Source organism: Rhinolophus hipposideros (assembly GCF_964194185.1).
Source record: "Rhinolophus hipposideros genome assembly, chromosome: 12".
NCBI lineage: Eukaryota > Metazoa > Chordata > Mammalia > Chiroptera > Rhinolophidae > Rhinolophus > Rhinolophus hipposideros.
In genome coordinates, this window is record NC_138058.1 from 44,807,917 (window position 1) to 44,929,812 (window position 121,896).

The following is a 121,896-nucleotide window of genomic DNA, read 5'->3' on the forward strand; positions in this document are numbered from 1 at the left end:
CGCCATCGAGTTCAGGCCCTAATTGCTCATCCTCTGTGACCCAGGACAGAGCCAACTTTGTGCCTGGGCCCGGCTTGCCCTTATAGTCCATTCCATTATCAAGGCTCTTTGCTTTATGCCTGCTGACTACTGTGTTGCCTGAATGCCTGGCTTGGTCTGGGAACTGAGCTGCCCTCCCATGCAAGGTCTTTGCAGCTGAGTCCTGTCCCTGGAATACCAGCTGCTGTGGCGGTGAGACTCCTTAAGATGCAGGACTTCCTTCTGCCACCTCTGCTCTCCCAGAGGCTGACCTGCCCTGACCCCGAGGACAGGCCTCGTCCTGTGGCTTGCAGGCTCCCTTGTAGGATGCATCCAGCACAGACAAAGCTTGTCTAGGGACTGGGGTTTAGGTGGAATTTCAGTCCCTATTTGCTTCCTCAGTCAGGTACCTCTGTGCACAATTGCACAGTGCTTCTGAGTAGGTTCCCCTGGGTCCTGAGCCCAGGCATGCTTGTTTGGCTTCATTCTCCCACTGATCCAGCTTCTTTTCTGATGCCCATTCCCTAGCATTTTCTCTTCCTCTTCATCTGATTTAGTCCTGGAGAAACAAGTGATTAATATAATAATTAACATATTGAGATTCTATCTCAGGTGGTACTAAGCATTGCATACATGTTATTATATTTAATTCTTACAACCACCATGCAAGGTGGACCTGCTATTCCCATTTTCCAGATGAGGAAACTGAGGCATAGAGAGATCAAGGAATTTTCCCAAGGCTCATCACTGATGAGTGACAAAACTAGAATTCAAACCTAGATCTGTCTGTTGCCAAAGCTAAAGCTTTTCACCACTCTGTTCTGTCTCCCAAATCAAAGAACACTAGAAAGGAGGCTCAGATAAGCCAATAATTTGTCTAATATCACACAACTCATCAGTGGTAGAGCTTGAATGCGAACCCAGGTAAGTCTTCTGTCACTAAGTCCAAAGCTCCTTCACCTGGTGCCTAGACTCTTGGCTGTCTCTACCACTGCTCTGTTTGCCTCTCAGCTGCTGGCATGATGGCGCACACAGGAGATACTCAGGAAATACTTGCAGACTGAAGGACTTACCTCCTCTGATCTGATATGCCTACGTGGAGTTGTTTTCTTGTAGACTCTCTCCAAATTGCTTTGATATCAGCCCAACTGGCCTTGTCCACAGACAGACTAGATCTTAGCTCAACCCCTTTTTCCCCATACCTGGAGGGCTTGGAATTCCACCCTGGAATGTAATTTTCCTAGGAGGGGGAATAGAAGATTATAATGAATTGGATTTAATGTCCTAACATCTCAGAATAAATGAGATTTTCTGAAAGTTTTCTGATAAGAGGACCTGAGGAGAATGAGAAACTAAAATTCTGATGAAGGTAGGCTGGGAGAGGTCACGGAGCTAACCCTGGCACAAGAGGGTGTGAAGACAAATGTCACTTAAAGTGATTTTCAAGAGATGAGAGCCTCTTGATTCTTCTGCTTCCTTGAACTTTGTATCTCTGGGTTTAACCTTGTCTTTGGGCCCTACACTTCACGGGTCTAGGCCTTTCTTCCCAGTAGGGGAGATTAGCTCACATATCTCTGGAGAGAACCTAGGGATAGGTGGGGCCTTAGGATAGGGCCAGTGGAAATGCCACCTTCATACAGTAATGCTTCACACCTGTCCCCTTTGGGCAACCCTAGGCTTGGGCACAGCCCCTGGGAACAGCTCTGCCAAGTTGCTCAGCTTGTTAGTAGCTCTAATGGACAGTAAACCATGTGTGAGCCTGTAAGAGCTTTGGATCTTCAGCCTGCCTGGTGAAAATAGGTTTCTTAGGGGCTTGTGCCAGACTTAGTTCCTAGCAGCCTGGTTGGGATTAAGGACTTTCTAGAACCTTCACTCAATTCAATTGAAATGAGTAAGGGTTTACTTAGACACTCTGAGTGCCAGCACTGTTTCTGGAGACCAGTGTAGGAGATTTCATCACCCTCCTCCTGTTCTGATCCTTTTTTAATATCCTGATAGCAGCTGAATTTTCTTAAAGCCAGCACTGCATTGTGTTTCAAGGCTTTGGACCAAGACAGACCTGGGTTCAAATCTCCCTGCCACTCACTAATTGCATGACACTTACCATCACTGAGCTCTCTCCATCTGTAAAACATCAACCTCATAAGGCTGTATGTGAGAATTAAATGAGATTGTACATGAGAATGTACATGTACATTGTACATGTCTACGACCCAGAAGGCCATAATCAGTCAATGGTAGCAATCAAACCAATAAGCAATAAAACCATAAAGGCTCCCTGCTTCCCTCAAGGATTTGTTTGCCAGACACTTCCCATAATTCCCTCCCACCCATAGAACAAAGTTCTGCCTTCTTTACCTGGCACTCAAGGCCCCACGTAGGGCCACATTTTTAGGGCTTAATAACCACATGTGGCTTATGGCTGCCATATTGGACAGCATAGAATAGAACATTCCCCTTGCTGCAGAAAGTGTATTGAGCAGTTTTAGGCGAAACTGTAGCTTATTCCCTAACTTGAGCCTTTTTCCTTGGAGCAGGTTTCAATGAGGGTATAGGGTGAGGATGACCAGCATGAGGGTCCTAGAAGGAGGGGAGTGGACGCCACTAGGCCAGGGAAAGAAGTAAACAGAGCTCAGGGAACTGAGGTCAGGCCATAGGGCGCCTGTCAACACCCCTTGCCCCAACACTTTTCATCTTTTTTCCCGTTTTGGCCTTTGTCTTCTAGGGTGCCATTGGAAGGTAAGGAGGTAGGGGCCTTGGACTTTGTGGGCCTCTGTAATTCACTGCGTGTGACTTTTCTCTCACCTGTTTAATTATCCCTACTTCTCCAATTGTTGGGAGGAGTCGACAATGAATACCCTACCCCTGCCTTGGCACATTGGGAAAATTTAACAAATGATTAAAGGGCATGCTCCCGCCCCCCAAAAAAATTGGAGGGAAGATTGACCATGATGTGATCATTTCAGAAGCTGGGCTTCAGTAATATGAGGGCTTATTGTTCTATTCTTTCTCAGTGCGTACTTGAAATTTTTCATAATAAAAACATTTAAAACTAAGAGCGTACTCCCACTAAAAGTTACTGTACTTGGGCAGACCACTTGCCCCCAGACTTCCAAGGAGTGCTTTTTCTGTAACACAAGGTGCACTTGTTTCAATGAGCTGTGAGGGGAGCAGGGAGTGAAGGGAGGGGCAGCAGGTGACTGTTCATCCTAGATGTCTCCATTCTGGTGTCTGTTTATTTTGCAGGGAACCTGAGCCGGCAGCCTCTCAGGTGTCGGTTCTGATTCCCGATGAAAGGATCTGAGGCGTGGGCCCTGGTATCCTGGTGCCCTGGCTTCAGGCCAGGTTTTCCAGTGGCTTCTAGGTCTCAACGTCAGCTGGGCTGGGCTGAGAGCTTCCTTCTCCTGGGTGGGGAGCCATCTAGGTGTCCTGCCCCACTTCTCTACCTGCCCAGCCTGTACCTTCCTTCCATTCTCCCACTGAATTACCCCTGCTCTCACCCTCCTGCAACTTGTAGACACCTCACTTTTCTCATCCCTCATGGCCCCTTAGGTTCTCTAGGTCCTGCTTCTTATTATCTGGGCCATAGGGGGTGCTCTGAGGAACTGGGTAATCTCTGGGGATCACTCCTTTGAGACCCTCTGCTGTGCCCTATTTTGCTCTGATTGTTTCAGGGGCCAGTCTGGTCTCTCTGGCTACAATGCCGGTCCCAGGGGGCTGAGCTCTGTTATCTGTTTATTTCCACAGCACCTACTGTAATGCTGGGTACACACAGAGGAAGAATGAATGAAGGATGAATCTGACAGGTAGTGAGCCCCTCCTTTTATTACCTGCCACCCTCTACCCCCATCAGTTGATCTGAGCCAAGATAAGAAAGTGAGGGATGGTCTTCCACCCTAATTCCACCAGGTGAGAGACTCCAGGCTGGAGTCAGGCACAGTGACACTGTCATTCTGTCTGTCCGTGTTGGGAGAGTGGTGAGAGACTGTGAATGATTTCAGCTTGGGAAGGGCAGTGGGTACTTAGTTTTTTTTGGAGGAATAATGAGAAAGAACTGGAAGAGAAAGAGGAAAGTGGTGGCAGAGTAGAAATAAGAGAAGTGGGGGTGGGGAGGCGCAGGGAAGCGGGTGGGCGAGAGGGAGAAAGGGGGCAGGAAGAGAGAGGAAGAGCTCCTTGCTGTGCAGATCCCCAGCCCTCTGACGTGGCTTGCTGATACCCCCAGCACTAATTGCTTCAATTAATAATACTGCTCTATAAAATTTCAGCAGCTGAGAGCAAGTGCAAGGAAAGATGACATAATGCATTAATAATGCAGGCGGGCGATCGAGTTGGGCTCCTGGGGAGCTCCATTAAGGAGCCGCTGTGCAGTCCTCGCGCCCGCTAACACCTGGGGCTGGGCGGGGAGCGTCCTTGGGCCTCTGCAGACCGCGGGGCTGCGAAGCTGGGGCCCGCAGAGGCGGCGCCAAAGCACCGGAGGCTGGGAACAGTTTGGGGCTCATACTGCGGAAAGCAGTCCTCCCCGATCCTTTGATCTGAACAATTGATGTTTTCTCAATTTTATGTAAGGGCTGTGCAGGGTTTCCAAGTCGCTTCCGTAAATCCCCCCAACTGCCACTTCCCGGACCCCACCCAGACTACCAGCCCCTCCCCCACTTCCAGCAATGGTTGAAGTTCCTGGGACAGCTCTCCCGATGATTTTCTTTTCTTTTCTTTTCTTTTTTTAAAATCTCCGTCCCATTCTTTCTCTTGTTTCTATACCCCTTCTCTTTTTGTCTCTCTGTCTCTGGATTCTTAAGAAAGTGAGTTAATCCTTAAGGAGTTAATCCTCTGAGGACAAAAAACCTGTCATTCAAAACACGTAGAGCTGGTTTCTCTCAAGCCAACATCAGCATCACCCAAACCCTCCCAATGTCCGCAGGGACACACAGTCCGTCCTCCAAACTGTGTCCAGGCCTGAGGCTGAGAGTGAAGCCGGAAACAAAGGAGCCAGCAGCATGCATTCCCCACCCTGAAGCCGTAGGTCACTACGCGGTTTTAAACCCGTGCAAAGCCCGTTCTTTTTTCATTTGCCTGCAGAAAGCACGCAAATGGACCATCCTAAACAAACCTGCTAATTCAAGGCTTCTCATTCTGGGGTCATGTCCTTAGACCCCAGAGCGTTCCACAACCCATGGAAGTTGTATGCAATATGTAATAAAATGTATACACTACTCTGTACATTGGTGATAAGAGCATCCACCGTGTTCTCCAGGTCTCTCGTGGGTCTGTATTGGCCCCAGGACCCTGCAGCACAGCTCCAAGCTCCTTGGGTTGTCAGGTACTTAGAGGGGCCCTTAGATAACCGAGGCACTTGGATGGATGCCTCTTTCCACCTCTGCATCTATGGCCCTAGATTAGTCCCTCTGTTTCTCACCTGGATTTCTGCAAAGTTTCTGTCAAAAAGGGTCAAGGGCTAGAAATAAAGAAGGCAAGAAGAGGCCCAACATTCATCTAAGACTCTAAGTGAGAATGAAAACTCTTGCTTCAAGTCTTGGCATCTGAGCACAGGCTGCTGCCTCTCTATTTCACAGTAAGTAGGACTGAAGTTTGTGTTGGCAACTCAAAGTGTTCTCTAGAACAGCCTTCCTTTCCAACGAAGGAAGGTAGGAGAAAAACACGTGCTGGGCACTTTCTATGTGCGAGGTTCTGTCCCAAACAGTCTGCTGTGATTCTGATCACATTCCAGGGAGGCAGACCCTCCATCGCACTTCACAGAGAAGGAAAATGAGACTCCGAGAGGTTCAGAAACTTGAGTAGCAGAGCCAAGATGTGAGCCTAAACCTTTTTGCTACCAAAGTTCAGCTTTTTCCACTACACAGAAGTGCCTGGGCTTTAATAATAGTTCTTGGAGGGGCATTTTCTGGGTGCAAACCTGGCTAATTCCCACCTCCAAGTTCCCATTTCTCATCGTCTGTTCCCCTACCCTTCTTTAAAGACCTAACTTAAACCCTACTTCTTCTATCAAGACTTTTCTAGACAATGTCAACACAGAATGACCTCTTCATATGGGATGAATGGTGTGAGTAGATGGTAGACAAAGAGGTGGGCTGCAGTGGTCACTTGATTTTTAGCCAACACCTATTTTCCCATTTATTAATGTCTAACAGATCCTGATTTCTATGGTATATTTACTCCTTTTGAACTCTGTGGACAGTGACTCCATCCTAACTCCAGGAGTGGATTGTGGTTGGTCTAAGACAGTCACAGAAAAATCCTACTCCCCACCCCAGTGGTCAGCCTGGTAATGGGCACGTGACCCAGTTCTGGCCAGTGAGATGATGGGAGAAATTGCTGGGAGCTCCTGGGAAGGAAGAAGATAGTCTCCTCTTCTTCAGTAGGATATGTCCATGTTTGGAATTTTGGTGGGCATCCTGCCAGCCAATCTGAGGTGAAGCCCACTCAAGGATGGCAGGGCTGAGGGAAAGGACTTCCTGAGCGACCGTGTCAAACACTCTGAGCCTGCCATTCCTCTGAACCTCTGCTAGGAGAGACAATAAATTCCCTTGCTGTCAATGCCAATTGGAATTGAAGTTTTTGTTACATGATGACAAAAACATCATAGCTGATATACTCTTCCTCCTTTAACACATTATTTGTACTGATTGCCTGACAAGTTTCACATATTGTTTTGTCACTCTGTTGTATTATCGTCTTGCGTTATATTTAACTTTCTGTGTTTCTATCTTGTCTACACCAGCTCTTCCAGCCCACAAAGATGTTTTCTGAATTCTTATAGAGCTTTCAAATAGCAGTCAAATCTCTCATCCATTTAGTCCAGAAATATTATTGAGTCTCTATTATGTACCAGACTCTGCCTATGGGCTGAGCATACAGTAGTGAGCAAGACAGACATGATTTCTACCCCTATGGAGCTTATAGTCTGTTGTGGACTAAATGTTTGTGTTCCCCTAAAATTCATATGTTGAAAGTCTGATCCTCAATGTGATGGTATTAGGAAGTAGGGCCTTTGGTAGGTAATTCGGTCATGAGGTAGAGCCCTCAAGAATAGGATTAGTGCACTTATAAAAAGGACTTCAAAAGGCTTTCCACCATGTAAGGACACAACAAGAAGACAGCCATCCATGAACCAGGAAGCAGGTCCTCATCAGACACGGAATCTGCCAACACCTTGGTCTTAGATTTCCTGGCCTCCATAACTGTGAGAAATAATTGTTACTTAAGCCATCCAATCTATGGTGTTTTTGTTATAGCATCCTGAATGGACTGAGACCCAATCTTAACGAAGAACTCGGATATTAACCAAATAACCTCAGGAATAAGCCTAAAATGATAACTGGAAAAAATATTGAATGGAGGTACCTAGAGCTATGCTATGGTACAGTAGGGGGACCTGCCTGAGTCTGGGGGTAGGGAAGGCAGCTCAAAGAAACTGAGATCTGAAGGATGCATGGGACTAACTGGGTAATAAAAGAATAGGAAAATGCATTCCATGCTGTGAGAACAGTAAGATCTCTTATTTCTTCTCCGTCCTGACTACCACTGCTCTGAGGCAGGCCCCCGTCACTTTTCATGTGGACCATTATTGTTGCTTCCTAACTGGTCTCCCTTTCGTAGCCTTGTTCCTCTCAAGTCCATCCTCCTCCCAGCTATGGCAGTTATCTATTAAAGACCCTTTGGTCATCTCCACCATCAACGAAGACAAGGTTGATTTCCTTAAGAAGGCTCTGCATGATCTAATCTCTATTTGCCTCGCTAACCTCATTTCCCACCTCTCCCTGCTTCTGAGAAGTTCCTACTTGTAATTTTCAATCATAGCAGACCATGCGGTCTTCCTATACCATTCTCTGTGCCTAGAACATCTTCCCGACTTTCCTTTACATGGCTGGCCTGACTCAGCTCAGACATCATATCACTTGGCTGGGGCTCAGTGGCCCTCCTCTATGCTTCCACAGTGCCTTATGCATATCCAGGTTGTCCAGTGACATGTGTTTACCCAACTCAAACAGAGAGTTTCCCGTATAGGGACCAGGTCTCATCTATCTTTATACCTCTTCGAACTTAGCACAATCTGGTATACAGTATGCCTTTAGAAAACATTCGTTCAAGTGTACTTCGGCGCTGATTGTCTTATCACATAATCTAGCACTGATCCTGTATTCCACTTGACCATATTATATTCCACTGATTGTTTCATGTGTGCTAATTTCGACTCCACATCTAGATTCTAAGTTCCTGGAGGTCAGACCATTTTTTTGGCGGTTTTACCATTCTCAACAGTCCTCATAGCACTTAACAGAGCTGGTCCCTAAATAAGCATTCAGTAAGTGCTAAATTAATGAAGGGATGAATGTGTAATTGAATGGATGGAGTTAAATAAATAGTTAAAATTTTCCTTTTACTACTCCAGTTGGCAAATTACAAATGACTCCTTCTCTTGCTTCCAGAATCCTCGAAGGCAGGCCTCAGGAGGAAAGAATTCCTAGATAAGTGAATGTCCATAGAGAATTCCCTGAGCCCCTATCCTCCCAGCAGGGCCCTGATACCTTTATTGCTCAAGTTGGCTTCATTCTCCTGGCTGAAGGCATGGAAGGAGGGGAGATCCTGAGGGTTCATAGGCGCATGTGGCCCTGAGGTTTCCGGACTGAAGCCTCACCACTCCTTCCTTCCCGACTGTACTGATTGGCAGCTACGTAACCCTCATGGATTATGGCCCAAGAGCTCAGGCCCTGCTCTTCTCCCACCATGATGGCTTTCTCTGGCCCAGAAGACCGGATGTGCTCTTGCTAATGGTCTGGAAGTACTCTCACCTGCCTGCTCAGACTCCCAGGAGGTCTTGAGAGAGGCAGAAGTCTGCAGAGATAATGCAGACTGCTTACTCACTCCTGGGGTCTAAGCTCAGGAAACATTGAGCAGGCCTGTGCCTGAGCTAGTCCAGACGACAGCCAGCAAGGTTTGCTGAGGATTCGCTAAGTGGGTTGTTACAGCTTGGACCCCAGGGGCAGGCAGGGAAGAGGAACCGAGGAAGGAAGCATCAAGTCCCCTGTGATGTGTCCCCTTAAAAGTCTACTGGCCAGGCCTATTTGCAGGTGGAAGTGAGGTATTGTCTGCTGCTGGATACGGGACCCAGCTTTGCACCCAGAAATGCCTGTGCTTGGATGTCAGCTGCCTCTGAGTGTGATTCAAGCTGTTCATTACTATCTATGAGCCTTCATAGAAGAGCAGGACCAGCTTTGTAACGCATAGGGCCCAGTGCGAAATTAGACTGTGGGGCACTTTGTTCAAAAGTATTAATTCCAAGGCAGGAGAGGATTAAACTAAACACAGGGTCCATCTAAGCACGAGAGCCTGTGTGACTGCACAGGTTGTCCCCATAGAGCCGGCCCTGCAGAGGGCTTGTTTGAGAGTGGGGTGGGAGTGGGGCTATTGGAGAGTGGGGTGGGAGTGGGGCTAGTTGAGAGTGGGGTGGGAGTGGGGCTATTGGAGAGTGGGGTGGGAGTGGGGCTAGTTGAGAGTGGGGTGGGAGTGGGGCTATAACGAGGAGAATCTGCCTGATCAACTGCTTTCAAGTTAACCACCAACTGTGTGTCTTAAAGTTGGGGACTTATCTCCCTTGGTTCTCCTTCCTGGGACACAGAAGCACTAACCACTGACCTGGGAAAAGTGAGGGGGCAGTTTTTGTCTAGCTGGCCTTGGAACAGAGATGACCTTCCAGTGTGTGGTGTGGACCCAGATGAGGGAGGCTCCAGGATCTGGAGTCGAGGTTGGAGGTCACAAGGCCAAGACGCCTTGAGTGTCTGCTTGTCCCAGTGCCTTTTGGTTTAAGTTAAGGCACCTAGGAGGCCCCCTGTAGGATGAAATTCACCTCAAAACCAAGAAAGAGGTAAGACATTACTCCCTTAGTAAGAGTCTATAGGATTTTGGGCAAATGAGCTTTCGAGGGAGGTAAGTCAGAGCCAATATGAAGTTTTTAAAAACACATGGACAGCAAGGCTTTATTTAATTGGAAAAATATACCCTAACTTAAATAGACTCAATTTTGGAAAAGTGAACATTTTTCCCTAAACAAATCTATTAATTCAATGTCATTCCAATCAAATATCAACAGGATTATCTTTATTTTGGAAAAATGGTATTAAGATTGAATTGGAAAAATAAACATGGGAGGAGACCAGGAAAATTAACAATATTTTTTTTTTTTAAAAGAAGAGGCTAGGACCTTAGTTAGATATTATAGTACATTTTCAAGGGTATATAAAGGCGCCCCTGGGACGTTCTTCAGCTAGAAAGGTCCAGCAGATGCTCTTCTTTGCTTCTTAGTCCTGGCTGCTGCGCCCCTGGGCCAAGGCTGGGAGGTTGTGTTCCCCAGATCCTGGGCCACCTGGGCTGCTCTGCCTGGGTGCTGGTCAGGCCACTCCAAGAGCCAGGGGAGTTGCCTGCTTGTTGCAAAACCCCGCTCCTGCAGATGAGATCCATAAAGAAGTCTGCACCATTTCCTGGTGCCTGACCTTGCCATCACCTCGGAGGCTAGGGGAATCATCAGGCCAAGGAAGGTTTTAGACAGGAAAGCAGGCTGCTGCTCCAGGCTCTCGCAGACATGTTGAACCAGGCTCCTCTCGGATACACTAGGGTGTGGTAGACACACACTGAGCTGTCCAAGACCCCAGCATGGCTTTTCTTCTTTTTCCAGCATTACCTTGGACCCCTTGCTTTGTCTTCTTTGAGTGTCTCCACTAAAATTCGAAGCACTAATTTAAAGGACGGAACAATTAGGGCCTACGTTTGATTTAAAGGAGAGTTGAATTGATTGAAACTGGGTATGATGTTTCTGGGTGTTGGTGGCTTGTCCTCCCTCATCCCTCTCCTCAGAAGCCCTCGTTCCCACAGGTAACTGAGAGTGAGGACTATTCCAGAAAGCAGTGGGGATCCAGACACGTGGAAATTCTTAGTCCCACCGATAGTATTTCTAGTAGCCCTGGGCTGCATTCCCACGGAGGCCACCTGCTTCACTTGCTTCTCTATGAATTTGCTTTAGGGGAAAACAGTTGGAATGAGTGTTTGAAGCAAAATCCCACAGCAGCAGTTTTTCCCCCTTCCAGAACCATTCTTTGTTTTTGCTGAACACTGGACATTCCAAGAAAGCTGCCTTTTGTTTACACTGGGAACAGAGATCAATTTCTAGTCTTCTTTACCTACGTTTGACTCAGGACGAGGGGCCCTTGTCCTGGATGGAGTCATTGCAGGGGTCTGGGAGAAAAAAAGCAAATTTGTTCATGGTATCAGCCCTTCCCCCAGCAGGAGCTCCAGTGGGGTCTGGCGTGTTGACACTTGCTGGCTGAGTCTTAGATCTGACTTCACTGCAGACAGAGCTGCTTCTTATTTTGATACTGCAGTATGAACTGAGAGGCTGCCAGTGCAGGATCCAGCAGGGGCTGGAGCTCAGGGCCCATCTGGGTTTTAATAGGTCCTTAGAATAGGCCTGCAGAGTGGGCTTCCCGGGAGCCAAAAGGGCTGGGGGCCTCTGGCCCAGCACTGCACCCCACCCCCACCCCATCTGCTGCGTTGCACCACTGATTCAGTAAAGACATCATCCTCACCCCCTTCCCAGAGCTGCTCGCTGCTCTGCTCTGACAATTGGACTGTGCTGCAGAGATGTGCTCATCCCCACAGACATATGGCTTTTTAAAGTGATAAATTGCATTAGCAAATTTCTTATTAACTCTGCTGCCAGGGGGGAGCTCCTGCCATGTTAGCTTGCTGAGGCGAATGCATGACTTCCTGGCCGTTAATTACCACGCCAAGGGCTAAAGGGACTCTGAAGCTGGTGGGTGGATATGTGGACGCCCTGTTCTCTCTTCCCTGTCCCGTGGGAGGTCAGGGAAAGCTGGGGCTTGGTGTTGAGCTGTCTTAGATCAGACTCTGCAGCGGGCTCCGTGCTTTGGGCTCCTGATCCCGCTGGGGAGGGCACAGGATGCCCAGATACTATCTGGGTTGGTTGGGGTTCAGTTATGGCTCAGGTCTCCAGGATTGGGCAGCTTGGAATCTGCACAGCATCTCTCTGGGAGCTGCATGTTTAAGGCAGAGCCTGGACTGTGTCCCAGAAAGGTGGTCTAGCCTCTCCTTGGAGGTGCAAGGCCGCTGGTCCTCGTCATTCCTGCTCCTCTCACTCTAGACAGCTGAAGAGTCTCCTCTCCAAAGGTGAAATTGTGTTTCCTTCTCAGATCTTGTCTTGGTGACTCTCCAAGGAACTGCACTTTCAGGATGTTCAATCCTGATTTCCATGGGCTCCGGATTCCTTTTCCAGAAGGAATGGCATAAAACGGAAACTTATCAGGGAGCAAAAATGAGAGGAGGAACATTTCAATTTCTTGTTTTACCTCTTGTCCCAAACTAGTAACCATTTGGAGGGTCTCTGACTCTTTTAGAATCAGACAGAACAAGTAGATCCACATCCCTCAGGAAAAGCACACATTCTCACACTTGTGCATTTAGTTTTAGGCCCTTCCCAGATCCTCCGCAACCCGTTTACAAATCCATGTTTTTATAAGTGCCGTTCCCAAGGCCCTGAGAGCAGCTGATGCCTGAGAAGGGACCAAGCTGAAGTGAGTTAGCTTTCTCCTCGGACAACAGCAGAGCCAGCTCCCCGGGGCAACCTGGGGCATTGCTTGGGTAAAGACAACTATGAGCAACTACATCGTTTCTTACATTGCATTAGACTTGGTGAGACTGAGAAATGGGCTCAGGGAAACAGTGAGTTTGTGGCTCCGCCTGCTTGAACAGCTCCGTCTGAGAAAGCAGCTCCTGTGGCTGGGAGGCTCCCACAGTCACATTTTCTTGTCCTGGTGTGCTCCTGCTGAGAAGGGTGGTGGGGTAGGAGGAGGAAGAGGCAGAGACTGTGGCAGAAAAGAGAAGATTCTGAAATGAGTGTGGGGGAGGGTGTGTCTGCGTGTGGAGAGAGAAAGAGTGAGGGAGAGGCAGAAAGACAGGCAGAGAGAAGGACACAGGGTAGAGGGCTGAATTCCTCATTATTCAGCCCAAGATGGAATCTCAAAAGAAATTGTGAGGAAGTGTTTGCACTCTTTCACACACATGACCTCAAATTCTGTGGTATCTTGAGCTTCAGCTAGGGATACTGCTCTGCTCTGTGAAATCAAAAACTATCCTTTCTTGTCACCTCTCAGAAGGCTGGGCTTTAGGAAATGCCCAAAGGGGGCTGGAAAGGTGCAAAGAAGTCCTGTACATGAGTGAGGTGGCCACCACCTATTCTCCAGAACCCCTGGTTGTTTCCATGACTCCCTGAGGGAAGCAAGAGGGCAAAACTGCTGTAATAAGACCAGACCCAGCCAGGGTTTTACTTGAGGGATGGACAGCAATGATAACCGGTCCAGCATGGCTTGTCTCCTTCTTGGAACTTGGGAGCATGTCTTGACTTTAATCTAGATCCCAATGTAGCTTCTGGACTGCAGCTGGCCGAGCGCCCATCTTCATCCACCTCCCTCCCTTCTCCCTCGCCCCTTCTGCTCCGTGCAGTTATGAGCCAGGCTCTTGCTCCAATCCTAGCCAAGCATGTGTCCTGTTTCCCCAGTCTCCTTCCAGGATAGCCCGGCTTAGGATCTTGCCCTACCAGTCTCACCTGCTTGCCATTGCTCAGCAGGTCACCTCATTTCTAAGGAGGACATTCCTTGGGTTTTCCAGGTCCACATCAAAGCCCTTTTTGGCTTCTCCAGCAACACGGTCCAAAAACTGGAGCATGACAAACCACCCTACCAGCATTGCTGTCACTCTCAGGACAAACACCAAGAGGAGAAAACAGAGACATTGAAAAGGCTCGAATTCTGTGAGCTGGGGAAGACACGTCTCGGGCTGACTCGGTTTCTCTGAGGACCATTGGGCCTGGGTTTAAGTATGTCTCCTTCCTGCACATGGAGGAATGGCCAAGATTGGATGGACCCTTGAGCAGAGGGGCAAGAGACCCTGCTGGCTGCCAAGAGGACGAAATTCTGCAATGACTCATGGAGGAAAGGAAAGAAACCCTCCCCTGAAAATGTTCTCCAAACATCCACCTCAGCATTTTCTCCTTTTCAGTTCTGGATTCAGGGACCATTCCCTCTGGCTTCCCTACCCATGCCTCTGGCTGCCTTAGTCTCCCCCGGAATCAGGTTAGGCTATGGATAAAGTTAGGAGCCCTTTCCCTGGATCTTGGAGAAGAATGGCATCAGTGGCCCAGGAATGGCAGAAGCATGGAACATACTTCTCTGGGAATTTAACTTATTTTCAGGAAAGGATTTGAAATGGGAGAAATTAAATACCCCCTGCCCCCAACTCCCTGAGACCACTGTACCCAATCACAAGCATAGCTCCATGGAGAGGAGAGGAAGCAATGAACTAAAGCAGTCTCTTTTCTCCTTCCTGTCTCTCTCTGTTCCATCGATATGTTTTATTTTTGTCACAGCACCTATCTCAATCTTTTATTTATTTGTCTCTTGTTTGCTAGGTACTGTCTGTCTCCCTCTACCGCCCTCCTTCTCCTATTCCATGGGCATGGCCACACCCCCAGCACCCAGCACACTGCCTGGCTCACAGTAAAAGTATACAGCCAACACTTGTTGATAGGATGGGGAATGCTTTGGATTTGGCAAGGAGACCAGGACAAGAGAGGCCAATGGGTTAGAAGGAAGAAAGAGGACATTTGGCACCCCCCTTTTCAATACCCTTCAGAGGTTTTCCATGGCCAAGTGGATAAAAGTCTAAATTTGTTATCCTGACAGGCAAAGCCCCAATCTGCCTCCTAGGCTCATTTCTTGACAGTTCCCCTTTGTACCTACAGTAGTTCAGTCTCTCTAAATTGCTAAATGTCCCCACATTCCCAAGTTCTTTCACATGTATGCTTTTGCATACGTTCCCACCTGGATTCCTTTTGTCTATGCAGTTAGGCATTATAATATTTACTTTTTACAGTGTTGGTGAGGATGAGAGGTTGGAGTATAGAATAAACTCCTAGCACGGTGCCTTTACAAAACCGAAGTCCTCACGAAATGTTACTGAGACTCCCTCCCCTTCCTCTCTGTCTGAGAAATGCATCAGCACAGGGGGCCCTCTTCTGTGAAACCTGAGGCCCAGGTATTTTATCATCCCCTAGGACCTCACAGCGCTTTGTTCTTCCCCCAGTTAGATACCTATTAGGGGGTGTGTGTCTCCAAGCTATCTCCTAGGGCAGAGGCAGCTGTGTCTGCTTTGTGCTTAACATGATGCTTGGCACACAGTAGGTGCTAAATGTATGTCTGCTGAGTAACTGGGACCAAGGAGGGTCTGGGACCTGTATGGCAATGGGTTTGTTCGTCTTCCCAGAGCCAAAGCATGCACACCCACCAACATCACTGGGAAACCAGGGCTGGGAAACCTGGCGGGAGGTGGGGTTGGGAAGTGCCTCCCTCCTGCAGCCTAGTCAGTCATCTGGATACACCCAGCCATGAAATCAGAATCCACATCCCAAGCACCACGGCCACGTCCAATTTTCCGTCAATGAAATATTCAGCTGCTCCACAGTCACGGTCTGTCTGCTCTGTCTCTGGAAGGGAGAGTTCTCTGCCTCCTCAGTGCCTGTCTCCCAACCCTCCCCTGCACACGTTATCCCTCAATCCCCAGACCAGGCCTTTTGCTATCCTTTCTTGGTGACTTTAGTAATGCTCTGTGCCTCATCCCCTCCCCCCCTTCCCAAATCAGGACTGCCCTTCCTCCTCCCCCTTGACTATTCAACTCCAGCCCACCCTTCCCCAAGGCCCACCACTTCTGTACAATCTTCATCAGAAGTGATCTTTTTCTCCCCTGGATCACAGACACGCATCTGAATAGGAAACCCATACTTCACAATCCCAGCCAGGCAGGATTGATTCTTAACTGGACCTATCTAGTTCATATGGGATAAAGACCTTTGACTCAAAATGATGATTTGCTGCTGCTGCTGCTGCTGTAAATTTCTCTTCTGTAGATTGGGGTTGGGGTTGGGGTGCTTAGTAGAAAGTAGGAATGGGAATTTCCAATGGAAACCCATGGAGGGCTTTCAAGGACTTCTGCCTGGCCAGGACCCCTAAAGCCTCTCCTCTTCAACCAAAGCCCATTCTCCAGTCTTGTCCCCACTCCAGACCAGTCACTCTGCAGGGGCAGGGCAGGGGAACATTTGGGGTCAAACACACACTGCTGTCCAGCCCAAGGAGCAGCCTCTGGGCACATGGTAACTGCTGTTCGATGTGCTAAGTTTGGGGATGTTGTGAGATTGCCAAGTGACAGAACATTGAGCTGAAGGCAGTCACTGGCAGAGTTCTGCGAAGAAAGGGCATGAGTGTGGGGCCTCTTGGCCAACCCTATAGAATCAGAACAGTAGGGCCTTGCTTTATGCACCTTGAAATTATGTATGAATAAGACGTTTGAAATCAAGTCTAATTTCATACACCGTTCAAATGATTTTGATCAAATGGTTCTCACAAGGCAACACTGGCTGGCCTTGGAAGCAGGATGGTGTGTGGAGAATGGGCTTAGGATTTGGATTTGCAGTCAGGCAGATGGGGCTTAAATGCAGATTCTGCTCTTTGTTCAGCTGCGTGACCACAGGCCAGACCCTTACCTTCCCGAGCATCAGTATATACGTGCGTGTGGAGTGTGCGCGTGTATAATGTGTTTAGCTCTACACACCCAGCACTTTCATTCTTTTGAGCCTTCTTTGTGTACTAAGCACTATGTCATGCATTTTATTTTCAGTACCTTCGGTTAGTCCTCACAATAACTGAGAGGAAGGTATTATCCACAGTTTACAAAGATTTGTTTTGCAACGAGGTTTAACAGAGAGGTTAAGTAACTTGCCCTAAAACACATTTATTAAAGGGAAGATCTGGGGTTCAATGTCAGGGTTCCTAAGCATTGTAAGATTTTGCATCCCTGGAAAATGGGAATAAAAATGGTTCCCTCAGCAGTGTCTGAGGAGTACATGAGATCATCTAGACGAAAGTCTTTTACACTGTAAAGCATTACTGTCAGAAGGAGAAAATTCAGTTTTCACCCTCAAGCACTTTATAATCTGAATTGATCCGGAAGATCTGCACAGTGCTTGCTTAAATGAAACCAAGCATCACAATGTGCAGTGCACACGTTACTAAGTGATCTAACTTAATTAGCATCATCAGGAATGGGACAGACATGGTGTGACTCCTGACACAATGGCATGCCACGGGAAGGCCACAGTATCACCTTCGTGGTATAGTCTTGCCCCAAAATACCTAGCCTGAATCAAATCAAACAAATCCAGACTGTCGGACATTTTATAAGATAACTCACGTGGACTCTTCAAAAATGCCAATGTCATTAAAAAAAAAAAAAAAAGGAAGGCAGGGATACTGTTCTAGATTAAAGGACACAAAAGAGACATGACAAGGAAATACATTGTGTGAGTTTTCGCTGTCTCCTGGATTTTTTTTTTTAATCATAAAGGATATTTTGGGAGAATTGGGAAAATTTAAATATTTTCAATAAGTGAGCTAATATGATTGTATCAATGTTAAATTTCATAGGTCTGATAATGCTCTGTGATCATAGGAGGAATTATAGGAAGAATGTCCTGGTTCTTAAATATTTGGGGTGAAATGTAATGATATCTGTGACTTTCTCTGTCTGAGGAATGTATCGGCACAGGAGGCTTTTGCAAAAAGAAAATATATATGTGTATATATAATATAATATATAAATATACATGTGTGTATATAAAGAGCGAAAAGAAAGCAAATGGCAAAACGTCAACACTTGGTAAATCTAGATGAAATATTTACAGGCACACCTCATTTTATTGCGCTTCGTTTTATTGCACTTCATTGGTGTTGGCATTTTTACAAATTAAAGGCAAGACCATCCACCAGCAAAAAGAAGGTGATTCGTTCACTGCAATACTTGCTTATTGCAGTGGTCTGGAACCAAACCCACGATATCTCCAAGGTATGTCTGTATAGGTTTCAACTTCTCTCTAGGTTTGAAAATTTCACAGTGAAAATTGAGAAGTTAAGCAGAGGTTTAATAAAGAGGGCAAATAACTTGTCATAAAACACATTTATTAAAGGGGGGGTCTGGATTCACTGTATGTTACACTGCTAAGGGGAGATTGCTATTTAAAGAATCTAGAGCTGAAGGCTTTTATCATATAAAAATATCTCTATTAAACATGTATCTTTGTTGGCTACCCCTCTGATCAATGGAGGGTAACTCAAGAAGGGGCCCCACATAGTCCCAGGTCTGAGGCAGCTTCACTCTTCTATAGGAATGAATTTAGTAGTTAGTGATTCATCCAGGCTGCTTTCCCTTTCGCTACAGTGTAGTCAAAACAATCCCCTGCTCAGGCCTCCAAGTTCCTAGGAGACAAGGCTCAACCTCTTTGCAGAAGCTGGGAGCCCTCTGTGGCCCCGTGGTTTCCATGGTGCAAACAAAACCCAGCTTTACTCACAGGAAGAACAAAGATGGTGATAAGGTACATTTAGCACATGCCCCTGCGGGCCACCATCAGAGTCACCGTGGTGCTTGTTTACATGCCCCATACCTACTGAGGCTGGGGCCTGGGACCCTTCATTTTAACCAGCATCCAGGAAACACTGTAATACACCAACACTTGAGCACCAACAGTCTAGACTAAAATCCAAACCTCTAAAGCTAGCATACGAGGCCTTACGAAGTTAGGTTTCCCTTCCTCCCCAGCAAGTACCTTCTCCTCCAGCCAGGCTGCAGGTTCCCTAAGCTGCCCTGCAGCCTGGGCCTTTGCTCAGTCCCACCTTTCCCTGGAATCTTTCCTCGCTGTCCTCAATTCACAGGATATCATCTCAGCATCAAGACCCAATTCAAGTCCCACCTGCTTCCTGGAGTCTTCTTGCTTACTCCAGCCCAGGTCCGGAGTGGCTCCTTTTCTCTGATTTTATTCAGTGTTAAATTGGAAGCACCTGATTCAATACTTTATGATAAAACCATCTGTTATGATTTTTCACTTCGTTGGTTGGGTCAGTGTCATCCTCCTGCCAACCTGTGAAACTCTCGAGGGCAGGGAACACATCTTTTTTTCTTGCATTGTCCTCAGTATCAAGGATGAAATTCAAGTTCCAGGTAGGTCCTCAGAACCAGGTTACTAATAACCAAATTGAGGGAGAGCGTAGAGAATAGAGTACAAGAGGGTGGAGGGGAGACAGAAGAGGAAGAGGACTGGCTATGGCCGTGGTAGCTTTAGTTCAGGGCATATGACGTTTCCCCTGGCATCCCAGGCCCTGTGGATGGGCATTGTTACGGTGGCCATCCCTCCCTCCCATAACTATTTGCATTGGGGGCTGGGCTGCTTTGAGGTCCCTGCCCCCTCATGACAATTTGCACCCACACATTTACATAGAGGTAAAGGCGTTTCCTGAGAGAAGAGACAGGGAGCTGCAATCTCATCATATCCCTCCTTTGCCATTCAAAGTCACATTTGGAGAACCTGGGGCTGGAGGTGAGGACATGGACTCAGCCTATAGGATAGTATGGCTGGGCCCCTGAGAGAGCTCAGCTTACGGGGAGGGAAAAAGTGTCTGGACTTCTCCCGAAGGCTATCAGCAATGGTAGTCCTTGGCGGCTGAATTCCTCCACCGGACATCTGCCCAGCTCTGCTTGAAGCAGTTGAGATCAGCAAGTAGGGCTGTGTGGGGAGGGGAATACCATGGATATTTGGTTATAAATATAAATGGGACCTCCCTTGTAGGCCCAGGAAGGTGAAGCCTGCCACATGTAAGCTGTTCCCAGGTCCCCTTCTGCTGTTCCCTCTGCCTGGAATGCTGCCCCACCCCCCATGTGGCAAACTGCTTGGGGAGCCTGGCTAGACTCCCCAAGGTGAAGGGAAACTCTGCTAGAAGGCCTCTGTGATCAGCTCTGTCTCCTGAGTCAAATGGGAACATAACTACCTCCCAGGGTGGTGAAAAAAAAAAAAAAAAACAAGACCAGATTCAAGCAAACAAATGGCTTGAAAGTACTTCTGACCTGTCTCCCCACATTTCACTGATAAGGTGGGCAACCCCAACCACTCCCACCTCAGAGCACCTTGACTTGAGTGGGCCCCCTAGATGGGTTGGATAGGGAGCATAGTAAGCAGACGGACAGCTCAGAGCCCTCTGGGGTGCTTCTCAGCCACGAGGTGCCTGTCCCAACCCAGACAAGGACTGTACTCCACCATAATGGCCATGGGATAAAAAACCAAGGTGGCAGATGGAAGAAGACCTGCAAAGACAGCAGTCATTGGAGGAGGAAGGCAAGGTCAGTGACCCTGTGAAACATAAGCACAGTTTGGATGGGGACAGCCAGGAAACACAGAGCGGGTTCCTAATGGATGAAAAGTGAAAAGAGAAAAATCAATGATATGGGTAGCTTCTCCTCACAGCCTTCAAATGGCTACAGGGAGAAGAGGCGGAGGATGAGCTGGAGCTGGGAATATATTAGCTGCCTGATCGTTACCAAGGGAGTTGTGGTGTCCCAGGCATGGCCGGAGGCCTCTCAAGAGATGGTAGATAATTACGGATGGGTCTCAGGGCAAAGGATGGAATACATAACCCCTTCAAGGTCCCCTTATCTGTACCAGAGCAGGTTAAGGCAAGACAAAGAGAATTCAAGACAAAGAGAATTCAGGAGGCTGTCACATAATTATTTGTGTTGCAGGCTTCCTTTAGCTTTTGAGAAATCTCATAACAAAAATCCTAAGTGCTTAAGGCCAGAATGAATTTGGGGATTTCACTAGCCCCCCAGCCCACCCTGTGCTTTTATTTAAAATAATAATAAAAACTCCAACCTCCTGAAATCCTCAAGACAGAAGCTTTATAGTCAACAAGAATAGGATTTAGCTTTCATTAGCAATGTCTGCATTTCTCTTTGGTTAAGGGAGGGTGGGGTATGTTGGAATATTAATGTGGAGCATTTAGATGGGGCTCTTAATTTGAAAAGAATGTGAGAATTAATGCTTGAGTTTAATTGGAGCCTGAATCATCATAGATAGATTTTTACCCTCTTCTCCTTAATCAATTTCACCCTAATTAATTCTTCTGTGGCTAAGTCTTGTTACATTAGATAGTCTGCTGATTATTTCCACAATCAAGAGACTGTATATTCATGCATTTTTAATAAGGAACGACTGCATCCTTTTTCATAAGTGATCCTGCTGGTTGGCAGTTGCAGCCGCTAAAATAATTATAGAGCAGATTACTTACTTTTACAGCATTGTTTGCTGTCATATTCATCCTAGGTGACAATTTGGAAGAGCTCTGGAGGCTGCTGTAATAGGCAGAGGAGCTGGGTATTTAATGTGGCAATTTTCAATGTCAAGTGCTGTTTATTCATAGGTCAATGCCTTTTTTTTTTTTTTTTTATAAACACAGAGGTAATTTGGTTCTGCTGGCTGATGAAGCCATGCGCTAAGACTCGAAGGCCATTCTAATTCTATGCTTACTTTAAAACCTCGACTTGTAAAACTACCTAATTCTGAAGACTGCACGGTCCCTGCTGCCTTCAATTGTGACTGGTCCAAATATGGTTCTTCATGTCTGATTTTTACTTATGTGACAAGGTGCTCTCATACCAGACCCTGATGCTCCTACAATCTAGAAATCTTGAAGCAAGGGACACAGTAATTCTGAAGTCTCAGCTGTTTTCTGTTGAGCAAGAGGCAGAGGGAAAATTCACCTAAGGGAAAGGACTGACTTTTGTTTTGGGAGAAATACTGGGCTCTTTGGTTGTATAGAGGACAGCTCTGAGGTGATTCTGGAATGGACAGGTTGAGACAAGAGGAAATAAGTGGCTGTGTATACTGATATAGAAGGCTGACTTCCCGGTGGGCTACTGCTCCCAACAAAAGTCCTTTCCATGTTCGAATATGAGCAGAAATCGTGTCCATTGTCCAAACAGGGGCCAAGATGGATTCTCTACACCACTGAGCTCAGCATCGACGACGTGCAAAACGCTAGACTGCATTACTAGAGGTGGCGTGTGTAAATGTTCAGGAAAAGAATCCAAGGTCACTGGGCCCCAGCTTGTGGTCACTTAGTACAAATTATGTCCATTTTGCTTTAATTCCTTCTTTGAGAGAGCTCTAGACCAGCAAGTCAAAGAACTGGGTTACAAGCAGAGAAGAAATCACAAACTATGCCCCACAGGCCAAATCTAGCTGGCTGAGTTTGTTTGTTTGTTTTTTTAAAATTGGAATTAAAAAATGAAAAAATACAAGTCCTTCCCATGTTCACATGGTGGAGGAGAGGCTTTCCTCTTCTCTTTTGGGGAAAACAGCTGGGGCCTGGACTCCAGGTAGGGGAGTCTGGCCCAGGACCCTCCTGTCCGTGGGAGTTAAGTTAGCTCTGTAGTCACGTGGGGGGAGAAGGCAAGCAGGCCTTGAGTCAGTGGACCCTAAGAGTCTGTAGATACCTTCCAACTTATTTTTCTTCTGTAATTATAACTCTCTTTTTCCAACCCAGGCCTTTGGTAGTTTTTGTTAACCTCACAGCCTTCAGAAAATAAGAGAAGAGCCTGTATTCATGTTTGGAACAGAAGGGGGCAAAAGAATGTGATCTTCCTTTAGAACCCCACTTCTCAAATCTGTTCAAGGAGTCATGTGGTCCTGGAGCCCATATGAGGGACCTCAGACTGATCTTGGGGAAGGAAGAGGCCCATAGGCTCCAGGTGAAGATAGAGGTTCAGGCTGAGGCCTTGCTCAGGTGGGTACACGCAGAAGTGGAATGAGATAAACCTCCTTCCCCATACATTAGAGAGAGACCTTCAAAAGGAGAAACTACAGCTTTCCAATTACACCGGCACGGGTTGTTGGCTAGCAGCCATCTGGGTTGCCCTTAATATATACTGCAGTTGGGCAGAGTCTCAGAGGTTGTCCTGCCCTCCTGTTCTCCACACCAGCTGTTCGGGGAAAGAGCCAAACTGTAGCAGGCTCCAGCTCATTTCCCAGGAACACCACCGCCAGCTGCACCGCAGAGCGCTTAGCTAGGGATGTCATTGAAGCTCAGGTCATCACTCCCACCCCTGCTGCAGATGAGGAAAAGGAACAAGGAAGCAGAATTGGTATTTTAACAAAATCCCCAGATGTTTTCTATGCATGTTAATTTTTGAAAGGTACTACTGTAGTCCATCCTCGGATTTTACCGTGTTTCCCCGAAAATAAGACCTAGCTGGACAATCAGCTCAAATGCATCTTTTGGAACAAAAATGAATATAAGACCCGGTCTTATTTTACTATAATATAAGATCGGGTCTTATGTAATGTGATATGATATGATATGATACGATATGATATAATACCAGGTCTTCTATTCATTTTTGCTCCAAAAGACGCTTTAGAGCTGATTGTCCGGCTAGGCTTTATTTTCAGGGAAACATGGTATTAGTCTATCCCTAAAAGACAACCCACTCTCAGCCTGTTGACCATGTCAAGTTTTGGAGCCTGATGAGGGATAGCCCAGACTTTGAAAATATGTCAAGGTAAGTTATGGCCTTGGGAACCCTCTTGGGAACCAGCTGGCCTCTTCGCTTGGCACCACTCTCTCTCTCCTGCTACACATGTTCTATCTAACATTAGCAGATTGTATTTTCTATGAGTGTTGGGGGGTTTTCAAAACTGAGACCCTCTTTCGACTATTTTGTTTTCTACAAAGGAGTGTATAGTCATATCCAGCTTTGCCAGTCCTGTGTCAAAGAGTATTTAATGTGCTGCCCCCGAGGGACTGCTGGCCATTGGCCCTGTTCTGTGGGCTGTTCGCATACAATTCACTCAGTGCCAGTCACTTAGCGGTTTCCAGCGCCTACCGTTTTCCTCCAGCAGCCTCCGGACACTGCAGAGATTTGGGCTGTGCTGTAAGAGTTGATCGGGACCTGGACTTTGTGTTATTGTATCACCCGCCCCTCCCAGAATTAGGGGTCAAGTTATTACATGTTAATCTCCCAGAGACACTTGCTCTCTTTGGAGCTGGAAAAAAAGTGGCTAGATGGAATGATATGGGGGTAGTGGTAACATTCTTAGTAATGGCTAAGTTCTTACTGTGTGCCAGGCCCCATGCTGAGACATTACATATGTCATCTCATTTAATTGTCACAAAAACTCTATAAGACAGGCTTATTCTTACTATTATCCCCATCTTACAGGTGACCAAACTCTGTCACAGAAAAGGTAAGTACGTTCGCTAAGGTCAGACAGCAAGGCAATGGCACAGCCAGGATTCCAACTCAGGATTCCATGCCATGCTTTTCACCGCCACACCGTATTCCTCCCTTTCCCTGCCCCTGGCAAAAAATTATTTCTCTCCTCAAAATTTTGCAGAGTACAAAAAATGGCCTTTAGTACCTGTGATTCAGGCTGCCTGAAGCCTCTTTCCTCCCCCAGAGGAAAGCTGCAGCATCCAGGCAAAGGTGCCCCAGCTTCACCTTCCATTCAAGGAGACCTGGTAGGTTCCCAAATAGTCATTTACATGATTTATTGCCTCAGAAACAGTGGTCTGCAAGGACGCTGAAGGCACATGTTGATTAAAAGTTCTTGTATTTTCAGGTCTGGATTTACCTTTCCTGGCTGCAAGTATGTACTTCCTTATTTCGGGCAGGCTGACCTTTGTCAGGGAGTGGCTGATGTGCTGGGTGGCAGAATGCCCCTCCTGTCTTTCAAGGCTTGCTTGATAAGGAGCCAGAGGGACATTCTTCTTCTCTCCTTCAGTCTGAGTGAGCAGGGTTTCTCTAAGGGCAACAAAGGCTCAGGGAGGCAGGAGAAGGGACTAGGAGACCTACAAAATCACCATCCTGAGGGCCTTTGGCTGGAGCGTCACCTGGGATAACAGCAATGGCTAACCATGTGCATTAACCTCTTCCAGTATCCCAACCTACAGATGAGAAAGTGGAGCTCAGAGATTGATGCCCTGGGCCATTACACAGCTAACAAGTGCCTCTATCCGGTGGGATCTGGTGGGGAGTAGGATCCACTGAGCATGATTCAAACAAAGAGATTTCACATAGAGAGGTGGGGGCAGGGTTAGGGGATAAACCAGAGCTGGTGAGGCGCCAGAGGTGGAGTAACAGCAGGAAGCTCTGACTACCCTCAGGCCTGAAGGATCAAGGAGTGGAAGCTGTGAGGCTAGAGACTGATGAGAACTGGACCATGGTGTGGACCCAGAGTCACAGAGGGACACAGTCACTGTCCAGAGCAGGCTCCACAACAAGGGGGGCACAGGAAAGAAATTCTTGACCTCTCTTTTCTCCTAGTCTCCCATTCCTCCCATGACTCCCATTGGCTAAGCCTTACATCCTGAACCCAGGTTATACCGTCTACAGAGGTCACTCACCTGGGCACAGAGCAGGACAGAGGAGGAGGGGCGGGGGCAAATGGGCGTAACCCGTGTAGCAGTGGAGCTGGATTTTGAGCCAGGAGCTCTTAAGAGCTTTTGTCCTTTGCTGTGATTCCTTCAAGCTGAGATGTCTTTCCACCATGCAGCATCGCTGACTCTGCATCAAGCCCTCTTGGAGACGGAGGCACTGCCCTGTGTATTCATTTGAACGATCCTTTCCCCACTTCTTTCCTCCTCACTGCTCCTGTAGGAACCTCTCCCAGAGAATGAAATTGTTTGGATCCAGGCTTCCGGACAGCTAGGTCGCACAACAGCCCTGATGGCTGACTCCACATTTTTGGTTTTGGTTTTTTTGCTTCAGATTTGTGCTTACTTGGCTTGGCAATGGATTTTGGAGCAGCCATCTCCCCTCTCCAGCCTCCAACCCCACCCGTTCAGTATTTCCACCCAAGCCTTGCGTTTCTCTCTGCAGATTTTGCTGCCCTTCGCATGAGTAGTCAGTCCCCCGTGGCATTACTGCTGCCCTGCAGCTGTTCTTCTGGGTGGGGACTGAGTGAGTGCTGATTGCCCAGACCAGGGAAAAGCTCAGGCAGTGCTGATGCTGTCCGGCGGGCCCCAGATCTAGTGTGAGCTGAGATTAAGCCATGAGGGGAGGCTGAGCGGAAAGCACTGGAAGGACGAAAGGTGGTCCCTCTGATATGGCAGGAAAACCAATTTAGAGTGCGAGGGGCAGAGAAGAGTTTATCTTCTAGTGTGTTTAAGGCGGCATCCACAAGGTGTTGGCTAGAAACTCAGAAACTTTTGGAAAGGTTCCCAAGGTGGTCTGTCAAACTGTGTCTTTATTTTCCACCCACATACTTTTATCCAGGGGCATCCACCTGCCTCTCTGCCCTGCAGCTTCTAGACTGGCTAAACCTGGGGCATGGGCTCAGGCTGGCAGAAGTTTGCTGCAGAAACACCATTCCTTGCGGTGGTGGGACGTCTTGGTATCTCAGTCAGTCTTGAATTCTTGATTTCTCACCTACTCCCTTTCATCCACCCACCTGGATGCTGATGTCCGTCGCAATGCCTTGCATTTCAGTCGCCAGCTTTACAAACGATGATGATCATGAGAGCCAACATTTCTTATTCTTTAGCTACCCTTTCAAGTACTTTACAAATTCCAGATGATTTTATCTTCACAATACAATTATTATCCCCATATCACAGGTTAAGAAAGCAAGGCTTAGAGAGATCACATGATTTGGCCAAAGTCACACAGCTAGTGAGTCATACATAGAGCTTGAATCCCAAGGGAAGCTTCCACAGCCCACATTCTAGCTGTGCCCTTGTATTGTCTATTGATGACAGGGGGTGGGTTTTTCCTTTTTTCTTCTGCTTTTTTTTTTAAAGGGTTTTATTAAATTATAATTGACGTACAATTAACTGCACATATTTAAGAATAGAATTTGATGAGTTCTGACATATATATACAGCCATAAAGTATTGCTACAATCAAGATGCTGAATATGTCTGTCACTCTCCAGAGCTTCCTAGCGCCCCTTGTAATCCAACCCTCATTCCCCCCACTCCCACCCTGTTCCTAGGCAACCAATTATCTGCTTTCTGTCACTGTAGAGTAATTTGCACTTTCTAGAATTTTATACATGGAAACAGATAGCATGTATTCTTTTTTTGTCTGATTTCTCTCAGCATAATTATTTTGAGATTCATCATGTTGTTGCATATCTCAATAGTTCATTCTTTTGTTGTTGCGTAGTATTACATGGTACCTGAATACTAAATTTGATTACCCATTCACCTCTTGATGGACATTTGAATTGTTTCCAGTTTTTGGCTATTACATATAAAAGTATTATGAACATTCAAGTACAAGTCTTTTTGTGGACATATGCTTTCATTTCCCTAGGACAAACACCTAGGTGTGAAACAGCTAAATCACATAGGAGGTGTATGTTTAATATTATGAGAAATGGCCAAACTATTGTCCAAAGTGGTTTTGCCATTTTACATCCCTACCAGCAGTATCTGAAGAGTCCTCATTGCTCCACTTCTTTGCAACATTTGGAATAGTTAGTGTTTTAATTTTAGCCATTTTAGTAGATTATATAATAGTTTTTCATTGTGGTTTTAATATGCATTTCCCTACTGACTAATTATTTTAGGTATCTTTTCATGCGCTTATTATCCATCTATCTATCTTATTGGGTGAAATATCTAATAAAATTTTTTGCCCATTTAAAAAAATTGGGTGTCTTGTCTTATTATTATTGAGTTGTAAGTGTTCTTTATTTGTTCTAGAACATGTCCTTGGCCAGATAAGTTTTTGCAATTTTTCATATGTTTCACCTTTTCATTTTTATAACAATGTCTTTTGAAGTACAAAATATTTAAATTTTGAATTTTCCTTTATAGTTCATTTTTTCCCCTTGCAATTGCCCAGAGAGAAGTTATTCTCTTTTATTATTATTAGTTTTAAATTTTTATTATTGTGGTGAAATAAAGCACATAACATAAAAGTCACCATTATAACTATTTTTAAGTGTACAGTTCAGCATTAAATATGTTCACACTGTTATAGTTTGTACTTTTTGAATCCTTTTAAAGAATTTTTGGCAAACCCAAGGTCACTAAGATTTTCTCCTAGATTTTCTCTTAAAGGTTTATAGTTTTAGCCCTTACAAATCAAATTCAATTTAAATTTTGTGGATGAAATAGTCAAGGTTCATTTTTGCATGTGGTTAAGAACTTGTTCCTGCACCAGTTGTTGAAAAATTATCCCTTTCCCATTGAGTTGCATTGACACTTTTGTCAAAAGTCAATTGATTGTTTTTTGACTATTTTCTATTTGGCTTTCAACTGTAGCTCTTGACAGATTGCCCTCTAATTTTCACATACCATCTTCCTGGATCCCCCGTGGTCACTCTGCCCTGTTTTGGCTCCTGATCTTGCCTCTTCACTAGTTAATAGATTTCTAGGGCCTATTTTTCAGATCTAACCTAATCCCTTGCCTATCCCCTAATCTGCATTCAGCCTTGCACCAGCCTTCCTTGTCAGGGCTTGTTGCCAGCACCGGAGACCTGCTGCTGCCCACAGTCCTGATACGGGTGGAGTCCTGGAGAGCAAGAGCTGCAGATGGGTGCTGCTCAGGGCCCAGGGAGCTCTAGCACAAGAGGCTTTCCCAGCCAGTTACATGGGAGAGCAGAGATCCAGCCCTCATAGCAATGATACGGCTACCAGACCTTCTCAGGACCTCGCGTGTCATTGGTAGCAGTCCGGTTGTGAACCCCAGTTAGATCAGAAATGAGATGTGGCAGAAAAAATATTGATGGATAAAACTGAATGAGGCAAATGTAGAAGATTGCAGACCAGTGTTATTCTCCCACAAGGAAGGAAAACCTTGTTAAGCAGACCTATTCTGTTAAGCAGGACAATACCGTGGGGTCCATGTATCCTTATATGATTTAGAGGTGGAAGGACCTCAGTGGGTGATCTCTGCCTAATCAGCCATCATGTCTGATTGAAAAAACCTGGGAGAAGCCTTGGACTGACTACCCTACATTGTTTAAACTTCTTTACCCATCTGGAAGACTGGGTGAGTGGCTCCAGTGTGTGGGGGAGACATCACTCTGTAGCCATCAGGGTGGATGCAGGAAATGTTCTCTGCAGGGACTGTGCAGGTTGCCTCCCAGACTGCTTTCTGTGAGAGCCTCTGCAGGAGGGGAGTATCGTTTGGAAGGGTTTTATTTTGAATTCAGCTAAAAGAAGGTACTGCACAGAACATCCAAATCCAAGGAGAGGCATTATCATGTAGCAAAAACATTTTCCATGAGGATAAGGAATCCCTGCGGTCAGCACATGTTCAGGGCAGCACTTGAGAGAGGCCATATCCTAGCACAGATATCCCTTCCTCCATTCCAAAGAGGCTAGAAGGGCAGCCACCATGAATGAGCATGTTGTCTTGCACTGGGCTCTGAGTTGTTCTTCCAGCCACTGGCCACACTTAGGCTTTTGCCTTTGTGAACCAACCGCTATAGTCTGTGAGGTGGTTGGACACGGGGACAGTTTTGTTTTAGTGTTGTTCTACCTGGTTCATTCAGGGATGACCGTTAATACCAAGTTCTAACAAAAGTCCCCCCCACCCCTGGGAGGAAATCACACATCCATTTTCCTGGAAATGCACACAACCTGCTTCTCCTGTGGGCTGTGTCAAATGGACAGAGAATTCCTGGAGGTGACGACTGGGGAAATATAAGGAAGGAAGGAGGCATGGATTAGCATCAGCATATACACGTTAGACACTTGGCCATGGGTCTTGTGCTAGAAGGAAGCAAACCAAGGCTCATCTCTTTCTCAGGCCTACTTGGAAACAGAAATAAATCAAAGAGGAACTTGGTTTATGCTGGAACTTGAGTCTGGTATTTTAGGACTTTAGGGACTTTCTTGTCTTCTCAAGCTGTCACTTCCCCAACATAAGGTGCTGTGAGTACCAGGTGGGAGAAATAACCTCCACTATTCTGGGCGGTGATGAGGGTAAGAAAACTGATAGAAAAGTTTTTCATGGTAAAGTCTTATTAAAAATGAAGCATTTAAGGACCTTCTTCCCCATGTGCCCAAGTTTTTGGCCAGCCTCGCTGGTAGGCAGATTAAGCTGAGACTCTTGTAATTTGAAATCCAAATGGTGTTATGGGATGAGCACCTCCTGGAGTCGGATCTATCTGGATTTAAATCTTAGCCCCGCCTCTACCATCTGAGTGAGTTTGGGAAGTCACTTACCTTTGTTTCTTCATCTATCAAAGAGAGTAATACCCATCTACATTGGGTTGTTATGAGGATCATTATTTTTCCAAATAACAGCTACTTTTAATCAATTATTTACTAAGTGCTGGGCACTGAGCTAAACACTATACATGTACTAAATCATTTAATCTGAAGTCATTATTTAAAAGGTACAATTTTTGCAAAGTGCCTGGTAGGGTGTAAAGTACACAGTAGATGCTTAGAAAACAGTAGTTGTTGCTATTGTATCCGTTCAGAGACACAAGGAAGGGCCTTGCTCCTCATGCTTCTCTCCTCCCCAGACTGCTGACACCTAAACAGAAATGTGGCTGAAAACTTAATCATCTCTGGAAAAGAGGAAACACTGGCATTGAAATTAATCCCAAAGTTTAAGTGACTGATAACAGAACCCTTCCTAGGAGTAGATTTTGATAGTGGAAGGATGTAAAGAAGTATGAAGGAGAAAGAAGTGGGTAAATAAAATAAACACTGAAAATAACTTTCCTGGCTCTGCCTAAACACCCACCTGCAATAGAGTTAGAAATTTTCAAAGTGAGTTTTCATGGGTCAATAGGGGACTTGCTGTACTTTTGTTTTTTAAGTCTGGTTGAGTGGGATGAAAGGGGACATCATAGAGAGACCAGGAGAATTCTGTTTCAGCAGCATTGAATTTTGAGGAGCACCTGGGAGGTGGGAGACGGAAATCTTTGTGTCTAGAGGAAACTCTGCAGGGGCTGCTAGGGCAATGAACAAAACTTATCTCAGAGAGATCTCTGGCCATTTCAGTCTGGACTCAATATCCTTCCACCTTGGGGGACTCCAGGGTAGGGAAACCTGAGACTGGCAGAATTATCTAGTAGTAGAGACCTGAAGACCTTCCAATGGGTTTGCAGCTGGGGCAGGCTGTCGCTCAGGTGCTTGCTACAGGCCCCAAAGGCTGAGCTTCTTATAAAAATATCCTAGTTGTCTGTTTTCATAACTATAATGTGCTTCCTCCAGGAAGCAAACATCTTTGAGGGCAATTATAAAAAGCTTATAGAATTCTGCAGTGCAAGTATTGAAGCAAAGCGAAATACTTCCGAGAAAGCGTTCTGGGGAATTTATGTAATGCATCTCCAAAGGTCTCTTCTATGAAACCAAACCAAACCAAAACCTGCTTTCATAAAAACCCACTTACACAAAATTACAAATGGGGATTTTTTTTCTGGAAGAATATGCAAAGGAAAAGGAAAAGCCTTAGAACTGGGTTTTGAATGAATGAGTCCGGGATCTTAGTACCAGGAGCTATCCTTCAGGGAAGCCCCCATTCCGGAAACAAATAGCTCCTGCAGTCTTGACTCAGGATTTAAATTTTAGTGAGAGCGCAACAAGCAGGACAACCTTGGGCCACATGGTCCCTATTGCACGGAGCCACCCAGATGGATGTGGCAAGAGGAGGGATGATGTTACCTCGCCAGAGTCAAATTGGGTGCTGAGATCAAAGAAAGATGGGAAAATGGGTATTCAACAGAGAAAAACCACAGATCCTTTCACTTGATTCCAGCATAGAGCACATTAGGTGAAATAAGTGGAGGCTTGGGTTTTGACTGACCAGGAAATGGGTAGGGAAGGAAATCAGCTGGCTCCCTCTGAGTTGTGTTGAGAAAAGAGTGTACTGGGCTGGGCTGGGCTCTGCCGCTCACTAGCTGTGCTACTTCAGGCTGATGATTCACCTCTCTGTTCACGTGAACCAGAGCAAAGGCTGCAAACTGTCTTTACCAAAGACCAGTTTGATGATGTCTCCCACTCCCTCTTCCTTCAAAACACCCACATGAATTCATGGCCTCATCATGTGGAAATGTATAATATGCCTTGGGCGTCTTAAAATTTTGAGACCAGCTGAGGAGGGGGACTATGAACATGGTGTCAAAGAGGCGCTTGCCTCAGGGAGTGAGGCAGGCAAGGTGTGATGAGGAGCATAAATTACAGGGCACCACACAGAGTGCGGCAGCATTTCATAGGCAGGATTAAGAGCTTCATACTTCCTTCTACCAATTACTCTCTGCCTTTATTTAGACCCAAGAAACTGTGTCCTCTGAAAGGTCTGATCCACCCAGTGTTTTCAGGCTCCAAGATACCATTCGCCACATTGTCACCTTGAATTCCCCACTGGGGGTGCCGTGCAGGCTGTAAATGTTAACGCAGCAAATTGCACTGGATTTCTCCCCAATCCACACTGAGCACTTGGTTCTCTGAGCACCCCCACCTCCCCAGCACTTATGCCCACTTACATTTCATACCATCCTATTTAGCACTTGATTACATATTGCTTTGAATTGTTCTCCAGCCCACTCTGATAAGAGCCTCCCACCTCCCAGCCCGCCCACTTCTATGCTGGTTTTTCAACCTCCTCAAAACCTACATGCAGTCTCTTTCCCTTGCCATTTTCTGTCATTGCATCAACCCCCACCCCCCTTCTTCATTTCCTTCCCTGTTCGGCCTAAGCTTCACGGGCCATCTCACCACCCTCCTTTGCCTAAACCCTCCTTCCTGGGCTGTTCCTGTCTGGCCGCACCACCGGCCTGATCAGGCTGGCTCTGCCTTCTCTCTGACTTTTGGGCTCCCGGGGTCCTGAGCTCTGCTGGAGAAAATCACAGCCCACGCAGATTGGCGCTACTACACAGTCATCATCTGCAGGCTCAGCAGGCTGCTGAGCAGCTTGGAAACCCTTGTTATCGTCCCTATCAGCTCACTCACCCTTTCCCCCATAGTGGCTCTTCTAAGCATTTCCCTCCCCTTGAGCTTTGCTGAGAAAACAGATGCCATCAGGTAGGAATTTCGCATTCAGAGGTACCCACTCCTCTGCCCCATCAAGAGAATGATCTTCCTCTCCTTCATCATCCTTGCCTCACCGCAGCGCGAGAAGCTGTGGGACCTCCTTACTTGGCCAAAGGGAACTCCTCCTGAGCGCTCTGCAGCCTCGGCACCTCCTGGGCTTCCTCAGTTCTCTCCACTCCCTTCCATCTCTCTCTACCTCATCTGAGCACACAGACATGTTCCCTCTTCACCATGCTGAGATTCTTCTTCCTAGCCAAACTGCACGATAAAGTATGCTCGGTGAGACCATAGCCCGCCATGACCGTAAAAGTGACTAAAGGCCAGGAGTGCCCCTCTCATTATCAAGTACATGGTCACTTTCAGCTCATCTTACTTAATCCTGCTGAAGCCCTGACACTGTCTACCCCTCTTCTCTTCTTGCTTCTCTCTCTTCTCTCGATTGTCACCTCGATGTTAATACACTCTTCTCCTGCCTCCTCCACCACCTCCATTCCGATCTTGTTAGTCTCTGCTACTCCCCCGGCACTTTCCTGCTGAAGATCCTTCAGACACTGGCCGGGGCCATAGGCGTGAAATTCAAGTTCCTTTGGAGAGCAGACAAGGGCCTGCTTCCTCTCCCTTCCCCTATCACATGTTTTATCTCTTCATCCACTGGCCATATTCTCCGTCATCTTTGTGCCTTTGTATTTCTTTCCTTTTTCCTTTTCTCTGCCTGTTTTCCCTCCCTGATGTTTCAAGAAAACTCCTATACATCTTTTAGGATCAGCTCAGGTGTTGCCTCATCCCTTTCAGTCTTTCATGATCATGCCTCATCTAAATTCCCAAAACACCAGGAGCATGTCTTATTCTTAGCACCTATCAGGTTATATTGAAATTATGTGTCTGCTTCACTAATCTCTCAGCCCCTTGAGACTGGGGACGGGCCTCTTAGCCCCCAAATGCGGGGTGCCTGGCATAGCTTGGCACATAATAAATGCTCAATTCATTCTTGTTTGAGAAATGAGTGAATGATAATGTATTAGTCATTATTCCCAACTAGGCTATGTATTAGTCATTATTCCCAACTAGGCTACAGGGTAGTTGATGTAATCAGTCTTCTCAGAGCATTTTTATGTAGTAGATATATAGTTTACTGTGGTAAAACACATATAACAAAAAATTTTTAAGTGTGTAACTCAGTGACATTTAATGCCTTCACAATGTTGTGCAGCCATCACCACTTTCTAGTTCCCAAATATTTTTATCAGCTCAAAAGGAGACCCTTCACCCATAAAGAGTCATTCTTTGTTCTCATGTCATCCTTGCTCCTGGTAACCACTAATCTATCTTCTAAGGATTTGCCTATTCTGGACATTCCATGTAAGTGGATTGTTGTCTTTTATGTCTGGCTTCTTTCTCATGTTTTCAAGGTTCATTCATGTCAAAACATGCATCGGCACTTCATTCTTTTGTGTGACTAAATAATATTCCATTTTATGGCTATACCACTTTTCGTTGATCCATTCATCGATTGATGGACATTAGGACATCCATCTTTTGTGTGTGTGTGTGTTTTGTTTCCACCTTTTGGCTATGGTGAATAGTGCAGCTATGAGGATTTATGTGCAAGTTTTTGTTTGAACACCTGTTTTTAATTCTTTTGGGTATATATCCAGCAGTAGAATTGTTGGATCATATGTAATTCTATGTTTAATTCATTGAGGAACCACCAAATTGTTTTCCATAGCAACTGCACCATTTTACATTTATATTTATATTACCATTTACATTACATGAGGATTCAAATTTGTTCGCATTTTTGACATTTGTTATTTTCCTTTTTTTTTTTTTTTTTTTTAGTATAGCCATCCTGGTGGGTGTGAGTAGCAGATATATTTTGAGGTATATGCTCAGCTTAAATGATTCTTATCTATAAATTCCTTATTGCCATTTTTAGAGGGTGGCTTTCCACAGCTACTTATGCTTAATGGGACCCTAAACCCTGGTCATAGGTCAGGGATGGATTCCTGAGCCAATTTGGGTCAAAAGAGTTCCTTCCATGGGAATCTGTTTGAAAGAGAGGGATGAGGGAAGAGAGACTTGGTTCATAGGGCTGGGATGTGAACTGGGGAGCTATGGATGTCTATCTTTGATCCCTCATGTCGACAGAGCAGCAAAGGGAACTCCCAGAAGAAAAGATAGGCATAAATACTCTGAGAGAAACAGAAATGACAGTTGGAGAAAGCACATTTTATCCTTTGAGTTTCAGACAGTCTGCAAGTTCCCCCTTCTAGTCTTTCCTTAAGCCTCAAGGTATTCTTGCCCTTAGGGCCTATAAGTCACCTTTCCATCCTATTGTGGTTAAGCCACCTCCAGTGACTTTCTATTTGTTGCAGGCAGTAGAATCCAGGGCAACAACTTTTTGGCACTCTCACAATCTACTTGACCGAAGAGGGGCCCTCAAACTGCAGGCCAAAGTGAAATATCTGTAAGGCTACTTCCATTTTTTTGGTCCTAAAAATTATTTTTTGTGACCTCAATGACCTGCCCACCAACCCAATGTAAATTTGGAGGCAAATCCTGTGTGTCAACATCATCTAATATTCATGAGGCGTCCTCAAAGGAATGGTGTCCAGCACTTTACTACCACCTTGATGTGTCTTTTAGCATCTGTTCTAGATTCCCCCCCCCCCCCAATAGCAGGACTCTTTTGTTCAGCGATCCAAGTGTTATGTTTTCTTGTTTTAGTTATCACTGTAACTACTCTTACAGAGCTTTTCAAGGGCAGAAAGGCAACATGGTGTGGAGGAGAGGACATTCAAGTAGGAGTTGAAGAACCAAATTCTAGCCTATTCCTGCCACAAGCTTTGCTTTGTAATGCTGAGTAAATCATGAGACTCTCTTGATCTGTTTTCCCATCTGTAGAAGTGGGAGAGAAAAATAATACTTTCTCTGCCTACTTCACAGATATGCAAGCTAAAATTAGGTCATGGATGTGAACATTTTATGAGGCAAAAATACATAAATTGCTGTATCCATAATGTAAAGAACTCCTTTGATTTCTATCCCACATCCAGACACCAAGTTCAAGGTCCTCAATAATTACTTGAATTTAACTCTAGTTGCTTATTTTCTTTTTTCTTTCATGTGGCTCTCTCTTCATTTATTTCTCTTGAACACTGATAAAAACAGTTTTTAAAATTACAAATAAAGGAAACAGGAGACATGCATCCTGTTCTGTTTTAAGGCAAGCTAATTTCATACCATTTCTTAATGATCGTATTTATTTTCCTTTAATCTGACATGGTTCCATCAGGCATCTTGTCCATTATACAGTCCTTCCCAACCTTGTCTGCACCTCAAAATCAATGAATTTCAAAAACGACTAATGTCTGTGTCCCACCTTAGAGCTTGTGATGCAGTTGGTCTGTGGTGTAGCCTGGGGCTTTGAAAGTCTTAAAAGATACTTAAATAATTCAAACGTGTAGCCAAGTTTGGGAACCCCTGCCTTTAGGGTTTTTCTTCTTTTTTGAAAAATCCAGTTCTACTCATCTTGGGGTTAATTCCCAGCTGGGCTCTCACCTTAAATATTTCCCTTACAAATTGCTGTAGGAAACAACAGAAAAACCCTAAATCCTTCTCTTCTTCCTACTGTGATTGCCTTTGTTTCAGCAGGTTAATTGAAACCTTCTCTTCTTCCTACTGTGATTGCCTTTGTTTCAGCAGGTTAATTGAAACCTCTTCTGATAAGTGCAGTAAAGCCATTAATGGAGGCTTCACTTATGTGCATGTACATTTCCTGTTCTATTGTGTCTTCCTCCCAATAATTTAGTTATGATTTACATGGTACTTTTTTTCCCCCTCCCAATTCAAATGGCCTCTTGGTATACCTGAGTGGCTGGCTGGTCTCTCTACCTTCTATCTTCACTTCCTGGGAGGACAAAATTTCCCTCTCTCTACTATGTCATCTCCGGATCATTTCAGATCTGGCCAGCCAGCTCGGTGAGCTTGTTCCAAGAGTTGCTTGGGCCATACCTCACGCTGAAATGTTTCATAGTTTGGAGCCAGACTTCGTAAAGCGTCTGCAGTTCTGTGTTTATCCCTTCCTGCCTGACTGGGGACCAGAATGAACCTACTGTTGATTCTGTAATATAAGGACTCTCTATTAGGGACCCTCTGAGAGTTACAGCTGACACCACATTGGCTTTGGCCTGCCGCTAGGGCAGATTCAAACCTGAACACAAATCCCTTTGGGCCTTTTAGTCCACCTCCTGACTCAAAGGAGTATATAAGCTTTATCTCAACATGGATCTGAATTCTAAAATAAAAACTAGGACTGCTGTCTCACCAGGGCCTCATCCCCACTCAGGGTGAGTCACTGTCTTTCATCTGCTTTGGCCCTCTGGGTTTATAACACCATCTGATTTCCAAGGGGTGGGGAGGACAGAATAGATGCTTTCAGTTAAACAAGCATTACTGAGTCCTGGGCTGGTTTAGGGTCACATGGTGCCACAACCTGTGACAGTCCCCATTCTCTCTCTTCTTGTTGTTCACCACCTCTCCAACTGGCTACCCAAGGGGAGAGTTCAGACTCATCCACGTCGTCAACAAAGGGCCAAAAATCATGTTTTCTCTCTCTAAGTTTAAGAACTTCTTAATTCTTTTAATTGTTTAAATTCTTTATTCTCTGTCTCTCTGAAAAAATCAATTTTTACGTTAAAACATAATTGGAAGTATTTCAAAGAAATTTACCATTACGTTCAATGATTGAAACATATGGCATCTTCCCCACTTTACCTTGCTTCAGGAACTCAAGAGAAGTCCAGAAAGGAGTGTGATGCCTGAGGCCACACTTGCTTCGCTGGATTAGGCCAAACAAGAGTTACATCACTTATGTATTATTAATACAGTATCACTATTAATCATAACTGAATCTATTGAGCATTTACCATGTGCCAGATACTATGCTAAGCCCTTTTCATAATTTATTTCAATTACTCCTTGTCTTGTACTATAAAGTAGGTATTATTTATTATCTCCATTTTATATATGAAGACATAGAAACTTAGGGAACTTAAAGCTTACACAACTAGAAAATGGTGGGATTAGAACTCAGACCTATTGTGACCACTGCAGAATCCATGCTCCTAATCTCCAGTCTTCTGAGATGATCTCCTTTTATGGGAATGTCCCTAAAACCCAGTAACACAGCTTTCTCTGATTTTAAAAACTAAGGCCTATATGACTGTTAGGGTTGTAAACATGAGGGATCAATAGTTTAACGCACATAATAGTCACTTGAAAAATAATTATTGATGGTTTCATTGACAAACATCATTTTGTTCACTCACATTCTAGATAGAACTCTGTATGTTAGGAGATGATGGAAGGGGATCCAGTTCAGCTTCCTGCAAGGTTTGTGCAGGTGGCCTCTTCAGCCACACCCATACCTGTCATTGTTCATTTCAAGTATACCCTAAAAGGCTTCTTTATTTCACAGACCTAATATGAAAGCGATGGAGCTGGCTGACAAGGCTGAGGAGTGCTGAGGCTTTTGCAGGGAAAGACAGCAATTTTACAAAATGGATCCTGTGGTTTAGAAAGAAATCAGCTCAACTTATGATCCGAGCTCATTTGTTCTGCTCTATTTAAAAAAAGAAAAGAAAAAGAAAGAAGAGAAAAAAAATTGTTCTAATCACAAACAAACCAATTTCCTTAGGCCTTGAGAATTACAGTATATCTATGAAGCCTTCAAGTCTCTGAGATACCTAGATTTTTAGAGCCAAAAGTGACCTTTAAAGATAGCTTTTTTTAATCTGTCCTAAATTTCACAGAAAGGAAACTGAGGCCCTGAGAGAATTTGGGGCCACACAACCAGTTAGTGGAAGCTGATCCCCAGTTTTCCTGCCATCTCTCTCTCACTCCTTTTCATTTTTTGCCTTTTGAATGACAGGATATTCATAGGCCACTAGGAGAAAAAACAAAAAAAGCCAAAATAATTTCTGCTTCTTCAAGAAAGGTCAGTGGGAGCTCCAAAACTTCTAGAAAGAGGAGAGTCAAATTCTTTAATCTAATTTCATGAATAGCCTTGATCTTATTAGCTGAGGGACTGAATAAGGAGGCAGAGGCCCTACAAAGCAAATTTATTACTGCTTTCCATGAAAGCAGAGGGAACATGAATATTGTCTTAATGGGGATTTGGGCCTGTAATTTAATTCTTTGTCTCAGCTTAGAGAAACAACCTACAGACAAAAGGTCAGTGGGTCCTAATAGTGATCTGAGCTACTGAGGAAAGGGGTCACCTGCTATTTCTCCATGAACCAGGAGGATTTGAAACCTAGAAAAGAAGAAATCCATTGGACTTTCATTGGCCTGGAAAGTGTGTTAAAAAGTGGACTCTCATTGGCCTGGAAAGTGTTGCTTCCCTATACCAGTGAAACAGTCAATAAGATTTTCTTAGAGAGAAAATCTCCAGCAAAGATATGGCCAGTGATACTAATATTAGTTCTCAGGGGATAAATGGAGAAAAGGAAGGAAGTCTGGGCTATATCAATTCAATAAGCATTTATTGAATGCTAACTATGTAGTAGACACCAAGAGATAAATAAAACCTCCTCTGTTACTGGAAATGCTTGCAAGTAAAGTAGGAATTAGCAACTACAGAGGTGCTTGCTCCCAGGATTCAGACACCGACATGCAAAACCGTCCAGCAACCCAGCAGCTCATTTCCATTCTGAGACTCTTGTTCTGTTACAATTATTGGGCAGCACAGCTCAGTTCTGGGGACTACAAAACTCCCTAACTAATTAGTCGCTCACAAATATTAACCTAGCAGCTAGGTGCTGGGTGAGGCACACTCCCAGCCCAAGTCTGAGGGTGCTTGAAAAAAGAAAGAGAAATTCAGAGTCAACTGAAGCCCCCAGTTCCTTTCCCCAAATGTTGTCAGTGCAAATGGGCAGCAGTTCCTGCCCCAGCCCAGCTGAGAAATTCAGTTCTTGAAGAATACCTCACTCTACCAAGACTTCAGTTGTTGAGAAAAGGGACTGTTTGCTTGTGTTAAAAACAAAACAAAACAACAAACAAACAAATAGCATTATCCATCATGGGATCTGATTCAGCCAGTTGGATCAATCAACTTTTAAAAAATCTTTTTAGGATAAATATTCAGTTACAGTCATGAATTAAAGATGTGAGAGAGAGAAAAATAGTACACAGCTTATAGTGGTTTAAAACCAAGTTTGATGCTGCATTACTCTTCTTGAGGCCTAATAGGACCTGAGTAAAATTTGTTATGTTGTAACCATTTTTGTTCTGATAAACATTTTGTGAAAGGTAAGAGAGGGAATGGGGAGGCAGGTCACTGCTAAATCAAAATTTCTTTTTAATTAAAAACCAACAGACAATAGTTTAGTGGTTACCAGAAGGTAAGGGGTGAGAGGGGAGGGAGATGAGGGTAAGGGGGATCAAATATATGGTGATGGAAGGAGAACTGACTCTGGGTGGTGAACACGCAATGGGATTTATAGATGATGTAATACAGAATTGTACACCTGAAATCTGTGTAAACTTTAACTAAAAAAAAAAAAAGGAAAAGAAAAGAAATTTCGAGCAAAGCTATGTATCTGATTGCTAACTATTTTTTAAAAAGTGCCTGCCTGGCCAATTTTTCTCATCCCCCTACAGCTATATTTCTGTCATGAATCCTGTATACATGTAAAACAGTAGATGAGGTGGTATCCTCTTCATTTAGCATTAGGATAAATCTATGAATCCCTAAGTTAATTATCCATTGTTCCCCTGTAGTTTCACAGAGGAGTTATGCCAAAGATTTCAGGAAATACTAGGGCTGGCTTTATGGTTGCATGCCCAGTGTGGGTTACACAGGGCCTCACACTCAGGAGGGCCTCATGCTTGGGGTTAATGCTTAGCATTCTCCACCTTAAAATTGTTAGTAATTTTATCTTTGATTTTGTGTTCCGTAGATGAAGTCTAATGGTACAATAGAGCATGTGCCCAGGGGCTTGAAGGCTTGACTCTCCTGTAATCCTGTCTTCCTGCCTCTCCAGGATGGATCCTTGACTGTCTGTTCCCTGTGCATTAGAGTCCTGGGCCTTACCTGGCTCCCCTGCCACCCTCCAAGTGGGGTAGCAACCAAATTGCATCTTTGGGAGTAGGCCTGAGTGCCACTGTTGCTCTCTGTTCCCGGCAAAGGTGTGGGGAGGGTTGGTGTTGAGTGTCCTCTCATGGCATCTCATGGTAGGGCAAGGTGGCAGCGACCTCTGCCCTGATTGGTGGTGCCACCGTGCATTGGGCTATCCATGCAGACACAGTCTCTGATCTAGGTACTGAGTGGAGCTGGCATAGACGCTGCAATCTCTTGGGGAGGTATCCATTGACCGTGGGTTGGGGCAGTGGCCTATTGGGAGGGGGCGATTGACTTCCTCTCTCCAAGCCAGGGCCCTATATTTTCACTTTGCAATGGAGCCTGCTGGGAAGTGGGTGATGTCAAAGACCACGGGGGTGGGGAGAAGCCTACTTCTAAATGAACACAGGTTTTAGATGGCATTGAGCTTGTTACAGAACCTGTTGGTAAATACACTAAAAGAAGAAAAAAAATAAGTTCTTTCTCTTAAGGGACTTATTATCTAGTTGGAAATAGGTGAAATTGACATAGATAAAATAAAAAGAAGCTTTCATAAAGGAGGTAGAATTGGAGAAGAGTCCTCAAAGTAGGATTTAGATATGGAGGGGAGGGAAGAAGATACCTGGTGCCAGGTTCCAAAACGTAGGGTGGCCAATGTGACCTCACACATATGCTGACTTGATGATTGTGGTATATTTTCTGTTCAAGGCCCCTCACTGATAGCATTCCAGGGAAGAACTCTCCTGGTAAGAGGGGAAATTTTGGGAACGGGCATGGTTAATGTGGACCACTGAGTAGAGAGGCCAGTAGAATAGAGGGTGTGGGGCTAAGGTGGGAGATTGGCTGCATGGAACTGAATCTCAGAAAGCAAAGAGGAGAAAGCGGGTTGAGGGCCTCCCAGCCATGTACACTGAGGTACATAGAGCAGGCTGCTACTATTTAACACAGCAGATCACTCAAAGTTCTGCCTAGACCAGCAAAGGAAAAACAAAGGGAACTCACCTTGTGCTTAAGCAAACGAAGGAGTGAAGTCAAATTTCACAGTGAGCTCAATGATGAGGGGAAAGCAAATATTCTCTGGTGAAGGTTGACTTAATTAGCCATTTTAATAATTCATGAGTCTTCAAAATGTTTGCCAGAAGATTCAGAGCTCAGATTCTGCTTCTGGTGTTTAGTTCTGGGTTTTCTCCATCACAAATTGTGCTGCCTCATGGAGCAATGGCAGGAGTGAACCCCAAGAATGTGAGGTCTGGTTTGGCCAGACTGTGCACAGTTATTAACCCTTTGGGGCTTATAACCTCTTTGGGAATCTTATGAAAGTTCTGGACCCTTGCCCTAGGAAAATATATGCATATACAAATTCAGGGCTTTACAGATTCCCTGAGGTCTACTCTTGAGCTCCAGCTTAAGAATTCCTGATTTACAATGACCTCTTAAGAACTCTAACATTCTTTTTTAACTTTCCCACCAGCCAGACAGTCAATATGTCACCTGAAAATGTTGTGACTCTTTTGGGTTTGCAGGCAAGCAGCCTCATGTGGATGTTTGCAAAATGCAATGTTTGTTCATTAGGCTGAAGCAATGCTAATGCAGAAAAGAGGACTGAATGAATCCAAAGCCATGAGTCAGCTCCCTCCCCACCACCTGCTTGCCAGGCAGCCTGCTGAAGCTGAGAGAGAGTGAGCTCTGGAGTCAGACAGCCTGGGGCCTTCAAATCCCAGCCCAGACACTTTCTGGTTGTAACTTGAAGGAGAGACTTAACTTCTCACAGCCTCAGTTTCCTTGTTTGTAAAATGGCGCTAATAAAATTTACCCTATTCACTCATGTTCTGAGGATGAACTAAACCAGCCTCTATAAATCATCATGCATAGTGCCTGGGCCACAGAAGTGCTCAGAAAGAGAGTTCATTTTCTGATCTCATCCACAGGGAGGAATTTAGGGTCACCATCTTGATTTAATGCTAGGGGAGGGGACAGACTTACAAGTGGCTGGGAACCCTGTACTCCTGCATATGCTGTGCCTCTCCCAACCCCTCACCCCCAATAATGAGTTCCCTAAGGCAATGTGGGCTGAGTTCAGCTCATGAGGCTGGAGAGGGAATAGCAGCCTTGGTCTGGAGCAGCTCCCTGTCTTTTTCTCCCCTCTGCTGCTCAGAAGTGTGGAGGCTGCAGGAAACGATGGGGGAGATACTGGGCTTTTTTTGGCTGCAGGCCTGAGTGCAGCAGAGGAGGAGGAGAGAGAGAGGAAAAAAAAAAAGGGGGAGAGAGAAACCGGCTTCCCCTTCATTTCTGAGCAGGTAGCCTGCGTGTCATTCAGGAGCCCACAGTAAAGCTGGGGCTGGTCCTGGGGGACAGACTACAGAGCAGAGCAAGATGCCACTTCTGCTCTCAAGGACCTTGCAACTTTGACAAGCCTCAGGAAGGAGAATGACAAAGGGCTGCACTGCTGGATGCAGAACATCCTGTCCGACGCGGAGTCCGGGAAGGGAGGGGATGGCGGGGACAGGATGGTGGAAAGTACATGTATGCAGTGCCAGGCACTTGACATGCAATCTCGCAGTCACACTCTATAACCAGTCTGCAGAGACGCTGTTATCTTTTACTGTATGAGGAGGAAACCGAAGCTCAGAGCATTAGTGACTCACTCAGGGCAACAGCTGCGAAGTGGTACCATAGCGTTCAAACCTGGTCTTCCTGCCTCTGAAATCCTTTCCCCCCATTTCCCGTCCAGGCTGGCAAGGTGAAACGGAGACCTCCACAGCTCTGACTCTGAAGCCTGTGGAGCACTACCCAGCTGCCTACCACGCTATGCACACACTCCCAGCTTGGTGAATATTTGCCCCATACTTGAGAAGGATGTAAAATGCTCCTTTCTCAGTTTTCTGCAGCTCTGGGCAGTTCACATGCTCTGTTTACCTTTCCTCCCACATCCCCCCCCCCCCCCCCCCCCCCCCGTTCAGGACTCATCAGCCCTCCCTTCCCTTCGCTAAACACGAAGGCAGGAAGGCAGAAAGGCAGAGTGGAATGAGGGAAGTGTGAGGATTATAGAGTATAGAGCCCCTCTCAGACCTGCCCTGTGCAGTCCTAGGTGTCCTTTCAAATAGCAACCTTGGTCAGAAAATCCTAGTTCAGAAAAATCACCTCACAGCCTTTAATAAAGGCCAACTTAGGAGAAATAAATGTGTTGAGGCCTTCGCGGTCCCAGCCCAGAGAAGGACAGCATGTGTTTGAGCTGTGATAAAGGAAGGCATTTTGGAATTTTCTGGGGAAAGCCGGCATTCCAGGGACTGACAGAGGATGGGTGAGACATTGGTCTACAGCAGGCAGCAGCAGGGGAGCTTCAGCTCAGCTTGGGCCTCTGCCCAGGAGGAACCCTGTCATCCCAGGGAACTTTCTGAGCAGTCTCCTGACCTGATTTGTGGCTGGTGATGTGAACTCATTATCCAAAGCTAGGTGCCGAGCAGAGAGCAAAATGGGACCACCTCTCCATTCATTTCCAGCCTTGATTCAATGATGTTGATGCACTGTGATTTTTAAATGGAAAAGGCTTTGTCATCATGAATTTTCAATACAATTCTAGCACAGCTCTTTATTTCCTAAGGCCCTAGGGATCCTTTTTAATATGTTGGGTATGACATATTCCCCAGGGTCAGTTTTTTATTTCATTGCCATTCAGAGCACATGGCAAGAATTTACATCTAAATAATAGATATCTGAATGGTAAAAGCCTATATCATTACTTACACTTAGTAAAGTCCCTTTGGATAGTAAGAACCAGCATGCTATTAATTTTTTTTTGCTGTCTCTTGACAATATGAATTGGTTTTGTGTAAGAACCAGGATTGAATTTAGGAAATTGGTAAAATAAATTTGACTTCAGTGGGTTTGAATGATTACAATATAATAAATATATAAAGGCTGGGAAGGAAATTTATCATTGCTTTCAGTTTTATTTATTTGATACTCCTTCATCGTTGGTATAAACAGGCTATATTAAAGATTATGAATTCATTCTCCAAATGAGCTGTAAATGGCTTTCTATAGAGAGATTATTTACTTGATTTGTTGTTTTCCTTAATAAAATATGTTTTTGCCCAGTGGGGTTATATATTAATATTAGATTATTCTGTGAAGCTTGGCATCTATGATATGCAACGTTTGATTTGTTCTCTGATCTATTTGTGTTCACTATCTCTAATAAACACTGAGATGGAATGCATAACCTCTTAAGACCTGCACTTCAAAGAATCATAAAAGAATGTCTGTCTATGTGGCAGTTTATCATTTGAATGATAATTCTGGTTTCCTTTAAAAATGTTAAAGTGTCTGTTCTTCAAAATAGACAGCAGTGAAAGGCATGAGAGATGCTGTGGGTCACTGATGGAGAATCATAGTTGACCTTAGCTTTGGTCGCATGATAACAGACTCTCTGGGTATTAGATCATTGCACACTGCCCTCAAAGTCAGTGGGAATTTTTGCATTGGCAATTTAGAAAACTACATGTAGCAGATCCTTGTAGAGAGGGGCAGCCTGTCAGCAGAGCTGGAGCCTCTGGAAAATGGCCCTCCAGAAGCCTGCCATATTGTAAAAACCTGTTCAATTTCAATCCTTTTACAAAAGGACTGTAACTTTCACAGTCCAATGCCTACTGGAATAATGCATTGCACAAATGAAAACACTGAAAAGGGAATTAATGTCTGTGTGAAGTATCTCAGAATGTTGAGACTAAGGAGGACCTTGGGGGGAAGCATTCATTTTCATTTAATATATTTTAATATATTAAAGCTATTATCTATAGAGCTAGAAAAGCTAATTGTCTAAAGAGAGAATATTCTACATCTCCCCAGGAACCTCCCTTTGTTGTTGTTTTACTACATCATGAAACTTCAGATTGAAAGATACAAAGTTCTGGTGGAGAGGAAGTCATTACCCAAGGTCAGTTTTGGAAGAAAGAATTCCACTATTAATGACAGTAGTATGTTCAGTCCAAAATTCAACAACTTTAAAATAGTCTCTAATGAAGAGACTTGGATTTCTCAGACCAAACTAAACTGGGCTACAAACCAAACTAATTTTACATTTATTGTCTTGAAGATTTTAAGTTGACTCAATGATTCTGAAGTTTAGCAAAGAAATACAAATAAACTATTGATGCAAAAATGTGTAGCAACCTCAAGAGTGAGTCCGTCTAGATGAGTGCAATGAAAGCAACTTAAATTTCCATCCTAAGGGAGCCTGCCCCTTGATGTAGAGGATGGTGAGAAGTCTGGAGGACTGCCTGGTCTACTAAATATTCACTTCAAACCCCAAACTTCCTCTCCTCTTCTTAAACTCCCTAAAATACTCATGGTGTCATTTTCCACTTCAGATTGGAAGATAATTCTTTTCCCCAAAAGGCTTCAGATAATCCTAAAGTCTAGCCTCTTCTTATACACACCCCAATGCAGCTTTACCTCTGTTTGCTCTGAGTGTTCTGGTGGTCTACCTTGTCTTTATATACCTTCCAGGTGTCCATCTTTGCATCTAGTATACAGTAGGCACTCAACTTTTCTTGTTGCTGATAGTTTAACACAATTTCAATGGGATCTGCAAATTCAATATGAACTTTACGACTTTAGTGTGACTCTCAGCAGTAAACCTGCTGTCTTAACCCCAACCTCTATTTTCTGTCTGATGAGAGCTTATTTCTATTATCTCTCTGGAGCCTATTGTATTCTAGGCATCGTGGATTGAAAACCTGCCTTCAGAAAGTTTTTAGTCTATTGATACAGAAAAGAACTATCGGTACTTAGAATTCCTGTATCATGTTGCCTTGAATTATCTTCTAGTTGCTTCATGTTTATAGATTTTGCGTCTCCAGTTAGAACAGGGACTTGCATGTCTTTTTATTTTGCCTGGTGCCTAGAGCAGTGCTGGGCCCGCGTAGGCACTTAGTAAGCACCTGGAAAATGAATGGATGAGGACTGAATATTGTATTAACAGACATGAAAGCCCTGAGAGTAGATTTGGAAGTCAGGAAGACATGAGTTAGAAATCTAATTCTGAGTCCTACTCGCTGTGTGACTGGGCAACTTTAAGTTTCAGCTTTTCCATCTGTATCCTTGGATGGTTGTAGAACTGGCTCTATAAGTTTGCTATAAGGATTAAATATGATACTAAATGTAAAATGCTTTACATAGAACCTAGAATATAGTGTTTGAAAAATGTTAGCTCCTATTATTATAATCAGATGTGATAAACACACACACGCAGAGGTGAGAAAGTGAGAAATGGGGTTACTGGAGTTGCTATGGCTGGGTTAGAAGGTTAGCTGAATTTTAAAGTGAGTGGAGATGGGAGTTAGCCGTGTGTAATTTAGAAGGGACTAGATTGGGACTCAGAGAATCTAGGTTCTAGACCTGGCTCTAGACACAGGACCTTGGGCAAACCATCTAATCTTTAGGGCCTTAATTTTCTCATTTAGAAGGTTACGTCAAATTACTTCTGAAATCTCTTTCTACTCAATCTATAATTTAAGAAAAAGGATTCCTAGGATGTCTCTCTCCTTTTTTCCGTACCCTTTACTAAAAGGGACCTTAAAAATCCAGAGATGATGTGACTAATTTGCAACCTGAGGTCCAGAGAAGCCATGAAACCTACCCCAACATCAAAGACTTGTTGGTGGTGAGTTGGATACAAATCCCTACCTCTGAGTTCCTTTGTAGTGATGGGTCCTCTATATGATGTCAAATGAGTCAGAGACAGAGGAGGGCGTAGCCCAGGAGGCACTTGCTAGGGAGGGGAAGTGTGATGCAGGGCCCGCTGGGCAATAACGCCACTCACCACAGAAGGACACAGCTTGAAGGAGGCGTTTGGTGCATAACTAAGAGTTTTAATATGATCAAGATAATTAGGAATCACTGGTACATAAAATTATTCCAGTTTTATTTATTACTAAAATAATAATAAATACAGAAAGAATATATTCAAATACATAAACTTAAACATGAACACCGGAAAATTAACATAGGAATTTCCTATACAAATAGTCAAAATGATAGTCTTATGGATTCATATGAATATTGCAATGGTCTTTGGGGACCTAGGGCAGTAGCCACCTTCCTTTTTCTCTCCTGACTTTGGGAACACCCTATCCCAAGCATTGAACTCTGAGATTAAAGCAAAGCTCCTACCTCCCCCAGTCCTGTCTTCAAGGAAGCAAGCAGATGTGAAGATGAGAGCAGGCGCTTGGGGAGATATGGCCTCTCTGCCAAGGGCAGTTACAGCTGCACCCTGCCGGTTGAGGGTTTGTGCTTTTCTCTTGTCCAGGCGCTGCTTGTCTAAGCCTTTCACCTGCAACTTCCAGTTTGCCAGTTTGACTCAGTGCTCACTTTTTACACCCACAGATCTGACACCTTGGGAAAGGACTGAAGGAGACGCTAAGACTTACATAGAGATAGCACAAAGCATTGAGCACTGAGAACAAAGGTCCAGGATAAAGGCTACATTGAGAAGAAAAACTTCTGAGGACCAAGAGAAAGCCATTGAAGTGTTTATGGATAGGCTGAGTACAAGAAATACAGAATGATGACTTTTTCTAAGTATGGAATGTAAAACAAAAAAGGGTGAATTTTATTAAAAAAATTTTTTTCTCATAGCAGAATTTTTTTTTTTAATGTGGCAGAAGACATGTTTACTTATAGAAAAGGGTGAATTTTAAATCTCTGAGGATCCTTGAATAAAATGGCTGATTCCAGTTCCACGCAGAGAAAGTACAAGGTGAGCCTGGAACATTTTGTGCCAGAAAGCAAAACACTACTCAAAAACTGAGGGACATCTGTCAAAAGGACATAGGAGTTGATCTGAACATTGCATACTGGTCAAATTTGGAACAACTTAAGCACCGAAAACCAAAATAAATGTAACTGATTATAATACACTGAATTTTAAAAAAAAAAACACCCACCAGTTAAAAGGAATGTTCAGAACAGGATAGAATGGGAGAAGAAAGTACTTCTTTACGAAAAGAATGCCAGCTAATGAATATAGAAGGGATCATAGAATTAGAAAAACCACCATTTTGTAACCCACGATGTAATTATATTATTAGATAAGGATTATTAATGGATGATAAAACCACTAGGCTAAGAGTTTTTGGGAAACAGGATATTCACATGGTGGCAGAGCAGTGTCCCACAGATTACTTATTAAAAGTGGAAAATGTACCCTTAGAGTGGTGAGGTCTGGTAGATGCCATCTTAATTAAATGATCAAATTACCGTCACTAAGAATGAAACGATGGCTATTATGTGCCCTTGAGTTGATGTTGTGTGAACTACACAATATTACCTGTGACGTGTCTTTGTCCAAAGTCTTCAGCCCAAGTCTTGTCAAGGCTTTAAGACCTAAATTCTGGTTTTTGGAAACACAGGGGATAGAGAAAAAAGTTAAATGACACTGTGAAGAAATAATCAGACAAATCTGGAGTGTGGACATTGTAAAAGAAAACTGTCCTGGATTCTTTAAAATATCAACATCATGAACAAACAAAGGTGGGAAAACTGATCTAAAGAATTAAAAGTCTAAAGAGACAAGCTTGCAAAATACAACCTTTGTCAGATTCTAGTTAGAAAAAAATAAAACAGCTATAAAAAACATTTTGGGGACAATTAGGGACAATTAAGTATAGATTGAATCTAAGAAAACATTAAGGAATTTTTAAAAGTGTGATAACAGTGTTGTGGCTTGTAGGAGGATATCTCTATTCTTGGGATAATTACGCTGAAATTTAGGGCTGAAGTATGATGTCTGCAACTTTCTTTCAAATGGTTCATCCAAACAAATTGCATGTCTGTGTGTGTGATGAGAGAGAGAGAAAGAGAAAACAAATGTGGCAAATGTTAACCATTGTTGAATCTAGGCGGACAGTATATGAATGGTTTATTGCACTATTTTTTCAACTTCTTTGTACGTTATAAATTTTTAAAAATAAATTGAGAACTAAATTTCTGAGGAAGTATATGGGAATTAAAAAAAGAAGCTTACATCTGGAAAAACAGAAACCCTTTCATTCCTAATCAATCCTGTTATTGTAATAGGAGCACATATATGTGTCTCTCAGCCCCCACAGGAATGGTGGGGGCTGTGACTTATTTCACTTTGGACCCAGTGAAAGCGAGAATGTGGCAGTCAGATAAAGATGTTTTCCCTAAGTGACTCCCATTTTCTCGTGCAGAGGGGAAACTGAATTTAGTTGAGAACATTTTAAAGTCTGTTTTCAAAGCACACAATGATTTATTCCAAGTTCCACAAGCAGAACCTAGAAACATTGGCTAAATAGTTAGATGGGGAATGGAAAACAGCGAGAAGGGAAGAGAGGATCTCCAATAATGCCAACTTCCCAGTCCTGAGAATGGGAATCCTAATTTTTACCTGTTAAACCAGCCAAAGGTTAATAAAACATCAAGCTAGTGTGAAGAAAATGAAGTGAAAATGTGAGTTTCCATTGCAGAGAATTCACACTTCCATGTAGGGACCCCACCCCGACTGCCAACACAATACCAACCGCAACATCAATCACCTCTTTTCTGTGAAACCATTCAGAGTTGAAAGCACAATTATTTTAGCTTAATTATGTGGTGCTCGATTGCTTTAATTCCTAATTTCATCAAGCTAATGTAGTCTGAACCATAAATTCTCTAAATAAGATGAGAAAAAATACTTTAAAAATTATATAAACGATTATTGTACAATGATAACCAAAAGTACTCAAGAAAGATGAAAATTATATTTGATTACATATTTTGCATTTTCAAATTGATTTAAACAATAATTTACAGAAGGAGATCAGAATTATCCTGTTGGCTACTCCCACTGATAAAAAAAGATTTCAATATTTATAAGACAACTGATGCTTTGTAAATCTTATGAGTGTTTATTAAAAGCAACATGAAAAAGGCATGTACAAAACAATAATTATCTCTGTCCATTCATCCACCTATTCATTCAACAACATTTACTGAACATCAACTGTGTCCCAGTACCATGTAAGGTTAGGTGAGGGTATAAAGTCCTTGAAGGAACTCAGCCTAGTTGGGGCGACCACTTGTAAGAAAATACTACCATAAAATGTTGCAAGGGTATTTTGAGAGTGATTATTTCTTTTTCGGCCAAGGAGAGAGGGCTGGTGGGATTAGGAAGACATATTAGGGGATATGATGCTTGGGCCAAGTATGAGCGATGAGCAGCAGGCAGTGGGAAAAGGAGGAAGGATGTTCCAGGCGGAGGGAGCAGCTGGAGTAAAGACACAGAAGTGGGAAACTTGGCAGTGCATCCTACTTCCTAGATATCTACAAGTAGTTCAGCCTGCCTTGGGTGCAGGGTAGAGGGAGGCACTTCCAATGCAACCAGAATAGAGGAGAGCAGGTCTGGGTGAAAGTATGATGGGTTCAGTTTTGGATGTGTTGTTTCAGGGCCTGAGGACCTCTGGGAACAGATGCTAGTAGACATTTTCAGGACTATAAGAGAGGACCCAGCCCTAGCCTCACGTTAAAGGGCCTTGCTCTGGCTCTTCTCCCTCTACACAGGCCCAAGGGGACCTCCCTACCCAGATCCCACACTCCCTCCTATTCAAGACTACTTTAGGTCTCCGGGATCACAGAATTCCTTGCTCAGCTAGCACCAAGCTTGCTTCCAGGGCCTATGGAGACTTCGTCCTCGGGACTACTCTCCAGAGAGCAGACTGTATCTCTAGGGTACACATCCCTAGATACAGGCCTTTAGGCATAGTTGATGAGCAGCTATTTGTGGGGCTGTTGATGAAGCTAGGTTATGAGGACGAGTGTCCACACATGTGAATGCGAGGCCCCTTGAGTGTGGATGGAGCTGGGGATGAGAGGAGAAACGGGTGGGCTGTGAGTGAGAGGAAAGCTTCCTTATACTTCTGTGCTCTGGTGTGGAAATCCAAGGTTCTGAAATTGACCGTGACCTTCCAGGTTGTTATGAAACTGTGTCAAGGTAGGAGACTAGAACGTATTTTATGTTTGTTAGCTAGATTTATAACTTTAACACATTTAATATATGCTATGTAAGCCTCTACTTGTACTCTTGACTGAACACACAAATGTTAGGGGTTGGCCTAAGCTGCTGAAAACACTGACCAGGAGTTTAGGAGACTATACATTTGGCCATCCATATTTGGAGGTCATTAGCACAGAGCCAATGCTGTGGGAGTGGGGAAAGTTCCCAGGGCAGGTGATGAAAGTCACAACCTGGAGGCACATCATTTTTAAAGCAACAGGCGAAGGAGCTGGTCAAGGAGCCTACAAAGAAATTGCCAGAGAGGTAGGAGAAGTACTAGCAGAGGGGCGTTTCAGAAACCAAATGAGAAGAGTGTTTCAAGAGGAATGGAATGGTCAACAACATGGACCATGTATGTCAAGTGATGAGCATAGCGCCTGGCCCATGGTAAGCACCCAATCACAGTGGCTGTGAATGTGATGATGATACTGATGATGGCGGTGGTACTGACATCTTTGTTCCTCTATGCTTCTTTCTACCTCAAACACCTTCCCTCTTTCTCCACCTCTACTCACATTCTGTGGATCATGTTCTCTAGGACCTCTTCCTCTTGCCTGTTAGGTTGTCCTATAGATTCCTATGGTCCCTGCGCTCATTCTTATAATATCACATTTATAGCACTTAATAGGTTACTGCTATTTATTGAATGAATGGTCACTGTTTCTAGGGTGACCACCACCTTGGTTTACCTGCTACTGACTGGTTTTAGCAGTGAAAGTCCTGTATTCCAGGAAACCCCCTCAGTCCTAGGGAAATCTAGATGGTTGGTCACCCTAAATTGACATCTCAATTTTTTTTGAATGAACAAATGAATGAATGGCAGAATGTCAGTTCTTTCTCTATATGCTTTACTCCTCATCAAACTGAAGATGCTGTGGGCAAGACTTTCTCATGGCCTGGTTGAATTCCTGTTCCAGCTCTGTGTTGCTCCATAATCCTGGAAGAAGATAGCTTCATTTTCTCAACCAGGGCTCCTTATCCAAACCACAGAACAAGATAATGCTTTGAGCACTATTTTCTCAATTCTCTCAAGGTTGGCACATAACAAGTACCATTCTAGATGCATACTATCAATGCCTTAGGGCATTTAGGGCTTAATTCTTTCACAGGTTGAGAATCACACAGCCCCTGCAATCAAGAATGCCACTGTGATTGTCCTCTGCTCTAGGTCCATTAGCACAACTCGCTGGAGGAGAAAAGCTATGGGAAGGAAGTGTCAAAGAATGGGGCTTGTGTTATCTCTGTTCTGCAAATTGAGGAACTGAGGCTTGGAAGGAAGTAAGTGCATTCTTATTTTCCCAAGATGGACAAAGGTAGAAAGCTGTAAGATCTTAATGGTTAGGAAGGGAAAATAGAAAGACAACCAACCACCTCCTAGGCTTTGATGTGGTGGTATTCCAACTTTGCTTCTCAGCTGGCAATTGCCAAAGTCAGGCTGCACAGTATGTCATCTTGTGGAAGACAAATGCTCTATAAATAAATTGACTTGGAACTATCTCAAACACACACAAACCACATTGGCTTTAAATGTAACTCGACATTTTTTCTCATTTTCTTTCTCTTCTTGAAGAGGTCAGCAAGGAAGGTTCTGCAACAAAGGCTTTACTGAAATTTAACCCAAGAAACCAGGAAGAACTTATTTGTATTCTCTTTAACAGACATATTTCATTGCCAAATATTTGTTTCAAAGCTCATTGATTCAATCATTGAGTATGTACCTGTATATTAAGCTCGTGACCCTTACGTTACGTACCAATCCTTTTAAAATTCATTTTCTAGTAGAGGTGATTATTCATTTTGTCATTCCATTTCCCATTATTAAAAATTTCATATGTAAAAATCACTGCCTACTGATGGGGTAATGTGTAAAGAGGCAATATTTTTAGTGACTAAACTGGAAAAAAAGATTGTTGATGGCTCTTCCATCTGAGGAGGAATCAGAGACAAATTTCTGAGGAATACCTTGGAAAAACTTGGGAGCTATCAAAATGCAGAGTATGGAATGGTGGTAGCCTTGGGGCTCTGTTTTCAGCTTAGATTCTGAAGCAGAGGTAACTACTTTTAAATAACATTCTCAAAGGTATTTCATTTGTAGGATAAAGTTAATTAACCTTTTCCCCTTTCCCCCATGGCATCATTACATCACCACATTAACAAGGACAATAGAAGCTCAGGGTCCTGAGTTTTCATTGAACAGTCATTCATCTGAAAGGAAGGACACAGAGTTGCCAATACTAATTTAAAAAGCACATACTTTATGTCTGATTTGCATGACTGAGAGAAAGAGGCTCCATCTCTGGCCTAGTAAAGGAAATACTTTTGAAGGCAACAGAAAAGGAATAACTTGGCTAAAAAGGTTAAATTCCACTGCAACTTCAAAGTGGGTGCAGATCCCCACTAGAAAAAGTCTTGGTCTTGCTGGGCAGGAAGATGTTCTTGAGGGAAACTTCTCAGAAGGAAAGATTTCACCTTGGTTTGCTGAAAATGCTGTTCACTAGGTTTCAAGGGTCCACATGTCCATGCTTTTTACTAGGAAATTCTAAGGCCTTGACGTGGCCTATGAATGATTCTTTCTGGACCGTGGTCCTACCAACAACCATCTTGAGGAACTGCAGTTTGAGCATTAAACCCTAGTTCCTTTCTAGATACCTAACCACTGGCAGCTCCTCCCTTAAGCCATGCAATTGCATACCTCTGGGCCTTTGCTCTGTTTTTACTTTCATCTAGAATTTGCTTCCTTCCCTCTTCCTCCCTGCTTTTTTATTTTTCCTAGCCTATATTATGTTAGACTCAATTTAGGAGTCATCTTCTTTAAGAAGTCTTTTCAGAACCTCTGGTGAGCTAAGGTCCTCTCCTCTGTGCCTTGTAAGCCCCGTGTATGGTAACAATTACATTATATTCAAATGGAGTTCACACAGTAGGTGTTCATTATCTGCTTGTAAAATGTTCCGGGTTATGCACACCCTTGATTATTTTGGGTGGGACCAAGGCACTAAGTAAAAAAAAATTGTGGGTGATAACATACACATAAAATTTACCATCTTAATGATTCTTAACTATATAGTTTAGTGGTATTAAATACTTTCATAATGTTGTGTACCCATCACTACCATCCATCCTGTAACTCTTTTCATCTTGTAGAACTGAACCTCTATTCCCATTAAACAATAACTCCCCATTCTCCTTCACCCCCAGCCCCTGGCAACTCTATGAGTTTCACTATTTTAAGTAGCTCATGTAAATGGAATTATACAGTATTTGTTCCTTTTGTGACTGGCTTATTTGATGCAGCATAGTGTCCATGTTGTAGTATATTATAAAATTTCCTTCATTTTAACCATGTAACCGTCTTTTCCCTATCCATTTATCCATTGATGGAAATTTGGGTTGCTTCCACATTTTAGCTATTGTGAATAATGCTGCTTTGAATACGGACATAGCAATATCTCTAACATTCTGCTTTTGGTTCTTTTGGGTATATACCTATAAGTGGAGTTGCTGGTCATATAATGCTGTTTTCGGTTTTTAAGGGAAATACCATACTGTTTTCCACAGTGGCTGAACCTTTTACACTCCCACCCACAGTGCACAAGGTTTCTAATTCCAAGGAGCCAATTTTTATGTGGTTTTAAAAATTTCCATTTAAATCTGAGATGAGAGCTTTAGAAAGGTCAAATTCATTATGGGGGGGAAGGTATATTACAGTGACCGCTTGTTTGGTGCTTACCCTGTGCCTATTCCTTCAACATTTTACATTAACTCTAATCTTTATATCATTCTGATTCTTACAGTAACCTTTTGAGATAGGTATTACCACCTCCATTTCAAATGTGGCTAAAGATTCAATGATTCATCCAAGGTCGTACATCTAAGAAAGTGGCCCAACCAAGGCACACCCAGGTATGACTCCAACCCAGAACTCTATTATTCTACGATATCAAGGGGGCTATTGGAGGGACTAATCCCACAGAATCTGTGGGTTTTGAATGACTTTTTATTCCTGGTAAATGACCGCTGGCAAGGAAAGCAAAGGGGAAGTATGTTATGAATGGAAGACCTTTTCAAATTCGTCTGTCAGCTGAGCAGCTGCATTTGTCCTTACCCAGATTTTCACATTTTCATGGGTTTTGTGAAGAAGTGAAATAGAAAAATGTGTGGCCTCCAAGAGGCCGCAATACGAGGCTGAGAAGCTGGGCGTGGGGTGCGTGGGGTACGGGTTTCTTGTGGTCTTTCACTCCATCCTTCATTGGCTTAAGGTGTTTTCGTCTCCCCCTACAAAAGGGGCGGGAAACTGTATGTGCGAGTGTGGCGGGGAAGCATGGGTGGAGGAAGAGTCTCCAGCCAAGCGCAAGACAAGCCACTCTGCCGCCTGGCGCAGTTGCCAGGACACCGCGGCCAAAGCACCAACGGCAGAAGCCGCACCGCGTCCCGGCGGCGGCGGCGGCCGCTGCGAGCCCAAGTGACGCATTGCAGGTACGAACCAGCCAATAAGAGGCCTGCTCAACGACGGTCAGCACACGTCGCTACGACGTGCTCCTCCGCGCCGCAAAGTAGAGCCCCACAGGCGCGACTCCACCGGCCTTTTTAACGGCTCGCTGGGGAGTGAAACCCACTTACGCCATCCATTCTCCCACTGCCCTGTATCTCTTGCATCGTCGACCAAATAACTGTGGATAAAGGGGTCTCGAGAAGAGTTTGAGGGAAGGGGGCTGGCCGGGACTCGTTTGCGATGTTCCGTTATTCGGCATGCGGCGGATGGATCTAGCGGAGGGAGGTGTTTATGAGGCGCTGGGGGCGGAGGGGGAGAATTAGTCCGAGTGGAGCGAGCGAGCCGAGTGGTTGTGTGGTCACGTCCCGGAGACCGGTAGCGCTTGCAGCATGGTGAGTTCTCGCTAAGCTGCCGGCGCTGGGCCTTTGGGGCAAAGAGGCTGAAGCTAATTGACTAAAGAAGGGGAACTCACCTCCCTTAAACCTTGCAGGAGTGGCCTTCGCCTGAGGGATGGCGCGAAAGGGGCTGGGGGCGTCCGCGGCGGTTGTGTCGCAGGTGTTCCCCCACCCCCATTCTCTGCAGGATGGTGTCCCTTAGGATACTGGGGACCGGGCGCCCTGCCCCCGAGGCCGTAGGCTCCCCAGGGGCTTGGCTGGACGAGGATGAAGCCGGGGTGGGGGAGCAGCCCGGCACATGGGGGAGGCGAAAGCGTGGAAGGGCGCGCGGCGGGGGGAGCCGTGGCGCCCAAGCGTTGGGTCGGGCATCTCTCAAGGTCTGCGCGGGGGCCGGATTCGAAATCCCAACGGACGGACGGCTGGGGGGGGGCGCCAGGAAGCGTCTTTGTCCGCCTGCGGCCGGCCTGCGCGGGGGGGGGCGGGAGGGAGCGCGCGCGGCCCGGGAAGAGCCGGCGCCGCCGTTAGCCGGCAGCTCCCGCGGGCCGGGGGGGCGGGGGGGCCGGGGGGCGAGCGGACGGGCGCGGCGCGCGGTGTGGGCAGAGCCCGCGCGGCGCGGGGAGCGGCCGGGGGCGGGGCGGCGGCGCTGGAGCCGGAGCCGGAGCCGCCGCCCGCTCGGCTCGCGCCCCAGCTGCTGCGCTGGCACCTGCAGGGCTGCGGAGGTCCCGGCGGCCGCGGGGCGGGCCGGGCGGGAGCGCGTGGGGGAGGGGGCCCCGGGGGTGAGGAGGGAGCTCGCGGAGCGCCCGTCTGGCGCCTTCTGGGTGCTGGGCCTTCCGCACCACCCGGGCTGGACGTCAAAAAAAAAATTTTTTTTTTTTCTTAAATGAGTTTGTACCTGAAGTCCGGCGCGTCCCCTCGGCCCGCCTCTCGTTAGAGAAAGCCATGGGCTCCGCTGAGGGGTCTGAAAGGCCTTTCCTGCCTGCCCACCACCTGCGGGAGGCAGGCTCCGCAGCGACTGGCGTTGTGCCGCGAAAGCCGCTCTAAGCTCCCGTAGCAAGTTGAGGGATGCCTTTGCAAGGGGCCGGCGGACGCGCCCTGGTCTGAGTGCTCACCTGCACGCCTCGCGTCGGGCCGCCGCGCCGCGGTGCCCACGCGCCCGTCCGCTGGGAAGTGACCCGTGTTTCCCACACCAACTGCCAGGCCGTCTTCAAGTGGAGTGCCGTTCTTTTGTGCAGTCAGGGTTGTCAACGCCGCAGTGATAGAAGAGGCTTTTGCGGGGCAGGGAATAAAAACATTTTCCTGTCACTTGAGACCGGAACTCCTGTTCATTCCTGGAAAAAAAAAAATCTAAGGAAGGCGGTCATTTGCAGGAGTTATTTTGTGGTTCCTGTTGCCAAGTGTTTACGACAATGGGTGTGTCCAGGAGGCAAGGTGACATCTTAAGCAGCAGTTGGAAATCCTCGCCAACTGAAACTTGCAGCCTGTACGGGTGTGGAAAGCGGAGTTCACCCTGGTTAAAAGTGGTGTTCGCGGAAGTTGGATGCACGCGTGCCATCTTGATAAATTATTTTATTCTGAATTTGAATATGTTCGAATTTCCTCACAGATGAAGCTACATTATAGGCGGGTAATTTTACGTTCTAAACTGTGAAGGAAAATTTCAAAGATTCTTAAATGAAGGGTAAGGGTTTTTTTCCTGTATCTGTTGTAATTGAATCAAGAACGCGAATTAGGTTTTCTTGGTGCTGCTTGGAGTTTTGTATCTGCTTTCGCGGGTCTTTGCCAGGGATAGGCTTTTGTAGTTATTTGCATCATTGACGCTTTGGGATTTTTCGGTTTGTTAAATTGACAGTCATCGTTAGTTTGGAAGTTGTCTTCATGTGACTTCATAATTATAAGACTTGGAAATTGAAAATTAGAACTCTCAAGTTAAAGAATAAAAAGTTTATATGAAATAGAATACACGTAGCTCACATAGCTCTTGCGTTTACATGTAGTCAATACATGCTCATTAAAAGGGGATTGCTTTAAGAAAAGGCTGCGTAATTAAATAGAAAATGTGAACATTTTGTAGCTTGAGTAATGTTACCTCAAACTGCGAAATCTGTTAGACTGAGGACATTCACTATGGATCTATTAAAATACAGAAAGTTCTAGACTCAGCTGGAACGATCAAATTAAACCTTTTGGTCAAGGTCCTAATTTTTATGAAGTAGTTTCTTATAGTGGTTTTTCTTTTGGTCCAAGATGTTATGTATAGTAAATGCTGTTCTATCAGAATTAAAATACATATATTTTAACTTCACTGAAATAGAGACTGCTTTTGATACAGGTAAAACAAATACCTTGATTTCTGAAATTGTAGAAAAATTTACTTATGAAGCCTTTGTATGGACGTAGCACTTGGAAGAATCCGGAAGGAGTGAAGGATAGAAGTTTGTGTTTCATTTCAAGCCTATGGATTCTTACATTTATTAAGATCAAAGTTTTGGATTATTTGTATACCACCTTTTCACTAGATGAATTCCAGGAGTATCCATACCTACTTTTGAATGCCATTTAGGAAATGTTTAATATAGGTACATAAATGCATTCACTTCAGGTCACACATAGCCTAGATTAGTGTTTCTCAATGTTTACAAATCACCTGTAGTTTTCCAAAATGCAGATTCTAGTTCAGTAGGTCTGGGGTGGAACCTGAAAGTATACTAATGCCTGGAAGCTTTCGAGCAGTAGGAAGAATTATATCAATCGTAGAAATAAAAGAAGTAAGGAACGAGTCATCTTTGCAGTGAATTATCCTTCACTTTACTAAAATAAACATGTTAATGAGCTTGAGTTTTCCTAAAGGTATAATTCTTCTAGGTTTTTGTTTTTTTTTATTTTATTTTATTGGGGAACAGTGTTTCTCCAGGTCAGCTCCAAGTCGTCATTCAACCTAGTGGAGGGCGCAGCTCACTGGCTCTTGTGGGAATTGAACCGGCAACCCTGTTCTGAGCTCGCACTCTAACCTAACTCGCTAATTGAGCCATCCGACCCCCCCCTCCCCGCTAGTTCTTCTAAGTAGTAAGAAAATAGCATTCACCATAGACAAGTAAGAACCAAATTTCTTTGGTGTCGTTGGAAAAGGCTTAGAAATTAAGAGTTCTAGGGAGTCTTGTGGTCCTGTTTTTAGTAGGCTTTAATCTGAATGTTGCTGGTAAAGTTTATTTTAAAACCTTGAACTCTGGATTAGTAAGTACAAAAATCTTAAGTTTCTTGAAACATCCCAAGCAAAATCATGGAGCGCTTGTGTGAGTAACTTAGTCTCTTGTGTGCTTAGTTTCTTCTTTGAAGTTCATTTGTGATCTTTTCTGAGACAGCATTTGCCTTGAGGTAGGGAGCTGGACAAGATGGTGTGGGGTCATTAAAATTAAACTTTCCAAGCAAAATTGAAAAGTTTCTGTTTTATAGTTAACACCCTTATTTCTCAGCTTTCATAAAAATGAGCTTTCCGGAGATCTTCCCCAACACTACCATGTTGTTGAGAACAAACGCAGTCGCCTTTTCTGCACATAGCCATCAAACCTTCAGCTTTCACGCATGCTGCAGTGCTTTGTACACAGTTAGTTGAACGTTTTTAGTTTTAAATTGATTTTACCTTTCACATCTTTCCCTGGGCTGCACCTGGTGGTTTTACTTTGTGGAAATACATTTTGTCAGCTTAAAGTTAACATAGAACATGATGGCTCTGTTGTAAAAGGCTTGATAATGCCATGCATGTTTATCTCCTGTGTAGAAGTTGAACTAGTTAGGTTGATATTTTTAAGATTCTTTGGTTAGTGTATTGTATAAAATAATTACCAATGAACTCTTTGGGCTAGCCCTTTCCATAGCTTCACATTTGCTCTGCACAGTAACCCTGTATGGTAGATATGAATACTGTGTTACAGATAAAGTCCACTGTGAGAGGTGGAGTTATGTGACCAAGGTCACACAGCTGTTTAATTGCAGAGCTGGGATACTAGTGTGGTTATGACTCAAAAACACCATGCTTTTTCCTTCACCATGCCACCATGATACCCTTTTTCAGAAATGATAGAAGTCCTTCAAAATGGAATCAGGCTAGAAGTAAACCACCATAGCCTCTAACAAAGTAAACATCAACTCTGGATTTTTAAAATTTTATTCCTAGGGAAAGCAATCTATGATTTTATACCAAATCAGAGATAATTATTCTATAAACTTGTGCATTTTAACTTAATTATTGGCACTTCAGTTTTAAGTTACCAGGCTTTTGGCTTTTTTTCCTTTTTTAAATAGAAACGAGTTTGCATTGAGGTCAAATCAAAATTGTTGAGCAGAGAAAGAAGCTTTCTTGGTTTCTCAAATTGTCTCGTGCTGTCCCCTGTGGAAAATATGATGCTATTCTACATTAAGGTGTTACCCTTTCCAGGAGTATGTTCATTTAAAAAGAACAAAACCAGGCAGTGTTTCTTCTTTTCATACCAAAAAATGAATGGATTAATCATAGTATGTTTGACTTCGTGTAGGCAGGAATATTAGATAGAAGGCTATTTTGTCAGTGCCTCCCAGAACCACATACGTAAGTAGCTGCTTTATGGGTATGTATACTAATAAGCAGTGAAATGTCCAAAAATGAAGGTCACATGAAGAACAAGGAGCTTTCTGCAAATATCTATACATTATGGCGCTCTGAATTTCAAACTTACAGGAATTAGTGTTGTTTAATCGTGACTCTACTAGTTAACTTAATTTTGTGCTCTCCACTGCTTGAAATTGCAGCTGAGCCTTTTTCCCCATTTGTAAGATAGGCGATAATAATACTATTGTAGTGTTACTATGAAGACTGAATAAGAACAACATATACTTATAATGGGTTTTAGACATCACAAACCTTAGGCTCACTTTGGGATTTCAAAAGTCAAGAGAAAATGGGTGACTGGACTTAATACTAACGTGTTTCCCCGAAAATAAGACCTAGCCGGACAGTCAGTTGTAATGTGTCTTTTGGAGCAAAAATTAATGTAAAGCGTGGTCTTATATGATTGTCCGGCTAGGTCTTATTTTTGGGGAACATGGTATCTGGTAAATAAGATAGTTCAAATGTTCATAATTCTGCATTCTCTGCAGTTGCCTGGCAGGTAAGGAGGAGTAAAAACTGATAGCTTTCACGTTACCCAAACCATGATATCTTGAATTTTAATCTTTTTAATAGACACGAATTTTGCTTAGTAATATGAGGGGGTTGGAAAATCACTTTCATGTCCAAATGATGTGTTTAATCATTTACAGGGGCAATTTTGAATATAGTCCGTCCCTTGGACATTATTTTTGGTTCAGTGGAGTTTTCTGGTAATTTTATCTACCAAGGGAGGGGGGTAAGCTTAAGGTTTAGGTATGCTAACTTTGAAAAAGGAACTAGATTCTGTCCTTATTTTAGAATAATTCCAATTAAACTTTTCAGTATGCCAGATTTGCCTTTTTTAAATAGTGTAAAATTTAGACTTTCAAACGTATTTTGAACTATCTTCATATCTTAAACTTGGGATCAAGATAGCTTGCTTCGAAGATAAACCAGATGTGTGCATTTTCTACCCATCTGTGTGCTTGTTGCTGATAACTAAGGAATGTTGAATTAAGTGAAGTTTATGGTACCTGCTGAACCTTGAAAGTTTTAAAACTTGTTTCTGTAACTGCTAATCTGCATCCTTTCAAGTACTTACCTATCTCTGATCTCTTTGTAGGCTGACCAACTGACTGAAGAGCAGATTGCAGGTAAGAAATTCTTTGCCTGATTGTGCCCATTGGATTTTATTATAAATTGAATAGCCAACCTCAAAATAAGATACTTGCATGAAAGAATTGACTTTGATCTATGTAGTAGATGATAACAAACGGGTGTAATGTAATACAGTAATTGAACCTGCTTTGGCAAGTGAGAGGGTAAACTTGTCTTTCACATCTTCTGAAAGATGTGTGGAACTAACTGTAATTAAAGACCTATGTTTTTAGACTGTGTGGATATACTTTGGAGCCTGGTGGTGGTCTTTGTTTTGTTTTTGTTGAAGATTATCTTACTCTAAAACACGAATTCGGGGCAGTTTTTTAACACTGCAACTCCAAACAAATCAGTCTCCACAAAGAGGGTCAAGTAGTAACTAATAGTTAACTTCAAATGTGGAATCAGAAAATAAACGTTGGATTTACCCCAGTTTAAAGTTAGCCAATATTTTAACCTTAGAATTGCATATATAGTCAGGGAATAACCATTTCTCACAGTGAAAAACCGAGGTCCAAAAATTAGCATTCTGTTTGACAGATGGTAGTAATTTTGTCTTACAAAGCAGTGACAGCTATTGAAATGAGCTTAAATCTTGTTTCCTTTGGTTTTGCTATGGAAATGTTAAATTGTTACATAAAACCTGATGTCATGTTGTCTTTATGCCATACCATTAAACATTAGTACTTTGGATTTTATTCTATACTTTTGAGATGGCTGGTTAACATCATAATGTTGGGGAAACTTGTTCAAGGTTTTTTTTTTTTAATGCAATATTGAAATGGCTTTCAAACTCTATTACTTTCATTAGAGGCTTTTGTTAACCACAAGCATCAAGCACTTTTAACTGCCAGAATTTTGTTAGGCAAGGAGTTTGAAGTATTCAAAAACACTATAGCAATTTCTTTTAATGCTAGAGAAAACTGAGAAGCCTGGTTGGAACTCAGTTATATTGCCCATTTAAAGTAAGCCCCTCCACACACCTCATAAACACAAATTTGGAGGAGCAGAAATCATTAGTCTCAAATGTTCATCATAAATATTATTTGATAGGACTGTATAAGGTAAAAAGCTGTTAGCATTAAAGGACCAAATTTGAGCAGGTTTTATTTTTACAACTTACTGTGTGAATTTGGCTTAAAGCTGAGATTTGCTTTCTGTGTTTGGTAAATTGCTATATTGAGTGTGTTAAAAGTAATCAAGCAGAACTTGGGAAATAATTTCTTTGTTCATTTGTACGATTTTAAATGTATCAATGAAATGTAAATTATTCTAAAATAGTTTTTATATAATGTCTTCAGGAACTGACTTGGGCTATCTAATATTTCCAGTCTTAAACTCTTACATTCTCTAATACATCTGGCCTTCCTCTCTGCCTTTCATTTCTTGGTATTCTCTCTCAGGTAATTGTGCCTACTATACACAGCATAGAATGTTTACTTCATAAGGTAGAGTATTACTCAAGGTGCCTGTCACAGAGTTGATGCTCCTTATTGCCTTCCCAAAATACGCACAATTCTTTAGAAAATAGTTTGTGAACTACAAGAGAATCAATGATTTATACAGCATTTTTATAAAGAATAGTTGTAGTTCATTGAAACACTCACTGTCTTTAAGATAAATTCTGTCATTTAATTGACTTCCATCATACAATTAAATTTCCAATAGGAGTGGGGAAAAATATATTCTAGTTTCTCTCCCTACCCTGCCCTTTCCTAGGCTTTTTAAAAAAGTTATTACTTGGACCCCAGGCTTTAGTGAACCCTTAGGTTAGAGAAACCAAAGCTTTTATGCTACTAAAATAAAAACCCTGTGAGATCAGGGACCTTTTTGTTACTTCTTGTGTTCCCAGTGCCTACCACGTAATAAGGACTGAATAAATACTTCTTAAATGAATAAGTTTCATTTTCAAAAATGTGTGACAAAAAAATGTTCTGGAACACTACCTACACAATCCCGAGAATTATTCTGCCTCCCAAAGTCCCTTCCTAAATTTGGTATGTTTCAATGTCCACCTTTGAGGTAAAGGCAGATTTTTTTCTTTATCTGGTGGGTGAATTGTAATCACTGGTGACCAGTAACATCTCAGAGTCTAAGACCTACTTGTTCTTAAGAAGCTTCATACATGTAATGCAACATTGAATATACTAAGGTGCTTTTAAAGCTATTTTTTTCCCCTACAGTAATTATTACTACTTCAGATTTATGTAGAAATTCTAACAGCAAATAACTTGGTCTAGGAAAAAGCATGCTTGATGTTTAGAATTGTTTACATTACGTCATCTTAAAGAGCAATCCAGAGCAGTCTGGTGTGACATCACTAACAATTTTGTTTGACTCTGCCATGATGTTATTTGTTGTTGTCTGACATTTAGAGGCAATAGAAAAAACAAACATACAAGAATTTTTCTTTTTTAAAGAAACTTGAGCCTAAAAAAACTTCATTAAACTTTCAAGGTCCAGTGTAGGGATAAAACTTACTTGATTAAAAAAAACCCACTAACCTTACTGAGTTTATAGCAGCAGTTTCATAGTGCCCACAAAGGTCTCATACATGACCTTCAAGGGATTATTAAGTTCAGTTTTCTAAATACCTAGAAGTTGATAAACAGACATTTGATTTTTCTTTTGTTGTAATTGTTTTTATGACAACCAATTTAATAAAATTATAAATTTATGTAATAAATAGAAAGGGTCTTGGGATTGCTAATGAACAAATAAAACTTAACTTAGGCATAACTAGAATTTTGGGATTTTGGGAGGTCCTATCGATTATGTTGAAGATAGCTGTTTTGTGACATTCAGGACCTGTTTTCTTATTGCGTATTTAGGTTTTTGACTCTTGGATTTTGTATTTCAAGTCTTTCCTGGAAATTACTGTTTTAGGATGACATGTTTCTATAAATGAAGATTATACTAATTCTGAAGTACAGGTGGTACGCAGTAAATGCAGGCGAGTTTAAATTGTACTTTTGAGTTTATTCTCATTTCAAGGAATTTTTACAGGTATTTCTAGCTCTTAAGTGGAAAAATACAGAGAAATCTGAAATAAAACTTGACCTTCAAAATATTTTCATTTGTTCCTTCTTTGTATATATAAATTGTAGTTACAACATACAGTTTTATTTTCTGCTTTTCATTTATTCTAGCAAACATTTTAAGAGTTACTAGATTTTAAAACTTGCTGAAACTTAGAACACACACATATCAGTTGACACTGTATCTTTCATCATTTGGCTTTAAGTCAAATCATATAGTAAAATGATTATACCGCATTGGGAATTTTGCACACAATGGTGGTGTTAAATGATACAATGCCTGTAGCTAAGGATTACAGCAGAGAATGTAATGTAAACAAATACAAATCTCAAGGGCTTTAATTTTCTTGTATCCTATTAGTAGTGATAGATGCTATGTATTCAAACCCTAATAGTTTGTATATTTCTAGACATTTCTATATCCTGTAAAAAAAAAAAACACCCTAAGATATAAATGTCTTCATCAAATTTTGTCATTGGGTTGATCTAGGTTAGTACTGCATACATACTATTTTCATAAAATCAATGAGTAATTTGGTACTGAGCTTCTGGTATCAAGTCAGTTCCTCTGAAAACATTTAAACGAAATGGAACTATTATTAATGAATGCGGCAAACTGCAACTAGTCAGTAATATCTAAAGCTAAGCAATTCAAAGATTTTAAACAGAAGAAAGTTAACATGGTGATCCAAGAAGGTAAATAGAACCCAAGTATTTGTGGGGGTAATTGTAAATAACCCAGTTAGGAGGGTGTTGTAATTGTCCAGGCAAAAATGATGGGGCCATGAACCCAATTATTGATTATAGAGATGGGAAAAGAATCAGGCAGTATTTAAATAGCAGAGTTCAGCAGGATTGGACAGACTTCAGGGGGCAAGAGTTAAGTGAGTTTTGCTTGTCTCCCTAGGGTAGCTGGGGAGTATAGAATTCGTTTTCATAAGTCTTCCTTGAGGTCAGCCAGGGGAAATGTCCTGTAGGAAGTTAGAAATAAGGGTGTTATTGAGACGAGTATACCAAAGATAGGAAGTCTTCATTATAAGTGGACATAGACGAAATGGCCAAGGAAAGAAGAAAGGGTAAGAGAGTTGGTTACGTCTTTTTGTAAGAGACAAGTAGGAGCAAAAGCATTTGGCGTTGTGAGGTATGACAGTAAATTAAAGTACTGTTGTGGAAGCCAAAAGAAGTTTGAGGGGGTTTTTAGTGTTGTCTTGGATACTGCAGGAAAATTAGATCATATTTTTCTAAACATTTATTAAGTACTTGTCAGACGTAGTTCTAAGCGCTTTACTTGTAGTTAAATTCTTAAAATTGGGAAGTAGATAGTTATTCTCGTAACAAAAAATGAGGAAGCTGAGGTAGAAAAAAGGTTTAATAATAATTTGCCCAGGTTACATAGCTGGGATAAGTAAGTAGCAGAGCTGGGATTTTTAACACAGGCAGTCCTGTTCCAAGGTCTGATTTTCGTTTCTATTCTGTGTGACCTTGCATACTGAAACATACTTGCTGGATTGGGTACCTAAGTCATTGGTGAACCTATGCGTTTTCAGCTGATGCGTTGGAGCTGGAAGCAATTTTAACAGTTGATTGATAGAGAAGAAATGGATATGACTAATCGTGCCTTCCAGAATTTGGGGGGAGATACATTTATATGACCTTGCACTACCAAATTTAATCTCTGCTTTAGTTTCTCTGTACAATAAATGGTACAGCCAGGTGTTGTGGATCACCACTCCAACAGCGTTCCGTGTAATCTGGTGATGAAATAAAAGCCACATAATTTCATAAGATCTTAGGCAATAGTATATTTTACTCTTGCAAGTTTGGGATTTTCTTACCTAAAGAAAGGTCTAAATTATGTTTGTTCTCAATAGTACAGCTAAAAATGGTCATTCATACCTTGATCATCCCATTGCTAACATCATTATAGATTATTTGGTGATAGTCTCCCCTGTCTTCCAGAAAAGAAAACTAGCCTATAGCATATTGTTTGAAGTTTAAAGTTTCTTTTGGTTTTAATTTAGTGAGTGATGAGACAGACTTAATTTTTAACAAGGACTTATATTTGTACTCTAACCATAGCACAAATAGTATAGTTGCTCTATAGAAATGTTTTTGGTTACCAGTGGTCTTATTTTTGTAAGTGAAGGTTAGATCTGTAATTTTGAATTGTGTTCCACAGAGCAGCTTTAACAGAAAACAGAGAACCAGTCATTTGGGGCTTGGATTCTTTTTCTCTTTAAACCCAGAATAGTTTGATTTTTCATCTGGTCTAGATACTTGAATTCCCTGTAAGATTTAGGTGAAAAAACTCCCTGGTAGATCAATATGAGCATATGCTGGTATGATTAGCTAAAGATGTTTGAAATATCACAAGGTTCTCCCACCTAATCCTTCAGGAATCAAAATCTCATTTCAGTTGCTATCTTCATATACATAGGGTGCCAAAAAATGTATACACAAGGGGAAAACTATTAAAATTGTAATACTCAATATATACCAATAACAGATGAATACAAGTCATGTGTATACATTTTTTTGGCACCCCCGGTATATCTTTTAAGAGTTGATTAATACGTTTCATTTAGGAGGTTATTTTTTTTATTGTTAACCTATGCATTTGGATTGTGGTCTCTCAAACAGAATTCAAAGAAGCTTTTTCACTATTTGACAAGGATGGTGATGGAACTATAACAACAAAGGAATTGGGAACTGTAATGAGGTCTCTTGGGCAGAATCCCACAGAAGCAGAGTTACAGGACATGATAAACGAAGTGGATGCTGATGGTAAGTCTTTAATTTGGAGGTTTGAGAAAGGGGAAGTTGAAAAAGTGGCATTTAAATTCTGTTGTGATGTTTCAATTAAACAAACCATTTCAGGTAATGGCACAATTGACTTCCCGGAATTTCTGACAATGATGGCAAGAAAAATGAAAGACACAGACAGTGAAGAAGAAATTAGAGAAGCATTCCGTGTGTTTGATAAGGTAGGTTTTCAAGGACTGAATTTGTTAAGGTTTAATTTGAGGATGAAGATGGATGAAATGAAGATATCAGGACCTCTTATTCTTTGAAGACTTGTTTTTCTGATAACTTATCAACATAATTCATTATTAAGCAAAAGCTTTTTAAGAATTCAGTGCAAGCTCAGATTTCCTAGCAACATGTATTGCATTAATCTTGTGGCAAGGAGATATCACTCGACTTTGGAACTAAGAAATACGGATTTCTAAAGTATATTTTTCTCTCTACTGTGAAATTTAGTAAACTTAATAAGCTTCCATTCCAACTCTAATTTTACACATTTTATTGACTTTTTTCCTAGGATGGTAATGGCTATATTAGTGCAGCAGAGCTTCGCCACGTGATGACAAACCTTGGAGAGAAGTTAACAGATGAAGAGGTTGATGAAATGATCAGGGAAGCAGATATTGATGGTGATGGGCAAGTAAACTATGAAGGTAAGTCAGTCTCTTAGCACCTCATTCTGTGCTCTGACTGTAAGTTCAGAGGTACTTGTTAGGTATCTGACAGGTTAAAATTAGCAAGCCACTCCCAACCCCATGAAGATGCTAAAACTTACTTGTATTTACTGACCTTTTGCTGTGCAGAATGTTGTAAACAGACTAGTTAACATCACTCACCTGATCAGTTTTTAGATCTGTTTACTCTGAGGTCCTAACCCTATACCTAGGACCTGCATTTTTAACAGGATTGCTGGTGGGTGGTTTCATATGCACTAAAGTTTGAAAAGCACTATACTCCAAATTGCTGAAACAATTTTTGTATAACATTTATGGAAAAATTTGAAAAGCTTCAAAATTTTATTTCAAGATCCTTAAAATGAAATTAAGGTGACTTTTCTTCATTGGATTATCTTCGTCTAATTAGCTTTAGTCTGAAGCTTTATGCTTCAAATTCAAAAGTATCATTTGTAATACTAAACTAAGAGCAAGAGTGCTTTTTATTTATAAAAGCTATCTAAAGCATTAATTGGGTTTGTTTATTTAGTGATTTTGGTTTATGAAGTTCCAGCCTTGGCAGTAGACCAGCTTTCCTCTGCTTTATGATCATTTTGAGGAAAAAAGAAGGAATAGCAATTGCTCAGTGATTGAGTAAATGTGATTGGTTTTTGCCAGTCTTTTGCCATTGACTACTTTTTGTGTACTTCTTTTTCAGAGTTTGTACAAATGATGACAGCAAAGTGAAGACGTTGTACAGAATGTGTTAAATTTCTTGTACAAAATTGTTTATTTGCCTTTTCTTTGTTTGTAACTTATCTGTAAAAGGTTTCCCCCTACTGTCAAAAAAAATATGCATGTATAGTAATTAGGACTTCATTCCTCCATGTTTTCTTCCCTTATCTTACTGTCATTGTCCTGAAACCTTATTTTAGAAAATTGATCAAGTAACATGTTGCATGTGGCTTCCTCTGGATATATCTAAGCCCTTCTGCACATCTAAACTTAGATGGAGTTGGTCAAATGAGGGAACATCTGGGTTATGCCTTTTTTTAAGTAGTTTTCTTTAGGAACTGTCAGCATGTTGTTGTTGAAGTGTGGAGTTGTAACTCTGCGTGGACTATGGACAGTCAACAATATGTACTTAAAAGTTGCACTATTGCAAAACGGGTGTATTATCCAGGTACTCGTACACTATTTTTTTGTACTACTGGTCCTGTGCCAGAAACATTTTCTTTTATTGTTACTTGCTTTTTAAACTTTGTTTAGCCACTTAAAATCTGCTTATGGCACAATTTGCCTCAAATCCATTCCAAGTTGTATATTTGTTTTCCAATAAAAAAATTTTACCCAATTTTACCCAACTGTTGCTCTGAATCTGAGTCATTCAATTAACTTGAGGTCGAACAATTTTGAGAATCAAATGTAGAGGCGGTTTGTACTTGGTGTGATTTAGTTAAGTATTTTTTTGACTCGTCAAGATTGTATTTAGTGGGTTGTTTTTACTTTTGTTTTTTTTCTTCAGTTTTTAAATCAAGCTCTGGCCAGTTTTATTAAAGAAAAATTTTGCATGATTTACTGTTCACCAGTCTGTTCTGGCATGCTTCTGATGATACCAGAATCACCTGGATCAGTGATAGCCAGTGTGCATACTCTAGTATTTTCCACACGCTGTGCCCCATTCAATATTATTGCCCCTGTAGTGGTGGACACCAGTCTTGGCCAATATAGCATAGTAATCTATATTTCACATTTCCTGAAGGCTGGGCAGTTGTTGGCAAGGATGACCAGTTTCGCTTTGCCTTGTCTGATCATTTTCAGAGTGTACTTGTAGCCCAACACGTACTTTCCACTTTTTATAACAAGTTGGAGCCTAGAGTTGATCAGCTCCAGCGACTTTTTCATCTTCTTTACGGCCACCATCTTCCTGCCTTAGATGCGGGATGGCCCCCAACCAAGAGCAGCTGCCTGTATTTAGTTTTTAGACTATGACACTTCAGAAAGTTTAAGTGAAAGATTAAGAAACACTGTAAGTGTACCTGTATGGGAACTGGCGTAAGGTAGGTAGGTGTTTGTATTTCGTACCTTTTAAATGTGTTTTTCAACTTTGGCATCTGTCCAAATTGACTTTAGCCATGCAATGATTTTTTAAATGTTCGTATTAAAAACACCACAATCTAAATTAAGGGAGGGAGGGTCAATATGCTTTTACCTCTCTTTCGTAATGTTTTACTCAGTACTTTTAAATTCTTGACTACCACATAGGAAATGAGAATTTACTGTTGTGTCTGCCTATCTGCAATATTTTACCAAAAAGGCATCTTTAGGAATGGATTGGCAGTAACTAAACTTTGTTTTAGTTTTTGCTTGCTTCTAAACCAGTGCTCTCTATAATTTAAGCTAACTCAAAAGGTGGTTTAGGGTTTTCGGGTTTTTTTAAATACTTAATGAGAGATTTCATAGCAAACCATAGCCAAGATTAAAACATTAAATATAATTGTTACCTGAGTATTATAACTATAAGGTTTTTAATTTGCCAGAGGGTAATTCCTTTGGCAGGTTTTTGCCTGTCTTTGACTATTTAAATACCACTGTTCTACCTCATGATGTATTACATTATTACATATTAGGCAGGCAAATCAATTAAATAGGAAGACCTTTATTAGATGTAAGAATTTACTCAAAGGGAAGGGTAAACAAGGTATTTGGTGGGGGAACATTCGTGTGTCTGGGCTTTGGTGTTTTATTGCAATGTTTCAGTTTATTGCCGTGTGTCAGCTTGAAATCAGTGTTATCCAAGCCTCAGTTATCTTACCTGTAAAATGGGTATAATTGATCCAACTGTTTCTAATGTGGCACTTAGCATTTGCAGTAAGTTTTCAGTTGATATTCTGTCCTGTTAAACCACTTATATGACCTTGTAAAATAAGAGAATTGGGCAAAGTTAATCTTGGTGGTTTTCCAGTTCCAACAGTTTGAAGTTTAAATTATTAAGGTGGAAGGGGAAACACGTTTTGGGGGTACTGTTGTGTGTCATGTTAATGGCTGCTTTTACATTCTGGTTAGTCTCAAAAGTCACACAGTAGGCATTGTATTGCTTTACAGGAAATTGAAGTATAAAGCAGTTTTATATAATGTCATTGAGCACATACTGAGCTGGGTTCAAATCTCAGTTGTGCTGCCTACAACATAATCCTCAAACCCAGCACTACAATTTTGAAACCTATCTTTAAATCTTAACCATGTTACCTGTTTTTTATTAGCAGGATCATGGTAACTGATAATTCATTCCTCACTATCTGTAGCATGTTGGCTCTCAGATAATTCTATGACAAAAACCGTCATTGCAGTTCAAAATGCTCCTAGGCTGTAAAGTAATTTTTGTTAAAGATCTGATGCGCTATGCATCAGATCTTTATCTACTTAGTGGTCTTACATTCTCAAAGAGAAATGGCTTCCCTCCTTTTTAAACTGCTGTTGTGATAACCTGAAAAACATTTTGAAACTTAGTGATACTGTAAAAGACGATGTTTTCTTAGGACATTTTGTTTATCCTACATGCTTAATCTGTTTTATTGGTAAAGTCCTTGAAATCATTGACTCATGCTGTTTCTATTTTAGATAGTCAAGCTATTTTCTCATCTAGATGTTCCCTTTTATTTCACACTTTGTATGGGTTTCTGGACTTCTTTGTACCTTTCATCATATTCTTTTAGTCTCTAGGGTCCCAGTCCCTAGTCTGCTGAGCCAGTTTACAGGCTCAGCCAAAATGAGAAAATGAAATGAGGCGCGCGCAGTGGGGTACACTCGATTAATCTTTTACATTTGTGAAACTCTGGTTTTTACTTGCCTCTTGGACTTATAATTTCTGCTTGATTTCAAACCTGGTGCTTGTTTTCTTTTCTTCTGCTTTTTTAAGGCAATCTTAAATGAATGAAGAATCTCAGTATTTTAAGAGAAATTAGATGGACTCCTCAAGTGTCTTGTTGCTGAAAAAGTTGCCTACAGAATCACCTGAGAGCTTGTTACAAATGGAGAATCTTAGACTCTGCCCCAGAGTCTGAATCAGAATTGGTATTTTAACAAAATCCCCAGATGTTTTCCATGCACGTTAATTTTTGAAAAGCACTACAGTAGTCCATCCTCTGATTTTACCATGTTTCCTGGGTCTACTATAAGACCAGGTCTTACATTGATTTTTGCTCCAAAAGACGCATTAGAGCTGATTGTCCAGCTAGGTCTTACTTTCGGGAAAACGGGGTATTTATAGGGAGGGAACTCATCAGTCATTTTTTTTTTTCAACAAATCTATGTTCCAAGGGCTCAGACTTAAGACAAAAACTTGTGTTTTGGATATGTTTAAAATTAGGAATGATTTATCAAAATGAGTTCTCCAATAAAGATAGGCATAGTCCTTTGGGTTAGGAGGGATTAGATCTCCTTAGGAGGGTTTCTCGTAGTTGACCCTTGAGGTTTACCTGGCCATCAAAGAAAGGCTAGCATATGGAGAGACCTTAGAAGTGTGAAGATGGCATGTTTGGGGTTTGCAAGTACAGTTGACCCTTGAACAACATGGATTTAAACTGCATGGGTCCACTTACCATGTGATTTTGTGTTTTTTTTTCCAGTAAGTATATTGTTGGCTCTCCAACCCTGGGTTTCACATCCACAGATGTAGATGGCTGATTGTATGCATTCTAAGCCTTTTGTATAAGGGATTTGAGCATCTGAGGATTTTGGTATCTGTGGGAGGTCCTGGAACCAATCACACCTGGATACCAGGGGACTAATAAAGATTTTGGGGAGTCAAAAGTTATGCATGGATTTTCGACTGCTTGGGGTTCAGCGCCTCTAACCCCAGCGTTGTTCAAGGGTCAACTCGATATGAGAGCATGAGGGTTCTGATGAAGGAAAGGAGAACTACTTGAATTTATAAATTTTGCTTTTGTCCTAAAGGCAGTGATAGTCCATGTTTACTGAACCTTGTGGCAGATAAGGTTCCAAACATTTCACTCAAATTAGTCATAATCCCATGTGGGTAGGTACCAATGATCACCTTTTAGACAAAGAAGGACAATAAATCAGCAAATGCAGCATATGTTGAAATTCTGATAGTTAATGGAAGGAGAGGGAGTCAAGAACAAGGGGGTGGAGTGCTCCATGCAGCAATGACAGATGGAGGACACATTTGTTAGCTGAAAATTCCCATTGGGTTTGGCGCTTGGATCACTAGCCAGTTTAATAAGTACAATTTTAATGGAAAAGTATGTGCACATGTCAGATTAAGATGGGATTTAGGAAAGTATGGGAGGTCAGGAAAGAATTTAGCCCACGTTACTCTTGAGAGTTGGTGAAAGGGAGCAGAAACTTCATGGTTTGGACACGTGTTGGAGTCAGACTTGAATTTGGCTCTCAGTGCTGTGATGCTGTCAACCGCAAAACTGTCCAAGGGAGGTGCTTTCTTCATCCATAAAATGGGATTAATAGCTACTTCACAGGGTTGTGAGGATTAAGTTAGTGTGTGTGTGAAATATCTGGGACACAGCAGGTACTCTATAAAATGGTATTAAGATTGAGAGGAGGGTTGTTTTTAAAGGTGAGAATGTTTTACAGGTCGAGAGGTTGAAAATGAAAGTCTATACGAGGTTGGACAATTAAATTCATGAATTTGTTACAATGATGTTGCTACCCTTTTTTGATATCAGAGGAATTATATGAATTTGTACCAACTGGACAGTTAACAAAGTTTATTATCTGGAAGTGCTGAAAAGGCTGCGTGAAAAAGACAACCGGAATTTTTCGCCAACAGTTCATGGCTCTTGCATCACGACAATGCACCAGCTCACACGGCACTGTCTGAGAGGGAGTTTTTAGCCAGCACACAAATAACTATTGGAAAACCCTCCCTACTACCTGATCTGGCCCCCAATGACTTCTTTCTTTACCCAAAGATAAAGGAAATATAGAAAGGAAGACATGTTGATAACATTCAGGACATCAGGTAATAACGATGACAGGTCTGATGCGGTTCTAGAAAAAGTTACAAAATCACTTTGAAGGGTGGACAAGGCGCTGGCATCGGTGCATAGCTTCCCAAGGGGAGGACTTCGAAGGTGACCACTGATACTCAGCAATGAGGTATGGAGCGCTCTTTCCAGGAGGAGTTCGGGAAGGTAATTATCAGACCTATCCACAGGAAAGGGTGGTCTGGTTTCACAGTGAAGCCGCTGGTTCTAGTGCTCACTCCACTTTTCCAGTCAGGCAAGAGAAGTGTGACACCTACAGAATTTCTAATTGGAGGAGTTCAGAAACAGTCTTAGAAAGGGGGTGCTAAAGCTGATTTTTGCCTTGAAGCTAAATATGCCTACCAAACACACTTGTCCCCTTCCTGGGGAATTAAGGGTGATTGGGGGAAAGGGGTGATGGAGATTATAGTGCACTCAAGCCCTTGCAAACTGCCTTTATACCCCCCTTGGCGCAGATACCTGGGGGCTTCCTAGTGAGTCCATACGTGTGTGACCATCTGAACGATTTTCTCTGCGCGAGACTATGCGCGAGGCTTCAAAGTGTGTGCCCGCCTCCCTTCCCCCACCATTGGAGACACACACTTGGCAGGTCCCCAGCGCGCACTCAGGAGCCAGCGGGCCCAAGACGCCACCTGGCAACCGAACGCCACCTCGGCCTAGGGAGCCAGGTGGCCGCAATGGAGGAGCCGGCAGTCGTCGCCACCACCACAGTAAGGGAAGGCCTGGGCCGTGGCGGTTCGGTGGTCATAGCCTCCGGTACCGCTGCCCTCTCCTGAAGTCCCCAAACTGCCGGTCCTCCGGCTACCCGGCTCCAACGCCCCAAATCCCACCTCTAATCCCTGGTCCTGGCGCCCCTCCCGGTCCCTCTTCCTACCTTTCTGTCCCGGTCCTCACCACCGGTAGTGCTTAATTTTGATCTCACTTCGTTTTATTTCTTCTTTCTTTGCTGTTACTCCCTTATCCTTCCCACTCACCCTTTGTTTTCTGTCGTTTTTCCCCCTACCCGATTGCGCGGGACAACTGCTTTAACAGGGTAATGCGATTTCTTTCATTTTCTTTTCCCCCATCTGTCCAGAGTATGGGTTTTTCCTTCTTTACTCTATCCGACACGTTTTTGCCCGCCTCCTAGTTTAGTAGTTATAAAATATTTTAAACTATCTTTGTTTAGTTTTTAAATTGGGGTGGGGATGTGTAGCCTCTCTTTCCTAAAGTGATTCCCCCCGGAAGTGGATTTGAGTGGTGGATGGGTGGGGTTTAGACCACCCGCGTTAGGCAGAACAAAGCCGCCTCTGCTAATTTACCTGCCTTTAGTTTAGATGTACCATGTTTACATCTACCTTCTTCTCATCTCCTTTTCCCGAGTAGAGGTGGGAGACTGGTCCTTACCTGCCTGACAAAGTTAGATTTCTGTGACTATAAATGTGCAACAGAGAACATTCAATATAATTCTAATAAAGGGAATGTACAGGAAGAAATTCAGACTTAGTGAGTATGAAACAACGTTTTTTAGAGAAATGCACATATTTCATAGCAAGCTACCAGGGGTACTCATAAATAGATATAAGTTGCTAGAGAGGAACAATGAATTACATCAGTTTCACTGATTAGATTGTTTATTGTTTTTAATGCCACTGTTGCTTGAAATAGCCCACATTTCATAACTAATAACAAAAGCATTACAAATGAAAGGAGAAGTCAGTATTTGAATGATTTTTACCTAGTGGGAATAGCTCAAAAGGGAACAACTGGATAACTGTTCTTTTGACAGTGAGGCTGAAACAAATGTGGAATAATAAATGGGTATAGAGTGCTTATTATGGAAGACAAGAGTGTCCTTGGAAACTGAAGAATACCAAAATAATCTGCTTCTTAACCTGGCAGATGAGATGTGAAAATAAAAGTTACCATTTATTACTGAGCACTGGTTGTGGATACAAGTGTTTGTACAAGGCCTTATTCTCATGCCAACCCTGGTATGTCCTTATTTTTATAATCCTAAAAGGAAGCTGAGGCTCAAATGGCGGTAAGTCATTTGCCTGGTGCTCTTAGGTTGTAAGTGGGAAAGCTGGAATTCAAGCTCAAGTCTGTCTGGTTCCTCTATCATTCTGACTCTTCAGTGTCACAGCTAGCTGGACAAGCTGAGAGAACTGGCTGTATCATATTTATATGATACATATTTGATAGTGTATATAAATCTAGGAAATGGCGGTTGTCAACATTTGCCACATTGCCAGGAATTTGTATCCCAATATATCATTAATCTGATGACTACACACTTTAACCTTGAGCTCCCAGCCCAATCACCTGAGCCATAAATCTTTTCAGGGTAAACCATCCAAGCCATTTTTATTCATTAATATTCATAAATACACACAGCAGCTTCATTAGAGATTCCAATTTTCCTCTTCAGTTTGAATGTGGAGTATTAGGAGAGCCTTTTGCACGTACAGGTAGCTGAGATCACCCCTGCACTTCTACCAATATTTACCTGCCAGAAGTAAAAATTAGCTAAGTGGAAGTGGTTATCATGTCCATTTTCTCTCTTCTTTCTTTGTTGAATGTACACAATGTAACAAGAGTGACAAACCTTAAATTACAATCACCAAACAAACCCAAGACAGTTGTCCACTTCCATTGGCATATACAGCACAGAGGACATTGTCTGTGAATTGGGTTGTTATCAAAGGAGGAGGTGGAGTCTCATTTCCTTTACTACTATTTTAAATTTAGATTTTCTAAAGCAACATCTAAAAGCATAATAACTAAAAATAAAATAAAATAAAATAAAATAAAATAAAAGCATGATGTCTACACAGCCCATAGCACTGAAATCTGCCATCTCTCCTGGTTCGTCCTCAGCTGAGGATGAGCTCTTCACCCACTGAAGTGGGCAGAAGGACTGAGCCATAAATCTTAATAACAATCATGATAATACAACTTTGGATTTACACAACTCTTCTTCCCAAGAACACCAAATTTTGTCACCTCTCTCCTTATGACATCTCTGTGAGATGGGGATACTTATTGCCCCATAGGGAATTTAGATATTTTAAAAAATAAAATGGCAATTTAAAGAAATTTTACAGGCAAAATTTATCATTATGTAGCTTTTATTTCAGGCTGAGCAGTGTGGTGCAAGTATTAATTTCTTCAAGTAAATATTTTATAAATAAACTTCCAGGGATCATGTCTCAAATGAATAAGCACATTTTATGTTTGTTAATAGAAAGCAAACCTGAAGACATCATCTTTTGAAAGAGAAGGATGGTGGAGAATAGCATTAACAGTATGTACATTTTCATTCTTTTCTGTTCAAATTATTCTTATATTTTAATCAATCTTACTTTTTAAGTCACTAACATTTAATTGTAAGAAAACACTGGGCCATATTTCATACTTACAATTTTAGTATTAGCATATGAATGAGAAACTAAATTGAATTTAAAAGCAAAAGCCTGGAAAAGTAAAACAACTCTAGGAATCTAGCTGCTTTACAGAGTCCCTAGATAAGGTCAACCTAGTTTACGATCTTGGTGAGATTAATAAACAGAGGAAAAAGCATGTATTCTTTCGAGGTTTCTGGGTTTCAGTTTTTATCGTACTTAGATGGCCTAGAGCAGGGGTGTCCAAACTTTTTTCAACGTTTTTTACCAAGGGCCATATGCGGTAAAATACACAAACAGCCGGGCCGCTCACTCGAGGTGAAGTACGTATTGCCTCACCTGGTTTATTTAAGTAAACTAAATATATTTTTGGAATTTGCTGCGGGCCAATTAACGATGGATTGCGGGCCGCAGTTGGCCCGTGGGCCGCAGTTTGGAGCCCCTGGCCTAGAGCCTATGATAACTTTTGTTAATTAACATGGTCAGCATATGAATTCAAGATGGTAATATATGAAAAGAAAATGACCAGGAGACTCCTCCTCTCAAGAGACATCATTTCTATGCTGCATAAATATTTCCTATCCACACCTTTCCACAAGAGAGGGACCCCAGGGGCCAAAGCCTTCTTGCAATTGAACTCATTTTAAGGTGTAACTGAGTTGAGTGCTCAGTGAAAAGATGGCCACGAAAGCAGCAGTGACTAAACTTAACTGGTCTGGCCATTCAGCCACATTGTGGTTAGGACTTGAAAGTACCAACCTCCTACTGGACTAACCAGATCACACGCGTATGCTCTGCCAGTTCATCCTAAGTTTCAGGTTAGGATCCTGTAGCCACTAAAAAGATGTAGGATAACGTCTATTTAGTCAAGAAGCATCCTGAGTGGTCTCAGTAGAAGCTTGAGATTTATAGTCAAATTGAATCTCAAGTTTAAGTTTCTCGGAAGCTGCTTTCTAAGAAGTTAAAACTTCAACTATGGCCATACCCCATTTGCTGTAATTCAGCAGTTGTTTCAGAAAGGAAATAATCATGATGCCCTTGAAATATTGCTCTGTCCGGAGTGTTTACTGTATTTGATAGAATTTTATGAAACTTTTTAAAACCAAGAGAAATGCTCCTTAGGAGTGACCCTTCCAAGAATGCTGCTTTAGAAGATGTGCGGGGGTTTACACACTGATCTGAAAAATGATGTCAATTTTCTACAGAATACCCCTATTCCTGGCACTTACAACTTGAAAACTTTTCTTGAAGAATCTCGATTAAATCCAGTGAGAGCAACCTACGGTTTTAAAAACGAAGGAAGGAAAAAACCACCTCTCGTGCACCGAAACAATCCAGTTCCAAATGACCTCCCACAGTATACACCTCCTGAGTTGTTGGACTTGTTGAAGAAGCAAATGGCCACTTACTCATTTAAAGACAAACCGCGGCCAGGCCCCAGCACACTGGTTTACAAAGATCAGGTAAAGCTCTACTAGCAGCTTGGTTTTTTTGTGGGAAAGCTACCAAGAACCCTGAGGAAAATATTCTATTTATCTAGAGTACTTAGAGTGTTTCTTCCCCAGGAGAGTAGTTCTTCCCAAGTGTTCTGAATTAGGCAGAACCGATGTTATCCCCATTTTACATGCAAGGAAACTGAGGTGTATAGAGACTTAAGTAGCTTTTCAGGCAGTACATAGCTAATAAGTAGGGGAGGTAGTACTTTTAACTGAGGGCTTCTGAGCTCAAACTCGAGGTTCTTACCAGTCTATCCTGTACGCCTGGCCAAGGATAAGGGGTAGGGTTTGGATGGCTGGAACCTAAGCGCTGTGTCTCAAGGGAGGGGTGGGTGTAGCATGGTCACGGGCCTGTTCAACGGACAGAGCTGTGACTTGGACTTTGTAACTTGGGACTTTGGGTCTTATTATCTCCCATTTATAAAAAAGTTAGGAATAGCATGAATTCTCATAACCTTATCAGAATACCGTTGTGATAACTGGAGAAGAAATACATTGCACCTGGAAGCTGAATTAAATACAAGTGATTGTGGTTATTAGGAGGGACAAGAAATTTTTCCTCAGGACGAGTACGTTGTATCCAATATGTTTTGCAAATTATAGCTTTGTAACGGCAGAATGATAAAAGTTCATTGGGTGAATCTTGTCCTGTCCTCTTCAGTCGATGAATACAAACACTGAGAATTTTAGGGCTTGGTATCCGGTCACCATTCCCCATGAGAAATTGTTCTGGCCACTTCCAGTGCAAAATCATTCTCCCTCAGTCTCTACCGCCATTTACTTCCCTTCTGCTTTATCTCTTCCAGCTTGTAGGGGTTTCTGGGGGGTAGGCCAAGGCCCACTGTTGAAAGGAGAAGACATAGAAGGTTGGTATTAGGCAACATTTAAAGCTTTAAAAGACCAAAAGAATTTGGCTTACCAGAGAGACGGATAAAACCTTCTGAAAACATACTTTCCTGTTTCTTTTCTCTTTCCCCTCTCTCCCCACCTCCCATAAAGAATTGAGCTCCAGAAACTGGAAGAATTAAATGTTGTCCTAATTTTCTGTTTCAAAGGTGTATCACAATATGTCCCTAAGAGGGGAGCTATTCAGATAGAACATTGTTTACTCAAGAATAAAATTCATAATTGTAGTTTTCTAAAAGCAGAACTCAGTAAAATAATTTGAATTCAAGTTATATATAGTATACATTATTGCCATTTATTAAGATAGAACAACATTCTCAAGCTTCATAATCTTCAATAGAATATTCACTTTATACCTTATTAGGGCTGCTTATTATTTGTAAGAAAGATTTTACTATTTTTAATATCATTATTCTAAAGCATGTAACTCTACCGGAGAATTTGTATCAAAGAAACTTATCAGATGTGTGTGTATGTGTATGTATTTGTGTGTGAGTGTGTGTTCATCTATATCGAGCTCTTTACAGAGTGTTTGAGATGGCCCTACAATTTTTATCTATCTATCTATCTATCTATCTATCTATCTATCTATCTATCTATAAAATATTTCTATATATTGCATTGTGTTCACCAGCTACAGTCAGTTCTCCTTTCATCATATATTTACCTTCCAATTTTTACAACAACTTCTTACCAGAGAAATAATGTTTTTACTGTAGAATATATCTACAAAAGTGGGACCATGTCTCTCCGTATATACCGGGGTTGCCAAAAAAATGTATACACAAGACTTGTATTCATCTTTTGTTATCTGTATATATTGAGTATTAACAATTTGAATACAGTTTTTTCCTTTCTTAAAATGTGTATACATTTTTTTGGTACCCTCTGTATAGTTTTGTGACCTGCTTTTCCCCCAATGTCGCAGTCATCCACTAACCCTGGGGTTATCCCCCTTATTTCTGGGTGATTTTAGCTTCCTTCACACCCTGTCACTCTTTCCACTATTCCTGTCATAATTGCAGTACACATGTAGATGATCTTCCAACAATCTTGCTTCTCAGCTTCTTGAACTCTTCTCTGTGTCAGTCTTTCCTTACATTTTTTCAAGACCAATTATTTCAGCCCTCCATGATCTCAACTGCATGCACCCCACTCGGATTACTTCTCATCTTCTGCATCCCAGCTGCAACAATTTTTCTGGTCCCCCCCAATCTCTAATCCATTGATCCTACTACCTTTTCACTGCTTTTCAACTTTGTGATCTTTTTCTGCCTTTCAAGTTTAAATTGCATAGTTAATCATCTGAGTTACTCCCTTCGTATGCCCTCAATTCTCTTGCCACTGATGGCACAGCTTACTTGTTTGACAAAGCCACAACTACTCTCTGGAAACTTCATAACTGGATCCATGTATCTGAATGACTGCTCTCATTTTATATTCCTTACCTCCCTTGCGCACTGAATGGACTTCTCTAGTCTGTTTACTCTCCCACTCTCCTGAGTGGCTGTATCTCACATCACCCCTCTTTCCAAACCCCCGACACCTCTTCCTCAGTCCTCATTCTTGTTTTCTCAGCCTTTTCCCCTGACCTCCTGTTGGAGTGCCCCAGGCCGTCAGACCTCTTTCTCATCTACACTTACTCCCCTGGTGAGCTCATTCAGTCTGAAGTCTTTGAACACCACATATTTGTTTGTAATTTACAAATGTGTATCTCCTGCCCAAACTCCTGCCTTGAATTCCAGACTTGTATACCAACTGCCTTTTTGACTTTTCTCAATCTCGGCACTACTGACACTTTGGACAGGATAATTCTTTGTTGTGGGGGTATGTTCTGTGCTTTGTAGGATGTTTAGCAACATTCCTGGATAATTAGATGCTATTAGCTAATTAGATATACCATTATCAAGCCCCCCTCTCAGTTGTAAGAACCAAAACTGTCTCCAGACATTACCAAATGTCCCCTGGGGGGCAACCCCCACCCCCACCCTCCACTGAGAATCACTGGATTTAAAGCTTTGCGGCAGGATATGTGATCTCTTGAGCGATTGTTTTCAGGTGAGCAGTTTTATTGTGAACTGGCTTCATTCCAGACCTCATCTCTCATGACTCCCTCCCACTCTCTCTTCCTGTCCCACTGGCCTCCTGGGTACTTCATGGATTTGCCACTCCCATTCCCACCTAGGGTATTTGCACAGGATTTTGCCAGTTCATTGATATTTATTAGCTGTGCTTATAGCTGTGATGATATCTCAGAAGACATGTTAATTTGCAATGTGCAAAATAACAACTGAAGGTGTTTTCAACAAGATGGTTTTTCCTTGAGCAAGAAAGTTATCTAATAGAAGCCTTGGGTCCCAGAAGGGGCTGGCAAGAAATACTGTAGGGAACTCAAGACTTAAATGTTGGGATAATGAAGAGCAAAACATAGACAAGATGGGGCAATTCATTGTGCATTTAAATGAGAAAAAGTGGCCCTCCAAGTGGCTCATTTAGCAGATATTTTTGAGGCAGAATTCTCAAAGAGCAAATGCGAGGCAAAGCAGTAATTGTCACATGCAGATATGTCCAGGAAGTGGCAAATGAAAATGGATTTTTGAAAGATGGATACAGAGAACTTATCTCAGGGACTGAGATCCACTTGTAGTTTTTAGTTCATTTGGAGCTGATGAAAGTTGCAAGGTACTGCTGAAATTAAGAACAGTATGATTGGTATCGTTAGGCAGGCTTCTTTCTGACAGAGTCCTATGTTGTCTATTTCTCAGACCATAAAGAAGTCTGAGCAGTGAGACTTTCATATGACACAACAGACGTTACTTCTCAGAGAGAAGTTAATACTTGAAATTTTACCAATACGTAGTACCTAAAAATATTGCACCTGCCAGCTCTTTGGCTACATTCACCTTATGATTATTCTGATAGGGCTTCTACAGCAGTGAAAAATCTATTTCCTTCAGTCTTGCCTATTTATCAATCTTAGTTTTCAAAACGTTGTCATACCAAGAGCCTAATAAGTAGGGTTGGATTTTTTCACTTATTCCTGTTTTCTGATAATGATGATGTTGGTACAATACAATTGAATTAAGTATCCACACTAATGTCATCCTGCCATATTGTATGACTCCAAACTATTGCGAGATCACTGAGTGCCTAATCAACACAGACTGAAACATTAATGAACTAGAATCAGGTATTTTTATGGGCGCACGGCCTAGATTCTCTGAGCTTTACATTACAAATGAAGAACTAAGATGTGTATGTAGGAATCAGGCAAATGTATGTGTATATATAAAATTTCCAAGGACGATGGAGCCATTCAGATAGTTTGGAACAAGTTCAGCAATGTGCAGAGAAACATTCTCTTACATAAGTCAGCTGACTATGCATGACTTTATGGGAAAAGTCAGCCATCTCTCGGTTATATTAAATAGCAAGCAATGGCCAATGCCAAGTAAAGTAGGACAAATACAGAAGCTACAGGAAACCAATATTCCTAATGCTGTCATAAGAGTTTTTCCATGAGTACTTTGTTACAAGAATGTTATGTGGTTGCTGAGTACAGATGAATAAACAATTGCTTTAAGGGCTTTTTTTCTTCTTCTTCACTTTTCAGTTCTTTTTCTTCTTTTCCCCCCTTCTATTTCCTTGATAACCAGTGATGTTGAGCACCTTTTCATGTACCAGAGTGAGGGGGTGGGTGAGTGAGGAGGTGGGTGAGAGAGAGAGAGAGAGAGAGCGAGCTACGGGGCATAAAGCATATATGCACAGATTAATGTAAATAGAAAGCAAATACCTATGTAACCATCATCAAAATCAAGAAACAGAATGTTGTGGCCCCCAAGAAAGGCCCCTGCTTCCACAATAGGATTAAAAAAATATATATATATATATATATATAATTTATATTTACTGTTATCGCTGTATCCACAAAAATCTGCCTCTGCAATCAAAACTGTATATCAACATGTGAAAGATAGCTGCAGGGTGAAATATAATAGATGAACTTCTATGTGGCAGAAAATGCCACATGGATATATGGATGCCTCATTTTCAACAAAGGCAGTATTATATTTTTAAATCTGATTTTAAAATAATGGGGGGTGGAGAGTGATTGTTCACTTTGGGAAGGATTCTTCCGAGGATTTTGTAATATAACTCCTTCCTGCTAGGTCATTCAATACAGGAAGTTCTGGAGGTCTGGTCAGCCTTTTCTGGCTTCTCATTCTGCTTCCTTTTCTCCCTCCTTCCTTTAAATATCCCACTTCTGTGCTTACCACTTTCTGACACTCCTTTACTTTATGTACCTCTGGACTAATATCCATAGACCCTGGGACAATGGAGACACCCACATAATTTGCAACAAGTTCAACAATGGGCAAAGAGACAGTCTCTTCTGCAATGTTTCTCCTTGGAATACCTTCCTTTTCTCTCCTCAAAGAATTCCTGCCTTCCTTAAAACCCCACTCAAATCTCATTGTCTTTACCATCTTTAGATCACCCCGATGGATTTATTTAATAATTTTCCCTCAGCGTTATGGCAATATAATTGACAAATAAAACTATATATTTAAGGTATACAATGTGATGATTTGATATATGTATACATTGTGAAATGATTATCACAATGACATTAATTAACAGATGCATCACTTCATATAGTTATCATTTGAACACACAAGATCTAGTCTTTTAGCAAATTTCAACTATACAATACAGTATTATTAACTATTGTCACCATGCTGTACATTGCATCCCCAGAACTTATTCAATTTATAACTGAAATTTTATACCCTTTGACCAACATCTACCCATTTCCAACCCCCAACCCCCACCCCAGTCCCTTGCAACCCATTCTACTATTTCATGAGTACAAGCTTTTTAGATTCCACATATTAGTGATACAAAACAGTATCTGTCTTTGTCTGTCTGGCTTATGTCACTTAACATAAAGCCCTTCAGGTTCATCCATGTTGTTGCAAATGGCAGGATTTCCTTCATTTTTATGGCTGATTAATAATATATACTTATATTTTTATTCAGAGATATATGTCACATTTTCTTTATCCATTCATCCATCACTGGACACTTAGGTTGTTTCCATGTCTTGGCTATTGTGAATAATGCTGCAATGAACATGGGAGTGCAGGTATCACTTCCAGATACTGATTTTGTTTCCATCAGATACATATCCAGAAGTGGAATTGCTAGATCATACGGTAGTTCTATTTTTAATATTTTGAGGAACCTTCATACTGTTTTCCATAATGGCCATACCATTTTATATTCCCACCAACAGTGCACAGGGTTCCCTTTTCTCCATATCCTCACCAACACTTGTAATCCCTTGTCTTTTTTACAATAGCCATTCTGACAGGTGTGAGGTGATACCGCATTGTGGTTTCGATTTGCATTTCCTCGATAAGCAGTGAGGTTGAGCACCTTTTCATGTACCTGTTGGCCATTTGTATGTCTTCTTTGGAAAAAATGTTATTTTCTATTTAGGTCTTTTGCCCAATTTAATTGGATTATTTGGTTTCTTTTTGCTATTGAGTTCCCATGTGTTTTGGATAGTAACGTCTTAACATGTTGTCAGATACATGGTTTGCAAATATTTTCTCCCATTCCTTAGGTTGCCTTTTCATTTTGTTGATTGTTTCCTTGGCTATGCAGAAGCATTTCAGTTTAATGTTGTCCCACATGATTATTTTTGTTTTTGTTGCCTGTGCTTTTGGTGTCATATCCAAAAAATGATTGCTAAGACCAATATCAAGGAGCTTTTCCTCTCTTGTTTTCTTCTAGGACTTTCATCGTTTCAAATCTTAACATTTAAATATTCAGTCCATTGTGAGTTAATTTTTGTGAGTGGTGCAAGATATGGGTCTAGTTTCATTCTTTTGCATGTGGTTATCCACTTTCCCCAATACCATTTATTGAAGAGACTGTCCTTTCCCCATTGTGTATTCTTATTGTCCTTGTCAAAGATTAGTTGACCATATATGCGTGGGTTTATTTCTGGGCTCTCTATTCTGTTCCGTTGGCCTATGTGTCTGTTTTTATGCTAGTACCATACTGCTTTGATTAGTATAGCTTTGTAATATAATTTGAAATCTGGAAGTGTGATGCCTCTAGTTTTGTTCTTCTTTCTCAAGATTGCTCTGACTTTAGGATCTTTTGTGGTTCCATATCAATTTTAAGGTTTTTTTTCTGCATCGGAAAAGTGCTATTGGAAATTTGATAGGGATTTCATTGAATCTGTAGATAGTTTTGGGTAGTGTAGATATTTTTAAAATATTAATTCTTCTAATCCATGAACTTGGAATATCTTTCCATTTATGTGTGTCCTCTTCAATTTCTTTCTTATAGTTTTCAATGTACAGCTCTTTTACTTTCTTAGTTAAATTTATTCCTAAGTATTTTATTGTTTTTGATATTATTGTAAATGAGATTGTTTTCTTAATTTCTTGTGCAGGTAGTTCATTGTAAATGTATAGAAACTTAACTGATTTTTGTATGTTGTTTTTGTATTATGCAACTTTGCTGATTTATTGATTAGTTCTAATAGTTTTTTGGTGGAATCTTTAGGGTTTTTTTTTTTATATATATAATGTCATGTCATCTGCAAACAGGGATAATTTTACTTCTTCTTTTCCAATTTGGATGCCTTTCTTTTTCTTGCCTAATTACTCTGGCTGTGACTTCCAGTACTATGCTGAATAGGAATGGAGAGAGTGGGTACATTTGTCCTCCTCCTAATCTTAGAGGAAACGTTTTCAGCTTTTCACTGTTGATTATGGGATGTTAGCTGTGGGCCACCCATTTAATCTCTCCCTACCTCTCTAATCTCCAATCTGTCTTTTAGCATTGATTATATTGTTTTATATTAGAATTGTTTATATATTTGCCTTCTTACTCCTGCTGGTCAGGGACCATATCTCTCTTATCATTGTATTCCCCACCATATCTATCATTGTTCTTTATGCACAGAGCTGGCTCACTAAATGATGGTTGAATTGATTTGTTGAATCTAGTACATTTAAAATTTGATCAATTGTACAGCATTTTTCAACACATCATCTCAGGCATCCGGTCATAAAATTCACCATGAAAAGTGAATATCTGTGGAATGTTTTGAAGCTCCACCTTTGAAAGTGTACCTTTTCCACTATTAAAATAGAGAATAGATTATATAATGCATGATCATAAAATAAAGGATTGTGAATGACATAATAAAATGAAATGAATTTAAGACCTGTATTAATTTATTATTTGTGTCCTTGTCCATTATGTATAGTCAGTTAAGCTTACACCTGGGCAATATGATCTGCTGCCTGTACCAGTTCCCAAGTACGCTTCCAGGTAATTATATACTTAATAAGTTCCTTTTAATAATTTTACCCATGTCTTTCTATTTACATACTTAACAACCTATACCAATTGCTTTTAAACCTCATTAATGCCCATCACATTTAAAAATATTTAATGAGAGATAGGGACTAAATTAACAAAAATCCTCCCATAAAAAAATAAACTTAGAAAATTATATCTTTTTTTTTTTTTTTTTAATATAGGAGCTTTGTATTTCGTTCAACAGTACAAAGATTTCCAACTGGCTACTTCACTCCCGTAAGTGTAAGACAATTAACTCATAATGAATTTGATGTTTAAAATATGCAATGATTTGTACTGATATATTGGGATTAACATTTTTCTCATGGTAGTAGATAAGCAATGAATGACTATGTAACTGACTTAAAATACACTTAAAGTATATCTGAAGTTATGCTAGGGATTTCAATGTAAGTTACCCATTTGTGTCAATTTATACACGAAAAGTAAAGGTTCTTTTACTTTCTGTAGGTCTTGACTCATGCCACCCTCTCAATGAGGTCATCCCTAGTCACCTGTTCAGAATTTCCTGTCCCCGACTTCCTTGATTTTTCTCCATAGCACTCATCACTATCTAATACAGTCACTACATTTAAATTTTTGCCTATCCTGGTTTTATCTGTCTCCCCTATTAGAATATAAGCTTCATGAATGTAGGGATTTTGTCTGTTTTTGTCATGTATACCTAGCACTTAGAAACATGGCTGGCATTTAGAATTTGTTAACTAATAAGTAAAATCATCAGAGATATTAAATAGACCATTATATTAACAACAAAAATGAAAAATGCCTCTAGGATCTTTCACAGAAATGTGAAAGTGATTTCCTGTTTCTAAAACTTTCCAAATGCATGTACATGTGTTATGATACAAATGATCTATTTTAGGTAAATGACCAATAGAATGCCAAAAAAATAATTATATAAACATTTAGAAAGAATGAGGAAATATGAAATTATATTGGGTTGGTTTTATGAACTATAGTTATTTATTGGTAACTAGAAACTGAGAGGGGAAAAAAGACATCCAGTGAACACCTGAAAGAGGAATTAAGATAATGAACTGAGCTCAGAAACAGACCTTAGAATATATCAGATTTAAATATTTGATAAAGATGTTATGATAAATCAGTAGGGAAAGCAAGAGATATTTTGTGCTAGACAATTGTTAAATGACTTGGAAAAATTAAGTTGGATTCCTCATACCACATATTAAAATAAATTCCATATAAAGAATTAAATACTTTTGCAACTATAAAACTAGCAGAAAATATATTAGCACATATCTAATAGAATATCTAGGATAAGGCAGATTTTCTGAGATAATAGCAATTTTCTGAGATAATAGCAATAGCAATTGCAAAAGAATGGAAGTATTAGATTTGATTACATTCAAATATTTTGTATATATTAGAAAACTAACTGTAAACAATTTAATAGACAAATACAAATTAGAGTATTTGCAGTTTACACGGCAGATTAAGGGTCAATGGCCTCGTCTAAAATTCTCTTAATCTATAGAAAAAACATCAATAGAAAGTAAAACAGATAAAGGCTACGAATGGACAATTCATAAAACAAGAAATTGAGATAGCCAATGAAGGTGAAAAAGTTTTGATGTGACTAACACTTAAGTGTGAGAAACTAAAAGGCTGATTAAAAACTTTCTGTATGTAGGTGGGGTGGCCTAACTGATGGCCCCCAAAGATGTGTCTATGTCCTAATCCGCAGAGGCTATGACTGTTACCTTACATGGCAGAAACTTTGCAGATGTGATCATGTTAAGGATCTTGAGATGGAGAAATTATCCTAGATTATCCAGTGGGCCCTAAATGCAATCACAAGTGTCCAGAGGGAGTTTGAGAAAGGAGGAGGGGGCCGGCTCAGTCGCTCGGGTGGTTAAAGCTCCATGCTCCTAACTCCGAAGGCTGCCGGTTCGATTCCCACATGGGCCAGTGGGCTCTCAACCACAAGGTTGCCAGTTCGATTCCTCGACTCCCATAAGGGATGGTGGGCTGTGCCCCCTACAACTAGCAACAGCAACTGGACCTGGAGCTGAGCTGCGCCCTCCACAACTAAGACTGAAAGGAGAACAACTTGAAGCTGAAAGGCACCCTCCACAACTGAGATTGAAAGGACAACAACTTGACTTGGAGAAAGGAGGAGAAGTCAATGTGACCAGAGAGGCAGAAATTAGTGGGGTCGCCACAGGCCAAGGAAGGCAGCTGCCACCAGAAGCTGGAAGAAGCAGGGAACAGATTCATCCCTGGAGCCTCCAGAGGGAGCATGGCCCTGCCAACACCTTCATTTTGGCCCAATGACACTGATGTTGGACTTCCGGCCTCCAGAACTGTGAAAGAATAGAATTTTGCTGTTTTAAGCCACCAAATGTATGGTAGTTTGTTATAGCAGCCACAGGAAACTAATACAGGTGGGGTGATTTCCAGGTGGATTTCACAGTAGATGGATGGGATGAGGACCCGGCTTTTCCTTTTTTACAGATAAATGTTTGTATCTGTAGGCCTTCTCTCCTGGACTTGTCAGTTGCTTAAAAATGATTCCTCAGCCTCCTGCCTGGGGTATAAGCCAGTTGCCAGTGTTCTGGGAACTGAGTGGGGGAAGGCACTGGGGGCTCCACCATTTGTAAGGTAGAAGTTCACTTAATTCCTTTCTTTAGTAAAAGCCCCTGACCTCACAGTCTCTGCGGCTCCTGAGTCCAGATCTCTGGTGCTGTCTCCCCAGAAACGAAACCCTCTGTCTCTTACAGGGATGTGGGGTGAGGTGCTACTTAACTTCTAGGGTGAGGTGGAGACATGGGGAAAAGACGTTCAATGAATCCTCCTGCTTTCAGCCCCACCCTCACCCCCATCTCACAGGTTCCTGATACCTAAAACTCCCTGAGCTTTTCTTGGGGTCTGTGGAGAAAATCAGCCTGCTTGTCATTGGCAGGCCCTCCTCAGGCGATTAGCCTTCAGCTTTCTCCCCCTGCCATATCAGGTAACGTCCCTCCAAACTGCTTCACATCTTCCAAAAGCATGTTATCTCTGTTGGCTGTTGACGCTTCTGTTGACTTGTGTGTACAGGTGTGTGTATACAGGTGTGTATGTGCGCAGGGCAGGAGACAGTAGGCCTATTTTATTTGACAAGGGAAGAATGGAGATAAATAAATTGTACAGTTGGCTATAGCAGCAAGCAGTTAAGACTGTGTTTTTCCCCCCCATTGGATGATACTGTATTTCCTTTGAAATACAAGCTTTAAATGAGTGCCATGCATTAACAAGGATTTGTTTATTCTTAGTAAAGAGAGATTCAGTGAAAAATAATTAACTGTTAGTTCATGTCAGGCATCCTGCACGATAGGCAGCCTGGTATGGGAAACAGCACGAGGCAATTGATTCTGACAAATTTTGCCTTTTGTTCTCATTGTTTCTATGGAGAAGATTTTTAGAGATTCTTAGTCCACCATTTTCGCTGATGTCACCTCATCCATTCCATTTTATAAATAAAAGTGATTCACTGATTTGGAACATCCTGTCCTTCAACAAAATGAAAAGAATACTTTCGTGGAAAATGTTCCAAGATGAAGAAATAGCCCAGGGCTGTGATTCATGTTTCTCCTAAACATGCATTCCCAGAGCAGACTCATGGGTTTGCTTTAGATCCACAAATCTGTGACACGCAGAGAGCAAAGTCTTTTGTCCCCAGCAGTGGGAGATGGTGGCACGCAGTGTGAGTCCGGTAAAGAAATGATGCTTGCTAGAACATTATCTCCAACCTTCTTGAGATAAACGCTTTTATTCTTAGGCCGTTATAATATGCCATACAGCCTTTATGTGAAAAACTCATTTGATTGATTTTATCATTCAGTTGAATGGTTCTAGAAATTACCATCACAGTCACAGAACTATGAAGGACTCTTAGAACGGGAAGAAACTTTATAAATCTACAGCTACTACAATTCGGTTGGCTTTGATGATAATGCTGACCGTCTCATTGAGTGCTTTCTGGTACCAGGTACAGTGCTCAGTGACAGACTTACCCAGTTTCATTGAATCCTCACAGCGACTTCATGGGGACGTATTTATTGTCTCTATTTGCTAGGTCGGGAAATGGAAGTTAATTGCCTGAGGTCGCACAGTTATTCAGAGGTAGAGCCAGGACTTTAACCCCATCTGTGGTGACCTCAAAACCTGGGTTTGAAGCTGGGCTGCTTAGTAATCAAGCATGATCAAGTGACTTGCTTAACGTCTTTGTACGTTTCGAGCTGACCTGGGGTCAAATCCAAGTGGCAAACCTTCCGTTGTCTCTGCAGTCACAACTGATGATGGAGGTTGGTTTGTGGGGTAAGACTGGCCCGCATGACCTTTGCAGTAGGATGAGTTTATGAGCAGGAGGCTTCTCTCTCCTGGAAGGCCCACATGCCAGCCTGTCTGTTAGGTTCTGATAATTTCAGATCCTTACAATGGATGCGTGTAGCTGAGGCTCCCGCTGGGAACCTTGTACACCGGCTTTTCTTAACTGGCCATATCTTTTTCCCTGGGATACCTTTTGGGTGGAAGAACTTCCAGTCTTTTCTCAACAAAGCCTCTTTGTAAAAAGTTGGACTCAACTGAGTCTAACTGACTTCAACAGAAGTTCTTTCATCTCTTCTACAAATCTTCTTTGGATGGCTGTGTGTGAGGCCCACAGGTGGGGGTTCTAAGGCAGATGAGACCTTTTATCAATGTTCTCTCTGCCTTCCTGAAGGGCAGGAACACTCTACATTCAATAACCCAACCAACAAGTACACATTCCAGCACACACAAAATTACATAGATTAACCAAGAGTCTAAGATTCACAAAGCGTGTGTCTGACTGATGTGGGACCAAATGGCTTAGCAGGCATAACTTGAAACAGGGCACCCAAAATTAGACTCTGATGACTGAAATTTAATATTAGCTGTTGATAGAAGCACATGTACCTTCTTCCTCCCAACAGCCACCTCCAAACTTTCTGATACACTCACTTGTAAGCTTCCCAGCAAGTGCCGATTCCAGGTGGAGGAAGGTTTTCAGGACAAGAGTGAAGAAAAGGCTTGGATGAGGAAAGGAACACCCATACCTGTCACTTCAGAGCCCATATCCTAAGCAAAAGTCAAAGAAACGAAAGTGCTAGCTGGCCTCTCAGCTTTTGGATCCAAGGGCTTTTCCACAAGGCATTCGTTATTTGAGGGGCCCAGAAGAGAAATTTGTATTTATATTTCCCCTACTCACAGCAGCAAGGTCTGAAACTTCACAGTAGGGATTTTTTTTTTTTTATTAGTGACAGTAGGGATTTTGGTATGAAAGCCTAAGAGCTGAGACATGACACGTGTGTCCATTTTGAAAAATCTTTTTTTGGGGGAACGGAGGGGCAGTTTCTCCTTTTCACATGTCCTCTTTTAAATGCAAATCTCCTAGAAGGAGAAATATATTGATCCAATTTATACTAAGGTATTAGTGACTTAGATTCTTTTCCCTCCCCCACAAAGCTCCCAGGAATATAGATGAGTCAATAAGAATTAGAGTACGTGGGATGAAGGACCTGAGAAGAGGAAGAAATGTGAGGAGGGGTTCCAACTTTTAGACATTTATATTTAAACTGTTCATTCTGTGCACAAAACATGTGTGGTATATTTTTAGACGTGAGCCCTAAGATAATTCCATAAAAGCATCTGCAAAATAAGGAAAGATAAAATTTACAAAGAATTCTTACGCTGGGAATTTTCACAGATGTTTTTCTTGTAAAATGAATAAGTCAGTTGATTCTTATGAGAGGATCCCATTTTGACATAAATGTGAAATAGCATAGTTTCACAGAAAATCTACAAGAATGAATGTTAAATAGATGGAGTTCTTGTTTATGTGGGATAAACTGACATTGTGCAATTTGAATATCCTTGTTTTATGTAATTATGGTCACAATAGTTACTTGAATTTAAAGTTCATATTTTCTATTCTAAAAGTAATACATGATTTTCCTGCTTAACATGGCAAATTCGCCAATCTCCTCTCACTCTCAAATCCCAATAAAATGGTAGTAAAAGGATAAATAAATCCACATGGAAAAAAAGGGAAACATCGGCAAACGAGATTTCAGCAAGTTTTGGATGACAGAGAGTAGAGAAAGCCACAGGCTGAAAAGCAGACAGAGGTGATACAGAAAAGATGGGCGCCTATTTTGTCCCTTAGAACCACAGGGCAGCTCGGGACTCGGAGGGAAGGGAAGGTAAGACTTAGGGCGCAACACCAGAGAATTAACTGAAACTGTACGTACATAGTGATTTGGATCTGTCCCCTTTCCTTCCCTCATGTGGAATGTTGGCCTTTGGATATTTGCCCTGCAGGCAAAAGATTAGTTGAAATTTGCCCTCTGGAAAAACTCAGTGAGCCCAGAGGAAAGTGAACCACATCCTGACATTTAGGGAAACCCAGGAGAAACACGGGCTCATTATTCAGTTGCCTGATCTCTACACATCCCAGCCACATCCCTGAGCTTCTACCAGACAAATGAGAAAAGCCGCTAGCATGAATGAGAGATGGCGATAGACAGACAGGAGGATGGAAATGTGGTTAACAACAGAGTGCAGGGAACACAGGGGGAACTTTTTAAAAAAAATATCCAATTAGTATCCACAGAGAAAGCACAAGGGAAAAATTATTTTCAACTTCGAATTAATTCTATGTTCAAACTGTCCATCAATTGTGGAAACAAAATAAAGACATTTACAAACATGCAAAACTCATAAAAACAATCTCCCAAATGTCCTTTTTAAAGATCCCACTGGTGATAAAATGTAGTAAAACAAAGAAGTAAACCCAGAAAGAGGAAGGCATGGGATCTAGGAGAAAGTGGATCCAATCTAGGACAGTAGTGAACAGGTGTCTCACGTGGAGCACTGGGCAGCAGGCTGAGAGAAACAAATCCACATGAAGAAAGAATTAAAGCACTCCAGGAGGAATGTTTCTAAAGAAAAAGGGACTCAGGGCCGCTGATGTAGTGAGGGGAAAATTAAGAAAATATGTATAGTAAAATGTGCAAGTGAAGAAAAAGGCACTAATTAACTCAAGGTAAAACAAAAGGCTGTGCAAGATAAAAAATTGTGTTATGTAACTTGGTTCTGCAAAGAATAATAGTTATTTAGTAAACATTGGTTAGTGATTTTAAAATGCTGCTTTGATTGGATAAGAAAAGAGGAGAGACATAGAACAAGAGAGACATTTTTTCATTTATTCCAAGAAGCCATCAATAGATAATTTCTAAAATATTAACTAAGAAATAACAATTTGAACATACTGTCTGGTAATAACAAGATAATTGCCAGAAGAGCACCTAAGAGTTACAAACTGTTGTTTAAGGCTTTTTAGAGCCTTCTCAATGACATGTGTGCCTAAGACGTGTAAAAGATGTTTCTAAGAGTACTAGTTGTATAAATGAATCAGTATAGTGTTATTTTAGTGAAACACTATATTCACCGTTCTGTGCTGCATGTTATATGCTCTTAAAAACAAAAACCGAAAAACAATTGTCGTGGGGATAAAACTAGAGAGAGGTGAGACCAAAGACTTCTGTTTTTCATTATAAGGCTTTTGGTTCCAATTGATTTTTAAAACTATGTATCTCTATGAATTTAATAAAATGTCTTAAAATTTAAGTAAACTATATTAAAATGTTACAGTTAGAGTAAAAATAAATGAATAAAATTATAGAAAGATTGGAAAATATTAAAAAATTATATTTTTAAAATTTCTCATCACCCATATACAACCAATAATGTTAATTTTCTTTTTTTTCTCTGTTTTAAAAATATAGTCATGGTCATGGTACACTATAATTTTATATCCTATCTTTTTCACTTAGCATATCATATGTTTCAAATATGTTAGGAATCCTTTCAAACTTCATTTTTAGTGGTTAAAAAAAATCAAGTAATTACATTATAATTTAGTCACCAATGACCCTGTTGATGGTTAATATTGTTTTCAGTTATTCTATATACAGGAATCTTCATTATCCATGTATAACTTGACCCACAAAAAAGACCTATTAAGGTGAACCCACTGTAAACAGGATCAAAATTTCAAAATAGTCTATAAAGTTCAATTTGGACTTTATTTTTAAAAAATAAAAATTATGAAAATATAATTGCAACTATGCCTGAATTGTTAGATTAAGAAAGGAAATTGTGTTGATTTTAGTATTTTTTTTTACAATATTTTGATATTCTAATGAAATCACAGAGGACAAATTTTAGAAAAAATATTTGAAGCTCCATCAGTTTTCCCAAGGGCATCTCCTTTGATATTGTAAATTGTCCTTTACTGAAGTGCCATTAATGTCACAAATCCTTGTCCATCTTCCCTTATTGGTTGTTAATTAATCTAACTGTTGGATTATCATTGATCAATCAAGGACTCTACCCACGATTCGAGCACTTTTCCACCATGTTTATCAACTTCATGAAATCTTGTATTTTTTGGTAAAATTTTCATTTTCACTTTAAAGTGGACCTGCATTTTATTTGCAATGTATTATTGAATATCATTTGAAATGAGGGAGAGAAACTGATTCATAAAGACACTGACCTGTCTCCACTGGTAAATGCCAGTGCTAAGCAGGAAGAGATACTTGAATAGGATCTAATTTTATAAGTGGTCAACTCATTGGAGAATTCTTTTGTTATGACAACTTCTGTTTACATTCACAACTTTGTTATGCAAGGACTCATACTGAATACTCAGATCATAAGGTTAATGCTATGATAAGAAAATGCAGTCTTTTCTAAATTTGGGAATCATTTTTTATGGATTATCACAAATGGGATTTACCAGAGTAGAGATTATATTGCCAAACCTTTTAAAAAAGTATTACATTAATTTATATCTACACTAGCAGTCAAAACAGTGCCCATCTCATGAAATCTGTGTAAATCGTGTATGTTGTTATTTTAAAAACTATTTGTGTATTTCATAGTACTAGAATGGTATCTCATTATTTTAATTTAATGTAAGAGCTGAGGTTACACTTTTTAATTATTTGTTAACCAGTTACTTGTCCTTCCTGCATACTTTCTGGTCAGTCTTTACCCAGTTAGCCATTGGGTAGAGTTTTAACATTCTTTTTTGTTAATTTGGAAAAACTCTTTAGTGAAGCGATAGTAACACTTGTGTTTGCTGAAGTTTTTCAGGAATTTTGTCTTTCACTTTTGTATTTTTATGTATACAGAAGTCTAAACTGTAAAAAGTTTATGTTGTCAAACTAGAGAGTTTGTCATCATCTTCTGGAGTGTAAGTTCCATGAAAGAAGAGACTGTCTTATTCATCACTGCCCAGCACCTAGTACAGTGCTAAGAAAACGTGTTGAATGAAATCCATGTATCTTTTCCTTTTGTATTTATCCCACCACTTAAAAAATTCCCTCCACAGATGTGGTGTTCACTTTAATTTTCTTTCACTTATTTGGCATTTTGATTAAAACAAACAAACAAACAAACGTGTAGCTCTTTAATTCTTCCAAGATGTGTTTTGTGTATAATTGCATGATAAGGTCGCAGTGTCATTTGAGCGCTATTGACTTAGGACAGGTTGTCTCATTGTTGGTATACATGACACCTACAATCACCAGAAATCTGATCTGTGGATCTGCTGCAACATAGTACTACCTATAGACATTCAATCACTTTAAACCCTTTTGAGAGCGAGGCAGGTTATAAAAGATGGATACATACAGGTGCACATCTCTTCCTCCTATCTTTCCATCATCTGTGAAAACTAGCTCATTGAAATGTGTTAATCATTTATTCATAAACTTTCCAGGAGCAGCCTATTAAAAAATGAGTAGATGACCACGTGAAGGCATAGCAGATTACTACATGACTCTTTAGTTGTAAAAAATACATTAAATTTGAATTTGAAAATCCTCTAGGATCTTATGTACCTGAAGGCAACAGAAGCCATCTTCATTTTTTAAAAAACACAGCCTTCTTGTTTGTGTCAGGGATTCAGTTAGTGAATTACATTTTGTCCCCAAAGTGTAGGTGGCTCTCAGGAGAAGCAGTTGATAAGGGATTTGTCTGGTTGCAAAACAGTTTTTAATCTTCAGGTTACCAATGTAAGGTTGTATACTTATTGGCTATTTCAGTTATTGTTGAAATCATGATAATTGATTATGGATCAGCAGAATTATTTTGTCTATAGGAAAGACTGTGAGTAGGAGAGTATTTATGCTAGTATTTTGGGATAGAAGCCAGAAGACATGTTCTAGCATAAGTAAAAAGGGCCTTTTTGTACCCACAGAATAAAACTGTATTGGAAACTTCTACCAGCCACCATTCTGCTTAGCACCTTAATAATAATGACCAAGCCCCACAAATCCCAAAACTCAAAGGTCCAGTTTCCTCAGAGCAGAGAACGGGACCAAATTCTAGTGATTCTTATGCAAGCAAATTGAACAAAGTAAAACTTGTCATTTGTGATTTTTCCTCCCCTTCACTCCTCCCTTTAGTTGATTTAACTGCTTTTATAAATGACCCAAATAAATCTCTTGACCTACCAAAAAAATTGCATGAATTTTGTTCCCTCCAGAATATGTTTCAAAATGCGGGCATTAAGGATATCAGATATTCTGCACAACTTCTTTGAACACATAGGGACCACTGATGACGTTATTTTATACTCCTATTAAGGTAAAGAGGAGTAAGGAATATTTTATGTTTCTAACTTACTTTTTTCTCAATATCTACTTGGCATGGGGATTGTAGAGACTCAGTACTTTCCTTGTCTATTGCTGGTGGGAATATACACTAACACAACCCCTTGAAAAGCAGTTTGGCAGGAAGTATTGAGCTATAGAAACTGTTGATATCTTTTAGCCCACTAATTCCATTTGGAGAAAACCCAGCTAAAGTAATAATCTTATATGCAGAAATATCTATACAAAGATATCATCAAGGGATTCTTTATAGCACGATAGCAACAGTAACAATTTAATATCCAACAAAAAAAGAAAGGATTAAAAAATATATTACATATCTACTCAAAGAATGTTTTACAGCCATGCCATTAAAACAATTGTTCAAATTATAAAATAGTAATAAAAAAGTTTATGATCTAAAATCTAGTGAAAATGCAGGCTACCGATTGATATGTATATTATGATTAAAGTAATGTACAAAAAGTTGAGAATATAAAAAACAGGAAATGTACCAAATGCTTTTAGTGGCTATGCTAATATACTGTGATTAAGGGTGCTTGTTTACTTTCTTTCTCTCATTTCCATTTCTTTTATAATTTTTCAAAATATAATTTTTAAAAGTCAGAAGGTAGATAATGTTTGAAGAAAGAGACATTAAAATGGTCAACATAGAGCCGGCCCAGTGGCTCAGGTGGTTGAAGCGCCGTGCTCTTAATGGGCCAGGGAGCTGTGTCCTACACAACTAGACTGAGAAACAACGGCTTGAACCGGAATGGAGGGGGGGGTGAGGAGGCAGAAGACAGGGGAAAAAAATGATCAACATAAAAATGTTTTGTTACTTAAATAAAAATAGTGCCACTTACTACTGCTTAATTGGGATTCAGTCAGTTATTTGCTTAGCAGATTCTTTATAGTTATTGTATTTCACAGTTGTACACAAAGTGAAAATGAGACATGCACATCTTTCCTGACAGTAGAAATAGAATCTTACAATGTCAAATGAAAGTGGGTTTCTTTTATTTGATGTCAGAAATATTTCAAGATGTTTCTGTATTTCTTAAAACCTGACAAGCCTATAAAGAATGAGGAAAGGATTAAATAAACAGGAAAAAGTCTGCAGATACAGATGAGTGTTATATGATTTGTCTGTTTTACTCACATTTAATAGAAGTTTGAAAAGGGGATAACAGATCTGTGGCATACTCTGCATTAAAACTAGCATTATGAAAGAATGCTGAAGCATTTCAGCTGGTTTTTGTACTTAAGGAATTAGTTTAATTAAAAATTAAGTTGATAAAAGGGAATAAAATAATACATGGGACTTCATCAGACTAAAAAGCTTCTGCACAGGGAAGGAAACCATCAACAAAACAAAGCCTACTACAAGGGGGAATATATTCACATTAAATGATGTATCTAATAAGGGATTGATGTCCAAAATATATAAGGAACTCATACAACTCAATAACAAAAAATAAACAATCTGATCAAAAAAATGGGCAGAGAACATGAAGAGACATTTCTCCAAAGAAGACATACAAATGGACAATAGATTTATAAAAAGATGCTCACTGCTGGGAGAACAGCAGCAGAGAGCTGGTTGGCCTTCTGGGCCTGGTTCATGCCATCTCTGTTGTTAACTATACCAGGATGCCAGCATAGGTGCTTAAAAATAACAAAAATAAATAAATAAATAAATAAATAAATAAATAAATAAATAAATAAATAAATAAAAAGATGCTCAACATCACTAATAATCAGGAAAATGCAAATCAAAACCACAATGAGATATTACCTCATGCCAACTAGAAGAGCTATTGTCTAAAGGTCAACAAAGAACAAGTGTGGGCGAGTACGTGGATAAAAGGGAACCCTTGTGCACTGTTTGTCCCATAGGGACTGAAAATTGATGCAGCCACTATGGAAAAGTATATGGAGATTCCTCAAAAGAATAAAAATGCATCTAACATATGACCCAGGAATTCCACTTCTGACTATCCGAAGAAAAAGAAAACACTAATTTGAAAATATATATGCACCCCGATGTTCATTGCAGCATTATTTACCATAGCCAAGCTATGGAAGCAATCTGGGTGCCCATTGATAGATGACTGGATAAAAATGTGGTACATACGTACAATGGAACATTACACAGCAATACAAAAGAATGAAATCTTGCCATTTGTAACAGCATGGATGGACCTAGAATTAATTACGCTAAGAGAAACAAGTCAGATAAAGACAAATACTGTATGGTTTCACTTATATGTGGAATGTGAAGAAAACAAAAAAAACAAAACCAAATGAACAAACGAGAAAACGCAAACATAGAAACAGAGACCAAAGAGATAGTTACCAGAGTGGAGAGTGTTGGGGGTGGATGAAAAAGGTGGAGGGGAATATAGTCAATAATATTGTGATAAGATTGCTCGGTGACAGATGATTACTAGCATTAGTGGGGTGACCACACCGTAACCTTAGTGATTAAAAACGTCAAATCACTATATTGTTTACCGTAATTAATATAACACTGTATACCAAGTATACTTAAATAAAAATGAACTACAAAAATATCAAAACAAACAAACAAACAAAAAACCCAGGTAAGCTGATAGTTTAAAATTTCATGAGGAGTGGGACGATAATAACATGGACAGATTAAATAAAGCCAAACACAAATTGATTTCTGCTTGAATAGAATCTGAAAGTTAAGATTATTAAAGCAAGTCCCAGTCTCAATCTCCTTAAAGATGACTTCATTTGTAGGTAACATTTTTGGGAAACTACAACCTTTCAAATATAGTCACACATGTACTAGGATTTTTAAGAAAAAGATATCCTGGCAATTTTTCTTTTTTTAAAAATTTGTGCAACTTTCCCAATGTATTAACACTAGCAGAGTCATAGATCATTGCCTGGCTGTGAGGGTGTATACATCTTGATTGGGAACAGGAGAAAGAGAATGTATTAGGATTTTTCAGTTGTGACAGAAACCCATCCTGAATTAGTTTAAGCAAAAAATAAAAACATAAAGGTAGGGTGAAATTTATTGGTGCTCATAGCCTCTGGCACGTTGGTCACTGATTTACCTTTCTCCATCTTTTGGACATGCTCTCTCTATGAGCTGGGCAAGACCCCTTTGCAGCAGCCCCAGATGCACATCTGCCTGCTTAGCACCCACAGTATGCTAAAAAAAAAGGGGGGCAGGCTTTTTAAAAAAACCTTTTTATTTTAACTGTGTTTTTCCAGGACCCATCAGCTCCAAGTCAAGTAGTTGTTTCAATCTACTTGTGGAGGGTGCAGCTCACAGTGGCCCGTGTGGGGATCAGACCGGCAACCTTGTTGTTAAGCGCTCTAACCAACTGAGCTAACTGGCTGCCACAAGGCAGGCTCTTTTGATTGGCCAGGTGATGGTCCTATGCCTGACCCTGGACCAATCGCTGTGACAAGGAGTAGGGGGTTGCCAGCTTCATGGGAAGTTCCTGGGCAGAAGGACTGCCTGAGATTTCTAACGATGGTGGGGCTTCTTCTGCTCCCGGGGTCATGTAGAAAAGGGAGGACGGGCCAGTGAACACCTGCAGCAATTCTGAATTACCTGGGCATCCCATAGCACATGCGTTCCTGTACAAGCTGCACCTTTAGGGTGGGCAGGTTTGTGATCACTCGGTGTTGCTCCACCCACACAACCCCGCTGCCTGGAAAACCTGACTACCACAAATTCTCTTGTGGCATAGAAACAGTATCAAGCTAGATTTCAGAGTTCTGTCAATTTTTAATTTCACAAATGTGAATAACTTTTGGCCCCGGATAGATTTGCTTCTACTCCACTCACCAACATGTATGCCTCCCTTCTTTCACCCCTGAACATGTAGACCAATAGTTACAGAATTCTAGAATTACCTAAGTTAGATACACCTTGCCATCCACCTGCTCCTGAATTCCCAGAGAGGCAGCTCCAGCTTCTCTCTGTGCCCACCTCCACACAAGATTCTACCCTCCTTGCAGGGGCATATGTTTTCTTTTCTGCACAAGGTATACGTCCTCTCACAACCATCCCATCAAATTTTGGGGAGATCATTTTTATCATCCCATGTAGTAATTTCAGTTTATGTGGCATATTACTTAAAACGTTTTACATGTGTATGTGTAGACATTTGGAGCCATAAATTTTATGTCTGACCCTTTCTCTCTTCAAGTATGATTCATTGAATGTTATTTGCGCCTAGGATCAATAAGGACTGTGTGCTCGTCCTAGGTTCCCTTTAGATTTATAGCTAAAAAATAAAATAGCTTAGGGGTGTGATCTCACTTGCCCCCAAAGCCCGCCTTGCCCCAAAGTATCCAATTCTAGAGAAACTTCATCAGTGCCTGAGATTAATGGGCTGAAGAAAATTATGCATCGTTGCAAAGGTCGTCTGCTAAGACACTCCACAGAGAAACTGTCTCTCCTCTTCCTTCCTCCATGGATCTGCTTTTTCAGAACAGCCCTGATTCTTCCACCTATCCAGTGTAAGACCACCCACTTCTGTAGAGAAAAGCACAGGGGAGAAGGAAGAGAAGGTCCAGGTCAAGAAACAGAAGATCAGAACCATCTTCTCACAGACCCTGCTCTGTGTTCTCAATGAGAGATTTTAGAGACAGAAATATCTCAGCCTCCGGTGGATACAAGAACTTCCCAACATCCTGGACCTTAACCACAAACAGTTTAAGACCTGGTTCCAAAACCAGAGAACGAAATGTAAGAGTTGGCAGACATACAACTGGCCATTGAACAGCAACTGTGTGACTTGGAAGGGCTCAGCCACTGCAGAGTACCCGGGCCTCTCTTCCTGTCACCAGGGATGCCTGGTGAACGCTTCTGGAAACCTTTCAGTGTGGAGCAACCAGGCCTGCAATAACCAGACTTGGAGCAACCACTCCTGGAACAGCCAATCTTAGAGCTACCATTCCTGGAAGAGTCAGACCTGGTGCCCCCAAGCCTGGAATAACACGACTTGGAATGACCAGGCCTGGAACAATCAGTTCTCCGCTGTGGGGAAGAAGCCCTGCAGCCCCAAATCCACTTTCAGCAAAATCATCCTGTCAGTGATTTAAAGGCCACCTTGCAAACTGCTGGGGAAAGCTATGATGCGATACAGCAAACACCTACATAAGTAGTACCCAGAAAACCAGGGGCTTATTCCCGAATTATGCCATGAACATACAGCCTGAAGATGTGTGACGATGGGTCTATTATTCAGTCAGTTTGAGCACGTGTCATGCAGGTGTCATGCAGGGTCTCTGGTCTCACTCCCCACATAAGAATGCAGGATATGGTGAGGCTAAACAGGAACACCCACGGAGCCACAGATAGGGGAGTCATACCACTATAGTCTCGCTGGAGGCTGGGTTGGAGACACAGGAAGCAGGAGCCACACTGTCTGCAACCTGCCGTCCGCTTCTCTGCCAACCAACCTCATTTGCTAGCTGCAATCCACCATGCTAGCTGCAATCCAAGCTTGCAGGCTCAGCCACCAACTTCTTGCTAGCCCCATTTGCTGCTAGCGTAGCCACGGCAGTTATATTAGTGGCCAATGGCTCACTGGTTACAGCTGACGGCCAACTAGCCACAGCTGATGGCCACCCAATCACAGTTGATGGCCATTTACTACCCGAGCCAGCACCTTTCCATGTGAGGCCGAGAGCCTGGAAACTGCACTCCTAGTTCTGTCCCCACATTCCACCTCTACAGGGTCTCGCCTCACAATCTACGCGACAAGTGTCTTCCGCGAGGGGCCCTGTGCGAGGAGCCTGGAGGTGAATGCAATATCCTGGACACAGCCACTCTCTCTGGGCAGAGCCAGGGCCTCTCAGGGCACTGCCACTCTCTCATGGCACAGCCAGACTTCCTGGCTACAGCCAGGGTTTCTCAGGTACCACCACTCTTTCTGGGCACAGCGAGACTTCCTGGGCACAGCCAGGGTTTCTCAGGGTACCACCAGTCTTTTTGGGCACAGCCAGACTTCTTGGACAAAGCCAGGGCCTCTCAGGGCACTGACACTCTCTGGGCACAGCCAGGGTTCTCACATATTCTCGATGGCAGCTGGTCAAGACACAGGAAGAAAACAACCGCCTGTACCCCAACAAGGGGTCTTCCTGCAACAGTCTTGCTGGTGGCTGGGCGACACACAGGAAGTAAACATCTGCCTGTTGCACTACATGGTGGTATGTTCCCAAGCAAACAGTCAAGCAGTCCATTAGATTAGGGATGGAGCCCATTCCCCATAGTTCACAGTCTTTCCTCAGGGCTGTGCGTTAGCCTCACAATGTGTGCCTCGCCGCAGGGTAAGGGCTCCAAGTCCTCCCCAACCTGGGGCTGAGGGCCTCAGCAAGCACTTCCCAGCCCACAGGGCCTCAAAGACCTTCGCTTTCTCCGGCCTCTGCTGGTTGGGGAATTGTCCACGTCTTCCCACCCCTCCACAAGGGTCCAGCTCTCTGGCAGCTGCTCCTCCTGGTCTTCCTGAGACTGAGCTTTCATACACTCAAATTGCTCCAACATCCTTCGGAGAGCTTTAGCTGGCACCATACCCTGCTCGCTGTGCCATGTGTCATGCAGGGTGTCATGCGGGGTCTCTGGTCCCATTCCCCACATAAGAACACAGGATATGGTGAAGCCAAAAAGGAACACCCACGGAACCATAGATATGGGAGTCATACCACTATATTCTTGCTGGCTGCTGGGTTGGAGACACAGGAAACAGGAACCACATAATCTGCAACCTTCAGTCCACTTCTCTGCCAACCAACCCCACTTGTTAGCTGCAATCTGCCGTGCTAACTGCAATCCAAGCTTGCTAGCTCAGCCACCATCTTCTTGCTAGCCCCCATTTGCTGCTAGCGTAGCCACAGCAGTTATATTAGTGGCCAATGGCTCACTGGTTACAGCTGACGGCCAACTAGCCACAGCTCATGGCTATCCAACCACAGTTGATGGCCATTTACTACCCGAGTGAGCACCTTTCCACATGAGGCTGAGAGCCTGGAAACTGCACTCCTGGCTGTGTCCCCACATTCCACCTCTACAGGGTCTCGCCTCACAATCTACGCGACAAGCGTCTTCCGCGAGGGGCCCTGTGCGAGGAGCCTGGAGGTGTATGCATTATCCTGGACACAGCCAGGCTCTCTGGGCAGTCAGGGTTTCTCAGGGCACCACCAGACTCCCCGGGCACAGCCAGGGCCTCTCAGGGCACTGCCACTCTCTCTGGGCACAGCCAGACTTCCCAGCTACAGCCAGGATTTCTCAGGGTACCACCAGTGTTTCTGGGCACAGCCAGGGTTTCTCAGGGTACCACCAGTCTTTCTGGGCACAGTCAGACTTCCTGGGCACAGCCAGGGTTTCTCAGGGTACCACCAGTCCTTTTGGGCACAGCCAGGTTTCCTGGGCACAGCCAGAGTTCTCACATATTCTCAACGGCAGGTGGTCGAGACACAGGAAGAAAACATCTGCCTGTACCCCAACAAGGGGTCTTCCTGCACCAGTCTCACTGGCAACCAGGTGAGACACAGGAAGTAAACATCTGCCTGTTGCACTACATGGTGGTATGTTCCCAAGCAAACAGTCAAGCGGTCCATTAGATTAGGGATGGAGCCCATTCCCCATAGTTCACAGTCTTTCCTCAGGGCTGTGTGCTAGCCTCACAATGTGTGCCTCGCCGCAGGGTAAGGGCTCCAAGTCCTCCCCAACCTGGGGCTGAGGGCCTCAGCAAGCACTTCCCAGCCCACAGGGCCTCAAAGACCTTCGCTTTCTCCGGCCTCTGCTGGTTGGGGAATTGTCCACGTCTTCCCACCCCTCCACAAGGGTCCAGCTCTCTGGCAGCTGCTCCTCCTGGTCTTCCTGAGACTGAGCTTTCATACACTCAAATTGCTCCACCATCCTTCGGAGAGCTTTAGCTGGCACCATACCCTGCTCGCTGTGCCATGTGTCATGCAGGGTGTCATGCGGGGTCTCTGGTCCCATTCCCCACATAAGAACACAGGATATGGTGAAGCCAAAAAGGAACACCCACGGAACCATAGATATGGGAGTCATACCACTATATTCTTGCTGGCTGCTGGGTTGGAGACACAGGAAACAGAAACCACATAATCTGCAACCTTCAGTCCACTTCTCTGCCAACCAACCCCACTTGTTAGCTGCAATCTGCCGTGCTAACTGCAATCCAAGCTTGCTAGCTCAGCCACCATCTTCTTGCTAGCCCCCATTTGCTGCTAGCGTAGCCACAGCAGTTATATTAGTGGCCAATGGCTCACTGGTTACAGCTGACGGCCAACTAGCCACAGCTCATGGCTATCCAACCACAGTTGATGGCCATTTACTACCCGAGTGAGCACCTTTCCACATGAGGCTGAGAGCCTGGAAACTGCACTCCTGGCTGTGTCCCCACATTCCACCTCTACAGGGTCTCGCCTCACAATCTACGCGACAAGCGTCTTCCGCGAGGGGCCCTGTGCGAGGAGCCTGGAGGTGTATGCATTATCCTGGACACAGCCAGGCTCTCTGGGCAGTCAGGGTTTCTCAGGGCACCACCAGTCTCCCCGGGCACAGCCAGGGCCTCTCAGGGCACTGCCACTCTCTCTGGGCACAGCCAGACTTCCCAGCTACAGCCAGGATTTCTCAGGGTACCACCAGTGTTTCTGGGCACAGCCAGGGTTTCTCAGGGTACCACCAGTCTTTCTGGGCACAGTCAGACTTCCTGGGCACAGCCAGGGTTTCTCAGGGTACCACCAGTCCTTTTGGGCACAGCCAGGTTTCCTGGGCACAGCCAGAGTTCTCACATATTCTCAACGGCAGGTGGTTGAGACACAGGAAGAAAACATCTGCCTGTACTCCAACAAGGGGTCTTCCTGCACCAGTCTCGCTGGCAACCAGGTGAGACACAGGAAGTAAACATCTGCCTGTTGCACTACATGGTGGTATGTTCCCAAGCAAACAGTCAAGCGGTCCATTAGATTAGGGATGGAGCCCATTCCCCATAGTCCACAGTCATTCGCCAGGAATGTGCGTTAGCCTCACAACGTGAGCCCTCTCCGCAGGGTAAGGGCTCCAAGTCCTCCCCAACCTGGGGCTGAGGGCCTCAGCAAGCACTTCCCAGCCCACAGGGCCTCAAAGACCTTCGCTTTCTCCGGCCTCTGCTGGTTGGGGAACCGTCCACGTCTTCACACCCCTCCACGGGGGTCCAGCTCTCTGGCAGCTGCTCCTCCTGGTCTTCCTGAGACTGAGCTTTCATACATATAAACTGCTCCATTACCTTTCGGAGAGTTTCGGTGGACACCACACCCTGCTCGCTGTGCCACTTGTCATTCAGGATGTCATGTGGGGTCTCTAGTCCCGCTCCCCACATAAGAATGCAGGACATGGGGAGGCCAAAAAGGAACACCCACGGAGCCATAGGTAGGGGAGTCACACCACTATATTCTCACTGGCGGCTGGGTTGAGACACAGGAAGCAGGAGCCACACTGTCCGCAACCTGCCGTCCGCTTCTCTGCCAACCAACCTCACTTGTTAGCTGCAATCTGCCGTGCTACCTGCAATCCGCTCCTGCCAGCTCAGCCACCATCTTCTTGCTAGCCCCCATTTGCTGCTAGCGTAGCCACAGCAGTTATATTAGTGGCCAATGGCCCATTGGTTACAGCTGAGGGCCCTCCAGTCACAGTTGATGGCTATTTGCTACCCGAGCCAGCACCTTTGCACGTGAGGCCGAGAGCCTGGAAACTGCTCTCCTGGCTCTGTCCCCACAGCAAGGCTGCTTCACTTCTCCTAGGAGTTTTCTACATATCTCTGCATCGATACCCTGCTTATTATGCCTATTGTGTCAGTTTGGAGGGGTGGGAATGGAGCAGGACTGGAGTCTAATCAAAGAGGTTTCTGCGGCTTCTCTGATATAGACAAATGATAAAAGATGTTGCTGGCTATAGATAACTGGATATAATGCTATTTTGGATATCTTTAGGATCTAGGTCTTAGCCTCGAGAATAAAAAGTAAAAGTACAAATTGTGTGATGAAGAATTATTCATATTTTCTGGTGTTGGGTGACTTGTTAAAAACCTCAATTTAGGTGAAAGGTTAAGCTATAATGTACTTCATTGATTTTCTCTGCCGTTTTTGCCGTTTTTACTAAACAATTCCTAATTTGTTTATTACTTAAGTATTTTTAAAAGATGCTTTGGTGTCTTGCTGTATCATGATAATAGTACCAGTTTGGCTGGTTCATTTAAGTACAGATAAATAAAACATCTATTAAAAAAAAATAGCTTAGAGCCAAGTACTGACACCTCCCAGCCCAGAGAAGCAGGGTCAGTAACTGGTGTTAAGTTATTTGTTTCTAACCCCACTGAGCCCCATTTTCTCATCTGTTAAATGGAGGTAATAGCATTTCCAGCACTGTTGTGAGGCTGTTGTGAAGATCACAGGAGAGTGAGTATGTGAGCTGTAGGTGGTGGCAGGCATGGGGCAGCTCCCTGGCAATACCCAGGGTCCCTGAGGTGCTGGTGGGGTGTAGCCCTGGAGACTGCCAGCTGACAACCTTTTAGACCAGCACACCTGCCTGCAAGCGAGAAGTCTTCAGAAGGCGGAGGACTTGCACAGATTGGAAATACAAGTGTGATGTTTAACATTTTACATCTGCCGTTAAATCATAAAACCAGTCTTAGTGTGAACACATGTGTGAAAAACAGCAAAGTGGTAGCTGTTGAAAGAAAGCTGAATTTCACATCCCTAACTGTATTTTTTGACAGGAGTCTATGCACTTTATTTTATTATTTTTTAAATGATTGATTTATTTTTGCATTGCAGGGAATTTGTTACAATGAGGAACATGCTCCTTTCTAGGTGTGTCCTGAAGGCCCCGCTCATCGCGGCCTTTCCTAACCTTCCCTGTTGTATACTGCTTTTACACACGCCCTGCCTTCAGCCGTCATGCCCTGCAAACTTCTCCTCTTTGTTCTTTAGTTTTCTTTATTTTTTTTAAAAGATTTTATTGGGGAAGGGGAACAGGACTTTATTGGGGAACAGTGTGTACTTCCAGGACTTTTTCCAAGTCAAGTTGTTGTCCTTTCAGTCTTGGTTGTGGAGGGCGCAGCTCAGCTCCAGGTCCAGTTGCCGTTGCTAGTTGCAGGGGTCCCAGCCCACCATCCCTTGAGGGAGTCGAACCGGCAACCTTGTTGTTGAGAGGACGCGCTCCAGTGAGCTGAGCTGCAGCCTTCTGCGTTAGGAGCACGGAGCTCCAACCGGCTGAGCCACCTGGCCGGCCCCTCCTTCTTGTTCTTCAGATCTCTGCAGAAATGTACTTTTTAAAGGGGCTTCTCAGGCCCCTCAGACCAGATCAGTTTACCCTCTTATATCCTCGTCCATATGTCTCTTTGTGTGATACCCTCACATTTGTCATTATGTTTTTTTGTAAGGTATGTATTTTCTACTAGAATATAAGTCCCATGAGAGTGGAAAACCTGTCTATCTTTTCAACTAAGACTGAGCTCTGCTGCCTAAATAATATTATAAACAAGATATGTCTCTCTTGTATAAAGTACCTGCAGCAGGCAGTTTAGGGCTGGTGTGGCAATTCCACAGCATTAGATTACTGTGTGACACTCTGCTTAGCATGGCTTCCATTCCCATGGTCCCAGAGGGTGGAGAACATGAGACCAGTTAGCAGGCAGAAGGGTGGGGAAGGTGGACCGGCCACTCTCTCCTTAAGGATGCTCCTTGGAATTTGCATGCACCTCTTCCACCTCCATCCCATTGGCCAGAAACTAGCTATATGGCTATACCTAGCTGCAAGGGAGGCTAGGAAATTTAGTTTTTATTCTGGGTAGACATGTGCCCAGTTAACAGTTGTTATAATACTCAGAATAGGAGAACAGACAATGGAAGAGAGTCATATACCACTGTATTCCCAACTCCCAGCATACTGTTGGGCACATTGTATATCAGTTGAATGAAGTAATGAACTGAACACTTGTATTGTGTTTCCCCAAAAATAAGACCTAGCCGGCCCATCAGCTCTGATGCATCTTTTAGAGCAAAAATTAATATAAAAGACCTGATATTATATTATATTATATTACATTATATTATACCTGGTATTATATTATTATATTTATTATATTATACCCAGTATTATATTGTATTATATTGTATTGTATTATATTATATTATATTATATTATACCTGGTCTTATACTATATTAAAATAAGACCGAGTCTTATATTAATTTTTGCTCCAAAAGATGCATTAGAGCTGATGGTCTGGCTGGCTCTTATTTTCGGGGAAACACGGTATACATATTTGCTAGGGCTGCTGTAATAAAGTACTACAAACTGAGTGGCTTAAACAACAGAAATGTATTATCTTACAGTTCTAGAGGCTAAAAGTCCAAGATCAAGGTGCCAGCAGTGTTGGTTCCTTCTGTTCCATGTCTCTCTCCTAGCTTCCAGTGGTTTGCTGGCAATCTTTGGCAAGATCGCCGCCTTCATCTTCACATGGTGTTTTCCCTATGTGCGTGTCTCTGTGTCTAAAATTCCCGTTTTTATGAAACATACAGTTCATATTGGATTTGGGTCCATCCTAATGACCTCATCTTGACCAATCACACCTGGAATGACCCTATTTCTAAATAAGATCACATTCTGAGGTACTGGGAATTCCAAAGTTACAGTACTTATGAATTTTGAGGGGGACACCAATATTTAACATGACACAACAAAAATTTATAGGATTTATGAATTTTGGGAAGACATGATTCAACACATACACACTTGGGATAATTTCATCTACTCTCACACATTCTTTTAGAGAGGCGTCGGGTGTTGTGGAGATTAGCCAATCCCATCCTCTCAGCCATGGAGGAGGAGTGTGTCCAGCAGGGGATGGCAGGGCCTCCAAAGGCCTATAATGGTACTGAACATTATTGCCCACTAGGGGTTGGAATCAAAGAAGTCGAGCTTCTTCATAGTATGACAGGAACCCAGGAGCACCCCAGAAAAGTCAGTGGGGCCTATGCATGCCGAGCCCTTTGCAGTGAATGGAAAGCTCCCACACTTGGTGATGTCCTGTGCCGACAGAGATCACACAGGCCAAATACAACAGGGCCAGGGTTAGAATCAACCCAAGCCAGGCAGTTAGCTCAACCCTCACTCTTCACACCTCCATTTATTCTTTTGGGGTGTTTTGTTTGGTTCTGTCTATGTCCCTCACTGGACTCCTCTGAGGTTAAAGATAGTATGTTATTCATCTGTATAATCCCTATAGCTCCTATTGGTTAAAGTTGCCCTCAAGTAGAAACTCAATTAAATAGGACTTTTTCAAAGGGAAGAGAACGATTTTATCATCTTGTCAGCAGGGTTGAGATGTAATCATGCCTCAAATCAGACAAATAGGTATTATAAAAGGTTTCCTGTAGTTTCTTTTGGCAGCAGCAAGGTGACGGTTCTGTTCTCCATTGGCACTGGATGTCAATGGTCTTTGAAAGGTTTTGCGTGGGGAAACCCAGAGTTGCCACAGCATGGCCCTGACAATAGCAAGGTTTAAGAAGTGGCCCATCCAATTTGTGCAAGACTCGCTTAGTACTGCTCGATGAACTTGGATGCTGCGCTTCACCCACACATCACACGTCATGTGGACCAAAGTTCTGGGTTACGTTCAGTGATCCCAAGTAAACAAGGAAGCAGTCTCCAACCTCAAGGAAGAGTAGGAAACAGTTCAAAAGTCCTTCTTGTTTCAAACACCCTCCTGTTGAACCAGGTCATTTCTCAACATGCATTCAAACCATCTTGGACCGTGTCCCCTTCCCTCCGTCCCTGTTCTGTCCACTGACGTGTCCTCGGATCGGGCAGAAGCTAGGACTCGGTTGGAGCTGTTTCCCACTCATTTTAGGACCATGTCCCAGTCATTACTTCTCCCATTGAACAGCATTCCTGTGGCTTCTGGAATATGAACTCGGGCCTGTATCCACTTCTCTAATGTTCCCACTTAAAAGATTTCATCTGACACACGTGGGACAATAGCATTCAGTCATCTCTTTCTGCCCCCTGTCTTAGTCCCTTTGGTTCAGTTGACCAAGCCTGTGCAGGGAGGCTGCTAGATGGCACAGGCACACATCATCAGTCCTTCGTCAAGCCTGGCATGTGGACTCCCAAGGACCTCATGCCTTGGAAGCTGAGACATGAAAGCCACATTAGGTTTGGGGGGAAGGGTGCAGGGGGCGACATTTCATGGCCATCCTGCAGACAGCTGGGCTGTTCAGTCATGGAGTCAAGAGTAGCACGCTCAGCAGCATCTTTTGTCCCAGCTGCTACTATGCCTTGAGAGGACTGTGTTTATTATGGCCAAACCAAGAGGGACCTTGCACACACTGTTCCTGTCCAGATTAGAGTCCCCTGGCTTTTTATGCCTTTGTTTTTGTGGTGGGTCAGATTTCTCCACTGGGAGTGCAGAGGTCGCGCCATACAGAGAGCCTCACCCCGATACTGATCTGTTCCACGTCTGCACAGGTCTGAAAACATCACCATTTTTATCTCTTTGCCACGAGTTGTGAAATTATGAGGCACATCCGTCCCTCGATCATCAGACCTGTGCTCAGCTGTTAATAACAGACTCCATTCATGGTGCAGTAATTGAGAATGGAGCTCTAATTATACTGCTGTGCTACCCGCAGGAATAAACATGGCAAAGCCTTGCTCTTGAACCCTGTGGGGGGTCTGCAGTTGGGTACTTGTTCTGCCAAATCTGTTGGGCTAATTTGTGGCCCAGCCTTACCTATTATAAGGATCTTAGGGGATACATTTCTCTGTTCTAACCTTCTGTTCATTTTCTTTTTTGCCTTACCCCCTTTTCTCCTTTACTTATTTTCCATATTCATTTATCTATACATTACGTATAATTTTTTTTTCATATTTCAAGAGCACCCAAGTCCATTGTTGAAAAATTTAAGAACGCTCAGAAGCAAAAAAATAAAAAAGTTTGTACTCAACATGCTCCCACCTGGAGAAAACTACTGTCAGTGAACATTCCATTCCCAATTTTTTCATGCACATTTTTTTTAAGCTTCCATTTTCACTTAACAATATTTGGGAATAGCTTTTATGTCCATAAAAATTCATCAACACTGGATGGCTAGAAGGAAGAATCACAATTTATTTAACCAGGTACACATCACTGGTCATTTAGTTTATTTCTCATTGTCAAGTTTCAGAAACAATGTTATAGTGAACGTCTTTGTGGCCAAATATTTGCACACATTCTCAGTTGTTTTCATAGTGGAATTGCTGGATCAATTCCTAAAAGTGGAATTGCTCCTAAAAGTGGAATTGCTGGATCAAAATAATAAATATACATTGTCTTTAACTTTGTATTGTAAAAATTTTAAAAATAGACACCACATGGGCAATGCTGTATTGAACTCCCACGTACCCATTCAGCAATGACCAGCTCCTGGCCAGTCTCTGTCCCACCCACTTCCCCTAGTTCCTGCATTATTGAGAAACAGATCCAAGACATAATGCCAGAAAGACTCGTTTCTGTCAAAGAGCACAGATATTTGAAAATGGGAGAGGAAAACATGAGTTACTAGAAAATAAAATAAAAGGCTAAAATCTTGTCTACGTTATCCACTGTGATGTTTCAGCTGTTTCCATTTTCCTTACTGTCCCTAGGCTCAGGAAGCGTTTGTGTTCTGGATTCCTGCAACAATCTTGTAACCAGCCTCTTTCTTCTTTCTCTCCCTTTAGACATATATATATATATATATATATATATATATATGTTTCTAAGATAGTTCATAGCTTGCCAAATTATTTCAGAAAGGCTAATCAAATTTATACTTACACTAGAGTCATATAAAACCATGCTGATGGTTCAAGTTTCAGTCTGTTCCTTTCTTTTCCTCCTTCCCTCTCCTTCCTCCCTTCCTTCCTTCCTCCCTCTTTCTTTTTACCTTTGTTAATTTTCTAGACCCTGCCCAAAGTATGCCATTGTTCTTTTAATTAGAACTTATTTGGTTATTAATGAGGTTAAACCCCCTCCCCCCTTTCCTCACTGAACAATTGTAGCTCCTTCTTGTGAATTGCCTTTTGCTAAATTTTCTATTGAGACATTTGTCATTTTAGAATTGTGTTCATTCATTTATGTTACTCTCATAGCATTGTATTCATGTCAGCGAATTGCTGTGAATACTTGTTGGACTAAGATGACATATATTACATTTATACGGACAAATTAGTGTGTTTTATAAAGCTAGCAGCTCAGAGCAACAAGTCACTGTTAACAGTTAGCTAGACAAGTATGGAGTGAGGCATGTCAGTGTGGGGAGGGGGCCCAGGCAGGGACAAGGGGAGGCGTCTTCAGTTTTCATAGTCACCCACCAGGCAAGTAAAGTAGGTAAAGCGTATATTTTCCTACTTCACAAAGATTTGTGCCAGGGCACACCTTAATAAGATCTTCCAAGCCCAAATCTAGGCATTTTTCTACCATATTACACTGATTCAGATATTTATTTGTGGAAGGAAAATAAAGCATTAAAATATATCAAATATTAGTAAGTACGAAACACTTTTTTTTTTTTTTTTTTTTTAATTTTCCATAGCATGAAGGCCCAGGTCCAGGTCATTATAATGTGAAAACACCTTCGGCAAGTTCTGTTACTTCTTGTTTTCAATCCAGAGTACCTCGATTCTTGCCTACCAGTTCAGTAAGTATTCTAAAGACAGATTGTGGTTATAGGTTTTGTGGCTATGTGTTTGGGGGCGGTGGTCAGTGAGTCTTATATAAAATTTTAGTATATATATATATATATATTATATATATATATATAATATATATATTATGTATACATGTACAGTATATATACACACACCCAGAGGGTGCCAAAAAATATTTTAAGAAAGGAAAAAACTGTATTAAAATTGTAATACTCAATATATACTGATAACAAAAATTGAATACAAGTCATGTGCATACATTTTTTGGGCACTCCCAGTATATATATATTTATATGGTTGCTTGTCAAAGCAGCAAAGAGTATAGCACTCAAACACCCGGCAAGCCCTAGGCCGGCTTCAGGCTCATGGTGACTCCAGGCCTGAAAACTGTGGAGGAATTATGGGTCCAGTTGAGAAGAGCCAGCTCAGTAATTAGCCATCCATGTTATGGCCTGGATGCTCTGTGGGGAAACGCTAATGAGCTGAGGCAAGGAGTGGACAGTGACTGCCCCCATCCACCCAGAATTGCCTTCCTTTGTGTGTGTGGTTTCTGAGAGCAGAAACCTGATTATTGAACGGAAGGGGACCAGCAAAACATGAGCAATCCCCCTGTTCCCGAGGACTCCAGGACACAGGGAAGAGGATCAAGTCCGTGGAGAAACATAAAGAGGGCCTAATCTGGGACTGTGTGAGAGCCTTAAAGGCCGAGGCAAGACCCAGGAAGACCTCAAAAACATAACATGGCGTTTAGGAACAGTGACTTGTTTTTCTTTAATGCTAAAAGACAATTTTAATTCCCACGGCCTTGGTGTTTCCGGCCTGCACCCCAGTCTGAAAGTCCCCAAACTCGCTGGTATGTAGCTTTATTTGGGATGGTCGGGAGACAGAAATACAAATTCTACCTGTAAGGAAATGGGCCCATCCCGGGGGATAAAGGAAGGTGGGCGAAACTGGGCAGAGGGCTAGGGCTAGCACTGCCACTCTCTGGCAGGTGACCTGAAGGCCACCTCCTCAGTCCCACATGTGGTGTCCCAGGCCCTCACCTTCAGAATCTCACTCCAGAGCTGCCAGCTGTGCTGTGGAGTAGTGTGGTCTTTATCTGGAGGTATGAAGATTGGGAGGCCCTGTCAGTAAAATTAAAAACAGATCGACCACAGGTGGCTGATGCCTTCAGCAGATCCTCACCCACCACTGGCATTACCGTGATCCAGACGCAGACTTTTGTCAGAGCTTACAGGGCTGAACACCTCAGGAAGCTGCAGTCATGCTAACCCAACTCCCAGGAAAGCGACAGCGTAGCCAGAAGGTGTACTATTAATTTATAAGTTCCACCCATGGGGTTGCTGGTGTTAGAGGCCGCTACTCTGTGGAGTGTCTTCTCTTACAGGAAACTCTTCATGGAAGCCGAGGACAGCTGAGAGTCTGCGTGGTAACAGAGAAATCAGGGCTGGGTTCTCAGACCTTGAAAACCACAACCGGCAGCCTCCTGAGGGGTGGCCTTGCAGGGTCCAGGCCCACGGACCTCTTGCCTTGTGGGCTGGCAGGATAGGACTCCACACCCCTGCTACTTCCTCATTAATAGCACTAATAAAAGGCTTCAGCGTCTTTTGACATCCGGCCAGGACTTGATGTGATTTCCAGGCTGCTCCTCTGCTTTTGGCAAGGGAAACATCCTGTCATTTAAAGCAGCTTCTGCAGGCAGCTGACCTCATCCACGCTGGGCTGACTCTCTGTCCCACTCTCAGGGTAATCCAATTTCCACTCTCACTGTCTCCTGAAGAGATAACAAACTGCAAGGAAGGAAGGAAATGACAAGAAGGTGGTAACAGGGAATAATACTAGCAGTGGTAGCTGACATGTGGACCGCTTGGCCAGGCCGGGCGTGGCCGTCTGTCCTGGAGGGCCTCGCCGAGGCTCAGAACCTCATTGGATGGGGGAAGCGTGGGAAGCCCACAGCCCAAGGTCACACCGAGCCATTGGGTGTGAGACTAGGACCTGAACCCAGGCCTGTCTGAGAAGAAAATCCTTCCCTTAACCACACACAGAGACGCTGGTTCTCTCCAACAACCCAAGAAAAAATGCATTTGAGTTTCGAGAATAAGTGTGTGCACCTCAGCATGGGACACGCTGACCTGAGAAACTGAAGTCTTAGTCTGTGCAAATGACTGTCATTTGCATTCCATCACTATAGAAGAGGAGCTTTGTTTAAATAATTGGCACAATAATTTTTTCAAGAATTTCATTAAAACAAAAACATGACTTTAAAAAAGTAGAGCTCATAGATCCCTTGGGAATACTTCTGACCCTGGGGTCCACAGACCCTGGCACGGAGACATCCTATTACGTCACGCTGGGTCAATGACAGAAACACTCGAGTTTGTGCTTTGGAGGTCAACGACCCAGCTTCAGAATCCATTCTCTCCGACCCCTTACCATTAGACTGAGGTCACTAGAGGGGAGGACGATGGCATTTCCAGGGGCAAGAACTGCCTGAGAGCCCGTTAGGAGAAAATGTACCTTGAGGTGCAGGTGACATGTGAGCTGCCTCCTCCGCAGGTCTAGGCCTGTCACTTGCTTGTCCCCTGTCTCTCAGCACCTCTGCAGCCTTGTGGGGAGCTGCTTACAGGAGCTGGCCTCAGCTTCAAGGACAGGCGCCAGTACAATGGTGCCCCAGGCTTCAGCCCAAGCTGGTATGGCCTTTATCTCCCTCCGCTGGGATTTGCCAGCCCCGTCTGAGCCAACAGCGAGACTCAGGATACTTCAGGGTTTTGGCATCACGTTCTCATCAATTCCTGTTTTCTGTTCTGTTTTCAGAAAACCCCAGGCCCGGGAGCATACACATCTTCAGCACAATTCCCCAAGCAGCCCCGGACCATTGACAAAATGGGGCGAGAACATAGCCTTTTCTTCAACAACACAATTGGCTTTTAAAATAAAGCCATCTTGGCCCTAAGCTACTTTGAGTTTTAGTAAGTTCTTATGTTTAGCAACTATTTTGTCTGCTCTTAGGAAGGTTTGAGCACAGAACCTAATGGATTGTCCAGGGTGAACATCCAGCCTGCTGCTCTGGAATCGTCCCAGCATAATTTCCAGTTCACTCTCAGAAGTGTCCTGCATTGAACAATAAATTATATGCTCAATCTGCTTATTGTCAAAGGGTGTACTCCTGGAGACTGTGCCCTGGGCTGCCCTTGCAGCAGCTCGGAGGGCCCAGATGTATCCAGGCTGTGCTCTGTGCGTCCTTGGGCCCTCCAGCTCGGTCTCAAGTGCACTAGGCTTGTAATACCTCACGGCCTCATGGAGACTTCCTTGTGGGGGGTGGGAGTGGTCGGCACTCAACCAAGGCCAAGCTGAGCTCCACAGGATCGCAACAGGTGGTTCTTTCTCTCTCTCAACTCCTTGAAAAGAACAATATTTATTCAACCCGATGAGTATTTGTGGTTTCACATCAACAAAAATATTTTGAGTATCTGCTTTGTGCCAGGTGCTGTTTTGGGATTGGGGTATGGGGGCTTAGAAGAAAGATGAAAAGGCATGTGACTGAATTTTGGGAAGGTTGTAGGGGAGACAAGGCCAAGAAGGTAATTTGGGGCAGCCCCTGGCTTGAGGAAGGCTTTGATGGCTGCTTTCTAGACCTACAGGCTATATCTACATTCTACACCTAGAAACTAAGGGCCACAGGTTGCTTAGGTGACTGGTGTCTCCAGCATCATTTCTCACGTGCCTGATGCCACCTGCCTCCATGCAGCACGGAGCTGCGGGCACTCAGATCCCCACTCCTAGGACTACTTTGAAAGCTTTATTATCTTGAAAACACAGTTCAAAATCTGTAAGTTCAGAATTAGTAGTTGTAAGCTGCATTTTAGAATCCCTTGGGGACACGTTAAAAATCTTGGTGCTTGTCAGCTCCCAGACAGATCACATCAAACTCTCTGGGGGTAGGACTTGGGCCCCGTATCTTTTCTAAAGCTCACTGCTCCCACCCTCGATGATTCTAATGAGAGGCCAGGTTGGTAACCACCACTGAGATGGTATGAAAGCACCAATCACCAATAATTCTGGGTGGCACAGGTAGTTCTCCCAATCCTAAAGGTTTAAGAAGACAGGGCTCTTGCCCCAGGAAGTCCCTCTCGAGGAGTGAAGAGAATGACCCATGTCAGCATCTGGCTGAGTCCAACGGGAAGAAGATGGCACGGGGCCGGTTTGTCTGGGTAAAGCTAGCGCCTGGAGCTGTACCAGGTAGAAGTTGTTTTGGGTAGAAATGATAGCAGGGGCCTGAACCCAGGCACCCCTTGCCAGCCTGACTCCTGCCTGGGCTCCTCATAAACCTTTGGTTTTGGCCAAAGGCAGGGCTGCCGCCTTGCTAAGCCTGCCAGGCCCAAAGGGAGGGGTTTGCGCTCTGGATTTAGGAGTGCCAGGGCTGAGTGGGCTTGTAGGTGGCAACGCCAGAGACCCAGACCCTCGTCAGGCTGATCTGCCCCTCCCTAGAGAAGAGGCCACTCTGGATGGCAGGGGGAGCCAAGGCTGGATCCTTGGAGGCTGGAGGTGGTGAGTAAGAAACGCTGGGGATGGCAGATAGATAGGAAGGAGAAGCCGGAGGAAGGGGAAGGAGGGTGGACACATGGAGAATCGTCTCCCAGCAGGAACTCCTTGCTGCCTTCTTAACAACATGCTTGGCCATATCAGAGCCTAGAAAAAGGTGTCACCGTCTGAAGAGCAGGGGGTACTCAGAGAGACCCAGCCAGCAGGGAAGGAAGGTAGCAATGTGACTGCTTTGGGTGGGAGTGTGGCTTAGTCTCTGAGAGCTATAGATAGGAAGATGGGGTCAGGCCCCATGACGCGGCATCTCTAGTTATCAGAATTGGCTAGGCAGGGGCAGGAGGCAGGGACTGACAGGCTTTCCATTCAATTCACCCCACGGGAACTGAGAAACCTAGGAGGGGACAGGGCGGGACAGCAAGGCAGTGTGTTGGGAGCTGTGTAGGTCACAAACAGAGCCTAGTGCTCAATGAGGGCTGGCCATTGCCCCCTCATCCCCTTTCTGAAGTCCCAGAGCTCAGAGGTCCTGCATGATAACTGAGGGCCAACAAGGAGAAAGGAAATTGATGGAGCTTCCTTTATTCAAAAAAGCCAGAGGGGATGGAAACATGCCAGGTAGGGTCACGCTTGCCTAGGTTCCTAATCCCCAAGCTCTCCTGCATTAGGCATGGGAGCTGGACTGCAGAGTACCCCTGAGCCCATGTGCCCAACCCTGTGCCAGGGGAGTTCTGTTACCAAACCACCTATATTGGTTTTCTGTGGCTGCTATAACTAAGGTCTGACAATTAAGTCCGCGAACTCATCCTAGAAAAAGTGCCACATACCTCATTGCTGAATATCACTACGGTCACCTTCGAAGTCCTCCCCTTGGGAAGCTATGCACTGACGCCAGTGCCTAGTCCACCTTTCAAAGCAATTCTGGAACTCTTTTTCTGGAGTAGCCATCAGAGCTGTTATATTACCCTTGATGTCCTGGATGTCATCAAAATGTCTTCCTTTCAATATTTCCTTTATCTTCGGGTAAAGGAAAGTCACTGGGGGCCAGATCAGGTGAGTAGGGAGGGTATTCCAGTACAGTTATTTGTTTACTGGCTAAAAACTCCCTCACAGACAGTGCCGTGTGAGCTGGAGCATTGTCGTGATGTAAGAGCTCCTTCGGGACCATTTTTGAACATACCTTTCTCATGCCAAGATTTTCAGTTAAGATTTTCCTAACTGTTTCTCTATTGATGTTTACTTGGTCTGCTATGCTTCTCTCAGTCAGTGGATGATTTTGAGGCACAATTCGACAAATTATTGCAATGTTTTCATCAGTGTAAGCACACCATGGCAAGTTCGTGAGCTTAATTGTTAGACCTCGTATAACAAATTACCATAAACTTTGTTATTTAAAAACAACACAA

At 42.6% G+C, this 121,896-nt stretch overlaps 2 protein-coding genes and 2 pseudogenes across 5 annotated transcripts; 3 read left to right on the forward strand and 1 right to left on the reverse strand.

The window, feature by feature from the left end:
* Nucleotides 1-56,531: 56,531 nt before the first annotated feature.
* On the forward strand, nt 56,532-70,679 carry CALM2 (calmodulin 2). 2 transcript variants are annotated; one of them, XM_081069677.1, is made up of 6 exons: nt 56,532-56,629; nt 62,785-62,815; nt 68,498-68,641; nt 68,735-68,841; nt 69,180-69,315; nt 70,034-70,679. In XM_081069677.1, exons 3-6 carry the CDS (start codon nt 68,572-68,574, stop codon nt 70,060-70,062), a joined length of 342 nt encoding a protein of 113 aa, XP_080925803.1. In that variant the 5' UTR covers nt 56,532-56,629; nt 62,785-62,815; nt 68,498-68,571; the 3' UTR covers nt 70,063-70,679. The 2 variants fall into 2 exon arrangements, with proteins under 2 accessions (XP_080925803.1, XP_080925802.1); XM_081069676.1 differs by lacking the exon at nt 56,532-56,629 and adding an exon at nt 56,699-57,037.
* A 129-nt stretch (nt 70,680-70,808) lies between these two features.
* LOC308506331 (large ribosomal subunit protein eL30-like) lies at nt 70,809-72,962 on the reverse strand (annotated as a pseudogene). Its single transcript has one exon. The product of its transcript is annotated as a large ribosomal subunit protein eL30-like (transcript).
* Nucleotides 72,963-77,358: 4,396 nt separating this feature from the next.
* Nucleotides 77,359-118,890, forward strand: STPG4 (sperm-tail PG-rich repeat containing 4; the record flags this gene model as incomplete). Its single annotated transcript, XM_081068846.1, is given in 7 exon segments — nt 77,359-77,364; nt 79,930-80,187; nt 88,418-88,482; nt 88,695-88,749; nt 115,840-115,944; nt 118,769-118,868; nt 118,871-118,890. Coding segments are annotated over 7 exon segments (609 nt in total).
* Nucleotides 102,376-104,315, forward strand: LOC308505733 (homeobox protein NANOG-like; annotated as a pseudogene). The gene is made up of 2 exons: nt 102,376-102,403; nt 103,610-104,315. The product of its transcript is annotated as a homeobox protein NANOG-like (transcript).
* Nucleotides 118,891-121,896: the final 3,006 nt, after the last annotated feature.

Bases quoted from the DNA above. Each gene is read 5' to 3' on its own strand.
- CALM2 (XM_081069676.1), top strand. The intron at 62,816-68,497 runs GTAAGAAATTCT...TCTCTCAAACAG, and splicing joins GACTGAAGAGCAGATTGCAG to AATTCAAAGAAGCTTTTTCA. The intron at 68,842-69,179 runs GTAGGTTTTCAA...CTTTTTTCCTAG, and splicing joins CATTCCGTGTGTTTGATAAG to GATGGTAATGGCTATATTAG.